Source organism: Salvelinus alpinus, chromosome 3 (assembly GCF_045679555.1).
Source record: "Salvelinus alpinus chromosome 3, SLU_Salpinus.1, whole genome shotgun sequence".
NCBI lineage: Eukaryota > Metazoa > Chordata > Actinopteri > Salmoniformes > Salmonidae > Salvelinus > Salvelinus alpinus.
Window position 1 is genome coordinate 11,231,424 of NC_092088.1, and position 144,179 is coordinate 11,375,602.

The window sequence follows — 144,179 nt, forward strand, 5'->3', positions numbered from 1 at the left end:
CAAAGCCAGTCTGAATCCAGCTGCTCTGATTTATAAAAGGAGGGGGGCTGGTATGAAGCAAGCCTTTTTCGTCTCTCTCTCTCTTCTCTGGGGGGGGGGGGGGTGAGAGACGTGGCACTTCCCCATACAGTACCAACACGCTACACGACTCCTACAGGAAACGGCTGGTCGACTGTAACACTGTCACCAAGAGTAGCCTGTATCACACAGGATTAATACATTACACAACCACTGACCTGCCAGACGATCAGTCCTGTCTGAACCCTGAATGTCACCACAGCATCATTTACAACGACAGCTGAAGCTGTACTACGTGCCTACGTCGCCTGCCCACTCTGCCGGTGGGAGAGGATACCCAAGTAAGGAAGGAGAATTGGAAAGGGAGAGGAGTGCTAAAATAGTCAGCAATGGTTTTGTGATGAATCCTTCCTACTATTATATGTAATGCGATACAGTATGTACACCTGATCATACTATTACACCCCTCGTTATTCCATGAAGAGCTTCTGGCCTGCAGTGTGCTGGGTGTGTCTGGTCCCAAATCATCCTCACCACTTTGGGTGAAGCCTGAGTGCTGAATCTATTTGGTTCTTTACCCTAAATCACCGTGATGGCTAGAGTTGGAACCTAAAGTTCAATGCTCTGCCCAGCCTGGCTCACACAGCCCAGGCAGCCTCCAGGAGCAGTATTACAGTACAGCAAACAGCATGGTACAGTGCAGACTCAGGACAGGAATCAGGCTTTGGATACAGAGAGAACATTCTAGGTCTCTGACTATGAATGGATACAGAGAGAACATTCTAGGTCTCAGGCTCTGGATACAGAGAAATAGAGAAGGACAGGCTTTATACGGCTCTGCCCCCCACAGGGCCGTCAGCTCTCTGACCCCCCCCCCCCCCCCCCCACACACACACACACAGAGAACCCCCCCAGTACCCGCTCCATTACCATACACATACACCCAGCCTGGGCAGTCCGTCTCAGAGGCCCAGTGTGTTTGACATCATCAGGGGTTACAGGGTTAATTAAGATGATATCGTATAACCGCCACAGTCGGGCCCAGACAAATGCCTGGATGATACTGATTCAACTCAACAGGCTGATGCTACTGCTGCTGTGGCTTCCATCCACCCGTCCCCAAACTGACCTGATCCCACAGAGGTCAGCGCAGATCAGCCCATTGTTGCTCTGCATTCTTATGGGTTCTGTATCTTCATTGTTACCTCTACTGAAACCTTTCAACTTTCACCCCACTCTTCCCAGTGTACATTCTTCCAACTGTCATTCTATGAATTTGAATCCTGTTTCGCTATTTAACATTACCCCGAATATCTCTCTCTCTCTCTCTCTCTCTCTCTCTCTCTCTCTCTCTCTCTCTCTCTCTCTCTCTCTCTCTCTCTCTCTCTCTCTCTCTCTCTCTCTCTCTCTCTCTCTCTCTCTCTCTCTCTCTCTCTCTCTATTTCTCTCTCTCTCTCTGTCTCTGTCTCTCTCTCTCTCTTTCTCTCTCTTTGTCTCTCTCTCTTTCTCTCTCTCTCTCTTTCTCTCTGTCTCTCTCTTTCTCTCTCTCTCTTTCTCTCTCTCTGTCTCTCTGTCTCTCTATCTCTCTCTCTGTCTCTCTCTTTCTCTCTCTCTATTTCTCTCTCTCTCTCTCTGTCTCTCTCTCTCTCTCTGTCTCTCTCTCTCTCTGTCTCTCTCTATTCTATTCTGTATTCTGTGAGAAGTGTTCCATCTATTCTTTCGACTGAGCTGTGGTGTCTGTCTTCCAATGAGTTATGCAACAGTACAGTGAATAGGCCAGCAGAACTGAGAACAGCCTTTCACATGAAGGATGGCAGAAACACACACAGTTAGTTTTCCATCTTTGGCATACCCACATTCACACCACCTCTCCCTGTTCTATCTTTTATATCTGTTCTGTCTGTTCTGTCTGTCCTATCTGTTATGTCTGTTCTATCTGTTCTATCTGTTATATCTGTTCTGTCTGTTCTGTCTGTCCTATCTGTTCTGTCTGTCCTATCTGTTCTGTCTGTTCTATCGGATGACAGTGGGCTTGACAATGAAGTAATAATATGACACAATGAGAGGATGAGAAGGGGAGGAGACGAGGAGGAGAGGAGGAGGAGACGATGAGAAGGGGAGGAGAGGAGGAGACGAGGAGGAGGAGAGGATGAGAAGGGGAGGAGACGAGGAGGAGTAGAGAAGAGGAGGAGTAGAGGATGAGAAGGGGAGGAGAAGAGGAGGAGACGAGGAGAGGAGGAGGAGAGAGACGATGAGAAGGGGAGGAGAGGAGGAGACGAGGAGAGGAGGAGGAGAGAGATGATGAGAAGGGGAGGAGAGGAGGAGACGAAAAGAGGAGAGGTGAGAGCATTATTCACTGTGGCTTTGCCACATGAAGGATGGCAGAAACACACACAGTTAGTTTTCCATCTTTGGCATACCCACATTCACACCACCTCTCCCTGTTCTATCTTTTATATCTGTTCTGTCTGTTCTGTCTGTCCTATCTGTTATGTCTGTTCTATCTGTTCTATCTGTTATATCTGTTCTGTCTGTTCTGTCTGTCCTATCTGTTCTGTCTGTCCTATCTGTTCTGTCTGTTCTATCGGATGACAGTGGGCTTGACAATGAAGTAATAATATGACACAATGAGAGGATGAGAAGGGGAGGAGACGAGGAGGAGAGGAGGAGGAGACGATGAGAAGGGGAGGAGAGGAGGAGACGAGGAGAGGAGGAGGAGAGGATGAGAAGGGGAGGAGACGAGGAGGAGTAGAGAAGAGGAGGAGTAGAGGATGAGAAGGGGAGGAGAAGAGGAGGAGACGATGAGAAGGGGAGGAGAGGAGGAGACGAAGAGAGGAGGAGGAGAGAGACGATGAGAAGGGGAGGAGAGGAGGAGACGAGGAGAGGAGGAGGAGAGAGACGATGAGAAGGGGAGGAGAGGAGGAGAGGAGGAGGAGAGAGATGATGAGAAGGGGAGGAGAGGAGGAGACGAAAAGAGGAGAGAGCATTATTCACTGTGGCTTTGCCAGAAAATATGTAATACGTCGACAAGTACCGTGGTCGTGTAATCCTGTGTATAAAGGTAAATGCAGGGAACAAAAGGGCATTTAAGAACCATGGAGACATTCTAAAGGAATATAGGGAATTCTTTCCTGCATAACATTCTTTCTCATTTTCCTGCGTGCACCAACAACAGAAAGTCAAATGAGATAAATAAACATTTGCATACTTTCACCCAGTTGAAAGATCCCTCTGCCTCTGACTGACCAACACACAGGCTTCACTCCGAGCACCTCGGGGTTCTTTAACAGAGAACAAACACAAACAGGCCGGAGGAGAAGCCACATTGTTCTCTGTTTTGTTGTCAGGAACGCTTCCGTAGCGAAGGAGACCACACCTCCAATACATCCGAAGGAACAGCCAGAAAAGGAAGAACACAGGGGAGCCTTTTAAGTGGGAAAATACACATTTATCTTCAAAACAGTTCCAGTTTTACTGTGCCTCCTGAAGTTGACTTGGGTGTTAGATTTATGGTTGTAGACTGCAGTACTCGCTTTAGTATCCTGTTGACATTGAGAAGTGCAAGAGAACTATTGAAATCAATAACTAATACGCTAATACACACATATCCTATGTCCCACTCTTCAGGAATACGTGTGTCAGCTGGCAGACGACCAGACGGATGGAGCACGCACGCACGCACACACACACACACACACACACACACACACACACACACACACACACACACACACACACACACACACACATCCCTCAACCCTTGTTATTTTGCTGTAGAAGGAGATTGGTCTCCACGGTGACCAAAGACAAAAAAAGAACAGCTGGCCTCCAGAGAAGAGAGAAAGAGAGAGAAGAGAGAGATTCCTAGAGACAGAGAGAGAGAAAGAGAAAGAGAGAGAAGAGAGAGAGAGAGAGAGAGAGAGCGAGAGAGAGAGAGAGAGAGAAGGAGAGCGAGAGAGAGAGGAGAGAGAGAGGGGGGGGGTGTAGAATGAGAGGGTGTGTGTAAGGAAGAGAAAACAGAGAGAGTGAATGAGTTTGGAAAGACGGTGCCAGGAGAGAGCAAGAGAGGGGGAGTAGAGGCAGAGAATCTGGAGAGAGTTACTGCAGGAGACTACAGAGAAAGAGGGTAGTAGAGGCAGAGAAACGGGAGAGAGTTACTGCAGGAGACTACAGAGAGAGAGGGTAGTAGAGGCAGAGAAACGGGAGAGAGTTACTGCAGGAGACTACAGAGAGACAGGGTAGTAGAGGCAGAGAATCAGGAGAGAGTTACTGCAGGAGACTACAGAGAGAGAGGGTAGTAGAGGCAGAAGATGAGTGCCCCACAAGGAATTAGAAAGTGAACACAGACTTTTAAAGAGAGGAAAACTGCTGTGACGACAGACAGACTGAGTGAACTACAGATACAGAGACGTCAAAGGACAATATTTTAGTCCAACTGGAAAACTGGAGCAAGTTAATAATTAGGTGAAGAGCCAGAACAGTGGAGATGAGACCACACGAACGAGAGGAGTAAGAAGACGGGCAGGGTGAAAGAGAGAGAGAAAAGACAATCGATCTCAGAGCTTTGGGAAACCATTAAGTTATTTGTGTTTTTATTTTGCTTTGACTCTGTTTGTCAGAGTTTTTAATGAACATCTGAGAAACTTTGGGAGAAGTAGATCCAATCTGTACTAAAGTTGGAGAGACGGACTTGACAAACTCCGCATCTAAACTCATTCACTACAAAGGTAAGATTTGTGATACAGTAAAGTTGCCCTGTCAGTGATGTTTTGTTGTTTATGTGTATATTATTTACACTCATGTGACATGGGCAAGCTCAGTCGTTAAGTAATAAGACAAAACATAGTGGTTGAAAACTTTGTTATGTTTCTTTGTTTGTTACATAAAAAGTTCAACATTGCAGATATTCAAAGTTAAAGTAGGCTTTCAGCAACACCTTTGGGTCTCTTCAGACATTCACATAGATAACACAAACCAGGAGAGGAGGAGAGGACAGGACAGAGAGAGACAGAGTGGTGGGAGACAGAGAGACAGAGTGGGGGGAGACAGAGAGACAGAGTGGTGGGAGACAGAGAGACAGAGTGGGGGGAGACAGAGAGAGAGGGGGGAGATACAGAGAGACAGAGTGGGGGAGACAGAGAGAGAGGGGGGAGATACAGAGAGACAGAGAGAGAAGGGTGAGATAAGGGGGGAGACAGAGAGAGACAGAGTGGTGGGAGACAGAGAGAGAGGGGGAGATACAGAGAGACAGAGTGGGGGAGACAGAGAGAGAGGGGGGAGATACAGAGAGACAGAGTGGGGGAGACAGAGAGAGAGGGGGGAGATACAGAGAGACAGAGAGAGAAGGGTGAGATAAGGGGGGAGACAGAGAGAGACAGAGTGGGGGGAGACAGAGAGAGAGGGGGAGATACAGAGAGACAGAGTGGGGGAGACAGAGAGAGAGGGGGGAGATACAGAGAGACAGAGAGAGAAGGGTGAGATAAGGGGGGAGACAGAGAGAGACAGAGTGGGGGGAGACAGAGAGAGAGGGGGAGATAAAGGGGAGACAGAGAGAGGGGGGAAATAAGGGGGAGACAGAGAGAGACAGAGTGGGGGGAGACAGAGAGAGAGAGGAGGAGATAAGGGGGGAGACAGAGAGAGTAGCAGGGGAGAGAAACAACAGAAGATCAGGTCATTCTTCAGAGTAACCCTGGCAGGTGGTTGAGACACACACACACACACACACACACACACACACACACACACACACACACAGAGAGAGAGAGAGAGACACACACAAAAACAGAGACACACACAAACACACTAACACACACACTTACACACAGAGAGAGAGAGAGACACACACTTAATCACAGTCCCTTCCTTCACTATGCCTTTGAGGCAAACAAAGCAAAATGATGGAAAGCTTAACAATGAAGGGAATATAACCGATTGATTGTATCAGAGGATAGTGAATCATGAAACAATGAGGGAGATCACAAGACCAATCTGACCGGACAGAAACAGACCACAGTGACAGACCAGACCACAGTGACAGACCACAGTGAAAGACCACAGTGACAGACCACAGTGACAGACCACAGTGACAGACCACAGTGACAGACCACAGTGACAGACCAGACCACAGGGACAGACCACAGGGACAGACCACAGTGACAGACCACAGTGACAGACCACAGGGACAGACCACAGTGACAGACCAGACCACAGGGACAGACCACAGTGACAGACCAGACCACAGTGACAGACCACAGTGACAGACCAGACCACAGGGACAGACCACAGGGACAGACCACTGGGACAGACCACAGGGACAGACCACAGGGACAGACCACAGTGACAGACCAGACCACAGTGACAGACCAGACCACAGGGACAGACCACGGTGACAGACCACAGTGACAGACCAGACCACAGGGACAGACCACAGGGACAGACCACAGGGACAGACCACAGGGACAGACCACAGGGACAGACCACAGGGACAGACCACAGTGACAGGCCAGACCACAGTGACAGACCAGACCACAGGGACAGACCACAGTGACAGACCACAGTGACAGACCACAGTGACAGACCAGACCACAGTGACAGACCAGACCACAGGGACAGACCACAGTGACAGACCAGACCACAGGGACAGACCACAGTGACAGACCACAGTGACAGACCACAGTGACAAACCACAGTGACAGACCAGACCACAGTGACAGACCAGACCACAGGGACAGACCACAGGGACAGACCACAGGGACAGACCACAGGGACAGACCACAGTGACAGACCACAGGGACAGACCACAGTGACAGACCAGACCACAGGGACAGACCACAGTGACAGACCAGACCGCAGGGACAGACCACAGGGACAGACCAGAGCGCAGGGACAGAGCATGACGCTGTGCAGGCAGGTTGTTGGTGCACCAGATGTGACAGTGGTGTGTCACACACCAGCACAGAATGTGTTCTCAGCCCCTAGCTGACCTAGCAGCTTCTCACAAAAAAATATAATAAGTGATTAGAGATCTAGATAAGTACAAAAGTAACACACACACACACACAGTCTTGTACAGCTAACCTTGTGGGGACCCACAATTTAGTCCCTTTCAAAATCAATTTTCCCTAACACCTAACCCTAGGTCCTAACCCTTAACGTAATTCTGCCCCTAACACTAATTCTAACCTTAACCCTAAACCCCATAGAAATAGCATTTGACCTTGTGGGTACTAACAAAATGTCCCCAGTTGGTCAAATTTTTGTTTGTTTACTATTCTTGTGAGGACACACACACACACATTTGAGTCCAGTTCTAGTGTGTGTTGGATAGCGCACACACAGCAGCTGTTCTAGCTGATGACAGGGCCCAGTCTGAAAAGCCCATCCTGAAATAGTACAGACAGGTTATAATTAAACAACAGAATGACTGTTCCAGCTACAACAGGACTCCTTACACCCAGGAAACACAAGTACACACAGTTTTTGATTTTTTAAAAATCTTTATTTAACTAGGCAAGTCAGTTAAGAACATATTCTTATTTTACAATGACGCCCTAGGAACAGTGGGTTAACTGCCTTGTTCCGGGGAAGAACAACAGATGTTCCCCTTTTCAGCTCAGGGATTTGATCTTGCAACCTTCCGGTTACTAGTCTAACGCTCTAACCACTAGGCTACCTGCCACCCCTACACTCTAACCACTAGGCTACCTGCCGCCCCTACACTCTAACCACTAGGCTACCTGCCGCCCCTACACTCTAACCACTAGGCTACCTGCCACCCCTACACTCTAACCACTAGGCTACCTGCCGCCCCTACACTCTAACCACTAGGCTACCTGCCACCCCGAGCAGTCCATAAATACACAGTCCATAAATACACACCAACACATGAAGTAAATCAGTACACGGATTAGAGGGAGTGAGATGAAATGAAGGAGCATATACTAAATATATATAGTGTGAAATAAATATACATAAAATATATTGGATAATATAAATATACATAAAAGATATAGTATAATTAAATATACATAAAAAATATAGCATAATATACATAAAATACAGTATAATATAAATATACATAAAATATATAGGATAATATAAATATACATAAAATATATAGGATAATATAAATATACATAAAATATGTAGCATAATATACATATTCATAAAATATATAGTATAAAATACATATACATAAAATATATAGTATAATATAAATATACATAAAGTATGTAGCACAAGATACATATACATAAAATATATATGATAATATCAATATGCATAAAATATATAGTATAATATACATAAAATATATAGTATAAAATAAATATACATGAAATATATAGGATAATATCAATATACATGAAATATGTAGTATAATATAAATATACATAAAATATATAGTATAATATAAATATACATACAAAATATAATATAATATAAATATACATAAAAGATAGTATTATATACATACAGCATATAGGACAATGTAAATATACATAAAATATTGGATTAATACAGGTAACGAGTGGAGGACAGAGGAGCCTCTTAAAGAAGAAGTTACAGGTCTGTGAGAGCCAGAAATCTTGCTTGTTTGTAGGTGACCAAATACTTATTTTCCACCATATTTTGCAAATAAATTCATTAAAAATCCTACAATGTGATTTTCTGGATTTATTTTTCTCATTTTGTCTGTCATAGTTGAAGTGTACCTATGATGAAAATTACAGGCCTCTCTCATCTTTTTAAGTGGGAGAACTTGCACAATTGGTGGCTGACTAAATACTTTTTTGCCCCACTGTATAGTATAATATAAATATACATACAACATAGATGGTGGAAGGTAATTGTAGAGCGTTCAGTAGAAATTGCATAATGGACTGGAAGGGTTAGGGTGTGGTTGAAGGGCTATTTTGTCCAGGGCGAGTTCGATACGAACACATAATACTGTCTTTCACCTAAATACGTCAAAGGAAACACTGAAAAGTGTTCAGAGTAACATATGTCAGAGATTATAGATTTCTTACAGGAAAGTTCTTACAGGAAGTGTGTGTGTGCCTAAAGTATGTGTATATGTGTGTGTGTGTGTGTGTGTGTGTGTGTGTGTGTGTGTGTGTGTGTGTGTGTGTGTGTGTGTGTGTGTGTGTGTGTGTGTGTGTGTGTGTGTGTGTGTGTGTGCGTGTGTGTGCGTGTGTGTGTGTGTGTGCATATGAAAAAACTTGTGTGTGTTGAAGAAATGCTTCAAACCTCTAATTCTGTCCATGTCTTTGTATCGTTTTCTCCCGTACGCTACAATAAGTTTGACCACCATTACCCTCTGTGTGTGAGACCTGACCAGGCCAAGGGAAAATCCAAGATGGAGGTGAGGGAGGAGGTGTTGTACATCCTGAATAAGGTGTGGACTAAACTACAGAACCTCCCTCAGGCCAACTCACTGGAGCTGGGGGCGTTCTTCATCATCATCCTGTTCGTCGGTGAGTCTAGGCACATTCCACGTCCGTAGGCCTCAACCCTTAGACACCTCTGGTAGATCTGAAGGAAGGATGCCTGTAATGCCTGTAAGCAATATGGTGGAATCTCCACTTAGCCAACTGCCTGTCAATGGAGGTCTTAATGTTTTTCATTATGTTGTTATTGGCCGGATTACCGACCGGGCCCCAGTGGCCCCCGAGCCTCCAGATGGGCCCCCATCGATTTTTATTTTTTAATGTCTGAGTCATTGATAGCATATGAGCACGGCATAAAAGCCATGGCAACACAAGTTCCCTTTTAAACGAATAAGCAGTCAGATCAGTGATTTCGGATTGTTTCTATTTTAACTGGGTAAAACCACATGAGTTGAATTACAGTGATCACAGCAACACTAATGTAATCAGTAATCACATGTATCATGTGACATTTCAATCTGTTATTGGCAGAGCAACAAGTAAATCTTTGTTTACGTCATAATGTCACGAAGCTAAATCTCTCTCTCTCTCTCTCCTTCCAGTGACATTCTTGTTTATTATTGTGCTGTCCTGCGTTCGCTGCTGTTGCTGTGGAAAGCTTAAATCCCGAGTCCTGCCCTTACAGTCTGTCTGAGGAGGAGACATTGGCCTAGTTACAATACGTAGAACATTTAAGGAAGGGAGGAAACAGCAATTCCAGGGAAGAACCAAATGAGAACCAATGAAGTATTAGAATCGCCTGGACAATGTAGCTTGGAGGGGACAGACAGACTGCTCTGCAACCAGCCTGACGAATCTGTGTGTGTATAAAGACTGATGAGCAATGGCCGACTCATTAAGACTACGTAGCAGTAGCTTTAAACAGAACAATGACACTCTATAAACAGAGAACTGTGAACATTGCTTCTGTGCTGTTGTTCTGTCTGAGGACACAAACCACTCTGAGGTTGAAAGACCCACCCAAGTTTTATCCTGCTTTCTCATGTGATTTAACCTGGAAGAGCCGATAGGTTTTATGTTGTGTGTTTTGTAGGTCTATAGAAGAAAGCATAAAAAAAAACTCCCTCAGATTTCAATCTTGTTGTGTTTAACAAAGTTGTTTTTAAGTCCAAGAATGTAAAACACATAAGTGCTAGAGTTCCAAACGTGTTTTTGTGTGTCTGTTTTCCAGTGGAAAAGAAGGGACAGTCATATAGAGTGCCCTCTGCTGGTGCAATGAGCACAATACATTTACACAACTGGTATAATAAAAACATATATGTTTTAAATGGTATAATTGGTGGGTGCTTATTCAGTATCTATCCCATTTCACACATGTTCATTATAGTGTTTTGTTTTTTTTGCATATCCCAACTGACCATGAGAGTGGGGTGACCCACTATCAATGGCAATCCTGGAACAATTAGGGTTTAATGCCTTGGGCAAAGACAGATTTTTCACCTTGTCGCCTCTGGGATTTGAACTAGTGACTACTGGCCCAGTGCTCTAACCTCTAGGCTGCCTGCCACCCCTGCAAAAAGTGTTGTACATTATTGATGCAGTATTGTAGAAATAGTAGTAATATCTGTTGCCTTACAGATAGGCAAATCGTGATTATCATTAGTTATACTGGTACTGTACCATCACCGATTGATTGTACATCAATCACTTGGAGTGGAACAACCTGTGTTTTGGGATTATATTCATCTGTAGTTGTCATTTGAGGAGCGACAAGTTTAGCTTTACTTAATGTTTAAGTGCAAATAAAACATAGTACATTAAAGAATCAAAAAATGTACATTGTGATTATTCTTGTTATTAATGCATTGTGTCAACAGTTAAAACCTTTGGAATGTAACACTCCAATTCCTGGCTGATCCTATGTCATATCTAACTTTCCATCTATAAAACGACAAAGACTGACCCACCCTATCCCTGATACTTTCACTTCAGGTGCCAGTAACCGTGCCACACAGCGGCGTAGTGTTTTGTGCAGTAGAGCATACCTTATCAGACCTTGTAGCACAGTCTCGGGCCTCACCTCCGATAGAGTCAATATTGTCGGTAAACATTAACCCAGCTGGACCTCTCTCTCTCTCTCCTACTGCGTCACATATCAAAAGCCCTCACAACAAGAGAACTAGTTACGATCACTGAGTATGCTTTTGGAATCAAGTGGAATCGAGAGAGAAAAATCCAGTTGGAGTTGAGAGTGAGTAAACCTCACAGGATACCAAGACTATCACACTGAAGAAGGTCTTCTAGGGTCTGAAGTGGACGGTTTATTTGGTATACAGATGCAGGGTTGGATTAGCTATTGAGTTACTAACAGAGGCCTATACATCCAGAAGCCAGGTCTCACAGACCGTATTTACCGTTAACTTCGCTGAGAACATTGAGAGATGGCTCTGGAAAGGTGAGTCATTGATTGGAAACTTGTTGATTAACAGATTTACATTTGTATTTACCATTTTAGTAATTTAGCAGACGCTCTTATCCAGAGCAACTTACAGTCAGTGCATTCATCTAAAGATACTGTAGCTAGGTGGGACAACTGCTTATCACAGTCATAGTCAGTACATTTTTCCTCAATAAAGTAACTACCAGCAAAGTCAGAGCTAGTAAGAAAGAAAAATAATGAACCGATGTGTAACATGAAGGAAGGCCTTGTTGTTCCCGTACATAAAGCCGACTGCCAGCAGGTTACAATGTTAAACAAACATAGGTGGAAGTAAAGGAAAAGTGATGTATCTTTAAAACTGTCCTTCTTCTGACACCTTCCTCTGACACCTTTTTCTGACACCATCCTCTGACACTCTCCTCTGAACCCTACATCTGACACCTTCCTCTGACACCTTCCTCTGACCCCTACCTCTGACACCTTCCTCTGACACCTTCCTCTGACACCTTCCTCTGACCCCTACCTCTGACCCCTACCTCTGATACCTTCCTCTGACCCCTACCTCTGACCCCTACCTCTGACCCCTTCCTCTGACCCCTTCCTCTGACCCCTTCCTCTGACCCCTACCTCTGACCCCTTCCTCTGACCCCTACATCTGACCCCTTCCTCTGACCCCTTCCTCTGACCCCTTCCTCTGACCCCTACCTCTGACCCCTACCTCTGACACCTTCATCTGACCCCTTCCTCTGACACCTTCATCTGACACCTTCCTCTGACACCTTCCTCTGACCCCTACCTCTGACCCCTACCTCTGACACCTTCCTCTGACCCCTTCCTCTGACCCCTACCTCTGACCCCTTCCTCTGACCCCTTCCTCTGATACCTTCCTCTGACACCTTCCTCTGACACCTTCCTCTGACCCCTACCTCTGACCCCTTCCTCTGACCCCTTCCTCTGACCCCTACCTCTGACCCCTACCTCTGACCCCTACCTCTGACACCTTCCTCTGACCCCTTCCTCTGACCCCTACCTCTGACCCCTTCCTCTGACCCCTTCCTCTGACCCCTTCCTCTGAACCCTACCTCTGACTCTTCACTCCCACTGTAGTGTTCCAGACCCCCCTGACCCGGCAGGGTCACCAGAGGACTGGATCCAGTGGGCAGTGCAGCGCCTGCAGATGGAGCCCTGGGCGTTGGGGGGCATTGTGGTCATAGGGGTGTTCCTGCTGATGATCCTGGCCCTGGTGGTCTTCGCTCTAATATATGGCTGTTGCTGCTCACCTGGAGGGGGGAAGAGGAGGATGAAGAAGGGGGTGCTTTAGAGAAGTGTGTCCCACTCTCCATGACTGTTCTACGGCCATTTAGATTTTCTGTACCCCCTACGTCTACGATGACTTTTCCAAAAGAAAAGACTGTGCAAAAAAAAAGCGTCCATCCCAAGCATTATTAATGGGACCATCATTTAAACAAACACTCTGAGGAATGTCTGAATCGGCAAGTAATTCGATCAAGTCAAGACAATAACGTTCATAAATTGACTTATGTATTTGATTATGAAAATGTGTTGTTTGATTATAATTAAAAGTTGAAACTTTAAATGAATCCATCCTTTCAATACATTTATTTGTGTATTTGATTATGAAAATGTGCTGCTTGATTATAATTAAATGTTGAAACTTTAAATGAATCCTTTCAATAAAAAACTATATTTATGCGCATATCAAAAGCGATGCTGAAAGGGACGTTGTCGTGTATAGCAGAGCCAGGATGAGTCACAAGATGGCGGGTATGCCAGAATGGACTTGGAGATGGAGTCATTGAGGTTGGTAAGAAGGCGGGCAGGAGGGGAAAAAAGGAAGAAAGTGGAACATATTAAGAGTAAATATGGAGTGCTGCAGAAGGAAATTGATCATGAATTAACTGCGGTGTCAGGTGCGGTAAAGAACACAGAGTTTAAGCCTTGTCCCGATGGTGATAAAGATGTTTTTTGCCCAGTAGGAGTGAGATTTCTGGAGAGAATGGATCCTTGCCTTCTGGCTGATCCATATGTGGTATCAGGTTGGGTGGAGAAGAGGTTGAGGAATGTTGGGTTGGTGAAAGTTACTTTTTCGTGTCTCTGCCGTCAAGGGAGGGCGGGCACTCTGCACCACGGGTCTGGGGACTGTGACTTGCTTTCCTCTCTGGAGCAGGGCACCTTTGAAATGAGTGATAACTCGTCTGGCGTTAAGTGTTGATGAGGGTCGACTGAAGTTGAAGATTCCCGGTGTCTGTGATGCCTGCCATTTGATGTGGCGCAGACCCAGTGTAGAGCGTGTAGACTTGACTTGACTTCCGGCGCCGAAAAGAGATGGCCGCCTCGCTTCGCGTTCCTTGGAAAATATGCAGTATTTTGTTTTTTTATGTGTTATTTCTTACATCGGTACCCCAGGTAATCTTAGGTTTCATTACATACAGTCGGGAGGAACTACTGAATATACGATTAACGTCAACTCATCATCGTTCCTACCAGGAATATGACTTTCCCGAAACGGATCCAGTGTTTTGCCTTCCACCCAATACAATGGATCTGATCCCAGCCGGCGACCCTGTGCGACGCCGTAAAAGGGGCAAACGAGGCGGTCTCGTGGTCAGGCTTCGGAGACGGGCACATCGCGCTCCACTCCCTAGCATACTACTCGCCAATGTCCAGTCTCTTGACAATAAGGTTGATGAAATCCGAGCACGGGTAGCATTCCAGAGAGACATCAGGGATTGCAACGTGCTCTGCTTCACGGAAACATGGCTAACTCAAGAGACGCTAACGGAGTCGGTGCAGCCAGCTGGTTTCTTCATGCATCGCGCCGACAGAAACAAACATCTTTCTGGTAAGAAGAGGGGCGGGGGGGTATGCCTCATGATTAACGAGACGTGGTGTGATCATCATAACAACACACAGGAACTCAAGTCATTCTGTTCACCTGATCTAGAACTCCTCACAATCAAATGTCGACCGCATTATCTACCAAGGGAATTCTCTTCAATCATAATCACAGCCGTATATATTCCCCCCCAAGCAGACACATCGATGGCCCTGAACGAACTTTATCTGACTCTTTGTAAACTGGAAACCACACACCCTGAGGCTGCATTCATCGTAGCTGGGGATTTTAACAAGGCTAATCTAAAAACAAAACTCCCTAAATTCTATCAGCATATCGATTGTGCTACCAGGGCTGGAAAAACCCTAGATCATTGTTATACTAATTTCCGCGACGCATATAAGGCCCTCCCCCGCCCCCCTTTCGGAAAAGCTGACCACGACTCCATTTTGTTGATTCCAGCCTACAAACAGAAACTCAAACAACAAGCTCCCGCGCTCAGGTCTGTTCAACGCTGGTCCGACCAATCTGAATCCACGCTTCAAGACTGCTTCGATCACGCGGATTGGAATATGTTCCGCACTGCGTCCAACAACAATATTGACGAATATGCTGATTCGGTGAGCGAGTTCATTAGGAAGTGCATTGACGATGTCGTACCCACAGCAACGATTAAAACATTCCCAAACCAGAAACCGTGGATTGACGGCAGCATTCGCGTGAAACTGAAAGCGCGAACCACTGCTTTTAACCAGGGCAAGGTGACCGGAAGCATGACCGAATACAAACAGTGTAGCTATTCTCTCCGCAAGGCAATCAAACAGGCTAAGTCCCAGTACAGAGACAAAATCGAGTCGCAATTCAACAGCTCAGACACAAGAGGTATGTGGCAGGGTCTACAGTCAATCACGGATTACAAAAAGAAAACCAGCCCCGTCGCGGACCAGGATGTCTTGCTCCCAGACAGGCTAAACAACTTTTTTGCCCGCTTTGAGGACAATACAGTGCCACTGACACGGCCCCCTACCAAAACCTGCGGGCTCTCCTTCACTGCAGCCGAGGTGAGTAAAACATTTAAACGTGTTAACCCTCGCAAGGCTGCAGGCCCAGACGGCATTCCCAGCCGCGTCCTCAGAGCATGCGCAGACCAGCTGGCTGGTGTGTTTACGGACATATTCAATCAATCCTTATCCCAGTCTGCTGTTCCCACATGCTTAAAGAGGGCCACCATTGTTCCTGTTCCCAAGAAAGCTAAGGTAACTGAGCTAAACGACTACCGCCCCGTAGCACTCACTTCCGTTATCATGAAGTGCTTTGAGAGACTAGTCAAGGACCAAATCACCTCCACCCTACCTGACACCCTAGACCCACTCCAATTTGCTTACCGCCCCAATAGGTCCACAGACGACACAATCGCAACCACACTGCACACTGCCCTAACCCATCTGGAACAGAGGAATACCTATGTGAGAATGCTGTTCATCGACTAAAGCTCAGCATTTAACACCATAGTACCACCCACGACTGCGTGGCCATGCACGCCTCCAACTCAATCATCAAGTTTGCGGATGACACTACAGTGGTAGGCTTGATTACCAACAACGACGAGACGGCCTACAGGGAGGAGGTGAGGGCCCTCGGAGTGTGGTGTCAGGAAAATAACCTCACACTCAACGTCAACAAAACAAAGGAGATGATTGTGGACTTCAGGAAACAGCAGAGGGAGCACCCCCCTATCCACATCGACGGGTCAGTAGTGGAGAAGGTGGAAAGTTTTAAGTTCCTCGGTGTACACATCACGGACAAACTGAATTGGTCCACCCACACAGACAGCGTTGTGAAGAAGGCGCAGCAGCGCCTCTTCAACCTCAGGAGGCTGAAGAAATTCGGCTTGTCACCAAAAGCACTCACAAACTTCTACAGATGCACAATCGAGAGCATCCTGTCGGGCTGTATCACCGCCTGGTACGGCAACTGCTCCGCCCACAACCGTAAGGCTCTCCAGAGGGTAGTGAGGTCTGCAGAACGCATCACCGGGGGCAAACTACCTGCCCTCCAGGACACCTACACCACCCGATGTCACAGGAAGGCCATAAAGATCATCAAGGACAACAACCACCCAAGCCACTGCCTGTTCACCCCGCTATCATCCAGAAGGCGAGGTCAGTACAGGTGCATCAAAGCAGGGACCGAGAGACTGAAAAACAGCTTCTATCTCAAGGCCATCAGACTGTTAAACAGCCACCACTAACATTTAGCGGCCGCTGCCAACATACTGACTCAACTCCAGCCACTTTAAAAATGGGAATTGATGGAAATTATGTAAAAATGTACCACTAGCCACTTTAAACAATGCCACTTAATATAATGTTTACATACCCTACATTACCCATCTCATATGTATATACTGTACTCTATATCATCTACTGCATCTTGCCATCTTTATGTAATACATGTACCACTAGCCACTTTAAACTATGCCACTTTATGTTTACATACCCTACAGTACTCATCTCATATGTATATACCGTACTCTATACCATCTACTCCATCTTGCCATGCCGTTCTGTACCACCACTCATTCATATATCTTTATGTACATATTCTTTATCCCTTTACACTTGTGTGTGTGTATAAGGTAGTAGTTGTGGAATTGTTAGGTTAGATTACTTGTTGGTTATTACTGCATTGTCGGAACTAGAAGCACAAGCATTTCGCTACACTCGCATTAACATCTGCTAACCATGTGTATGTGACTAATAAAATTTGATTTGATTTGATTTGATTTGATTTGAGCGTGGTGAAACAGAGAAGTTTGTACTATTGATGCAGAGTTTTTACCAGATAAAGTCAAGTTAGGATGTGTCCGTTAGAGCTTTTGTCCCAAACCCATTACGGTGTTTTAGGTGTCAAGCTTATGGCAGTGGCATGTGGCAGCAGTGGCAGCAGTGTAGGAGGGAGTGTAGGAGGGAGATTCCTAGATGTGATAAGTGTGCAGGAAGACATGAGACAAAGGAATGTGTAGTATCGTTGAAAAAAGTTGTGTGTGTTAGCTGTGGGGGTATCAATGGTGCTGGAGATCAGAGGTGTCCGGTGAGAGAAAGGCAGGTTGAAGTTTCCAGGATCAGAGTAGTGCAGAAGGTGTAGTATGCTGAGGCAGTGAAGAGAGTAGTTGAGGAAGATGGGTCCAGGGTGAGGGATCCTAAGAAGACCCCTGGGAGTAGAGTGATCGGAATAGCATGTGCTTTAGTAAGGTTGGTTTGTTGGCGTTCATGGCCATGGTGATCAATTATACCGCTGGAATGGAACGTAAATCACAGAGGATAGATGTTGTGGAGGCAGCTGCAGAGAAGTACTTGGGATTGCAAGGATTTACTGCAGAACAGTTGCAGAGGGTGTTGGGAGGTAGTGTTCTGTCCTCCCAGACTGTTGATCTGGAGTAAGATTAGATAGAGTTAAATATTGGAATGTGGTGGTGTGGTTTTTGTTATTATTTTGTGAGGGCTAATAGTTGGCAGGGTCATTTTCCTTTTCCTTTCGTAGGTAGGCCGTGAATGGCCTCACACTCCAGTACAGTAGGTGACGGTGTATGCACCTAAAAGTTGGATGCGATCCGCCAACCAAATCCCAAAGAAGAAGAAGAAGTGACGTCATTGTTATGCGACCGGTCGGAGAAATGGCGAACAGCAAAAATAGTGTACTTCTCTCTTCTTTGGCGGATTATGGAGACGACTCTGAGCCAGATTCCAACCCAGAAACCGAAGAAACAGGTAGATAATTTACTTTAGCTACTTATATCAGAGCATGTGAGCGGAATTGAGCGGTTAGAAATCCCGCACATCGCCCATGGAGCAGTGCTTGCGCACCGCTCCAGCGCTTCAACACCCATCTATTTGTGTGACTACCTGGACCTACCATTTTGTTTTTTAAAGTTCTGAAACCAAACCATATGGATTTGAATGAAAAGTATTTGAATAAACATGAAAAGGTTAATGTAAGAAGCCCACGTGATTTCAAATAGGCTACATGTCATATTAATTAAACAGCATATAAACACTCTAAATAGGTCAGGAGCCAGACAGGAAGCCTAAGAACGAATGAAAATGAATTATTTAGTCTATATTATTTCAAGGTTATAGCCTACGAATAAATAAATCGCGTTTGCGAGTGATACGCAATAGGTTGGTTGGGACATAAAGCGCTCAGCATTTAAACAACATTTCGTTGTGTTAAATGCCAGCAGCATACCACCCTGCATACCACTGCTGGCTTGCTTCTGAAGCTAAGCAGGGTTGGTCCTGGTCAGTCCCTGGATGGGAGACCAGGTGCTGCTGGAAGTGGTGTTGGAGGGCCAGTAGGAGGCACTCTTTCCTCTGGTCTAAACAAAGATCCCAATGCCCCAGGGCAGTGATTGGGGACACTGCTCTGTGTAGGGTGCCGTCTTTCGGATGGGACGTTAAACGGGTGTCCTGACTCTCTGAGGTCATTAAAGATCCCATGGCACTTATCGTAAGAGTAGGGGTGTTAACCCCGGTGTCCTGGCTAAATTCCCAATCTGGCCCTCAACCATCACGGTCACCTAATAATCCCCAGTTTACAATTGGCTCATTCATCCCCCTCCTCTCCCCTGTAACTATTCCCCAGGTCGTTGCTGCAAATGAGAACGTGTTCTCAGTCAACTTACCTGGTAAAATAACGGTAAAATAAATAAAATAAATAAATCATTATAGTCTATAAATTGCCCATATAGGCTGTGACTTAGAATTAAATACAAATTCAACGAAAAATGACTTATTAGTACCTTTTGAATTCATTTTTACAAACACGGGTTTGGTCAGTCTGTGGCTTCAGGCCAGTGGCGGTTCTGGGGGGGGGGGGGCAGTGCCCCTGTGACAACAATTTTGGACCCCCTTGTGGCCCCCCTAAATGTGGAGTATGAAATCATTTTTACATAACACATTTTTGCTATCGTTCTTTTTTTACATCCGTTATAAGACCGTGGCAACGATGATGATTATCAACATGGTACTTTGCCTGCTAATGCCTGCAACGCAGTGAAGAAAACATTGACAACAATAACGTCTAATGTAACTGGCCCCTCTAACAGTACAACTGGCCCAGCTTGGCCCCCCCAGTTGAAATGGTCTAGAACCGCCACTGCTTCAGGCTCAAGCTATGGTGCCTGGAGAGCATCAGGCAAGCAGCGGATAATATCTTCTCTTCACCTGCAAAGCCACTGGGGAGGCTAAACACCCTTTTGGCCACTCTTGTCAGGCTGGGCAGAGTTTTTATTTTTCTATATGTAGGCCTAAAGGTTTTTTAGGCAAAATAACCCAATCAAAACAGAAATCTCCTTGAATATGGCAGGTCTATTGGGCCAATTATTGTCTATTGTGTAGATCAGGGTTCCTCAACTGGCAGCCCGCTGGCCAAATCATTTTGGGCCCCCCAAATTATTAGATTGTTTTAATATTTTAAAATATTAAAAAAATTACGACATGCAAAAAGTCCCAAATGCAATGTCCCAAGAAGCAAGTTACTCTACCTAAATAATTCAAAAGTTACATTTGAACTTAATTCATGAGGAGAGAGAATACGGGAGACAGTCAACTAATAAAGCAGGCAGCAGACCATTTTGTGGATGTCGGGTGAGACGGATGTGATTTTAATGCGCAGGAAGTCTGACATCTGAAAGCCGGTTCCTGCGTTCATAGAAGAAAATGAGGACTCGCAGGTGTAAGTTGATCCAAACATTGTTAGCACATAAAATGCACGTTTCTTTATTGTGCTATATTCCTCTGAGCATGCCACCAAAAACACACGCAGGGACTCGGCACTCCTGAGCGCATCCCAGATTTGGCTCGACATCTGGAATTCAATCAGCTCAGTTTGAATTGCGGCCTCATCCAGTTTTTCCACAATGTACACCACTGTTTTTCTAACTTGTAACTGCAGATTTAAGTGACAGAATATGTCAGCCAAAAAAGTAGTCTTTCTAGCTTGCAGTTAATGTTAATGCTCTCTGCGTCGGGCGTCTGTCTGGGCAGGAACGCCACTTTGACCGTGCCTCATTCTAAATAAGACACACTGGCTTGGCATTGGTAAAAGATGGCGAGATGATCGCGTATCTCTCTGTCCATTCTTCCCAGAAACTTCGATTTTCATTATCCACCTTTCTTTTGATACTTTCTGGTAGCAAAATTCTCTCTTGCTATCAAGTTAACGTCAACATTCGTTCAGAAAAATTAAAAAGGTAGTGTAGCCTACAGTAGGCTACATTGATCTGTTTTCCTCCACCAATCAACGCACAGAGAAATAGACAAATAATATTTGAATAGAGACATCTGATTTTATGACCGTAATATTATATTCTAATTCTGTTCATCACCGCACTCCCTCGCTTGCTCTTGGTCCTCATCTTTGTAAGCCACCTTGATTTAGCACTTGTGTGTTTTATCAGTTTCTTTATGAAAATATTTAGCGAACTCCATGACAGTAGCTAATGCAAGGGGCTATAGCAGCGCCACAAGTAGACTACAGATGGATGCTGGGCGGGTTCTACCGTGAGCGCTACTGCTGGAGCGGGCGAGAAGACCAACGCTCCGCTCACATACTCTGACTGATATTGCATAGAAATTAGAATTTTGGACTCAAATCTGTCCTGAGACAAAAGTGGTTACCCAAAACTCGCATTGTGTAGGTTCAATAATGTTGCTAGCTAGCTACCTAAATACTTTATCGGTGTGTTATTGTTCTAATGACATTTGTCCCACAACACGGTAAACAAACACTGAATTATTTTACGTTATCTAAACTCACTCTACCGGTTGTCCGCCAAGTTCATCATTAATGTGTTATGCCGTTGGACATTTTAGAAACAATATTGACAGGTTATTATTATTCAAACAGACTTTTGAAAAGTTTGTGCGTCACCTGACTGCATGTGTAACAGTATAGTTTCCGTCCCTCTGCTCGCCCCAACCTGGGCTCGAACCAGGGACCCTCTGCACACATCAACAACAGCCACCCTCGAAGAATCGTTACCCATCACTCCACAAAAGCCACGGAGGAACAACTACTTCAAGGTCTCAGAGCGAGCGACGTCACCGATTGAAACGCTATCAGCGCGCACCACCGCTAACTAGCTAGCCATTTCACATCGGTTACACATGCTCACGCGATATTGAGACTTGCTGAGTTTGTGCAGGCATGGTTTTGCTCATGTGTCAGGTGATAGAAATCAGAAAGCATTACCAGAAAAAACGGGTCAATAATACTTTTCTATGGATGTTTTTGTCTAAAATTTCCAATGACTAAAGGACCAACCAATTTGACTACCAGTAGAGTAAATCCCAAATGCCAGTTTATTCAATTCACTGCCTATACAAAATGTTGATGAAGTAGAGGCCGACCTAATCCCAGCAAGCTGGCTTGCTATTGGGTCAGGAACCCGGCAACTGAATGCTGTCATGTTTCCAACCTGATAACCAAGCTCTTTGTCATTCTGCAGAGAGCCATGGAGTAGGCCTGGTGTCGGCTGCCTACGGAGAGGACGACATTAGCCGGATTGAGGATGGCGACGACAAGGCATCTGGAGACGAGGACAGCGTGGAGAGCTCCCGTAACTCCGTCGGTTCTCTTTCCAACTTAGTCTCTTTCACACAGCACCCTGCTTGAGGTATTTCTCTGTGTGTGTTGGGTCACTCAGGGATGTTAACGCTTTGCATTTTTGTCTTTGTAGGAAATGGATGAGTCTGACGAGGGGGGAGACACAGATGATTATAAGGTATTTGAAACCCCCCCCCTGATTGTGGAATGGTTTGGGCTTATTTAATGTTAGTTAGGGGGTCATGGGTCTCCCAAGTGGCGCAGCGGTCTAAGTCACTGCATCTCAGTGCTACTGCAGACGCTGGTTCGATCCCGGGCTGTATCACGACCGGCCGTAATCGGGAGTCCCATAGGGCGGCGGGTTAGAGGAGGCCGAGGTAGGCCGTCATTGTAAATAAGATTTTTTTCTTAACCTCTCTAGGATATGCGGGACGGTAGCGTCCCACCTGGCCAACATCAAGTGAAAATGCAGAGCGCCAAATTAAAAAAATTACTATAACAATTTAACTTTCATGAAATCACACATTCAATATACCAAATTAAAGCTACACTTGTTGTGAATCCAGCCTACGTGTCCGATTTCAAAAATGCTTTACGGCAAAAGCAAACAATGCTATTTCAACCCTCCCGGCGTGGCACAAAACGCAGAAATAAAGATATAATTCATGCCTTACCTTTGACGAGCTTCTTCTGTTGGCACTCCAATATGTCCCATAAACATCACAAATGGTCCTTTTGTTCGATTAATTCCGTCGATATATATCCAAAATGTCCATTTATTTGGCGTGTTTGATCCAGAAAAACACCGGTTCAAACGTGCACAACGTGACTACAAAATATCTCAAAGGTTACCTGTAAGCTTTGTCCAAACATTTCAAACTACTTTTGTAATGCAACTTTAGGTATTTTTTAACGTAAATAATCGATAAAATTGAAGACGGGCTGATCTGTGTTCAATACCGGAGGAAAACAATGTGTAGCATGCTTTCTGGTCACGCGCCTCTAACAAACAGTACACTTCACTGGAGCCTCATTCTGAACATGGCTACTTCTTCATTTCTCAAAGGAAAAACCTCAACCAATTTCTAAAGACTGTTGACATCCAGTGGAAGCGATAGGAACTGCAGGAAGGTCCCTTAGAAATCTGGATAACAAATGAAAACCCATTGAAAAGAGAGTGACCTCAACAACAACAAAAAATCTGAATGGTTTGTCCTCTGGGTTTTGCCTGCCAAATAAGTTATGTTATAGTCACAGAAATGATTCAAACAGTTTTAGAAACTTCAGAGTCTTTTCTATCCAATACTACTAATAATATGCATATGTTAGCATCTGGGACTGAGTAGGAGGCAGTTTACTCTGGGCACGCTTTTCATCCAAACGTGAAAATGCTGCCCCCTATCCTAGAGAAGTTAATTGACTTGCCTAGTTAAATAAAGGTTAATAATAATCAAGATTGTCTGTGGGGTGCAAAGAGAAGTGAAGATTGTTAATATTCCCTGTAGGTGCCACTAGGTGGGACTGTTGATCTATTATATGATTTGTCTTTATTGGCCGATACTTGAAGTCACAAGCCTTGCTGGCAGGCTACTGCTATCACTATTTACTGGTACTACCAATCTAACATATAGAATTGTTCTAAGGTCAAACCAAGGATAATTTAGCTATTTGATTTTGAATTTGAAGTACTTAAAAAATAAATAAAAAATATTTGATGTGGCATTGAATTTTCCCTTACTGCTATTAGCCCATACAAATGCATTGAATAACAGTTTCACTCCATCGAACAAAAAAATCTAAAGGAAGTTTGTCCTGAAGTGTTTGTTCTATATCTGAGAGATATAAGAAGGATCAGGAAACTATTTGTATATTTTTTTGACATGAATTTTACTCCTTATGTTTGGCACTAAACTATCTCCATATATACTGTACTTCCATTCATTGTTTTAACCTGGTACTGGGGACCTTCAGACTAGTCTTGTGAAGCTTGTGGGCATCCTGGAGAAAAACAACGATAGAAAACCTGATTATCTCTAGGTTAAAATGACGGCTATTCATGGTGATTTGTTTATTTTGCCAATTAGATTTCCGCGGGTCGTGGAGGGCTAGGTGCTACTCAAACAAACAGAATCATTACAGGGCCAGGGCCACTTTAATAACATAGCATTATGTGTGTGTCTGACAATTGGCTATGCTACGAGGGGCCTATGATCAGGCACTGGATGCAATTTGTCTGAAGAACGGTAGCATTTCATAACATAGGAAGGGGGGGTCATGTGGAGGACTGGTGAGGTGTGTTTGTGTGTGTCTTGGGGGGGTGTCAGGTGGAGGACTGGTGAGGTGTGTTTGTGTGTGTCTTGGGAGGGGGTGTCAGGTGGAGGACTGGTGAGGTGTGTTTGTGTGTGTCTTGGGGGGGGGTGTCAGGTGGAGGACTGGTGAGGTGTGTTTGTGTGTCTTGGGGGGGGTGTCAGGTGGAGGACTGGTGAGGTGTGTTTGTGTGTGTCTTGGGGGGGTGTCAGGTCAGGTGGAGGACTGGTGAGGTGTGTTTGTGTGTGTCTTGGGGGGGGGGGGGGGGGGTCAGATGGAGGACTGGTGAGGTTTGTGTGTCTTGGGGGGGGGGGGTCAGGTCAGGTGGAGGACTGGTGGGGTTTGTGTGTCTTGGGGGGGGGGGGGGGTGTCAGGTCAGGTGGAGGACTGGTGAGGTGTGTTTGTGTGTGTCTTGGGGGGGGGTGTCAGATGGAGGACTGGTGAGGTGTGTTTGTGTGTGTCTTGGGGGGGGGGTGTCAGGTCAGGTAGAGGACTGGTGAGGTGTGTTGTCTTGGGGGGGGGGTGTCAGGTCAGGTAGAGGACTGGTGAGGTGTGTTGTCTTGGGGGGGGGGGTCAGGTCAGGTGGAGGACTGGTGAGGTGTGTTTGTGTGTGTCTTGGGGGGGGGTGTCAGATGGAGGACTGGTGAGGTGTGTTTGTGTGTGTCTTGGGGGGGGGGTGTCAGGTCAGGTAGAGGACTGGTGAGGTGTGTTGTCTTGGGGGGGGGGTGTCAGGTCAGGTAGAGGACTGGTGAGGTGTGTTGTCTTGGGGGGGGGGTGTCAGGTCAGGTAGAGGACTGGTGAGGTGTGTTGTCTTGGGGGGGGGGTGTCAGGTCAGGTAGAGGACTGGTGAGGTGTGTTGTCTTGGGGGGGGGGTGTCAGGTCAGGTAGAGGACTGGTGAGGTGTGTTGTCTTGGGGGGGGGGTGTCAGGTCAGGTAGAGGACTGGTGAGGTGTGTTGTCTTGGGGGGGGTGTCGGTTGGTGAGGGGTGGGGGTGTCAGGTCAGGTAGAGGACTGGTGAGGTGTGTTGTCTTGGGGGGGGGGTGTCAGGTCAGGTAGAGGACTGGTGAGGTTTGTGTGTCTTGGGGGGGGGGTGTCAGGTCAGGTAGAGGACTGGTGAGGTGTGTTGTCTTGGGGGGGGGGTGTCAGGTCAGGTAGAGGACTGGTGAGGTGTGTTGTCTTGGGGGGGGGGGGTGTCAGGTCAGGTAGAGGACTGGTGAGGTGTGTTGTCTTGGGGGGGGGGGTGTCAGGTCAGGTAGAGGACTGGTGAGGTGTGTTGTCTTGGGGGGGGGGTGTCAGGTCAGGTAGAGGACTGGTGAGGTGTGTTGTCTTGGGGGGGGGGTGTCAGGTCAGGTAGAGGACTGGTGAGGTGTGTTGTCTTGGGGGGGGGGTGTCAGGTCAGGTAGAGGACTGGTGAGGTGTGTTGTCTTTATGTCAGAGGTGAGTTGTGGTAAACTGATCCAGAACCTGACAAAGACTTCATCCGTAATGTGTTTTCACTAGCTGCTACTTGTTTTTCTCCCTGTCTTATGATCTGATCCTGTATCTAGCTACTGTTGCCTTAGTGCCGAGACCCACTATTATGAGTAATGTCTTGTCAGCCACACCATTGGTCCCCACTTTGTCCTAAGGGCCGAACTCCGTAACTGTGTAACTGTGCTTCATCTGCTACGTACTTCCTATTGTATCTTACAAGTCATCTAGTGTTGGGTTTAGATGACGCTAGTTTTAGTAAAGGAGATGTATCTAGCAGTATGTTGCTCTGATGTATCCTATGTTGCTCTGTCTGTATGCTATGTCTTGCTTGTCCTATGTTGCTATGTCTTGCTTGTTCTATGTTGCTATTGTCTATATTGTAATTGTTTTTAATAACCTGCCCAGGGACTGCGGTTGAAAATTAGCCGGCTGGCTAAAACCGGCACTTTTACTGAAACGTTGATTAAAGTGCACTGTCCCTGTAAAAATAAAAATAAACTCAAACTCAAACTCAGTAGGCTCTTGTGACTGTTGCACATTGCTTACTGGTAATCTAAGAGAGTTAAACGCTTAGCAGTTTGTTCAAACACGTCTTCAACTCTTAGCCAAAACTTACTGGTAATAGCTTGTTTGTTGCGCAAGCGTTGATTTATCTAGCCACTACGTTCTCCTATCCACTGCATATGCAATGGCTTTGATTTAGATTGAATTGAGAAAATGACAGATCTGTGTTAGACGTATTTGTGTGTCAAATAACAGTAGTAATAGAATGGCCTGCTCTCTTTAGAGGGACCAGGAGTGGACTACTGCCACAGTCTAGAAGAACCTCGAAAGAACCATGATAGAACCAACACTCCTTCTCTCCTTGGTCAATGAGAAAGTAGTGGGGTGGAAAGCGATGGGCGGAGGAGGGGTTGTCACCATATGTGTCACATTTGTCTCTTGATCACATCAGGGACAGTGGAGAAAGAGTGGGGGTTGTTTGATTGTTTCTTGCCCCCTCTCTACCCCCGTGACCTGTGTTTTTGCCCATAGTGAATATGCAGTAACCCAGAATAATGTCAGTTTGGCCGAGCTGTTAGTTCTGTTGCTGTAGTTTCCTCTCTGGCTGAAAGTGCTATTCATTACAGTGAGATGGGGGCAGGGGGGGGGAGAACCTCTGGTAACCACACCCCTTCCTGGGGTCCTCCTGTCCTACTTAGTTTGGCCCTCGGGCCCTCTTCATGACAATTCTTGGATGTGTCCATGCAATTGCTAGGTGACTGGGTGGCGGAAAGTGTATATCCTCCAGTGAATAAGAGCACTGTTCCTGTCTGCTGAACCTGTGTTATGGCCCAAGTTCTGGCAAAGACGGGCCATATTTTAGAAGCAGCTCAGATCGCCCCACCTCCTGCCAAGCCCGTTTTCAATAGAAATCTCTGGGGAATTAGATAAAGGTCTCATTGCCAAAACCCTGAAGTATCCCTTTAAAGGCCCACCTCAGAGGAAGTTGCCGCACCTATTTAGAGTACTTCCTGTCCGAGAGCAGAAAAGGTTCCACCTCGAAGACTGACGCAGGCTGCTAATATATATTCAGAAATTGGGGGGTGGGACGTTGTGGTAACTTCCACGTGTAGCAGAGAAATGACAACAAATAGGCCACTGACTGACAGCTGTCAGTAACTAGCTCGCATGCTAACCTTAGCCAGCTAATGAAAGTTACAATGAATTTGGAAAGTATTCAGACCCCTTGACTTTTTCCACATTTTGTTACATTACAGCCTTCTTCTAAAATTGATTCAATTGTTTTTCCCCCATCATCAATCTGCATACATAATGACAAAGGAAAAAATGATTTTTATAAATGTTTGCTCAAATTTTTTAAAATAACAACAGAATTTACATAAGTATTCAGACCCTTTACTCAGTACTTTGTTGAAGCACCTTTGGCAGCGATTACAGCCTCGAGTCTTCTTGGGTATGATGCTACAAGCTTGGCACACCTGTATTTGGGGAGTTTTTCCCATTTTTTTTCTGCAGATCCTCACAAACTCTGTCAGGTTGGATGGGGAGCGTGGCTGCACAGCTATTTTCAGGTCTCTCCACAGATGTTCGATTAGGTTCAAGTCCGGGCTCTGACTGGGCCACTCAAGAACATTCAGAGACTTGTCCCGAAGCCACTCCTGCATTGTCTTGGCTGTGTGCTTAGGGTCGTTGTCCTCTTCAAATCAAATGGTATTTGTCACATGCGCCACATACAACAGGTAGACCTTACAGTGAAATGCTTACTTACAAGCCCTTAACCAACAATGCAGTTTTAAGAAAAATAAGTTTTAAGTAAAAAAATAAAAGATAAGTAAAAAATAAAAGTAAGAATTAATTAAAGAGCAGCAATAAAATAACAATAGCGAGGCTATGTACAGGGGATACCGGTACAGAGTCAATGTGCAGGGGCACCGGTTAGTCAGTTGGAAGGTGAACCTTTGCCCCAGTCTGAGGTCCTGAGCGCTCAGGAGCAGGTTTTCATCAAGGATCTCTCTGTACTTTGCTCCGTTCATCTTTGCCTCGATCCTGATCAAGTTGTAGAAACATCTCAAGGATGATCAATGGAAACGGGATGCTCCTGAGCTCAATTTCAAGTCTTTTAGAAAAGGGTCTGAATACTTATATAAATAAGGTATTTCTGTTTTTTATTTTCAATTAATTTGCAAACATTTCTAAAAACCTGTTTTTGCTTGGTCATTATGGGGGTATTGTGTGTAGATTTCTGACTATTTGTATTTTATTTAATCAATGTTAGATTATGGCTGTAACGTAACAAAATGATACAGAAGGCACTGTATCAATGCATTGTCTAAATTGCACAGCTATGTATCACTTTGCAGCCAGTGTTTGTGATTGCCATGCTGCTAGGTTGCAATTAATCCCAACCCTTAAACTAAACGTAGGCATGAAAATAATTTGCGCATAAGACTCACGAAAACATCCGAAGTCAGACGTTTAGATTTGGCACTTCAAGCCCAAATATATCATATTTTGACTAAAACTTATTGACTAACATCAATCATTGCGCAACATCGCGGGTAAGCTCTGGCCATCGTCTTTCAGCTCAAATTAGTGGAGTTCTACTGGTATGGGCATTTTAGCAAGATGTATAACTGGTATGGACATTTTAACAAGACGTATAACTGGTATGGGCATTTTAACAAGACGTATAACTGGTATGGACATTTTAACAAGACGTATAACTGGTATGGACATTTTAACAAGACGTATAACTGGTATGGGCATTTTAACAAGATGTATAACTAGTATGGGCATTTTAGCAAGATGTATAACTGGTATGGACATTTTAACAAGACGTATAACTGGTATGGACATTTTAACAAGACGTATAACTGGTATGGACATTTTAACAAGACGTATAACTGGTATGGACATTTTAACAAGACGTATAACTGGTATGGGCATTTTAACAAGACGTATAACTAGTATGGGCATTTTAACAAGACGTATAACTGGTATGGGCATTTTAACAAGACGTATAACTGGTATGGGCATTTTAACAAGACGTATAACTGGTATGGACATTTTAACAAGACGTATAACTGGTATGGACATTTTAACAAGACGTATAACTGGTATGGACATTTTAACAAGACGTATAACTGGTATGGACATTTTAACAAGACGTATAACTGGTATGGACATTTTAACAAGACGTATAACTGGTATGGACATTTTAACAAGACGTATAACTGGTATGGACATTTTAACAAGACGTATAACTGGTATGGACATTTTAACAAGACGTATAACTGGTATGGACATTTTAACAAGACGTATAACTGGTATGGACATTTTAACAAGACGTATAACTGGTATGGACATTTTAACAAGACGTATAACTGGTATGGACATTTTAACAAGACGTATAACTGGTATGGACATTTTAACAAGACGTATAACTGGTATGGACATTTTAACAAGACGTATAACTGGTATGGACATTTTAACAAGACGTATAACTGGTATGGACATTTTAACAAGACGTATAACTGGTATGGACATTTTAACAAGACGTAAAACTGGTATGGACATTTTAACAAGACGTATAACTGGTATGGACATTTTAACAAGACGTATAACTGGTATGGACATTTTAACAAGACGTATAACTGGTATGGACATGTTAACAAGACGTATAACTGGTATGGACATTTTAACAAGACGTATAACTGGTATGGACATTTTAACAAGATATTTAACTGGTGTAATTGACAGTGCATCAACATCGATAGCAGCTGCGATGTTATGCTCCCTGGAGATCCAGGACAGTCCATGGTTCTGTGAGTGATGTGAAACCCCCCCTTCTGTGTGTTCTCTTTAGGAGATCCCAGAGGCAGAGAGGAGAGACCCCAATGAGCTGGTCGGTGAGTGTATACACACACACACCCAAACAGACAAACCAACGTGTTTTGATACAATACAAACTTGGTGTTAAATATTTATTTATATTGTGGCAATTGAACATTAGATGCCCAAACCGTGCTTTTGGTTTGACTTAATGAGTAACTGATGTAGATGGGAGTTCAATAAGTCTTTGTCTTCAGACTGGGTAATTCAGCTTGTAAATGTGTCATAGGGTAAAACCACTTGAATTCAATCATTTTGACAGCATCGCTTTTGATTTTAAACCAAACTTTCCCATACATATTTCCTCATGGAAGAAGTGGTCAGAAAGGGACTTTTATGCCATAACATTCAGGAGATAAAGGTGCTGAGTATGGTGCTCACCATACTATGAGACTTCCATGTCTTCATCACTGGAATATAATAGTTGTGTTTGATATCATTTAAAAGCCTACAAACAAGGTTGTCTATTTTATAATCATCTTTTTTTCAATGTCATTTTATTTTATTTTTTTACCTTTAACGTCAATTATCTAAAACCTGTAAACTCAGATTTCTTTCATATTAGCATATGTTGTAGCCTAGACCCTATTTTACATCTGAAGTTTTTGAGTTGTGCCCGCCATTGGTTGAGACACAACATGCTCTTAACCCAACCAGTCCCACTCATTTTTAACATTGCATGTTTTTTTAAATTATTTAAAAAATGTTTTTACCTTTATTTAACTAGACAAGTCAGTTAAGAACAAATTCTTATTTTCAATGATGGCCTGGGAATAGTGCCTAACTGCCTTGTTCGGGGGCAGAATGACAGATTTTTACCTTGTCAGCTCGGGGATTCGATTTTGCAACCTTTCGGTTACTGGCCCAACGCTCTAACCACTAGGCTACCTGCCTCTAACCACTAGGCTACCTGCCTCTAACCACTAGGCTACCTGCGTCTAACCACTAGGCTACCCTGCCGCCCCGTTTTTGAGGATTGTACCATTGGATTTGCCTATTTCTTCTGCAGCCGTAGATACCAACTATTAGTCTGTGTGATTAACGGAGGTTAAGCTCCAGCGGTGTTTGAGACAAGGGCGGAGCCCGAAGGGTACCAGAGCCTGGTCTTTTTTTCTTTTTTTTTTTACAAAAACGTCTGTAGAGTCCGAATGATTTGAGCTACAAACTATTGATAGCTATTTGGAAGCTGAAACTCTCATGAGCACTTACATGTAACACAAGAGTCGTTAGACGGTGTGGGGTTCTTCTAAATAGAAGATCATAGGAAATCCCAGGACATGGTGTCTATAATACTGTAATAAGCTCACATAGTTGCTGTCACACGATTTAGCTGGTACATTTACTACCACAAAGATGGCCCCCAGTCCACCCACCATCAAATGTAAACTTAAATGGTCATGTCTACTCTACTATCTATATGTCTATGATTTCAATAGGTTTCCTATGGAGGATTGACAGTATCATTTTTAAAACAACAGATATTTCCATTCAGGTCAACATTCTCTGATGTGTGGACCTCCAACCATTTTTGTGGTACCTTTTTGAAAGTAGAAGTTTTTCAATTGTTGTACATTTATCAGCCTAAACATGACACCCACCCTGTATTCAAGAGCACCTTGTGTCTCAGCTGATTACGGGCCCAACACAGATACCTTAGATGATGTAAAATAGGGTCTAGGCTACAACATATGCTAATTTGAAAAGATCGGAGTTGACATGTTTTTAAATAATTTGTAATAATTGTTCATTGACGTGTGTGTTCAGAGCAGGAGAGAACACACTGCTCTATTAGGCCATTAAACAGTAGTACCAATCAGGGGTTGAAACGCAAATCATTTTCCAATCGTTTAGTTCGGAACAGAACCATTTCCCCCCCCCCCATTCCGTTCTGATTCTGTTCCTTGAAAAATGTTGTTATTGTCCGGTTTTCGGTTCTGTTCCCTGAACCGGTTCCAACCCCTCCAACCTATCACTCCCTCTACTGTGTGTGTGTGTGTGTGTGTGTGTGTGTGTGTGTGTGTGTGTGTGTGTGTGTGTGTGTGTGTGTGTGTGTGTGTGTGTGTGTGTGTGTGTGTGTGTGTCAGAGAGGGAAACTGTGTGTACACACGTACGACCCCACATCCAGGTGCCAAATTTCACACACATGATGTAATTCAACACTAATCTCCCGTGTCACGCCCAAACTCTACTTTATGGGAGAGAGTATGAATGTGTATGATAGTTATGTTTGACCATTTGGAGAGGTCTGAATACCTACCTATAACTAAGATCAAATCAAAGTTTATTTGTCACGTGCGCCAAATACAACAAGTGTAGACCTTACAGTGAAATGCTTACATACACAAAAACAACAGTGCAATTTCTAAGTTAAAAAAAGGTATTAGGTGAACAATAGATAAGTAAAGAAATAGAAACAACAGTAAAAAAGACAGTGAAAAAGAACAGTAGCGAGGCTATATACAGGAACTGGTTAGTCGGGCTGATTTAGGTAGTATGTACATGTATGTATGGTTAAAGTGACTATGCATATATGATAAACAGAGAGTAGCAGTAGCGTAAAAGAGGGGTTGGCGGGTGGTGGGACACAATGCAGATATTCCGGGTAGCCAATGTGCGGGGGCACCGGTTGGTCGGGCTAATTGAAGTAGTATGTACATGAATGTATAGTTAAAGTGACTATGCATATAAGATAAACAGAGAGTAGCAGCAGCGTAAAAGAGGGGTTGGTGGGGCACACAATGCAAATAGTCCGGGTAACCATTTGATTACCTGTTCAGGAGTCTTATGGCTTTGGGGTAAAAACTGTTGAGAAGCCTTTTGGTCTTAGACTTGGCGCTCCGGTACCGCTTGCCGTGCGGTAGTAGAGAGAACAGTCTTTGACCATTTTTAGGGCCTTCCTCTGACACCGCCTGGTGTAGAGGTCCTGGATGGCAGGCAGCTTAGCCCCAGTGATGTACTGGGCCGTACGCACTACCCTCTGAAGTGCCTTGCGGTCGGAGGCCGAGCAGTTGCCGTACCAGGCAGTGATGCAACCAGTCAGGATGCTCTCGATGTTGCAGCTATAGAACCTTTTGAGGATCTCAGGACCCATGCCAAATCTTTTCAGTCTCCTGAGGGGGAATAGGCATTGTCGTGCCCTCTTCACGACTGTCTTGGTGTGTTTGGACCATTCTAGTTTGTTGGTGATGTGGACACCAAGGAACTTGAAGCTCTCAACTTGCTCCACTACAGCCCCATCGATGAGAATGGGGGCGTGCTCGGTCCTCCTTTTCCTGTAGTCCACAATCATCTCCTTAGTCTTGGTTATGTTGAGGGAGAGGTTGTTATTCTGGCACCACCCGGTCAGGTCTCTGACCTCCTCCCTATAGGCTGTCTCATCGTTGTCGGTGATCAGGCCTACCGCTGTTGTGTCGTCTGCAAATTTAATGATGCTGTTGGAGTCGTGCCTGGCCATGCAGTCGTGGGTGAACAGGGAGTACAGGAGGGGACTAAGCACGCACCCCTGAGGGGCTCCAGTGTTGAGGATCAGCATGGCGGATGTGTTGCTACCTACCCTCACCACCTGGGGGTGGCCCGTCAGGAAGTCCAGGATCCAGTTGCAGAGGGAGGTGTTTAGTCCCAGGATCCTTAGCTTAGTGATGAGCTTTGAGGGCACTATGGTGTTGAACGCTGAGCTGTAGTCAATGAACAGCATTCTCACGTAAGTGTTGCTTTTGTCCAGGTGGGAAAGGGCAGTGTGGAGTGCAACTTTTTTTTTCTCCGTTTTCGGATCCATCCCTCATCTCTGACATATTTTGGGTCTGATCTGTTGCACCTGAAATCCGAATCGCCAAAACAATTCTGCACCTGGGTATTGATTTTCCAAAAAAATGGGATCCGTGAACACCTCTAGCTTGAGGTAGGCCTAGTCAGAGTTGATCATATAGGGCTGGGACCTCTTGTGGTTTAGAGAGCTGTGATTCAGACCGCTGTTTGCTATGTTCCTGTTACCTCACACACACACTGCAGGCTGTGTTCATGTAAAGCATGCTAGGACGTATGACTCGTCTGACTCGGTATGGTATTTTCTACTGCTCATTAGTGTGCTTGCAGCCAAGTGCATATTTGTGTTTAGTGTGTTGTTGTCACTGAGTACATCATGACTCTGTAATGGCTTCTGTCTGTCTTATGTGTGTGTGTATCTCTGTATGTGTCTGAGTGTGTCGTGTGCACAGTCCTGTCGGTGCAGTTAGCCAGTAGGAGAGGGTAACGCCCTACCCCTCCCTGTAGGGGTTTGTCATACCCCTCTCACCTACAGACAAGGCAGGATGTGGTGGGGAGGAGAGAGGAGGGGGGAGAGGATAGGGTAACGCCCTTCCCCTCCCTGTAGGGGTTTGTCATACCCCTCTCACCTACAGACAAGGCAGGATGCGGTGGGGAGGAGGGGGAGAGGAGAGGGTAGGTCAAGCAGGGTAGTGTGAGGGTTCGAGGTTTGCTTTTGTTTCCACCTTGGCATCAAACAAAACAACAAGGCGAGAGAGAGAGAGCGAGAAGTTTGAAAATGAAGAAGAGAGTAAAGAGATTGAGGGGAGGGGGAGGGAGCCTGGAATGTGTTGGGTACATAGAGGAGCTTGTTGCCTACACACCATAGTGTATGTGACCTACGATACAGGCTAAAGGAGAACGTCTGCGGTGTCGTGGTCCTAGAGGTTTAACTGATAGAAATGTTTATCATCTAAATTCACGCTCAGTCTTGTACCTTACTTATCTGTTCTCACATGCAACGTTTACACACATTTTTGCTCAACCATTTAAAGCCTGTGATAGATTGACAGTGCTGAGAGACTGTAACGTGCCCTCCCACTGATGAGGCTTTAGACTGAAGGATGCCTGGCCTGGAGTCAGAGAAAGAAAGAAAGAAAGAGGAGAGAAAGGAGGGAAGAGTTTGAAAAAAGGGCATCCTCTCTTCTCTACACAAGCCCCAACATACCTTCCCTGACTGGGTGTGGTAACTAGGTCTCATACCAGGACCAGATGGTCCTGAACACCTCACACGCATGCAGAACAACCTTCAGTTCAGAATTGAGTTGAACATGTTGATTCAACACACTAGTTTTACAGACATGATTTCTGGGTTCACCTCTAAAGAATGTAGCTACTAGACTGTCTGTAGTCTGCTCTTCTGATTGGTTCTTTTTCTGTGTTTCCGCCCCAGCTCTGTTCTCAGAGAAAGTGAGGAACATGTCACCTGACAAGATCCGGATCCCCCCTGAACCACCAGGACGCTGCTCCAGTCACCTACAGGTACTCACAGCCCTACTTACCTGTACCAGTCACCTACAGGTACTCACAGCCTTACTTACCTGTACCAGTCACCCACAGGTACTCACAGCCCTACTTACCTGTACCAGTCACCTACAGGTACTCACAGCCCTACTTACCTGTACCAGTCACCTACAGGTACTCACAGCCCTACTTACCTGTACCAGTCACCTACAGGTACTCACAGCCCTACTTACCTGTACCAGTCACCTACAGGTACTCACAGCCCTACTTACCTGTACCAGTCACCTACAGGTACTCACAGCCCTACTTACCTGTACCAGTCACCTACAGGTACTCACAGCCTTACTTACCTGTACCAGTCACCTACAGGTACTCACAGCCCTACTTACCTGGACCAGTCACCTACAGGTACTCACAGCCCTACTTACCTGTACCAGTCACCTACAGGTACTCACAGCCCTACTTACCTGTATCAGTCACCTACACGTACTCACAGCCCTACTTACCTGTACCAGTCACCTACAGGTACTCACAGCCCTACTTACCTGTACCAGTCACCTACAGGTACCCACAGCCTTACTTACCTGTACCAGTCACCTACAGGTACTCAGCCCTACTTACCTGTACCAGTCACCTACACGTACTCTCAGCCCTACTTACCTGTACCAGTCACCTACACGTACTCACAGCCCTACTTACCTGTACCAGTCACCTACACGTACTCACAGCCCTACTTACCTGTACCAGTCACCTACACGAACTCACAGCCCTACTTACCTGTACCAGTCACCTACAGGTACTCACAGCCCTACTTACCTATATCAGTCACCTACAGGTACTCACAGCCCTACTTACCTGTATCAGTCACCTACAGGTACTCACAGCCCTACATACCTGTATCAGTCACCTACAGGTACTCACAGCCCTACTTACATGTACCAGTCACCTACAGGTACTCACAGCCCTACTTACCTGTACCAGTCACCTACAGGTACTCACAGCCCTACATACCTGTACCAGTCACCTACAGGTACTCACAGCCCTACTTACCTATATCAGTCACCTACAGGTACTCACAGCCCTACTTACCTGTATCAGTCACCTACAGGTACTCACAGCCCTACATACCTGTACCAGTCACCTACAGGTACTCACAGCCCTACTTACCTGTACCAGTCACCTGAACTGCTGAGCTATATGACTAGCTATCACTCTTGCGTACCTGTGCAATTCCTATTTGTCTAAAGGGTTCTAGTCACCTGTTTTAAACAACCATCACATTTGTCACACTGACCTACAGCACCTCCAATTTAGCAGTGACACAGTAAGCTCTCTGTCAACAAGTAGTAGACTGCTGGGTAAGGACTGGTAGGTGTATGGTGTACTGGAGGGAGGACTGGTAGATGTATTTTTATTTGATTTATTTCACCTTTATTTAACCAGGTAGGCCAGTTGAGAACAAGTTCTCATTTACAACTGTGACCTGGCCAAGATAAAGCAAAGCAGTGCGACAAAAACAACAGAGTTACACATGGGATATACAAACGTACAGTCAATAATACATAGAAAAATCTATGTACAGTGAGTGCAAATGTAGTAAGATTACGGAGGTAAGGCAATAAATAGTCCATAGAAGCGAAATAATTACAATTTAGCATTAACACTGGAGTGATACATGTGCAGATGATGATGTGCAAGTAGAGATACTGGGGTGCAAAAGAGCAAAAACAAAAAAATAACAATATGGGGATGAGGTAGTTGGGTGTGCTATTTACAGATGGGCTGTGTACAACGATCGGTAAGCTACTCTGACAGCTGGTGCTTGAAGTTAGAGAGTGAGATAATAGTCTCCAGCTTCAGTGATTTTTTGCAGTTCGTTCCAGTCATTTGGCAGCAGAGAACTGGAAGGAAAGGTGGCCAAATTAGGTATTGGCTTTGGGGATGACCAGCGAAATATACCTGCTGGAGCGCGTGCTACAGGTGGGTGTTGCTATGGTGACCAATGAGCTGAGATAAGTTGGTGCTTTACCTAGCAAAGACTTATAGATGACCTGGAGCCAGTGGGTTTGGCGACGAATATGTAGCGAGGGCCAGCCAACGAGAGCTAACAGGTCGCAGTGGTGGGTAGTATATGGGGCTTTGGTGACAAAACGGATGGCACTGTGATAGACTGCATCCAATTTGCTGAGTAGAGTGTTGGAGGCTATTTTGTAAATGACATCGCCGAAGTCAAGGATCAGTGGGATAGTCAGTTTTACGAGGGTATGTTTGGCAGCATGAGTGAAGGAGGCTTTGTTGTGAAATAGGAAGCCGATTTCTAGATTTCGTTTTGGATGGGAGATGCTTAAACTCTCTGGTACAAGCGTCCCACCTCGACAACAGCCAGTGAAATTGCAGGGCGCCAAATTCAAAACAACAGAAATCCCATAATTAAAATTCCTCAAACATACAAGTATTATCCACCATTTTAAAGATACACGTCATGTAAATTCAACCACAGTGTCCGATTTTCAAAAAGGCTTTACTGCGAAAGCACATGCGATTATGTTAGGTCAGCACCTAGTCACAGAAAACCATACAGCCAATTTTCCAGCCAAAGAGAGGAGTCACAAAAAGCAGCAAATTTCTGCGGGGGGTGCAGAGCTGTTGGCCGGTGTAGGGGTAGCCAGGTGGAAAGCATGGCCAGCCATAGAAAAATGCTTATTGAAATGATCGATTATCGTAGATTTATCGGTGGTGACAGTGTTTCCTAGCCTCAGTGCAGTGGGCAGCTGGGAGGAGGTGCTCTTATTCTCTATGGACTTTACAGTGTCTCAGAACTTTTTTGAGTTTGTGCTACAGGATGCAAATTTCTGTTTGAAAAAGCCAGCCTTAGCTTTCCTAACTGCCTGTGTATATTGGTTCCTGACTTCCCTGAAAAGTTGCATATTGCGGGAGCAAGTTGGTCAGAATGATATCTATGAGGGTGTCCGTGGTTACAGATTTAGGGTTGTACCTGGTAGGTTCCTTGATAATTTGTGTGAGATTGAGGGCATCTAGCTTAGATTGTAGGATGGCCAGGGTGTTAAGCATATCCCATATCCCTAACTCTGAAGATAGATGGGGGAGCAATCGATTCACATATGGTGTTCAGGGCACAGCTGGGGGCTGAGGGGGGTCTATAACAAGCTGCAACATACTTATTTCTGGAAAGGTGGATTTTTAAAAGTAGAAGCTCGAACTGTTTGGGCACAGACCTGGATCGCATGACAGAACTCTGCAGGCTGTCTCTGCAGTAGATTGCAACTCTGCCACCTTTGGCAGTTCTATCTTGTCGGAAAATGTTGTAATTGGGGATGGAAATTTCAGAATTTTTGGTGGCCTTCCTAAAGTGTATGGCCTACTGGAGGCAGGACAGGTAGGTGTATGGCCTACTGGAAGCAGGACAGGTAGGTGTGTGGTGTACTGGAGGCAGGACAGGTAGGTGTTTGGCCTACTGGAGGGAGGACAGGTCGGTGTGTGGCCTACTAGAGGCAGGACAGGTAGGTGTATGGCCTACTGGAGGGAGGACAGGTAGGTGTATGGCCTACTGGAGGGAGGACAGGTAGGCGTATGGCCTACTGGAGGGAGGACAGGTAGGTGTATGGCCTACTGGAGGCAGGACAGGTAGGTGTATGGCCTACTGGAGGCAGGACAGGTAGGTGTATGGCCTACTGGAGGGAGGTCAGGTAGGTGTGGTATACTGGAATTGGGCTGGGTATGAGATAAACACTGGTTTCCAGGTAGTACATTGCCTCTCCTGCCAATGCCTGAGCTTCGTTCAATGCCAGCTGCCAGACAAGCAGCATTCTGCAGTTGTTGGTAAATGTTCCACAATGTTCTGCTGGAGAGCAGAGTCCTCCAGTGAGAGAAGAACATCAACATGTAGGAAAAGACCAGCAGGTCATCTCACAGTGCTCAGCACTCTGTCACAGTCCACAATCCTCCTCTCTCGACAGCCTCTCTGACTCTGGTCCAACGTTTTCCTCACAAATAAGTTAGCATTCCTATGTAGACATTGCCATTTATGCACAGATCTAGGATTAGCGTATCCTCCCCAAATCTTAGCCCGATCTGTAAAAGGGAGAAGTCTGCCAAACTTAGTGAAGTGAATGTAACTCTTGTTGGGTAGGTGTTGGGGCAGGTGAGGGTGTGGCTGACTGAACAGGTTCAGCACCATATAGCGTTGCCTCAGGGTGTGAACACACCCTAACACCCCTCTATCTAGTGAATCAGTGATGATGAATCACTATCTGGATATCCCTCACCTCAGGCTGCATCTAACACCAGCACACACACACAGGAAGGGGACTGTTTGACTCGGGGGCCATGCGGAGCCAGGGTTAAGTCTGTCTTGTGTTCAGTAAAAGCTCATCATTTTGAACAGCCGTCACAGCCGTTGTCTCTCCGAAAAAGAGCTGTTCAACACTTCCGTTGTCCTAGTACTTGGGCCAATTGAACTGACTGTTCTGAGTACTGTAGATACAGTAGTGTCATTACATTCCAATCCTCCATCTTGTCCGTTTAAGGATCATTTATCATAGTGGATCCCCCAGGTTCCAGTTGACTGGCCCGGCTCCCTGGTTACCAAATATTTCCCTGAGGTATTAGGAACTTGTATTAGGAACTTCTACTAGTGGGGATTTGACTCCTGTGTTACCTATCAGATATGTTGGTTTTCTGTCAACAGGTGAAGATCCAGAAGCTGTATGAGAAGAATCTACATGGAGACTTTGACACAAACAACCACATTCAGAGGAAAAAAGAGTTCAGGAATCCCAGGTACACACACACAAACACAGGTACACAAACACACACAGATTCCTAGAGTTACGATCCTATCCATGATACACATGTTGCTTTTCCAGATACATTTGTTAACGTGTCTTTGTGTCTATCCAGTATCTATGAGAAACTCATCCAGTTCTGTGGCATAGATGAACTGGGAACCAACTACCCTAAAGACATGTTTGATCCTCACGGCTGGTCAGAGGACTCTTACTATGAGGCCCTGGGTAAGGAGGTCATTGGTGCGTTGGTGGCTGTATGTGCTTGCCAGTCAGTCCTATCAACTGAACAGTTTTCGTTCCCTCCCTGCAGCCAAAGCTCAGAAAGTAGAGATGGATAAGCTGGAGAAAGCCAAGAAGGACAGGACGAAGGTGAGGACCACAGGCGTTTTAATTGACTTGAAGAGGCCACCCGAGGTAATATAAATTACAATACACACGTTTTCAACCCCCCTCACCAAACTAACCCGTGTCTTCCTCTAACCCCATGCCCAATCTCTGTTAAACCTGGACAGAGAAAATAGCTTTTCCAACACTATACGTTTACTGCACTCCTGTTTCACTAATGACAGACAGGGCTGTTCTGTAATCAGTCTATGCGTCAGGGGCATGTTGCCACAGACTGCCTGTACTTTATGTTCAAGTATCCTGCCAAGAGATTAAGTGTCACCACAACAGCCCGTCAGCACCACCCAGCCCAGCCCTCTGCAGTACGAGTGTGATAGTGTTTTGTCTTCTCTCTCCTAGATTGAGTTTGTGACGGCCACTAAGAAGGGCAGCAACCCCACCAACGCAGCAGTTCCCACAACCAATACTGCTGCTAGTACAGCTACAGGTACACCCGACTACAGCGCCTTCACAAAGTACCCCTTGACTCATTCCACATTTTGTTGTGTTACAGCCCCCAGACTATCGAAAGAGAGAACCCCTCCCCCACGATAGAAACATTATCTTTCCTTACTTTTTTTTAGCGTGACCTTCCTAAAAGAGAAAAAAAACGTAGGATTATATCTGGTTCCCGTTTCTCTCCCTTTCACTATTTCTTTCAATTTCAATTCAAGGGGCTTTATTTACATGGGAAACATATGTTAACATTGCCAAATCAAGTGAAATAGAAAATAAACAAAAGTTAAATAAATGATAACAATAACTCACAGAAGTTCCAAAATAATAAAGACATTACAAATGTCATATTATGTCTATGTACAGTGTTGTAATGATGTGCAAATAGTTAAAGTCAAAAGGGAAAATAATTAAACATACATATGGGTTGTATTTACAATGGGGTTTGTTCTTCACTGGTTGCCCTTTTTCTAGTGGCAACAGGTCACAAATCTTGCTGCTGTGATCGTACACTGTGGTGTTTCACCCAATAGATATGGGAGTTTATCAAGATTGTATTTGTTTTCAAATTCTTTGTGGATCTGTGTAATCTGAGGGAAATATGTGTCTCTAATATGGTCATACATTGGGCAGGAAGTTAGGAACTGCAGCTCAGTTTCCACCTCATTTTGTGGGCAATGTGCACATAGTCTGTCTTCTCTTGAGAGCCAGGTCTTCCTACGGCGGCCTTTCTCAATAGCAAGGCTATCCTCACTGAGTTTGTACATAGTCAAAGCTTTCCTTAAGTTTGGGTCAGTCACAGTGGTCAGGTATTCTGCCACTGCGTACTCTCTGTTTAAGGCCAAATAGCATTCTAGTTTGCTCTGTTTTTATGTTAATTCTTTCCAATGTGTCAAGTAATTATCTTTTTGTTTCCTCATGATTTGGTTGGGTCTAATTGTTGCTCTGTGGGGTGTGTTTGTGAACAGAGCCCCAGGACCAGCTTGCTTAGGGGACTCTTCTCCAGGTTAATCTTTCTGTAGGTGATGGATTTGTTATGGAAGGTTTGGGAATCGCTTCCTTTTAGTTGGTTGTAGCGTTTAACGGCTCTTTTCTGGATTTTGATAATTAGCGGGTATCGGCCTAATTCTGCTCTGCATGCATTATTTGGTGTTTTACCTTGTACATGGAAGCTATTTTTGCATAATTCTGCATGCAGAGTCTCAATTTGGTGTTTGCCCCATTTAGTGAAATCTTGGTTGGTAATCAGACCCCAGACCTCACAACCATGAAGGGCAATGGGTTCTATAACTGATTCAAGTATTTTGTTGCCAGATCCTAATTGGTATGTCGAATGTTATGTTCCTTTTGATGGCATTGAAGGCCCTTCTTGCCTTGTCTCTCAGATCGTTCACAGCTTTGTGGAAGTTACCTGTGGCGCTGATGTTTAGGCCAAATCAAATTTATTTATAAATCCCTTCTTACATCAGCTGATATCTCAAAGTGCTGTACAGAAACCCAGCCTAAAACCCCAAACAGCAAGCAATGCAGGTGTAGAAGCACGGTGTCTCGAAAAAACTCCCTAGAAAGGCCAGAACCTAGGAAGAAACCTAGAGAGGAACCAGGCTCTGAGAGAGAGAGAACACGAGAGAACTGGAGAGAGAGCGAAGATGTGATCAGGGAGAGAGGATTGGAGTGATCAGTCTTTGGTTCCAAATATTGGGGAATATGCCAGGGCTAAGGATGAGTTTAAGTATTGCCAATTGGAATTTGTGGTTGTATATTTTATCATTTCATTTAGGATACCATCAACACCACAGCATACCCCATGAGTCTCTTCCCTGTCTCTCCCTTGTTCTCTCTCGCTCGCGCCCTCTCTTGCTTTCTCTATCTCTCTTGCTCTCGCTCTCTCTCTCTCTCTCTCTCTCTCTCCCGTTCTCGCTCTCTCCCCCGTTCCCGCTCTCTCTCCCGTTCTCGCTCTCTCTCCCGTTCTCGCTCTCTCTTCCGTTCTCGCTCTCTCTCCCGTTCTCGCTCTCTCTTCCGTTCTCGCTCTCTCTTCCGTTCTCGCTCTCTCTCCCGTTCTCGCTCTCTATCCTGTTCTCGCTATCTCCCGTTCTCTGCCGTCCGCTCTCTCGCTCCCATTCTCGCCCGTTCTCGTCGCTCTCTCTCTCGCTCTCACCCGCTCTCTGTCTCGCTCTCTGTCTCGCTCTTGCTCTCTCGTCCTCTCTCGCTCTTTCTCTCTCGTCCGCTCTCGCTCTTTCTCTCTCATCCGCTCTCGCTCTCTCTCGCTCTTTCTCTCTCGTCCGCTCTCGCTCTCTCTCTCGCTCTTTCTCTCTCGTCCGCTCTCGCTCTTTCTCTCTCGTCCGCTCTCGCTCTTTCTCTCTCGTCCGCTCTCGCTCTCTCGCTCTTTCTCTCTCGTCCGTTCTCGCTCCCGTTCTCTCTCTCTCGCCCGTTCTCACCAGTCCTCTCTCTCTCTCCCTCACCAGAAGCTCAGAAGAGGAAGAGTAAGTGGGACTCTGCGGTGCCCGTGACCCTGGCCCAACCCGCCCTGCTCACTACCACGGCAAACCTGCCAGCGGTTGTCTCCGTGACGACCACCGCCAGCGGAACCAAGACCACCGTAATCTCTGCCGTAGGAACCATCCTGAAGAAAGCCAAGCAGTGAACAGAGAGGAAGTGTGTGTTTTGGATGGATGAGAGGATGGATGGATAAGAACGTGTGTAAGCGAGAGAAGTGTGTTGGTGTGTATGGTCCTGTGTGACTTGCTATGAGAGAGAATGTCTTCAGAAAATATGGAACATTTCTATATTCATCTAGCCATACAAGACTTCTGCATCTCTCCTTCTGTCTCTGGGATGTTTGATCTACAGGATGTGGTCAATGGACTCCATCCTGTCTCTGGGATGTTTGATCTACAGGATGTGGTCAATGGACTCCATCTTGACTTGAGATTTAATAAGACTCTTTGTACATTTTTATTTATATCAATGTGAGATTCCACTTTCATCCAGCTGTCCAGTCAGCACTCTGTTGAAGTTATGCATTGATCTGTTTTGTGTTTCTGTCAGCTAGAAACTGGGTTTAGATGTTAGCTAAAGACTGTCCGTTGGGAAAACCATCCTACCTAGGAAGTAACCTAGTTATGGCATAAGTTACTAGTCTCATGTCTGAAACTTGAAGATTTAGTCTCTCGCTTCCATCCTCCAGTAAAGTGGTTTCTTACACTATCTACCCATCTGTTATGGTAAAGTATATATTTGTATTGTTTTTGGGCTCCACAAAAGGATTCTGTTCTACCCAGAGTGTATATATGGGCTGTGTTTTGATCATGTACTGGAATGTGGTCTAGAGAAGATGAAAGAGGAATATTCAGACTATGGATATTTGCATCAATGTTCCTTGCCTCATTTAATTTGATTTTAAGTGGCCTATTCAAAGAGCTTAGGGGGAATCATTTTTACAAATGTACATATATATCGCTGATGGTGATGATGATGGTATGATCAATAAAATATATACGTCATACTGCCTTTTCAATCGGAGTGTGTGCCTATTCTTGTACACTTGTCTTGGCTTCAATAGCATCTGTCTTTCATACATAATGTAAGATAATACTATTTGATCATATTTATTTTCATACTGTTCTCTGGATAAATATTTTCAATGTTCTGTCCAGAAATGAAGGGATGGTTTTGTTGTTGTGTTCCAGTATTATTGACTTCAGCCACTGGCCTGAATCTGTCTGGAGGAATTCCTGTCTCCTCTCACTCACTCAATCAATCTCACTTAATTCAATTTAAGAGGCTTTGTTGGCATGGGAAACATATGTTTACATTGCCAAAGCAAGTGAAATAAACAATAAAAAGTGAACTCACTCTCTTTTCCTCTCCTTTCCACCTTTCTCTCTTTCTGGCCACTAGGTATTTGTGTCCAGGTGCATGTTGTGATTTACACCCATCCTTCTTCCCTATCTTGTATCCCTCTCTCTCCATCTGAGATCCATCCAGCAGAAACGCCGCCTCATTCCGCAGTCTTTTGAAGCACAGCGGGAGGTCATAGTTCAGAAGAGTCGTTCACTAGAGTAAGTACCGTTTCAGTTAAAGCTGCCCTAAGGCACAGATCTAGGATCAGCCGACCCTCCACAGATCACCATTAGATTTGAGGACTTGTAAGCCTGTAGTAAGCCTTAACCGTATCCTTTGTCAGTGTATTGAAGTTGTCACAAGTGGCTGGTTTGTCTTTTGATGAGTGAAGAGGGCTTAAGTTATTTATTATTATTTTATTTTTTTGTAAAGATCAAAAGCCTATGTGGTGGTACCCTATCCAGTCCTTTCACCTATCAGTGGGGATTAAGGAAAGGGAATGAGGACACATCCAAGGTTCCCTCTCATGGCATTTTCAGACAAATCTTGAGACATTGTAATTGAACAAACATTTGTTTAATGTGAATATAGACTGAGGTTCTTTGTGTTTTTCAGCTTGTTAGACATGATGGGGCCCTCCACCCAGATATTTGTCTGTCTCAGGAATGTCCGCTAAGAATATGGAAGAGGTCTGTCTGTCAGCTGTGGTTCAGAGCCACCGACATGCTCTCCTGGATATCATCCCATCCCACCACTGCTGGCTCAGCTCCCTGAGACACTCCTGAACTCTAAAACCAGATGAGTGGAGAACTGGAAACCATATGAGGTTCAGTATGTAATACATCGTTATTCTGCTTGTGCAAAATTGGTTTCAACTACTTTTCTCTTTCTGTCCCCCTCTCTCTGTTATGTCAGTACTGTTGTTTGTGTGTGGGGGGGGGGGGGGGGTCTCTTTCTCTAAGTTTCCCTCTCTCCTTGTGTTGTTCGGTTAAGTCCTGTTTTATGACAGTGTGCTGAGATACATGCCTGCCGGCTGCATTTCATCTGTAGCCTCAGCATAGCAGCCCTACCCAGTACACACTCGCACAAACTATTTTGGCTGATCTGGGCCTGTCTTTGGAATTGTGTGTGTGTTTCTGCACCCAGGTGAGTCAGAGACACACCCAGTGTACAGCTATTAGAGTGCTGAACAGACACAAACCTTTCCTCAACACAACAGACCTTCCATCTGGTACACTGACACGGGGTTGACTCAATGTACTCGGTGAATATGAAGTCCAGTTGTCTGAAACATTATCCATGGTGAAAGTTAAATATCCTTTTAAAAAGCTAGATAGCCTGAATTAATTCTAGGTTAGTTACTGAAGTCTAACATATTTGGACAAAATGTTCTGAAACACCAAGCACTTATGTAGCCTAGGCTATGTCTTAATGAATTGGTATCCCACTCCCCTGAGGAACAGGCCATATGTCTCATTGGCTGTGTTTGTACCCGTGTTTTAGAAAAAAGAGCTTCACAAAGACTATACTGACCGGCCTCTTTTATCATGGAAATCCGAGTTTGGCACTGGACAGTGTGTTGAACAAAGCGCGCGAGTTGAATTTGGGAAGAATCGGTTGGGGAGAATGTCCAAAAAATTCAAAACGTGTACATTTTGTATGCACTGACAGTTTGCCTGGAATTAGTGCAATATCTTAGGCTAAATGTCGCTGAAGCCCGTCAACTTCCCGAGTAACCGGGAGGCTACCACCTACCGTCGGCAACGAACGACCTACCTTGCGTTGACCTAAGACGCGCAGCACTTTTACTCTTGAAGTAAGTTATTTTAGAGTAACATTTAAATGTGTGGCCTAAAATGTGTAAAGAGCTGGAACAAATGTGATTATACGTTAAAATCTGTGATAATTGTTTTATTCTATATCAATTTGCACCATTCAGCAAGCACCTAATTTTAGACAGGAAGGGCCCACTAGGCTATAGTTATTGATTTGTCTGCTGTGGTACATGTTGCTTTACAGAATGGCATTGCTGCAGGAAGTAGGGGTGTTGAATGTGCTGTAGCACCCGCTGAAAAATCGGAATTATTAAAAAAATAATGCACAAAAAAAATGTAATTTTAAGAGTTGTTTCCCTGTTCCCTTTCTCTATGATGTCATATTGTCTTTCTAATGGAATCCAGAAAGAACAAAATCCTGTCCTCAAACATTTACACCAAAAAGGTGCAAAGTTATGGACAAAGACACAACAAATCCACGTCAAATTAAATATTTTTCTTGATCAAATAACACAGAAAACAACTACTTTTTGTGCAGTATTAATTTACCATCCTTACATACCACTTAATGTAAATGTACATGACTGTATTGTACATAGGCTGGTCATCTAGGTTTTTACCTGTAGACTTTCTATCACCATGGAGATAAACAGTGACCAATACAGTAATTGAGTACATTGAGACATCAAATGGTTTGTGATGATGTGGCTCAGTTGGTAGAGCATGGTGCTTGCAATGCTAGGGTTGTGAGTTCGATTCCCACTGGGGACCAGTCTGAAAATGTATCCACTCACTACTGTAAGTTGCTCTGGAAAAGAGCGTCTAGTCTACTAAAATGGAAAAGAAATGAATAGACCATTTTATTTTTCACCTAGAAAATAAGTTGCCTTGGCAAAGTGTTTAAAGACACTAGAAAACATATCAAGCAAGTATTTCTATATTCCACAACTACTGTCAGTGTTCGGACAAAAACGCAGCACCTTCCTGCGGCTATGCATCGCCCCAGTCATTGGTCAGTCTAAATGGTTGCCATGGGGAGTGCCAGCCGCAGCGGTCATTTCAACAACCAGGACTGTCAGAATACGGGTGTCACATAGCGTTTAGAACCAGCTTCAAAGCACATGCGTGTTGGTTAGGAATCTCTCTGAGAACTGAAATACAATTAGTGTATATATTAAAACGTATTGCTTTATGATGTTTGTTTGGCATTCAACTTCGCATGCTTTTATAAAGTTGTTTAAAACTCTTTAGAGGTTACAGGTCGTTGGATTAGGTTGCCTGGCTGCCTGTCACTATAACAACATCCCAACATCAAATTCTTTGTTAAGTCACATTGGCTTGAATAGCTTGCCATGTGGCCCTATACAATAGGCCTCCAGTAGGTCTCCTGTGTTTCTGTACAACAGGCCTCCTGTGTTTCTGTACAACATGCCTCCTGTGTTTCTGTACAACAGGCCTCCAGTAGTCCTCCTCTGTTTCTGTACAACAGACCTCCTGTGTTTCTGTACAACAGGTCTCCTGTGCTTCTGTACAACAGGCCTCCTCTGTTTCTGTACAACAGGCCTCCAGTAGGTCTCCTCTGTTTCTGTACAACAGGCCTCCAGTAGGCCTCCTCTGTTTCTGTACAACAGGCCTCCAGTAGGCCTCCTCTGTTTCTGTACAACAGGCCTCCAGTAGGCCTCCTCTGTTTCTGTACATCAGGCCTCCAGTAGGCCTCCTCTGTTTCTGTACAACAGGCCTCCAGTAGGCCTCCTCTGTTTCTGTACAACAGGCCTCCAGTAGGCCTCCTCTGTTTCTGTACAACAGGCCTCCAGTAGGCCTCCTCTGTTTCTGTACAACAGGCCTCCAGTAGGAGGTTAGATGCAAGCAACACCCTAGAACTCCCTGCCTCTCCCTCAATCAAGAACCAAGGCAAAGTGATGTTTGGATTGGCAACATTGGCAAAAACCAACCGAGGGAGGGAGGGAGGGAGGGAGGGAGTGGGAGTGGTGTTTTGCAACATGTCTATTCCTCTGGAGAGAACTAAACCATTGTCAGTCCCAAATGTGGTTTATATCGGCAGGATTGTGTTCTGTTTTAATTATGCCCTTTCCAAACAATCAGTTGGGGAGGAAAAAGCTATTTTATTACACCTGAGGCATCGTATGCCAGTCAAAAGTCTGGATACAGTACGAGTAGGAACAGGAGTTTGGGGGTCCTGTGTAGCTCCTGTTCTCTCTGGTTGCTGAATAAGGCTGGTTGATGTGTGTTCAGTCCTCTGTGGACCAGAGAGTCTCGGTCTCTTGTGTCTTAAGACCCCATAGATATACTGCCTTGATCTGGGTCTCCTGGGCTGTGTGTGAACACTAGACAGTGGTTTCTCCAGTAAGAGCAGATCTAACCACAGGAGTTGTGTAACCTGTAACGGCTGGTCTGGTCGGGGCAGAGGTCATATCCCCTCCAAGGTGAACAGTAACAGATGCAGAGTTCATGTCTGTAGCTCTTTGCAATAGAGCTGTTGGTAATACAATACATTATGTGGTCATATTTACATATACTGTATTCCACAGTGTCATATTTACATATACTGTATTCCACAGTGTCATATTTACATATACTGTATTCCACAGTGTCATATTTACATATACTGTATTCCAGTGTCATATTTACATATACTGTATTCCACAGTGTGGAATGAATCTCTTCTTTAATACACACAAACCCTGGTCAGAATGTGTTAACCCCAGAGAGGGGGTTAGGGTTAACCCCAGAGAGAGGGTTAGGGTTAACCCCAGAGAGGGGGTTAGGGTTAACCCCAGAGAGAGGGTTAGGGTTAACCCCAGAGAGAGGGTTAGGGTGAACCCCAGAGAGGGGGTTAGGGTGAACCCCAGAGAGGGGGTTAGGGTGAACCCCAGAGAGGGGGTTGGGGTTAACCCCAGAGAGGGGGTTAGGGTTAACCCCAGAGAGAGGGTTAGGGTTAACCCCAGAGAGGGGGTTAGGGTTAAACCCAGAGAGAGGGTTAGGGTTAACCCCAGAGAGGGGGTTAGGGTTAACCCCAGAGAGGGGGTTAGGGTTAACCCCAGAGAGAGGGTTAGGGTTAACCCCAGAGAGAGGGTTAGGGTTAACCCCAGAGAGGGGGTTAGGGTTAACCCCAGAGAGAGGGTTAGGGTTAACCCCAGAGAGGGGGTTAGGGTGAACCCCAGAGAGGGGGTTGGGGTTAACCCCAGAGAGGGGGTTAGGGTTAACCCCAGAGAGAGGGTTAGGGTTAACCCCAGAGAGGGGGTTAGGGTTAACCCCAGAGAGGGGGTTAGGGTTAACCCCAGAGAGAGGGTTAGGGTTAACCCCAGAGAGGGGGTTAGGGTTAACCCCAGAGAGGGGGTTGGGGTTAACCCCAGAGAGAGGGTCGGGGTTAACCCCAGAGAGAGGGTTAGGGTTAACCCCAGAGAGGGGGTTAGGGTTAACCCCAGAGAGGGGGTTGGGGTTAACCCCAGAGAGGGGGTTAGGGTTAACCCCAGAGAGGGGGTTAAAGGGGTTAACCCCAGAGAGGGGGTTAAAGGGGTTAACCCCAGAGAGGGGGTTAAAGGGGTTAACCCCAGAGAGGGGGTTAAAGGGGTTAACCCCAGAGAGGGGGTTAAAGGGGTTAACCCCAGAGAGGGGGTTAAAGGGGTTAACCCCAGAGAGGGGGTTAAAGGGGTTAACCCCAGAGAGGGGGTTGGGGTTATAAACACTGTTGGGGGTACTAGAGGCCTGGAGTTATAAACACTGTTGGGGGTACTGGAGGACTGTAGTTATAAACACTGTTGGGGGTACTAGAGGACTGGAGTTATAAACACTGTTGGGGTACTAGAGGACTGGAGTTATAAACACTGTTGGGGGTACTAGAGGACTGGAGTTATAAACACTGTTGGGGTTACTGGAGGACTGGAGTTATAAACACTGTTGGGGGTACTGGAGGACTGGAGTTATAAACACTGTTGGGGGTACTAGAGGACTGGAGTTATAAACACTGTTGGGGTACTAGAGGACTGGAGTTATAAACACTGTTGGGGGTACTAGAGGACTGGAGTTATAAACACTGTTGGGGTTACTGGAGGACTGGAGTTATAAACACTGTTGGGGGTACTGGAGGACTGGAGTTATAAACACTGTTGGGGGTACTAGAGGACTGGAGTTATAAACACTGTTGGGGTACTAGAGGACTGGAGTTATAAACACTGTTGGGGGTACTAGAGGACTGGAGATATAAACACTGTTGGGGTACTAGAGGACTGGAGTTATAAACACTGTTGGGGGTACTGGAGGACTGGAGTTATAAACACTGTTGGGGTACTAGATGACTGGAGATATAAACACTGTTGGGGGTACTAGAGGACTGGAGATATAAACACTGTTGGGGTACTAGATGACTGGAGATATAAACACTGTTGGGGGTACTGGAGGACTGGAGTTATAAACACTGTTGGGGTACTGGAGGACTGGAGTTATAAACACTGTTGGGGGTACTGGAGGACTGGAGTTATAAACACTGTTGGGGGTACTAGAGGACTGGAGTTATAAACACTGTTGGGGGTACTAGAGGACTGGAGTTATAAACACTGTTGGGGGTACTGGAGGACTGGAGTTATAAACACTGTTGGGGGTACTGGAGGACTGGAGTTATAAACACTGTTGGGGTACTGGAGGACTGGAGTTATAAACACTGTTGGGGGTACTGGAGGACTGGAGTTATAAACACTGTTGGGGGTACTGGAGGACTGGAGTTATAAACACTGTTGGGGGTACTAGAGGACTGGAGTTATAAACACTGTTGGGGGTACTAGAGGACTGGAGTTATAAACACTGTTGGGGGTACTGGAGGACTGGAGTTATAAACACTGTTGGGGGTACTAGATGACTGGAGTTATAAACACTGTTGGGGGTACTGGAGGACTGGAGTTATAAACACTGTTGGGGGTACTAGAGGACTGGAGTTATAAACACTGTTGGGGGTACTAGAGGACTGGAGTTATAAACACTGTTGGGGGTACTGGAGGACTGGAGTTATAAACACTGTTGGGGGTACTGGAGGACTGGAGTTATAAACACTGTTGGGGGTACTGGAGGACTGGAGTTATAAACACTGTTGGGGGTACTGGAGGACTGGAGTTATAAACACTGTTGGGGGTATTGGAGGACTGGAGTTATAAACAATGTTGGGGGTACTAGAGGACTGGAGTTATAAACACTGTTGGGGGTACTAGAGGACTGGAGTTATAAACACTGTTGGGGGTACTGGAGGACTGGAGTTATAAACACTGTTGGGGGTACTGGAGGACTGGAGTTATAAACACTGTTGGAGGACTGGAGTTATAAACACTGTTGGGGTACTAGAGGACTGGAGTTATAAACACTGTTGGGGGTACTAGAGGACTGGAGATATAAACACTGTTGGGGTACTAGAGGACTGGAGTTATAAACACTGTTGGGGGTACTAGAGGACTGGAGATATAAACACTGTTGGGGTACTAGATGACTGGAGATATAAACACTGTTGGGGGTACTGGAGGACTGGAGTTATAAACACTGTTGGGGGTACTGGAGGACTGGAGTTATAAACACTGTTGGGGGTACTGGAGGACTGGAGTTATAAACACTGTTGGGGGTACTAGAGGACTGGAGTTATAAACACTGTTGGGGGTACTAGAGGACTGGAGTTATAAACACTGTTGGGGGTACTGGAGGACTGGAGTTATAAACACTGTTGGGGGTACTGGAGGACTGGAGTTATAAACACTGTTGGGGGTACTGGAGGACTGGAGTTATAAACACTGTTGGGGGTACTGGAGGACTGGAGTTATAAACACTGTTGGGGGTACTGGAGGACTGGAGTTATAAACACTGTTGGGGGTACTAGAGGACTGGAGTTATAAACACTGTTGGGGGTACTAGAGGACTGGAGTTATAAACACTGTTGGGGGTACTGGAGGACTGGAGTTATAAACACTGTTGGGGGTACTAGATGACTGGAGTTATAAACACTGTTGGGGGTACTGGAGGACTGGAGTTATAAACACTGTTGGGGGTACTAGAGGACTGGAGTTATAAACACTGTTGGGGGTACTAGAGGACTGGAGTTATAAACACTGTTGGGGGTACTGGAGGACTGGAGTTATAAACACTGTTGGGGGTACTGGAGGACTGGAGTTATAAACACTGTTGGGGGTACTGGAGGACTGGAGTTATAAACACTGTTGGGGGTACTGGAGGACTGGAGTTATAAACACTGTTGGGGGTATTGGAGGACTGGAGTTATAAACAATGTTGGGGGTACTAGAGGACTGGAGTTATAAACACTGTTGGGGGTACTAGAGGACTGGAGTTATAAACACTGTTGGGGGTACTGGAGGACTGGAGTTATAAACACTGTTGGGGGTACTGGAGGACTGGAGTTATAAACACTGTTGGAGGACTGGAGTTATAAACACTGTTGGGGGTACTAGATGACTAGAGTTATAAACACTGTTGGGGGTACTAGAGGACTGGAGTTATAAACACTGTTGGGGTTACTGGAGGACTGGAGTTATAAACACTGTTGGGGGTACTAGATGACTAGAGTTATAAACACTGTTGGGGGTACTAGAGGACTGGAGATATAAACACTGTTGGGGGTACTGGAGGACTGGAGTTATAAACACTGTTAGGGGTACTGGAGGACTGGAGTTATAAACACTGTTGGGGGTACTGGAGGACTGGAGTTATAAACACTGTTGGGGGTACTAGATGACTGGAGTTATAAACACTGTTGGGGGTACTGGAGGACTGGAGTTATAAACACTGTTGGGGTACTAGAGGACTGGAGTTATAAACACTGTTGGGGGTACTAGATGACTGGAGTTATAAACACTGTTGGGGGTACTGGAGGACTGGAGTTATAAACACTGTTGGGGTACTGGAGGACTGGAGTTATAAACACTGTTGGGGGTACTAGATGACTGGAGTTATAAACACTGTTGGGGTACTAGAGGACTGGAGTTATAAACACTGTTGGGGGTACTGGAGGACTGGAGTTATAAACACTGTTGGGGTACTGGAGGACTGGAGTTATAAACACTGTTGGGGGTACTAGATGACTGGAGTTATAAACACTGTTGGGGGTACTGGAGGACTGGAGTTATAAACACTGTTGGGGGTACTGGATGACTGGAGTTATAAACACTGTTGGGGTACTAGAGGACTGGAGTTATAAACACTGTTGGGGGTACTGGAGGACTGGAGTTATAAACACTGTTGGGGGTACTAGAGGACTGGAGTTATAAACACTGTTGGGGTACTAGAGGACTGGAGTTATAAACACTGTTGGGGGTACTGGAGGACTGGAGTTATAAACACTGTTGGGGGTACTGGAGGACTGGAGTTATAAACACTGTTGGGGTACTAGAGGACTGGAGTTATAAACACTGTTGGGGTACTAGAGGACTGGAGTTATAAACACTGTTGGGGGTACTGGAGGACTGGAGTTATAAACACTGTTGGGGGTACTAGAGGACTGGAGTTATAAACACTGTTGGGGGTACTGGAGGACTGGAGATATAAACACTGTTGGGGTACTAGATGACTGGAGTTATAAACACTGTTCGGGGTACTGGATGACTGGAGTTATAAACACTGTTGGGGTACTAGAGGACTGGAGTTATTAACACTGTTGGGGGTACTGGAGGACTGGAGTTATAAACACTGTTGGGGGTACTGGAGGACTGGAGTTATAAACACTGTTGGGGGTACTGGAGGACTGGAGTTATAAACACTGTTGGGGGTACTGGAGGACTGGAGTTATAAACACTGTTGGGGGTACTGGAGGACTGGAGTTATAAACACTGTTGGGGGTACTAGAGGACTGGAGTTATAAACACTGTTGGGGGTACTAGAGGACTGGAGTTATAAACACTGTTGGGGGTACTGGAGGACTGGAGTTATAAACACTGTTGGGGGTACTAGATGACTGGAGTTATAAACACTGTTGGGGGTACTGGAGGACTGGAGTTATAAACACTGTTGGGGGTACTAGAGGACTGGAGTTATAAACACTGTTGGGGGTACTAGAGGACTGGAGTTATAAACACTGTTGGGGGTACTGGAGGACTGGAGTTATAAACACTGTTGGGGGTACTGGAGGACTGGAGTTATAAACACTGTTGGGGGTACTGGAGGACTGGAGTTATAAACACTGTTGGGGGTACTAGAGGACTGGAGTTATAAACACTGTTGGGGGTATTGGAGGACTGGAGTTATAAACAATGTTGGGGGTACTAGAGGACTGGAGTTATAAACACTGTTGGGGGTACTAGAGGACTGGAGTTATAAACACTGTTGGGGGTACTGGAGGACTGGAGTTATAAACACTGTTGGGGGTACTGGAGGACTGGAGTTATAAACACTGTTGGAGGACTGGAGTTATAAACACTGTTGGGGGTACTAGATGACTAGAGTTATAAACACTGTTGGGGGTACTAGAGGACTGGAGTTATAAACACTGTTGGGGTTACTGGAGGACTGGAGTTATAAACACTGTTGGGGGTACTAGAGGACTGGAGCTGGGAAACACTGTTGGGGGTACTGGAGGACTGGAGTTATAAACACTGTTGGGGGTACTGGAGGACTGGAGTTATAAACACTGTTGGGGGTACTGGAGGACTGGAGTTATAAACACTGTTGGGGGTACTAGAGGACTGGAGTTATAAACACTGTTGGGGGTACTAGATGACTGGAGTTATAAACACTGTTGGGGGTACTGGAGGACTGGAGTTATAAACACTGTTGGGGTACTGGAGGACTGGAGTTATAAACACTGTTGGGGGTACTAGAGGACTGGAGTTATAAACACTGTTGGGGGTACTAGAGGACTGGAGTTATAAACACTGTTGGGGGTACTGGAGGACTGGAGTTATAAACACTGTTGGGGGTACTGGAGGACTGGAGTTATAAACACTGTTGGGGGTACTAGAGGACTGGAGTTATAAACACTGTTGGGGGTACTGGAGGACTGGAGTTATAAACACTGTTGGGGGTACTGGAGGACTGGAGTTATAAACACTGTTGGGGGTACTAGAGGACTGGAGTTATAAACACTGTTGGGGGTACTGGAGGACTGGAGTTATAAACACTGTTGGGGGTACTAGAGGACTGGAGTTATAAACACTGTTGGGGGTACTGGAGGACTGGAGTTATAAACACTGTTGGGGTACTAGAGGACTGGAGTTATAAACACTGTTGGGGTACTAGAGGACTGGAGTTATAAACACTGTTGGGGGTACTGGAGGACTGGAGTTATAAACACTGTTGGGGGTACTAGAGGACTGGAGTTATAAACACTGTTGGGGGTACTGGAGGACTGGAGATATAAACACTGTTGGGGTACTAGATGACTGGAGTTATAAACACTGTTCGGGGTACTGGATGACTGGAGTTATAAACACTGTTGGGGTACTAGAGGACTGGAGTTATTAACACTGTTGGGGGTACTGGAGGACTGGAGTTATAAACACTGTTGGGGGTACTAGATGACTGGAGTTATAAACACTGTTGGGGGTACTGGATGACTGGAGTTATAAACACTGTTGGGGTACTAGAGGACTGGAGTTATTAACACTGTTGGGGGTACTGGAGGACTGGAGTTATAAACACTGTTGGGGGTACTGGATGACTGGAGTTATAAACACTGTTGGGGTACTAGAGGACTGGAGTTATTAACACTGTTGGGGGTACTGGAGGACTGGAGTTATAAACACTGTTGGGGGTACTGGATGACTGGAGTTATAAACACTGTTGGGGGTACTGGAGGACTGGAGTTATAAACACTGTTGGGGGTACTAGAGGACTGGAGTTATAAACACTGTTGGGGGTACTAGAGGACTGGAGTTATAAACACTGTTGGGGGTACTAGAGGACTGTAGTTATAAACACTGTTGGGGTACTAGATGACTGGAGTTATAAACACTGTTGGGGTACTAGAGGACTGGAGTTATAAACACTGTTGGGGGTACTGGAGGACTGGAGTTATAAACACTGTTGGGGTACTGGAGGACTGGAGTTATAAACACTGTTGGGGGTACTAGAGGACTGGAGTTATAAACACTGTTGGGGGTACTAGATGACTGGAGTTATAAACACTGTTGGGGTTACTAGATGACTGGAGTTATAAACACTGTTGGGGGTACTGGAGGACTGGAGTTATAAACACTGTTGGGGGTACTAGATGACTGGAGTTATAAACCACTGTTGGGGGTACTGGAGGACTGGAGTTATAAACACTGTTGGGGGTACTAGAGGACTGGAGTTATAAACACTGTTGGGGGTACTGGAGGACTGGAGTTATAAACACTGTTGGGGGTACTAGAGGACTGGAGTTATAAACACTGTTGGGGGTACTAGAGGACTGGAGTTATAAACACTGTTGGGGGTACTGGAGGACTGGAGTTATAAACACTGTTGGGGGTACTAGAGGACTGGAGTTATAAACACTGTTGGGGGTACTAGAGGACTGGAGTTATAAACACTGTTGGGGGTACTAGAGGACTGGAGTTATAAACACTGTTGGGGTACTGGAGGCCTGGAGTTATAAACACTGTTGGGGGTACTAGAGGACTGGAGCTGGGAAACACTGTTGGGGGTACTGGAGGACTGGAGTTATAAACACTGTTGGGGGTACTGGAGGACTGGAGTTATAAACACTGTTGGGGGTACTGGAGGACTGGAGTTATAAACACTGTTGGGGGTACTAGAGGACTGGAGTTATAAACACTGTTGGGGGTACTAGAGGACTGGAGTTATAAACACTGTTGGGGTACTGGAGGACTGGAGTTATAAACACTGTTGGGGGTACTAGAGGACTGGAGTTATAAACACTGTTGGGGGTACTAGAGGACTGGAGTTATAAACACTGTTGGGGGTACTGGAGGACTGGAGTTATAAACACTGTTGGGGGTACTGGAGGACTGGAGTTATAAACACTGTTGGGGGTACTAGAGGACTGGTGTTATAAACACTGTTGGGGGTACTGGAGGACTGGAGTTATAAACACTGTTGGGGGTACTAGAGGACTGGAGTTATAAACACTGTTGGGGGTACTAGAGGACTGTAGTTATAAACACTGTTGGGGTACTGGAGGACTGGAGTTATACCAACACTGTTGGGGGTACTAGAGGACTCCAGTTCTCAACACTGTTGGGGGTACTAGAGGACTGGAGTTATAAACACTGTTGAGGTACTGCAGGACTGGAGTTACCCAACAGTGTTGGGGGTAACTCCAGGACTGGAGTTACTCCCAACAGTGTTGGGTATAACTCCAGTCCTGGAGTTACCCCCAACAGTGTTTGGGATAACTCCAGTCCTCGAGTTACCCCCAACACTGTTGGGGTACTGGAGGACTCGAGTTATAAACACTGCTAGGGGTACCCCCAACAGTGTTTGATAACTCCAGTCCTCTAGTACCCCCAACAGTGTTTATAACTCCAGTCCTCCAGTACCCCCAACAGTGTTTATAACTCCAGTCCTCTAGTACCCCCAACAGTGTTTATAACTCCAGTCCTCTAGTACCCCCAACAGTGTTTATAACTCCAGTCCTCCAGTACCCCCAACAGTGTTTATAACTACAGTCCTCTAGTACCCCCAACAGTGTTTATAACTCCAGTCCTCTAGTACCCCCAACAGTGTTTATAACTCCAGTCCTCCAGTACCCCCAACAGTGTTTATAACTCCAGTCCTCCAGTACCCCCAACAGTGTTTATAACTCCAGTCCTCCAGTACCCCCAACAGTGGTTCCCAGCTCCAGTCCTCTAGTACCCCCAACAGTGTTTATAACTCCAGTCCTCCAGTACCCCAACAGTGTTTATAACTCCAGTCCTATAGTACCCCCAACAGTGTTTATAACTCCAGTCCTCTAGTACCCCCAACAGTGTTTGAAACTCCAGTCCTCTAGTACCCCCAACAGTGTTTATAACTCCAGTCCTCCAGTACCCCAACAGTGTTTATAACTCCAGTCCTCCAGTACCCCCAACAGTGTTTATAACTCCAGTCCTCTAGTACCCCCAACAGTGTTTATAACTCCAGTCCTCTAGTACCCCCAACAGTGTTTATAACTCCAGTCCTCTAGTACCCCCAACAGTGTTTATAACTCCAGTCCTCCAGTACCCCCAACAGTGTTTATAACTCCAGTCCTCCAGTACCCCCAACAGTGTTTATAACTCCAGTCCTCCAGTACCCCCAACAGTGTTTATAACTCCAGTCCTCCAGTACCCCCAACAGTGTTTATAACTCCAGTCCTCCAGTTCCCCCAACAGTGTTTATAACTCCAGTCCTCTAGTACCCCCAACAGTGTTTATAACTCCAGTCCTCCAGTACCCCCAACAGTGTTTATAACTCCAGTCCTCCAGTACCCCCAACAGTGTTTATAACTCCAGTCCTCTAGTACCCCCAACAGTGTTTATAACTCCAGTCCTCTAGTACCCCCAACAGTGTTTATAACTCCAGTCCTCCAGTACCCCAACAGTGTTTATAACTACAGTCCTCTAGTACCCCCAACAGTGTTTATAACTCCAGTCCTCTAGTACCCCCAACAGTGTTTATAACTCCAGTCCTCCAGTACCCCCAACAGTGTTTATAACACCAGTCCTCTAGTACCCCCAACAGTGTTTATAACTCCAGTCCTCCAGTACCCCCAACAGTGTTTATAACTCCAGTCCTCCAGTACCCCCAACAGTGTTTATAACTCCAGTCCTCTAGTACCCCCAACAGTGTTTATAACTCCAGTCCTCTAGTACCCCCAACAGTGTTTATAACTCCAGTCCTCCAGTACCCCAACAGTGTTTATAACTACAGTCCTCTAGTACCCCCAACAGTGTTTATAACTCCAGTCCTCTAGTACCCCCAACAGTGTTTATAACTCCAGTCCTCCAGTACCCCCAACAGTGTTTATAACTCCAGTCCTCCAGTACCCCCAACAGTGTTTATAACTCCAGTCCTCCAGTACCCCCAACAGTGTTTCCCAGCTCCAGTCCTCTAGTACCCCCAACAGTGTTTATAACTCCAGGCCTCCAGTACCCCAACAGTGTTTATAACTCCAGTCCTCTAGTACCCCCAACAGTGTTTATAACTCCAGTCCTCTAGTACCCCCAACAGTGTTTATAACTCCAGTCCTCTAGTACCCCCAACAGTGTTTATAACTCCAGTCCTCCAGTACCCCCAACAGTGTTTATAACTCCAGTCCTCTAGTACCCCCTACAGTGTTTATAACTCCAGTCCTCTAGTACCCCCAACAGTGTTTATAACTCCAGTCCTCCAGTACCCCCAACAGTGTTTATAACTCCAGTCATCTAGTAACCCCAACAGTGTTTATAACTCCAGTCCTCTAGTACCCCCAACAGTGTTTATAACTCCAGTCCTCCAGTACCCCCAACAGTGTTTATAACTCCAGTCATCTAGTACCCCCAACAGTGTTTATAACTCCAGTCCTCCAGTACCCCCAACAGTGTTTATAACTCCAGTCATCTAGTAACCCCAACAGTGTTTATAACTCCAGTCATCTAGTACCCCCAACAGTGTTTATAACTCCAGTCCTCTAGTACCCCCAACAGTGTTTATAACTCCAGTCCTCCAGTACCCCAACAGTGTTTATAACTCCAGTCCTCTAGTACCCCCAACAGTGTTTATAACTCCAGTCCTCTAGTACCCCCAACAGTGTTTATAACTCCAGTCCTCTAGTACCCCAACAGTGTTTATAACTCCAGTCATCTAGTACCCCAACAGTGTTTATAACTACAGTCCTCTAGTACCCCCAACAGTGTTAATAACTCCAGTCCTCTAGTACCCCAACAGTGTTTATAACTCCAGTCCTCTAGTACCCCCAACAGTGTTTATAACTCCAGTCCTCTAGTACCCCAACAGTGTTTATAACTCCAGTCATCCAGTACCCCCAACAGTGTTTATAACTCCAGTCATCCAGTACCCCCAACAGTGTTTATAACTCCAGTCCTCCAGTACCCCCAACAGTGTTAATAACTCCAGTCCTCTAGTACCCCAACAGTGTTTATAACTCCAGTCATCCAGTACCCCCAACAGTGTTTATAACTCCAGTCCTCCAGTACCCCCAACAGTGTTAATAACTCCAGTCCTCTAGTACCCCAACAGTGTTTATAACTCCAGTCATCCAGTACCCCCAACAGTGTTTATAACTCCAGTCATCTAGTACCCCCAACAGTGTTTATAACTCCAGTCCTCCAGTACCCCCAACAGTGTTTATAACTCCAGTCCTCTAGTACCCCAACAGTGTTTATAACTCCAGTCATCCAGTACCCCGAACAGTGTTTATAACTCCAGTCATCTAGTACCCCAACAGTGTTTATATCTCCAGTCCTCCAGTACCCCCAACAGTGTTTATAACTCCAGTCCTCTAGTACCCCCAACAGTGTTTATAACTCCAGTCCTCCAGTACCCCCAACAGTGTTTATAACTCCAGTCCTCTAGTACCCCAACAGTGTTTATAACTCCAGTCCTCTAGTACCCCAACAGTGTTTATAACTCCAGTCCTCCAGTACCCCCAACAGTGTTTATAACTCCAGTCCTCTAGTACCCCCAACAGTGTTTATAACTCCAGTCCTCCAGTACCCCCAACAGTGTTTATAACTCCAGTCCTCTAGTACCCCAACAGTGTTTATAACTCCAGTCATCCAGTACCCCCAACAGTGTTTATAACTCCAGTCCTCCAGTACCCCCAACAGTGTTTATAACTCCAGTCATCTAGTACCCCCAACAGTGTTTATAACTCCAGTCCTCCAGTACCCCAACAGTGTTTATAACTCCAGTCCTCCAGTACCCCCAACAGTGTTTATAACTCCAGTCCTCTAGTACCCCAACAGTGTTTATAACTCCAGTCATCTAGTACCCCCAACAGTGTTTATAACTCCAGTCCTCCAGTACCCCAACAGTGTTTATAACTCCAGTCCTCCAGTACCCCCAACAGTGTTTATAACTCCAGTCATCTAGTACCCCCAACAGTGTTTATAACTCCAGTCCTCTAGTACCCCAACAGTGTTTATAACTCCAGTCCTCCAGTACCCCCAACAGTGTTTATAACTCCAGTCATCTAGTACCCCCAACAGTGTTTATAACTCCAGTCCTCCAGTACCCCCAACAGTGTTTATAACTCCAGTCCTCCAGTACCCCTAACAGTGTTTATAACTCCAGTCCTCCAGTACCCCCAACAGTGTTTATATCTCCAGTCCTCTAGTACCCCCAACAGTGTTTATAACTCTAGTCATCTAGTTGGGGGTACTAGAGGACTGGAGTTATAAACACTGTTGGGGGTACTAGAGGACTGGAGTTATAAACACTGTTGGGGGTACTGGAGGACTGGAGTTATAAACACTGTTGGGGGTACTGGAGGACTGGAGATATAAACACTGTTGGGGTACTAGAGGACTGGAGTTATAAACACTGTTGGGGGTACTAGAGGACTGGAGTTATAAACACTGTTGGGGGTACTAGAGGACTGGAGTTATAAACACTGTTGGGGGTACTGGAGGACTGGAGTTATAAACACTGTTGGGGGTACTGGAGGACTGGAGTTATAAACACTGTTGGGGGTACTAGAGGACTGGAGTTATAAACACTGTTGGGGGTACTGGAGGACTGGAGTTATAAACACTGTTGGGGGTACTGGAGGACTGGAGTTATAAACACTGTTGGGGGTACTAGAGGACTGGAGTTATAAACACTGTTGGGGGTACTAGAGGACTGGAGTTATAAACACTGTTGGGGGTACTAGAGGACTGGAGTTATAAACACTGTTGGGGGTACTGAAAGACTGGAGTTGTGAAACTGTAGTACAGAACTCCAGGTCTTTGTGTATGTGTGACTGTTTCACGTAACCTCCAGGCAGTGTTCTGTTCTCTGACACTCCCAGGCTCAAGCCCACACAGGTAAGCCCAGCCTGGGAGGAATGTAGCCGGGAGGGGGCCTAACACACTCAGAGTTTTGGAGCTTTGAGCGTTAAACACCAGGGGACGAGAGAGGGTGAGGGAGTTACCCTTACTGTTAGTTACTTACCTAAACTGGAGAGAGAGAGAGTGGGTGCAAGTTAGAGGAGGGATCAAATCTCAGGACACTCACTCGCTGGTTCTCTTTCCCGTCTCTCTCTCGCTCTGTCATTAAGACTGACAGTCAGGCGTACACACAGGCACGCACCTCGCCTCCTGGTTCAAGGGGAATAGAAGACGAGCGGAGAAGAAAGAAGGAATGAAAAAGAGGAGTTGAGTCTCTCTCCCCTGTCATTACTCTCTTAGACGTGGAACTCGGACTTCAAGGCTGGAAGAGGAGGGTTTTCCCCCCCAGACACCGGTGGATACTGACCTTACAGACGAGTGGAGAGTAAAACAAAAGGATTAAGCGATTCTCTTTTCACATTTTGTTTCTTCTTTCCTTTGGGCTTGGATTGGGCAAGGCAGCTGGAAGAGGTTTGTTTGATCAGTAATCTCTTTAACAAGGCTATAAACTCACACATTTCTCTCATTGTTTTCACTGATCTACCACTTCTGTTCAAGCCTGCAAGGTTAAGACAATAGTTATCTACTTGAATATTACAAAAGTAGTTTTATTCTATTCATTTTCTATTCCGGTGAGTCCTATTCAGGTGAGTCCTATTGAGATTGAAGTCGGCAAGAGGCACGGGGCAGCGAGCATGCAGACAGCTGTGCATTTCTAACATAGTTAAAGGATATCTCTTGACAATGTCTATGACCTGAGTGTTTTGAATTCGTGTCAGCTACTCAGGTCAAGGGTCAATAAGTAAGTTAGAGTTGGTGTCTAGCTCCTCTTAATAACATGCTAAGGATAAAGACCAAAATGTGACACAGATGAAAACAGTTATGAGAATTCAATTCTACAGATGAAATGGACTTAACAACAGAGGATGCTTCTGCTCTTGGAGAGAGTCATATAGAAGTTCAAGGCCTATACTGATACAAAATCCTTTCATGTTTTTTATTGCTATCAAACCATAGTTTGTAAGAGTTGTTGCATAACAGCATTCTTCTCTTTGCACGGTAACAACTCCTATTTAAGAGTCCTACCCCTCCCGCTCTGGTAACATAGACACAGCCAACTACATTTACAGGGTAATGACAAGGTGCATTGGGACAGTCCAGACCACGAGGGAATCTCATTCTGATTGCAGCAGAATCAAAAAGCACAGACAGACAAAAGGTCACGGACATCTCTCCACTCTGAGACAGCTGTTCCTCTTTACCTGCCTGTGCTCAGATGGATTGATGGTGTGGTAATTATCTGTTTTTCTACGGGGCTGACTGAATAGTTGAGGGTTGATTTACCTAGGTCTCCCCGGCTGTGCCCCCTGTCACTGACGTGACGACCCCTATTGATGTCATAACGGCTAGGTCCCCTCCCTCCGTTGGAATGTTCACCTGGTCGCCGGGCAGATTATTGAGCTGGGACCACTGAGCTAGCAACGACTCTCTCTTTCTTTCTGTCTTTACATCGTGAATCTATATGTTTATACGGATGTATTTCACTTGTGTTGTTTATTTGGATCCTATTAGCTGTTAGTCGCAACTTCCTGCGATCCAGATATTTAGTCATTTAGACCAACGGTGAGTTCAAGCAGAACTTTGTTTTTCCAAACTCTTAGGATTTGAACTTTCTCCATGAGAAGTCTGTCTGCACATGTTCTTCTTTGATGTGTTTTATAGTAGTTAACATACAACCTTTAGGGGTCTCATATTTCTTCTCACAGTGAAGACACCATTTGTCCTGTTTTTCTCTCTTAACTGGCTCAACCTAGTCAGTGATTAATGTGATAGGTAAACGCACCTGTACTATACTACAGTAAGTGTTTTTCCTGCTCTGCTGCCCTGCTCTGTTGTTCTGCTCTGTTGTCCTGCTCTGTTGTCCTGCTCTGCTGCCCTGCTCTGTTGTCCTGCTCTGTTGTCCTGCTCTGTAGTCCTGCTCTGTTGTCCTGCTCTGTTGTCCTGCTCTGCTGCCCTGCTCTGTTGTCCTGCTCTGTTTTGGGGATCTGAAATTCCTATTGGGTGAGCCAATGGTCAAAATATGTTTAAAAAAAAGAATAATATTAATTCTCCATAAAACCCTCTTCCTCCTCTGACTCAATGACGAGGATATCCTGTGCCACCAACTGTCAGCATCAGTGGCGGTGGGGGCCGTTTAAGATGAGGGAGGATGATTATTTTTTAAATGAAAATAGGCCTTATTTCTATTACAGCATATTAGATGACTGTCATTTATATTCCATTCACCCAGTTCAATGTAACATTGATAGGATTAGGCTACTACATGATACTCAAATTTTCCCTATACCCATTATGAGGTTGCTACAACCTAGCCTATTAATGAAAGTGTACAACGTAGGTGCGCAGATCAAGAGAATTTTGAGTAATCAAGGTGACAGACCGTGACATAGTCAATACCGCCTTGCACAGTCTTGCCTGCATCTAGCTGATCTAGGGTGTAATCATTAGTCCAACAGTTGCCAAAAAGAGTTTCTGTTAGTTTGCTTCCATTTTAAGAAATATTTTTCAACAGAATTGGTGCAATGAATACACCCCTGATCACACGTAAACACAGTTCACTTTCATAGCAGCCACATACAAACAGCTTGTTGTACATATAATTCCTTCTCGCATCTATCTACGCACTCTCCTCCTTTCACCTTTTCCCTTCCCTTGTGGACTTCAGTGCATAACACATCAGCTGTCTGTGACAAGGCGAAAAAACCTTTCCAAGCCAAACCTTCATATTATGACCGCTAACCGCTACACACAGCCTACATCGTTGTCACTTCATAGTCAGCATAGCTACTAGAACTAACATGTTAGTAAACCATGCAGTACAGTATACAGTCAGCAGCAAGCAGTTTAGCAGTTACACCGGCAGGACCTGGTGGCAATAAATGAATCAGACCAGAAGCTTACCATGACTTGGAAGAGTTCCAGTGTTGGATAGCCATAGCCAGCTAGCTAACATAGCATCCCTCTGTTTGAGTAGGCTAAACTAGCTCGCTGCATTCGATGCTAAGTAAATAAAAGTGAAAAAATATATATAACTCTTTCTTGCTTTCTTTAATTTTCAAAACTGTTCAACTATTAGTTTTCCTCTCACTTTGAGTCAACTACTCACCACATTAAAGCACTGCAGTGCTAGCTAGCTGTAGCTTATGCTTTCAGTACTAGATTCATTCTCTGATCCTTTGATTGGGTGGACAATATGTCAGTTCATGCTTCAAGAGCTCTGATAGGTTGAGGACGTCCTCCAGAAGTTGTCATAATTACTGTGTAAGTCTATGGAAGGGGGGTGAGAACCATGAGCCTCTTAGGTTTGGTATTGAAGTCAATGTACCCAGAGGAGAACAGAAGCTAGCTTTCCTCTAGCTATACCATGGTGCTACCTTACAGAGTGCTGCTGAGGGTACTGTAGAGATACATTGCAAAACAGTGTGTATTAATCAATTATTTTGTGACATGAATATATTTAGTATAGTTTTCTCTAAAAACGATAACTTTTTAAATGTTTCAATATATATTTTTTAAATGAATTTCACTGAGGAGGATGGTCCTCCCCTTCCTCCTCTGAGGAGCCTCCACTGGTCAGCATTTACTTAAAATTTTATTTGCCAAATACATTTGCATGTACGGGAATTTAACCTGGTTAAATGGTGCTGCCGAAAACAGAATATAGACAGACAAATAAACGAATATACGGACAATATGTTTTGTCGCAGAATTTACACAATCCACATACAGTATGTACACTACGAACACTGAAGCTAAACACGACAGACTACATTATAACACTATAGCTTCATTATAACGTATGAATGTAGAGATGTATGAATAAAATAAACAATTACAGGATGATGTGCGATGGGGAAATGTGAATCTGATTTATATATATATATATATAGTAAGAGCACAACATTTACATAAAAAAATTCTGTCTTGATGTCTGGAGGAACATTCCCCCAAAGTACAGCGAGCTCCAAAAGTATTGGGACAGTGTCACATTTTTAGTTGTGTTGGCGCTGTACTCCAGCACTTTGGATTCGAAATTATAAAATGACTATGAGGTTAAAGTGCAGACTGTGTCAGCTTTCATTTGAGGGTATTTCCAATCATATCGGGTAACCCGTTTGGAAATTACAGCACTTTTTGTACATAGTCCCTCCATTTAAGTGACCAAAAGTATTGGGAGAAATTCACTTATGTGTACTAAAGTAGTAAAAATGTTGTATTTGATCCCATATTCCTAGCACGTAATGATTACATCAAGTTTGGTTTGTGACTCTACATTTATTGTTAATCAGAATATAATGTTTCTCAACACTTCTACATTAATGCTACCATGGTTACAGATAATCCTGAATGAATCGTGAATAATGATGAGTGAGAAAGTTAGACGCACATAATATCATAAACCTTCCTCCCCCCAAAAATGCTAACTTCCCCTGTTATTGTAATATTGAGAGGTTAGCATGTCTTGAGGGTATGATATTTGTGCGTCTAATTTATTATTTACAATTCATTCACAGGACTATCCGTAATCCTGGTAACATCCACATGAATGTAGAAGTGTTTAAAAACATTTTCTATTCTTATTTACAATAAGTGACTCCAATATATTATTTACCATTAAAAAATAAATTTAAACACAACCAAAGCAAACAGCAAATGCATCCGACAACTTTGTAGAGTCACAAGTTTGATGTAATCATTGTGTTCAAGGAATATGGGACCAAACACTAAACTTCGGACTACTTTAATACACATATAAGTGAATATGTCTCATTACTTTCTGTTCCCTAAAATGGGGGGATTATATACAAAAAGTGCTGTTATTTCTAAACAGTTCACCCAATGTGGATGAAAATACTCTCAAATTAAAGCTGACCGTCTCATAGTCATTGTATCATTTCAAATCCAAAGTGTTGGAATACAGAGCCCCAAAAAACAAATGTCACTGTCCCAATGCTTTTGGAGCTCACTGTATCTCACAGTCACACTTCAGTGCTTTACCCATCTGCTGTCTCTGTGTTCTGTAGGAGTGTAAGGTCTGTGGGAAGGCCACAGAGAGAACAGAGCCAGGTGGTTTGGGTAACACCATAATATTTCTGTAGAGGAGTACCCAGGTGCTGAGGTCACTGGGGGGAAATTACAATGCAGGAGGCTGATAACGCAGCACAGGAGGCAATACTGGAGGCTGAAAGTAAACTCTCTTTAATTGATGAGGCTCTTTGAGTCAACTTGATGATACTTTGACCTCTCCAAGTAGAAGTTGGTCCCGTGTGGCTCAGTTGGTAGAGCATGGCGCTTGCAACGCCAGGGTTGTGGGTTCAATTCCAACGGGGGGACCAGGATGAATATGTATGAACTTTCCAATTTGTAAGTCGCTCTGGATAAGAGCGTCTGCTAAATGACTTAAATGTAAAATGTAAATGTAAGTTGCTTAAGGCGCACAGATCGAGGATCAGCTGACCTCCAACGTAGTGGAAACACAAGATTGACCATCGATCAAGGGGAAACTTTAACCTACTCCTACCTCACCTGGTCATGTGTGTATCTATCCCGTGGTGAAGGTTGAAAGGTCATGACCTGTGTATGTGTTGCAGGGGGGAGATGGGGAGATGGACGTTACATCTCTTGGTGGGGGTTGTACTTGCTGTCCTCACGGCCAGTAGCTACGCTGAAAAAGGTGAGAATCATTTTAATGAATCAATTGATTTTTACATAGTATTATTATAGTGTGGACTTGGGATATTTTAACATGTCAATAGACGCCATCTTGTTTATGTGGCTGAGTCATCTTTACTGAGAATCCAAACTGGAATTCTATGGTCATACTAAAAGGAAGAGAACAGAAAACGAATAGCTTCATGTTTCTGATGATTCTCTGTCCTGTAGTAAACCACTGTCTGGCTGCAAGGGCGAACACCTGTTCAGCATGTATCCAGTCAGGGAAGGGCTGTGCCTACTGCCCAGACGAGGTGAGAAGAAACTACTACTCAAGATGCCCTCAGGCATTGCTTTAGCAGTAAACACAAACGTGACCCGTGTGTTTGTGTTACCATACAGATGTTTGAAGGACCCCGCTGTGACCTTCTGGAGAACATCATAGACCACGGCTGTAATGGCGCGGTGACGGCCGAAGGCAGTGTGTCAATGGAGAGAGTAAGTTTTGTCATCATCACAGTAATCCTTACTGCATGGATTCATTAGTCTGCTCATCTGGTTACCACTGTAATATCATCATCGTTTGGCTGCAGTACAGTCGACATCAAGCGTCCTCCTGTTGTTACAGTCACAAGCTTTTTGCTGAGGTTGGAGCACCGGTCACTCCTAAAGTTTACCATGTTGCCATGTTATATACATGACATGACTCACACTTTCCTCCATCTCCCTCCATCCCTCCATCTCTCTCCCTCCACTCCTCTATCTCGCCCCCTCCATCCCTCTATCTCTCTCTTTCCATCCCTCTATCTCGGTCCCTCCATCCCTCTATCTCTCTCTTTCCATCCCTCTATCTCTCTCTTTCCATCCCTCTATCTCGGTCCCTCCATCCCTCTATCTCTCTCCCTCATCCCTCTATCTCTCTCCATCTCTCTCCCTCCATCCCTCCATCTCTCTCCCTCCATGCCTCCATCTCTCTCCCTCCATGCCTCCATCTCTCTCCCTCCATCCCTCCATCTCTCTCCCTCCATCTCTCTCCCTCCATCCCTCCATCTCTCTCCCTCCATCACTCCATCTCTCTCCCTCCATCCCTCCATCTCTCTCCCTCCATCCCTCCATCTCTCTCCCTCCATCCCTCCATCTCTCTCCATCTCCATCTCTCTCCCTCCATCCCTCTATCCCTCTATCTCTATCTCTCTCCCTCATCCCTCTATCTCTCTCCATCTCTCTCCCTCCATCCCTCCATCTCTCTCCCTCCATCCCTCCATCTCTCTCCCTCCATCCCTCCATCTCTCTCCCTCCATCCCTCCATCTCTCTCCCTCCATCCCTCCATCTCTCTCCCTCCATCCCTCCATCTCTCTCCCTCCATCCCTCTCCCTCCATCCCTCCATCTCTCTCCTCCATCTCTCTCGCTCCATCCCTCCATCTCTCTCCCTCCATCCCTCGATCTCTCTTTCCATCCCTCTCTCTCTCCCTCCATCCCTCCATCTCTCTCCCTCCATCCCTCTCTCTCTCCCTCCATCCCTCCATCTCTCTCCCTCCATCCCTCCATCTCTCTCCCTCCATCCCTCCATCTCTCTCCCTCCATCCCTCCATCTCTCTCCCTCCATCCCTCTATCTCTCTCCCTCCATCCCCCCATCTCTCTCCCTCCATCTCTCTACAGAACCAGAAGATTGACATGTTGATGAAGCGCTCTCAGGTGGCCCCCCAGGATATGTCCATGACTCTGCTGCCAGGGGAGGAGAGGGAGATTGAGATGGAGGTGTTTGAACCAGCGAAAGGACCTCTGGACCTCTATATTCTCATGGACTTCTCCAACTCCATGAAGGATGATTTGGACAACCTCAAAAGGATGGGTGCTGAGCTGGGTAAGTTAGAGGGGGGAACAATGAGTGGAATTGTAAAACCATTGACTTGAGTGTAGTACTGGGATAGTGTGGTTTGATGATGTGTTCTGTTCTCCGTATAGCTGACTTGGTGGGGAAGCTGTCTGATGATTACACCATCGGTTTCGGCAAATTTGTTGACAAGGTGGTGGAGCCCCAGACAGACATGAGACCGACCAAGTAAGAACTTTTTAACTATTAGAATCCTCTCCATACAGACACAGATATACCCACACAGACCCAAAAGTTAACATCACTACCGTATGAAAAGGTCGGCATTTATACACTAATCATACTCATGGTCCCTCATTCTATCTCTTCCTCTCCTCCCCTTCCCCTCTCCTCCTCTTCCTCTCCCCTGTGCTCCCCTCTCCTCTTCTTCCTCTCTCCCTCCCTTCCCTCTCCTCCTCATCCTCCCTCCTTCCCCTCTCCTCTTCTTCCTCTCCCCCGCGCTCCCCTCCTACTCCTCTCCACCGCGCTCCCCTCTCCTCCTCATCCTCCCTCCTTCCCCTCTCCTCCTCTTCCTCTCCCCCGCGCTCCCCTCTCCTCCTCCTCCTTCCCCTCTCCTCCTCTTCCTCTCCACCGCGCTCCCCTCTCCTCCTCTTCCTCTCCCCCGCCCTCCCCTCTCCTCCTCTTCCTCTCCCAACCCCCTCCCTTCCCTCCTCTTCCTCTCCAGACTGGACCAGCCGTGGCCCAACAGCGACCCTCCCTTCTCGTTCCGAAATGTGATCACTCTGACCTCTGACCTGCAGTCCTTCACCCAGAAGCTGCAGAAGGAGAGGATCTCAGGCAACCTGGATGCTCCAGAGGGGGGCTTCGACGCCATACTGCAGGCTACAGTCTGCGGGGTAGGACTATAGAGTTAGATTTACTAGAAAGGACAAGCAGCCATCTTTGGTGTACCATTTGGGATGTTTGATTATTTGAAGCTTGCTTTAGTAAAGTTAACTGTGATGCACCACTGTGTGAAATTCTTCAGAAGGCTCTATATAATTAAATTCAACTCTTACCTCCTTTCTTCTCCTCCTCCTCCTCCACCTCTCTCTCTCTCTCTCTCTCTCTCTCTCTCTCTCTCTCTCTCTCTCTCTCTCTCTCTCTCTCTCTCTCTCCCTACCCTCTCCCCCTACACGCTCTCTTTCTCTCCCCCTACAATCTCTCTTTCTCTCTCCCTACCCTCTCTCTCTTTCTCTCTCCCTACCCTCTCTCTCTCTTTCTCTCTCCTCCTACCCTCTCTCCCTCTTTCCCCCTCTCCTCACTCCCACTACCCTCTCTCCCCTCCAGGAAAAGATCGGCTGGCGTGACCATGCCACCCACCTCCTGGTCTTCTCCACCGAGTCGGCCTTCCACTACGAGGGTGACGGTGCCAACGTGCTGGCTGGCATCATGCCACGCAACGACGAGCAGTGCCACCTGGACCCCGATGGGAAATACACAGAGGACACCAGGCAGGACTACCCCTCAGTGCCCACCCTGGTCCGCCTGCTGGGCAAACACAACATCATCCCCATCTTCGCCGTCACAAACCACTCCTTCACCTACTATGAGGTAAGAACTCGGAGCTACTACTCACCTTGCTAACCTGAACCCTCCACCATACTAACCTGAACCCTCCACCTTACTAACCTGAACCCTCCACCTTACTAACCTGAACCCTCCACCTTACTAACCTGAACCCTCCACCTTACTAACCTGAACCCTCCACCTTACTAACCTGAACCCTCCACCTTACTAACCCTCCACCTTGCTAACCTGAACCCTCCACCATACTAACCTGAACCCTCCACCATACTAACCTGAACCCTCCACCTTACTAACCTGAACCCTCCACCTTACTAACCTGAACCCTCCACCATACTAACCTGAACCCTCCACCTTACTAACCTGAACCCTCCACCTTACTAACCTGAACCCTCCACCTTACTAACCTGAACCCTCCACCTTACTAACCTGAACCCTCCACCTTACTAACCTGAACCCTGCACCTTACTAACCTGAACCCTCCACCTTACTAACCTGAACCCTCCACCTTGCTAACCTGAACCCTCCACCTTACTAACCTGAACCCTCCACCTTACTAACCTGAACCCTGCATCTTACTAACCTGAACCCTGCATCTTACTAACCTGAACCCTCCGCCTTACTAACCTGAACCCTGCATCTTACTAACCTGAACCCTCCACCTTACTAACCTGAACCCTGCACCTTACTAACCTGAACCCTCCACCTTACTAACCTGAACCCTCCACCTTGCTAACCTGAACCCTCCACCTTACTAACCTGAACCCTCCACCTTACTAACCTGAACCCTGCATCTTACTAACCTGAACCCTGCATCTTACTAACCTGAACCCTCCACCTTACTAACCTGAACCCTGCATCTTACTAACCTGAACCCTCCACCATACTAACCTGAACCCTCCACCTTACTAACCTGAACCCTGCACCTTACTAACCTGAACCCTCCACCTTACTAACCTGAACCCTCCACCTTACTAACCTGAACCCTCCACCTTACTAACCTGAACCCTCCACCTTACTAACCTGAACCCTCCACCTTACTAACCTGAACCCTCCACCTTACTAACCTGAACCCTCCACCTTGCTAACCTGAACCCTCCACCTTACTAACCTGAACCCTCCACCATACTAACCTGAACCCTCCACCTTACTAACCTGAACCCTCCACCTTACTAACCTGAACCCTCCACCTTACTAACCTGAACCCTGCATCTTACTAACCTGAACCCTCCACCTTACTAACCTGAACCCTCCACCTTACTAACCTGAACCCTCCACCTTACTAACCTGAACCCTCCACCTTACTAACCCTCCACCTTACTAACCTGAACCCTCCACCTTACTAACCTGAACCCTCCACCATACTAACCTGAACCCTCCACCTTACTAACCTGAACCCTCCACCTTACTAACCTGAACCCTGCATCTTACTAACCTGAACCCTCCAACTTACTAACCTGAACCCTGCATCTTACTAACCTGAACCCTCCACCTTACTAACCTGAACCCTCCACCTTACTAACCTGAACCCTCCACCATACTAACCTGAACCCTCCACCATACTAACCTGAACCCTACACCTTACTAACCTGAACCCTCCACCTTACTAACCTGAACCCTCCACCTTACTAACCTGAACCCTGCACCTTACTAACCTGAACCCTCCACCTTACTAACCTGAACCCTCCACCTTACTAACCTGAACCCTCCACCTTACTAACCTGAACCCTCCACCTTACTAACCTGAACCCTCCACCTTACTAACCTGAACCCTGCACCTTACTAACCTGAACCCTGCATCTTACTAACCTGAACCCTCCACCTTACTAACCTGAACCCTCCACCTTACTAACCTGAACCCTCCACCTTACTAACCTGAACCCTCCACCTTACTAACCTGAACCCTCCACCTTACTAACCCTCCACCTTGCTAACCTGAACCCTCCACCTTACTAACCTGAACCCTGCACCTTACTAACCTGAACCCTCCACGTTACTAACCTGAACCCTCCACCTTACTAACCTGAACCCTCCACCTTACTAACCTGAACTCTCCACCATACTAACCTGAACCCTGCACCTTACTAACCTGAACCCTGCACCTTGCTAACCTGAACCCTCCACCTTACTAACCTGAACACTCCACCTTACTAACCTGAACCCTCCACCTTACTAACCTGAACCCTGCACCTTACTAACCTGAACCCTCCACCTTACTAACCTGAACCCTCCACCTTACTAACCTGAACCCTCCACCTTACTAACCTGAACCCTGCACCTTACTAACCTGAACCCTCCACCTTACTAACCTGAACCCTCCACCTTACTAACCTGAACCCTCCACCTTACTAACCTGAACCCTCCACCTTACTAACCCTCCACCTTACTAACCTGAACCCTGCACCTTACTAACCTGAACCCTCCACCTTACTAACCTGAACCCTCCACCTTACTAACCTGAACCCTTTCTCTAACCCTACAAACACATCATCATCCCCATTTTCACTCCTAAAGTATACTTATTCCACTGTCTGTTCTGTGAGCACTTAACCCATCTGTAGCATTGCAGATAACCCCTTCATGTTTTGTTGGTTCTCCTGTGTAGAAGCTTCATGAGTATTTCCCCATCGCTGAGCTGGGCCTGCTCCAGGAAGACTCTGCTAACATCCTCAATATCATGGAGAAAGCTTTCGAGGTAAGAATGGGCTTGTTTAAAGTTAACAGGTGTAGCGAAATGGACACATGAATTAGATTTGATTCCCCTTGATGTATCCCCTCTAAGGGCTATTGGGAAAGCCAGATGTCCTAATACTACTGTCCGTCTCCGTCCTCTCAGAATATCCGTTCTAAGATCAGCATCCGTGCTGAGGACAGACCTAAAGCTATAGAAGCTCAGGTCCTGTCTTACAGTGGCAGTGTTGCACAAGCCGGAACCTTCAAAGTCAAGCCTGGGCAAATAGTAAGAAACAATTACATGTTGCACTTACGCACACACACACACACACACACGCACTCACATACGCACGCACTCACACACACACGCACTCACACACACACGCACTCACACACACACACACACGCACTCACATACGCACGCACGTACGCACTCACACACTCACACACACACTCACATACGCACGCACGCACACACTCACACACACACTCACACACACACGCACCCTCATACACACTCACACTAACCCATTCTGTGTTTTCCAGGGGAAGTTTAAGGTGCGTGTCAAGGCCAGTGAGATGGTTGGGGAGCAACACGTGTGTAGTCTGGAGCCGGGTGACAAGAAGGGGAAGATGAGAGTCAAACCGACCACCTTCAGCACAGCTCTAAACATCAACGCTGAAGTGCTCTGTAAAACCTGCGACTGTGAGAAGGTGTGAAGATACAAACAAACACACACACAAACATAAACGCTCGACCGTGTTTAATTATCTAACACGGTCTTTCCTTCTCCATCTCTGCTTCCCTCAGAATCCATTTCCAAACGCAGTGAGGTGTACAGGCCACGGAGACCTGGTCTGTGGGAAGTGCAAGTGCAACGACGGCTGGTGAGACAAACACACCTGAAGCTACTTTGTCTCACATATAAAATAATAATCATGGATTGGATTTATAGTGTTTTTACAGTGCTCAAAGCGCTTTACATAGTAAGAAGGGAAATATATACATCAACTAGTATGGTAGACAGGTGATTAGATATATACATCAACTAGTATGGTAGACAGGTGAGGAGATATATACATCAACTAGTATGGTAGAACAGGTGAGGAGATATATACATCAACTAGTATGGTAGAACAGGTGAGGAGATATATACATCAACTAGTATGGTAGAACAGGTGAGGAGATATATACATCAACTAGTATGGTAGAACAGGTGAGGAGATATATATATCAACTAGTATGGTAGAACAGGTGAGGAGATATATACATCAACTAGTATGGTAGAACAGGTGAGGAGATATATACATCAACTAGTATGGTAGAACAGGTGAGGAGATATATACATCAACTAGTATGGTAGAACAGGTGAGGAGATATATACATCAACTAGTATGGTAGAACAGGTGAGGAGATATATACATCAACTAGTATGGTAGAACAGGTGAGGAGATATATACATCAACTAGTATGGTAGAACAGGTGAGGAGATATATACATCAACTAGTATGGTAGACAGGTGAGGAGATATATACATCAACTAGTATGGTAGAACAGGTGAGGAGATATATACATCAACTAGTATGGTAGAACAGGTGAGGAGATATATACATCAACTAGTATGGTAGAACAGGTGAGGAGATATATATATCAACTAGTATGGTAGAACAGGTGAGGAGATATATACATCAACTAGTATGGTAGACAGGTGAGGAGATATATACATCAACTAGTATGGTAGAACAGGTGAGGAGATATATACATCAACTAGTATGGTAGAACAGGTGAGGAGATATATACATCAACTAGTATGGTAGAACAGGTGAGGAGATATATATATCAACTAGTATGGTAGAACAGGTGAGGAGATATATACATCAACTAGTATGGTAGAACAGGTGAGGAGATATATACATCAACTAGTATGGTAGAACAGGTGAGGAGATATATACATCAACTAGTATGGTAGAACAGGTGAGGAGATATATACATCAACTAGTATGGTAGAACAGGTGAGGAGATATATACATCAACTAGTATGGTAGAACAGGTGAGGAGATATATACATCAACTAGTATGGTAGAACAGGTGAGGAGATATATACATCAACTAGTATGGTAGAACAGGTGAGGAGATATATACATCAACTAGTATGGTAGAACAGGTGAGGAGATATATACATCAACTAGTATGGTAGAACAGGTGAGGAGATATATATATCAACTAGTATGGTAGAACAGGTGAGGAGATATATACATCAACTAGTATGGTAGAACAGGTGAGGAGATATATACATCAACTAGTATGGTAGAACAGGTGAGGAGATATATACATCAACTAGTATGGTAGAACAGGTGAGGAGATATATACATCAACTAGTATGGTAGACAGGTGAGGAGATATATACATCAACTAGTATGGTAGAACAGGTGAGGAGATATATACATCAACTAGTATGGTAGAACAGGTGAGGAGATATATATATCAACTAGTATGGTAGAACAGGTGAGGAGATATATACATCAACTAGTATGGTAGAACAGGTGAGGAGATATATACATCAACTAGTATGGTAGAACAGGTGAGGAGATATATATATCAACTAGTATGGTAGACAGGTGAGGAGATATATACATCAACTAGTATGGTAGACAGGTGAGGAGATATATACATCAACTAGTATGGTAGAACAGGTGAGGAGATATATATATCAACTAGTATGGTAGAACAGGTGAGGAGATATATATATCAACTAGTATGGTAGACAGGTGAGGAGATATATACATCAACTAGTATGGTAGACAGGTGAGGAGATATATATATCAACTAGTATGGTAGACAGGTGAGGAGATATATATATCAACTAGTATGGTAGACAGGTGAGGAGATATATACATCAACTAGTATGGTAGACAGGTGAGGAGATATATATATCAACTAGTATGGTAGACAGGTGAGGAGATATATATATCAACTAGTATGGTAGACAGGTGAGGAGATATATACATCAACTAGTATGGTAGACAGGTGAGGAGATATATACATCAACTAGTATGGTAGACAGGTGAGGAGATATATACATCAACTAGTATGGTAGAACAGGTGAGGAGATATATACATCAACTAGTATGGTAGAACAGGTGAGGAGATATATACATCAACTAGTATGGTAGAACAGGTGAGGAGATATATACATCAACTAGTATGGTAGAACAGGTGAGGAGATATATATATCAACTAGTATGGTAGAACAGGTGAGGAGATATATACATCAACTAGTATGGTAGAACAGGTGAGGAGATATATACATCAACTAGTATGGTAGAACAGGTGAGGAGATATATATATCAACTAGTATGGTAGACAGGTGAGGAGATATATACATCAACTAGTATGGTAGACAGGTGAGGAGATATATATATCAACTAGTATGGTAGAACAGGTGAGGAGATATATATATCAACTAGTATGGTAGACAGGTGAGGAGATATATATATCAACTAGTATGGTAGACAGGTGAGGAGATATATACATCAACTAGTATGGTAGACAGGTGAGGAGATATATACATCAACTAGTATGGTAGAACAGGTGAGGAGATATATACATCAACTAGTATGGTAGAACAGGTGAGGAGATATATATATCAACTAGTATGGTAGACAGGTGAGGAGATATATATATCAACTAGTATGGTAGACAGGTGAGGAGATATATACATCAACTAGTATGGTAGACAGGTGAGGAGATATATACATCAACTAGTATGGTAGAACAGGTGAGGAGATATATACATCAACTAGTATGGTAGAACAGGTGAGGAGATATATACATCAACTAGTATGGTAGAACAGGTGAGGAGATATATACATCAACTAGTATGGTAGAACAGGTGAGGAGATATATATATCAACTAGTATGGTAAAACAGGTGAGGAGATATATACATCAACTAGTATGGTAGAACAGGTGAGGAGATATACATCAGCTAGTATGGTAGAACAGGTGAGGAGATATATACATCAACTAGTATGGTAGAACAGGTGAGGAGATATATACATCAACTAGTATGGTAGAACAGGTGAGGAGATATATATATCAACTAGTATGGTAGACAGGTGAGGAGATATATATATCAACTAGTATGGTAGACAGGTGAGGAGATATATACATCAACTAGTATGGTAGACAGGTGAGGAGATATATACATCAACTAGTATGGTAGACAGGTGAGGAGATATATACATCAACTAGTATGGTAGACAGGTGAGGAGATATATACATCAACTAGTATGGTAGAACAGGTGAGGAGATATATACATCAACTAGTATGGTAGAACAGTTGAGGAGATATATATATCAACTAGTATGGTAGAACAGGTGAGGAGATATATACATCAACTAGTATGGTAGAACAGGTGAGGAGATATATACATCAACTAGTATGGTAGACAGGTGAGGAGATATATACATCAACTAGTATGGTAGACAGGTGAGGAGATATATACATCAACTAGTATGGTAGAACAGGTGAGGAGATATATATATCAACTAGTATGGTAGACAGGTGAGGAGATATATACATCAACTAGTATGGTAGACAGGTGAGGAGATATATACATCAACTAGTATGGTAGAACAGGTGAGGAGATATATACATCAACTAGTATGGTAGAACAGGTGAGGAGATATATACATCAACTAGTATGGTAGAACAGGTGAGGAGATATATACATCAACTAGTATGGTAGAACAGGTGAGGAGATATATACATCAACTAGTATGGTAGACAGGTGAGGAGATATATATATCAACTAGTATGGTAGACAGGTGAGGAGATATATACATCAACTAGTATGGTAGAACAGGTGAGGAGATATATACATCAACTAGTATGGTAGACAGGTGAGGAGATATATACATCAACTAGTATGGTAGAACAGGTGAGGAGATATATACATCAACTAGTATGGTAGAACAGGTGAGGAGATATATACATCAACTAGTATGGTAGAACAGGTGAGGAGATATATACATCAACTAGTATGGTAGAACAGGTGAGGAGATATATACATCAACTAGTATGGTAGAACAGGTGAGGAGATATATACATCAACTAGTATGGTAGAACAGGTGAGGAGATATATATATCAACTAGTATGGTAGAACAGGTGAGGAGATATATACATCAACTAGTATGGTAGAACAGGTGAGGAGATATATACATCAACTAGTATGGTAGACAGGTGAGGAGATATATACATCAACTAGTATGGTAGAACAGGTGAGGAGATATATACATCAACTAGTATGGTAGAACAGGTGAGGAGATATATACATCAACTAGTATGGTAGACAGGTGAGGAGATATATATATCAACTAGTATGGTAGACAGGTGAGGAGATATATATTCCAATTAGGAATCAAGTATTCTTGGACAGATGACAGAACATTAGTATAAATCTTTCTCCTCAGGTTGGGTCCGTTCTGTAACTGCTCTGCCAGCGCGTCTACGGATCCGGGCACTTCCTGTCGGGGTCCTGGAGTGGAGGAGCCGTGTTCTGGCCGAGGAGATTGCCTGTGTGGAACGTGTGTTTGTTACAACACGGACCAGTACGAGGGACCCCTCTGTCAGTTTGACAAGTCCCAGTGTCAACGATACGGAGGTTTCCTCTGCAACGGTGAGTGTGGGGCTGTCGTCATTGTCTCAGACAGCAAGCTCGTCACATCGCTTTGCTTTGGAATAACGCTGTCTCTCGGAAGACAACATTGCGGCTGTCATAAGGAGTGTACAACTGTGTCATCAATACTGTTTGTGGTTCCTAAACTTCTATGTGAGTGTATGTGAAAGTGTCAAGCACTTGAAGTAGATTCTAACCATTTCTATGTCTCTCTCTCTCTCTCTCTCCATTTTAGACCGTGGTCGCTGCTTCATGGGCCAGTGTGCGTGTGCAGAGGGCTGGGAGGGACCGGCCTGTGAGTGTCCCATGAGCAACCAGACCTGTCTGGACACTAAAGGGGTGAGCACTACATAATCTCTCTCCCTCTGTTTCTCTCCCTCTCCCTCTTTTTCTCTCCCTCTCTCTCTCCACCTCTCTGTTTCTTTATCTCTCTCTCTGTGTCTCTTCCTTTCGCTCTCTCTCTCGCTCTCTCTCTCTCTCTCTCTCGCTCTCGCTCTCGCTCTCGCTCTCTCTCTCTCTCATATTCCAGATTTCTGCAATATTGTTGGTCATGACTGATCTAACCACTACCCTCCACCCCACCTCTCTCAGGGCATCTGTAACGGGCGGGGTGTGTGTAAGTGTGGTCGTTGTGAGTGCCAGGACTCTGGCCTGGCCATGACCCCCACCTGCGAGGCTAACTTTCAGGCTCAGCTGGGGATGTGTGAGGACAAGAGGAGCTGTGTCCAGTGTCAGGCCTGGAAGACCGGAGAGAAGAAGGACAGCGACAAGTGCGACCAGTGCCAGTTCAAAGTGGTCATGGTGGAAGAGCTCAGGGAAAATAAAGAGGTGATTGAGGCGTGTAGTTTCCGTGACGAGGATGATGACTGTACGTACCACTACACCGTGGACTACCCTGAGGACCAGACTGTTAAGGAACTGGAGGTCCAGGTGCTCAAGAAGAAAGGTGAGACAACGTTCATATCTTTCTGCCTTGGTTTATATGACGTCAATACCATTATGCTTTGTTACGGACGAGCTCACCGTGTGGTGACCTGCATCCTGGTTGTGATGTTGATGTTGTTGTGGTCCGTCCCCTTAGACTGTCCCCCTGCTGGCTTCCTGTGGTTGATCCCTCTCATCATGTTCCTCATGCTACTGCTGGGTCTATTGTCGCTCTGCTGTTGGAAGTACTGCGCCTGCTGCAAGGTAATGTCCAGACACAACCTTAACATGACCTTTAAAACAACCAACCGTGGCCTTTGCCATACTATGAAGGAAATAATCTCTCTATTTGCCTCTCTCATTCTCTTTCAGTCTTGTCTTGCTTTGCTGCCATGCTGTGGAAGAGGTGAGTGACTCATGCAATGTCCCTGTTAGAAAGCTTGAAATATCCTTCTGTGCCTGTTACTGTTTGTGTACCATGTTTCCAGGCCGTATTACATTGTGTGATTGAACATGTGTTCTCCTATGTGTGTCCCTGTGTCTTCAGGTCGTACGGTTGGCTTTAAGGAAAATCAGTACATGCTCCGCCAATCCATGCTCACCTCTGACCACCTAGACACGCCCCTAGTGAGGACCGGCCCACCCAAGAGCACCGACGTGGTTCGTTGGAAGATCACCGACAATGTCCACCGATCGCCCAATAATCCGCTTGCGCAGGTTCAGCCCAACCCCAAAGAGACAAGTGAGTGTAAAATGTTTCAAATTCCAGCTCTCCCATTGGTTGGAGTTATCACTAGAACTTCCTGGTTTACATTGTTATGAAAACCTGACCCTAAACCACTTCCTCTTCTCCCCCTCTTCCTCTCCTCCTCCTCCTCCCCCCACCTCTTCTTCCCCACCTCCTCTCCTCCTCTCCTCCCCACCTCCTCTCCTCCTCCTCTTGTCTTCCTCTCCTCCTCCTCCTCCTCCTCCTCCTCCTCCTCCTCCTCCTCCTCCTCCTCCTCCTCCTCCTCCTCCTCCTCCTCCTCCTCCTCCTCCTCCTCCTCCTCCTCCTCCTCCTCCTCCTCCTCCTCCTCCTCCTCTCCTCCTCCTCTCCTCCCCACCTCTCCTCCTCTCCTCCCCACCTCTCCTCCTCCTCTTGTCTTCCTCTCCTCCTCCCCACCTCCTCTTCTCCTCCTCCCCTCCTCCTCCTCCTCCTCCCCACCTCTTCCTCTCCTCCTCCTCTCCTCCACCTCCTCTTCTCCTCTTCTTCTACTCCTCCTCTCCTCCCCACCTCTTCTCCTCCTCTTCCTCTCCTCTTCTCCTCCTCTTCCTCTCCTCCACCTCCTCTTCTCCTCCCCACCTCCTCTCCTTCTCTTCCTCTCCTCCTCCTCTTCTCCTCCCCACCTCCTCTCCTTCTCTTCCTCTCCTCCCCCTCTTCTCTTCCTCTCCACCTTCTCTCCTCCTCCTCCCCACCTCCTCTTTGTCCTCCATCTATAGTCCAGTTCCCTCTGTCTCTGCGTCTGAACAGGTTGTTCACAGACAGTCTGTCTCGCTCCGACGCCAGAGACACTGAGTTGCTACGCAGGGAGGTTGATGACAACGTGAGTGTGTGTGTGAGTGTGTGAGTGAATGTGTGTGTGTGTGTGAGCAAGTTGTGTATGTATACATTACTGTATGCTCATCCTTGTGACAGTGGGTTGTGTGTGTTCTCTGTTTAGCTGAATGAAGTGTACAAGCAGGTTCCTGGCACCCAGAGAGTTCAGAACACCACATTTAGGTGAGACACTAATTTCAATCCTTTTCCTTTAATCCTTCCTGAATTTATTACAATAAAGAATTGTTTTCTGAATGTTGTCTAAATCATGTTTTCTAATATCATCATCACTGATATTGTCTTTGTGTTTCAGATTACAGAGAAATGCTGGTAAAAGAGCTGACCACGCCATCGTAGACACCGTTCTGTCCGCTCCTCGCTCCAGCTACCCCAACATCGTCAAACTGACTGAGAAAAACGTCCAGTCTGGAAACTTCCAGGATCTCAAAGTGGTGCCGGGCTACTACACAGTGGCCACAGACAGAGGTCTGTGTCTGTGTGTCTGTGTGTGTGTCTGTGTGTGTCTGTGTGTGTATGGGAGTTCCTAACTCACTCCCTCTCTCTGTCTGGCTCTCTGCAGAGGCGGCTGGTGCCGTGGAGTTCCAGGAGGGGGTAGAGATGGTGGATGTACACGTGCCGCTCTTCGTCAAGGAGGAAGATGATGATAAGAAGCAGCTGCAGGTGGAGGCGGTGGACGTTCCTCTGGGCATCGCTGAGATAGGGAAACGCTTCGTCAGCATCACTATCATCAAAGAACACGGTGAGAGCCAATCAGAGATATCTTATCTGACCCCTGACCCCTCTACTCTTACACGCACTTACACGGTGCTTCAAAACCATACAACATTATAAACCGTTGACTTCCAGTGAATGTGTATATTATTTTGGTTTATTTTGTGTTCTTCCCCTCACCTTAGTTAGCTAAAAACTGTGTGTCTCTCTCCTCTTCAGCCAAGAGTGTTATGTCGTTCCTCCAGCCTTCGTACACCTACAGCCGACAGGACAAAGTGGCTAACATCCCCATTACTAGAGAGATCATAGAGGATGGACACGCACAGGTCAGCTACCGCACCCGAGACCTCACCGCCAAGGACAAGAAGGTAACACATGCTATAAGACAGAGATATCACACTTTTCATTTGTCTAAGTTACTTTCTTTTTCCATCCTCATAACTACTCTTCCGTCTCTCACCAGGACTATGTGACAGTGGATGGGGAACTGTCCTACGGGCCAGGGGAGACCCAGCAGACTGTACCTGTTCGTTTGTTGGAGATGGGAGAGGGAGATGGTCTGCTGAAGGACACACAGGTCAAACAATTTGTCATGGACCTCAGTAACCCAAGACAGGGTGCAAAGCTGGGACGCTACCCCAGAACCACCGTCACCATCACTGACAAACCAGGTGAGGTTATATACTACTGTCACCATCACTGACCAACCAGGTGAGGTTATATACTACTGTCACCATCACTGACCAACCAGGTGAGGTTATATACTACTGACACCATCACTGACCAACCAGGTGAGGTTATATACTACTGTCACCATCACTGACCAACCAGGTGAGGTTATATACTACTGTCACCATCACTGACCAACCAGGTGAGAGGTTATATACTACTCTCACCATCACTGACCAACCAGGTGAGGTTATATACTACTGTCACCATCACTGACCAACCAGGTGAGAGGTTATATACTACTGACACCATCACTGACCAACCAGGTGAGTTTATATACTAGTGTCACCATCACTGACCAACCAGGTGAGAGGTTATATACTACTGTCACCCTCACTGACCAACCAGGTGAGGTTATATACTACTGTCACCATCACTGACCAACCAGGTGAGAGGTTATATACTACTCTCACCATCACTGACCAACCAGGTGAGAGGTTATATACTACTGACACCATCACTGACCAACCAGGTGAGGTTATATACTACTCTCACCATCACTGACCAACCAGGTGAGAGGTTATATACTACTCTCACCATCACTGACCAACCAGGTGAGAGGTTATATACTACTCTCACCATCACTGACCAACCAGGTGAGAGGTTATATACTACTCTCACCATCACTGACCAACCAGGTGAGGTTATATACTACTGACACCATCACTGACCAACCAGGTGAGGTTATATACTACTGTCACCATCACTGACCAACCAGGTGAGAGGTTATATACTACTCTCACCATCACTGACCAACCAGGTGAGAGGTTATATACTACTCTCACCATCACTGACCAACCAGGTGAGAGGACTATACTGTTTTAATGTTTTAATGTAGCAATGTTTCTGTTCCATCAGGACACAATTGCACAACATGTCCCAGACATTATTACCATGGGTTTTGAGAGCTTGGCTAATGGCCACATGTGTGGTTGGAAAGCCAGCCATAACTTCCTCCTCTCTAACATGGCCGTAACAAACTTCCTCTCCCGTTGCTTCCCTCAGAGCCCAGTGTGGTGATGTTTATGAAGAGCACCCAGAACTTCTCCACCGCCGACCCAACCTACTCCATCCCCGTGGTCCGCACCCGCAATAAGGAGGGGCCCGCCACCGTCCACTGGAGGACCCGCAACGCTAAACGCTTCGAGCTGTCCGGCCCCCTAAAGTTTGGTCCCGGGGAAACAGATAAGAACATCGTGATCGATCCACGCTCTCACCCTGGCCCGGTGAAACCAGAGTCCTTCCAACTGGAACTGTTTGACCCCAGTACGAAAGCTGTGGTCGGAGAGAGGAAGACGACGATGGTCACTATTACTGATGGAGGTAATACACACAGAAACAGATACTGAAACACACACACACAGTATTGGGTATCTGTAAGGAATCTGATGCACGAAGTGTGCATCACTAAAATAAGTTGCACAACCCTTTTTGCCATTCCCCCTCTCCCTCCCTCCCTCTCCTCCCCCCTGTCTCCCCCCTCTCCTCCCCCCGTCTCCCCCCTCTCCTCTCCTCCCCCTCCTCCCATCCCCTCAGGACTTCCAGACAATGCCCAGATGGAGAAGAGTGCGGGCTTCATCAACCAGACAGCCACGTCTCCTGGTGGTCGTCTCAACTCTCCCACCAACGTGAAGGCCAAAGCCACCGGCCCCCGGAGCATCCGCCTGAACTGGGACCCCGTAGGAAAATCCCTGGGCTACAAGGTAAGGAACCCCCCTTCAGGATTCAATCCTCTGGACTACAAGGTAAGGAACCCCCCTCAGGATCCAACCCCCTGGGCTACAAGGTAAAGAACCCCCCTCAGGATTCATCCCCCTGGACTACAAGGTAAGGAACCCCCCTCAGGATCCAACCCCCTGGTTACAAGGTAAGGAACCCCCCTCAGGATCCAACCCCCTGGTTACAAGGTAAGGAATCCCCCTCAGGATTCATCCCCCTGGACTACAAGGTAAGGAACCCCCCTCAGGATCCAACCCCCTGGGCTACAAGGTAAGGAACCCCCCTCAGGATCCAACCCCCTGGTTTCAAGGTAAGGAACCCCCCTCAGGATTCATCCCCCTGGACTACAAGGTAAGGAACCCCCCTCAGGATTCAATCCTCTGGACTACAAGGAACTGTCATACAGGACCAGTGGAGGCTGGTGGGAGGAGCTATAGGAGGACGGGCTCATTGTAATGTCTGGAATGGAATAAATGGAACGGAGTCAAACGTGGTTTACATATATTTGATTTGTTTTTACAGTTCCATTCATTCTGTTCCAGCCGTTACAATGAGCCCGTCCTCCTATAGCTCCTTCCACCAGCCGCCACTGTACAGGACTTACCTTGACTTAAACCATTTACTCCGTAAGGAGCATCGGTCATCAACAGAGGAACTCAATAGATTACACACCTGGCAACTTTTACTGGTGGAAAATGGGAGATTATTTTCCTTCGCTTTCACTCAACTTTGAACTGCTGTTTAAAAAATGTACTTTGAAAATATAACGTACAAAATATATCCGGAGTAGATATAGAAATAAAGGTTGTGGTCCCTTTATGATTGTTCATTCTCCCTGGTCACCAGGTGAAGCATTGGATCTATGGGGATCCTGAGGCTGACGCTCCCCCTGCGATGAATGTGAAGACAACCCATGCTGATCTGGCCAACCTGTACCCCTATTGTGACTACGAGACGAAGGTGTGTGGCTACAACGCCCTGGGAGACGGAAACTACAGCGACATGGTGCCCTGTAAGACCCTGGAGGATGGTGAGTGAGGTCACATCCTGTTCCTGTCGAAGATGGACTACATATATTTTCTTTGAAACACTACAATTCTAGCTCAACCATTGTGTAGGTCGTTTTCTTCCTTCGTACCTTGTGATTAACTTCCGGTCTACTTTTTATCCTCCCCTATCCTCCAGTCCCCAGTGAGCCCGGTCGTCTGGCGTTTAACGTCATCAGTCCAACTGTCACTCAGGTCAGCTGGGCGGAGCCTGCCGAGACCAATGGTGTCATCACCGCCTACGAGGTCCTCTACACGCCCATCAATGACGACACGAGTGAGTGACCGATCAAATCAAAATGATCTCAGAATTTCTCGGAGTGATGTCTGTGCTTCTAAGACATTCTAAAGGACGACACACACCACACCGAATGTTGACCTGCCGTTTGTCTGCTAATCGTTCGGCTCACTGTGTTTAGTCTGGCCGACAACATTTTCATGCTATTCTAATGTAAAATTGGTTTGCACTCTGTTCGCAAATTATGGCCCGGGCACTCTGTTTAGAGATGCTAAGTACTCTTGGGCCGGGAAAAGCTATTGGTGTGTCCGAGCCTTAACACGTTCTCCACTCCCTCTCGCTTCCCTTTGTAGAGCCGATGGGTGCAGCTAAGAAGGTGAAGATAGACAACCCTAAGAAGAGGATGTTGCTGATTGAGAACCTGCAGTCGGCCCAGACGTACTGCTATCAGGTCCGGGCTAAGAACAGCGTGGGTTGGGGTCCCTTCAAAGAAGCGACCATCAACCTGGCCTCCCAGCCCACCAGACCCATGTCCAGTGAGTAAATAAGAGCAGAAGACATGTACCATCTAGAAAGCATCTAGTATGATCTTGACTGTTACCTGCTGAAACGTTTGTGTCTAGCAAACCAGAAAGCTAATGTTTCAAGAGAAGCTTATCTTACTCTTCGATCACACCGACAGCGTCGTTGCGCAAAATAGTACGCAGCATCATCATCTGGATACGAGTGCAACAAAAGTTCAACATTCACCTTCTGCTACCATTTCTCTCAAGCCGTCTACTCATACAGTTTGACACATACGTTCGACAAATCAAACGTGTGCACCACGCCGAACGCACTTCAACTTCCTCTGCGACACGATGCCGCAAGGCAAACGCAGTGTTTCATTGGAAATCAATGTACTTCTGGTGTACCAAAACGCAATGATGCTGTCGGTGGGATCGAGTCGTTAATCCATCTCTCTTCCTCTCCTCCCTATAGTCCCTATCATCCCAGACATCCCTATAGTGGACGCGGAGGCGGGTGATGAGTACGACGGCTACCTGATGTACAGCAGTGAGGTCATGAGGTCGCCAACAGACTCCAAGAGACCCAGCGTCTCAGACGAAGGTGGGTACCCGCAGACTACGCCAGCTTTCCGGGCGTCTCTTTGCAGTCTAGCTTCAGTTATGTACTGGGAGTTGTATTGTCTTTTGAGTGGACCCCAGGAAGAATAGTTGTTGCTAAGTAACAGCTAATGGGGATGAAGCTCACTGTTTTGATCTGTTTTGATCACCAAAGGGATTTTTTTCCATGTTGGCTTGTTATTTAAGATTTACACTTATTGGCTAGTAGCCCTCTCATGATGCCAGTGAGCTTCAGTGCTCAGGGAAACCGAGTGAATGCAGACTGGACAGGACTGTTATAGATGGGTTCCATGCAGCAGAAAGACACATGTCTATCCATCTTCTGTAGTCCAGTCATCTGCTCACTGAAGCAGAAAGAGAAAGAAAGAGAAACCTAAAAAGGGTTTAATGTGTCACGGTCGAGGCTGACAGACAGGAGGGTTTCCTCCATTGTTCTCGCTCTCTTTCATGCTCTCTCTATCACTTTCTGTCTCCATTTCCATTTTTTCTCTTTATTTATTTCCTTCTCCCCCTCTCTCTCTCTGAAGTATCTTTTAACAAACTGACTTTATTTTACACAAGACCATCAGATCCAAAAATGGTGTCTCTTCTTAATTTTCTTCTTCATGGCTTTCGGTTTTATCATGCCAGTCTTCATTTTCTTCTTCATGGCTTTATCATGCCAGTCTTCATATTCTTCTTCATGGCTTTATCATGCCAATCTTCATATTCTTCTTCATGGCTTTATCATGCCAGTCTTCATATTCTTCTTCATGGCTTTATCATGCCAGTCAAACCTTTCCTATTATTGCTCTGTAGTTTAGATATCACAGAATCTACATACCTCCTCCTCTTCCTCCTTTTCCTCCTCTCTCAACTCCTTCTAATCACCACGCTTCACAAAAACAAATGCCATGCCAACCATCAATCCCCCCCTCCGCCTACCTCTCCTCTCCATAACAAGGCTTTATCAAGTTGGTGGGTTCCAAGCTGGACCTGCGTTCGGTGTCCTGGAATAGGCATGTGGATGTGATCCCTTACCACCTCAGCACAGACACAGAGACCAGCAGCGACGAGACCCCTCGACCCAGCCGAACACAGATACCCCATCAAGGTGAAGACCGCCCTGGATAGACAGACAGATACAGAGATGGCATGCCAGCTACTGTGTACGCCGGGCACAAATCTCCCAATGCAGCTGCAGTGCTCCCTATGCCACCACCTCTCGTCTGCACAAAGTCTTCAGATCTCTAATCAACATCATGTTTCCGTCCTCCAATCTACCCCTACCCCTGGTTCTGGTCTGGCCTCTTCCCCTGTTGCACCTCAACCCTCCCACCAAAAGGGTCTTCACTTCCAGGCATCAACTGCCCCACCGCCAGTTGATGGTCATGACAGGATTGTCCTGTCTGTCTCTCCTGTCTCCACTCTTTACACCTCTATGTGGAGAGATGCTCTGGGAAGGAGGCAGGTTGTAGGGCTTGTATATACAACAAGCTCTCACAGTCTCACGTCAGAATTACACGTTCATCCATGTTTCTCCAATGTCAAATTTCGAAGTTGTTCCAAACGAAACATTTCAAAGTGTTTAAGGTTACGTTTAGGCATTAACTTCAAAATCCTAAGGTTAGGCATTAACTCCGACTGGTTAAGGTAAGGGTTAAGGTTTGGGATAGGCTTAAAACAAACAAAATCTCCAAAACAACTTTCTATTGCTGGATTTGAAACATGCTACCTTTTACACCTTTTGATGATTACGACCATCCACCATCCCCGTCCACAAGGCCTAGCAAAACCCAAACCTACTTGAAGGTAACAGCGCTCACTGTTGCCCCTAGTGGTCGGTTTTCGCGTCATCTCCTGAAGTCTTCAGACATGGATGGACGTCTAATACTGTTTTGTATCACGGGTGACCTGGTTATGTATAAAGGCTTCTCATGGCTGTGAAAGTGGTGATACCAAATGTATGTATGTCCCTGTGTGCAGTCTAAGGTGGGTGTTTCTCTTGCAGTTTGTTGTGATTTGCCGCTATTAATGTACTTAAATCAATTATTTTGTTTCCAGAATGTTTGGTTTGAGTTATGTTGGGTTCCAGAATATTTGGTTTGGGTTATGTTGGGTTCCAGAATGTTTGGTTTTGGTTATGTTGGCTTCCAGAATGTTTGGTTTTGGTTATGTTGGCTTCCAGAATGTTTGGTTTGGGTTATGTTGGGTTCAAGAATGTTTGGTTTTGATTATGTTGGCTTCCAGAATGTTTGGTTTGGGTTCCAGAATGTTTGGTTTGGGTTATGTTGGCTTCCAGAATGTTTGGTTTGGGTTATGTTGGGTTCCAGAATGTTTGGTTTGAGTTATATTGGGCTCTGGAATGTTTGGTTTGAGTTATGTTGGGTTCCAGAATGTTTGGTTTGAGTTATATTGGGTTCCAGAATGTTTGGTTTGAGTTATGTTGGGTTCCAGAATGTTTGGTTTGAGTTATATTGGGTTCCAGAATGTTTGGTTTGAGTTATGTTAGGTTCCAGAATGTTTGGTTTGAGTTATATTGGGTTCCAGAATGTTTGGTTTGAGTTATGTTGGGTTCCAGAATGTTTGATTTGAGTTATATTGGGTTCCAGAATGTTTGGTTTGAGTTATGCTGGGTTCCAGAATGTTCTTGATGTTCTTTCTCTTCTCTTCTGGCTCTCCTCATCTTTGTCTTTCAGAACCAATGAACGGCAGGTTGGAACAGAACTTCCTCTTCCCCGGGGGAAATAATTCCATGTCGCGCAACATGTCTTCATCCAGCTACAGCCAGGTGTCTCCCATGTCCACCCTCAGCTCCAGCCACCGAGGGGGGGGCGGGGGGTCCATGTCCATGGAGTCCACCACAACATACCTCTCTGGACAAGGTACGGATGGATGCAGAATGTGTCAGCTTTTGAATCTATCTGTTGACTTACAATGATATGACAATGGCAAGTAATTCCAGCTGGCTTGTCTTCACCAGAACAGTACCTGTACAGAGTTCATCAAACATGGAGATTTAGAGTTTATATGGGAAACGTGTTGACACCAGAAGTTTGTCGACCTTGCACTCTGAATGTACTGTTTGCTAGAATTCTATTGTTCAGTATCTATGTATTTGGTAGTCGTCATCACTGGTCTCCTCCTCTCCTACAGGAGGAAACTCTCTCTCCCGCACTCAGGTGATTGGGGGCGGGACGCGCACGGAGAATGTTGTCATGAGGAAACGATCAGAGAACAGAGGTTACTATGAGTATGATGACAACATCCGAGATTCCATCATCATAGGAGACCTGTCCAGTGGATTGTCTGGATACACAGATGGCCAAAGTAAGATTTAGATTCATTTGAAGCATATTTGTTTAAGCATATTTGAAAGCATATTTTCAGCTCTTTGAGTGTAAAGAGCTGATCAATTACAGTTCACACTGACACAGGTCACAGGCATGAGGCTACAACGAGCCAATTTAGATGAGGTCTTTGACAAGGAGGTCTTTGACAAGGAGGTCTTTGATTATGAGGTCTTTGACAAGGGAAATGCCATCACATCATTTTCAGATCTTTCTGACCTCTACTGTTAAAACCTGAAAGAAGCTCATCTGTTTGTCTGTATCAATCACGGCTATAAATGTCAGATATACAGATCATCTACAGCAGGCTTACTGATGAGGTGCATGAAGCGGCTGGCTTGGATATCTGTTATCGATTACTGGGGTTGGTGGCTGCACAGAGCTATGCAGGCGCTATGCTGACTGTCGCTCTCTTCTCCTGTTGTTCTCCATACTTCAATCCTCTCCTCCCTCGCCTCTTTCACTGTCCTCCTTCCTTTTCCTCCCTTTGTTCCTTCTCCCACTCTTTCACTTCCTTTCCTGTCCTCCTCCTCCTCCTCCTCCTGCTCCATTTTTGCTTGCTCCGTGCATTCTCAGGTACGTATGGCTTCAGTCCCACTCAGACACAGAGTCAGTACGACTACGGTATGTCTCAGGCCTTCCGGGCCAGGACCCAGTCTGAGGATGTCAACGATGCACTACTGAACCTGGACAGGGTGCTCCACGGTGAGTCTGTCTGTCTGCAGCACACTCAGCTGTCCTCTCTCACACCACTGGGACAATAGCAGGGCCTAAAGATACAGTATGGCCTCATGGTAGGGCTTACCATGCCCATAGCTGGTGTGACAGGAAGGCTTTGTGTTGCTGAAGCTATTTTTTGCTGTGATGTATGTTTCTTTTGATAGGGAAAGTTCTCGCTCTCTCGCTCTCTCTCTGCATCACGCTCACTCACCTCTCATTAATCCTATCTCATCTTGTAATAGTCTATGTAACCCCTGTAATTTTGACTCCACTTAACCCCTAACCACCCTCCTTCCCTAAACCCATCTCTCTTTCTCTCCCCCTCATTGACCTATTTCCCCCCCCCCCCCCCCCCCCAGACGCTCGTTTGGCCCCTGGGGTCCCTGACACCCCCACCAGGCTGGTGTTCTCTGCCCTGGGCCCCACTGCCCTGAAGATCAGCTGGCAGGAGCCCCACTGTGAGAGGGATGTTTTAGGGTACTGTGTTCTCTACCAGCTTCTCAATGGAGGTATGGACCCATGGCCATTTGTGTCACATTCTAAACACATTGTGTTTTGTTGATGTGCAGAAGAAGAATATTGTTTTCCATTTTGAACCTGTGAACACAGTTGTCAGGTTTGGTTGAATAGGATCCGTGAAATTCCAATCCGACATCAACAGTGTTTTACATCCATTGCGAACGACAAGAGTTCCTAAGTAACCACCACGCCTCATGTGAAATAGCACCATATTGCTGATCCCATATCTCCAGTGGAAATAATGATGCAAGTTGGCTATAAAGAGACCTCAAGGCAGACAGGTGTAGGAGAGACATTAATGCTATTGACTGAATCAACTGCCATGCATAGCAAATGTAAATCCTAGGATATTTAATTTCATCAGGATATTTTCCTCTTCACATATAATTTTGGATCTGGCCAGTATTTTCCATATTACCAAACCGATCCGAGGTGCGTGGCTGCCGAGCGTGATCCGAGGGTCAACTACTATACTGGGTCGGACCTCGGGTAATCGGGTTCGGGAATATCCGTGAAGACTTCTGATAGGGCTTTCTTCAAATCCTATCAACTGTTTTAGATCTCATAGCCTTGTCCCAGCATCCCTTTACAGTAATCTAACCCCCTTTGTCTCTCTATCCAGGTGATGTGAAGCGTATAAACATGTCCAGCCCCGCAGACAACTCCGTGGTGGTGCAGGACCTGCTGCCTAACCACTCCTACCTGTTCAAGGTGAAGGCTCAGAGTCAGGAAGGCTGGGGACCGGAGAGGGAGGGAGTCATCACCATAGAGTCAGCTGTCGACCCCAACAGCCCACTCAGCCCAATGGCAGGTAATCAGCTATACAGACCACTCAGCCCAATGGCAGGTAATCAGCTATACAGACCACTCAGCCCAATGCCAGGTAATCAGCTATACAGACCACTCAGCCCAATGCCAGGTAATCAGCTATACAGACCACTCAGCCCAATGCCAGGTAATCAGCTATACAGACCACTCAGCCCAATGCCAGGTAATCAGCTATACAGACCACTCAGCCCAATGCCAGGTAATCAGCTATACAGACCACTCAGCCCAATGCCAGGTAATCAGCTATACAGACCACTCAGCCCAATGCCAGGTAATCAGCTATACAGACCACTCAGCCCAATGCCAGGTAATCAGCTATACAGACCACTCAGCTCAATGCCAGGTAATCAGCTATACAGACCACTCAGCCCAATGCCAGGTAATCAGCTATACAGACCACTCAGCCCAATAGCAGGTAATCAGCTATACAGACCACTCAGCCCAATGCCAGGTAATCAGCTATACAGACCACTCAGCCCAATGCCAGGTAATCAGCTATACAGACCACTCAGCCCAATGCCAGGTAATCAGCTATACAGACCACTCAGCCCAATGCCAGGTAATCAGCTATACAGACCACTCAGCCCAATGCCAGGTAATCAGCTATACAGACCACTCAGCCCAATGCCAGGTAATCAGCTATACAGACCACTCAGCCCAATGCCAGGTAATCAGCTATACAGACCACTCAGCCCAATGCCAGGTAATCAGCTATACAGACCACTCAGCCCAATGCCAGGTAATCAGCTATACAGACCACTCAGCCCAATGCCAGGTAATCCGCTATACAGACCACTCAGCCCAATGCCAGGTAATCCGCTATACAGACCACTCAGCCCAATGCCAGGTAATCCGCTATACAGACCACTCAGCCCAATGCCAGGTAATCAGCTATACAGACCACTCAGCCCAATGCCAGGTAATCAGCTATACAGACCACTCAGCCCAATGCCAGGTAATCAGCTATACAGACCACTCAGCCCAATGCCAGGTAATCAGCTATACAGACCACTCAGCCCAATGCCAGGTAATCAGCTATACAGACCACTCAGCCCAATGGCAGGTAATCAGCTATACAGACCACTCAGCCCAATGCCAGGTAATCAGCTATACAGACCACTCAGCCCAATGCCAGGTAATCAGCTATACAGACCACTCAGCCCAATGCCAGGTAATCAGCTATACAGACCACTCAGCCCAATGCCAGGTAATCAGCTATACAGACCACTCAGCCCAATGCCAGGTAATCAGCTATACAGACCACTCAGCCCAATGCCAGGTAATCAGCTATACAGACCACTCAGCCCAAATGCCAGGTAATCAGCTATACAGACCACTCAGCCCAATGCCAGGTAATCAGCTATACAGACCACTCAGCCCAATGCCAGGTAATCAGCTATACAGACCACTCAGCCCAATGTCAGGTAATCAGCTATACAGACCACTCAGCCCAATGCCAGGTAATCAGCTATACAGACCACTCAGCCCAATGCCAGGTAATCAGCTATACAGACCACTCAGCCCAATGCCAGGTAATCAGCTATACAGACCACTCAGCCCAATGCCAGGTAATCAGCTATACAGACCACTCAGCCCAATGCCAGGTAATCAGCTATACAGACCACTCAGCCCAATGCCAGGTAATCAGCTATACAGACCACTCAGCCCAATGCCAGGTAATCAGCTATACAGACCACTCAGCCCAATGCCAGGTAATCAGCTATACATCTTTGCCACCCATTGTGGATCCCTCTTATCCTCACTCCTTTGGTTAGCTGATTGATCTCCGACCTCTAGCTCTCTGTTTCCGGTTTAATCTACATTTACTTTCTCTCTCCAATTACCTATTTCTATTTTCAATCTTTCAATCCGTTGTTCCTTGGTCTCTCCTTCACTCCCTCCATGTATTCTCTTCCTCACGCTCTCTCTCTTTCTCCCCTCTCTCTCTCACTCGCTCTGTCTTCCCTCCTCAGTTTCTCCCTTCACTCTCAGTACCCCCAGTGCTCCAGACCCCCTGGTATTCACAGCTCTGTCCCTTAACTCTCTCCACCTCTCCTCTCTAACTCCCCTTCTCCCCCGTCTCCCTCAGGTTCTCCCTTCACTCTCAGCACCCCCAGTGCTCCAGACCCCCTGGTGTTCACAGCTCTGTCCCTTAACTCTCTCCACCTCTCCTCTCTAACTCCCCTTCTCCCCCGTCTCCCTCAGGTTCTCCCTTCACTCTCAGCACCCCCAGTGCTCCAGGCCCCCTGGTATTCACAGCGCTGTCCCCCGAGGCACTGCAGCTGAGCTGGGAGAAACCCCGCAAACCCAACGGAGACATCCTGGGCTACGTGGTCACCTGTGAACATCTGCACGGAGGAGGTGAGACTGAACACTGACTCCAGATCAGTTTTCGGGGATTGTAGAGATTTTTGTCAACAGTCATTTGCTAGGATTTATACATTGACGTGATCTCGAGAGACAAAATAATCAAAGACTCTTCTATTTTGTTAATCTCTAGGTCTTCTTGACTTGTTATTGGACAATGCTAATCAAATGTCCTTTAACTTTCATATTTATATCCACTTTAATTTCCTAGTCTGATCCCCACTTTCCCCCTTCATCTCCACCCCCCCTCTCCCAGGTGACATGCGTTCCTTCCAGGTGAGCGGTGACAGCGCTGAGACCAGTCTGACAGTTCCGGACCTGAGTGAGAACATGCCGTACAAGTTCAAAGTTCAGGCCAGGACGACCCAGGGCTTCGGCCCCGAGAGGGAGGGCATTATCACCATCGAGTCTCAGGATGACGGTAAAGAGGACAGAGTCCTAAAAGAGTCTCTTTTATCTAAGGTTTTATCTAGTGCTTAAATTGAAATGAATAAGGTTTCGGTACTCGGGACTCACTTTACAGGTACCATACTGGGTTTCATATTTAGAAGCCAGTGTTCTATGCGTTTGTACATTTGGAATTGTATTGTATACTAATGTATGATTCTGTCTCTTGCTCCCCTCTGTAGGCGGTACGTCTCAACTAGGAGGCCTAGGCGGTATGACTCAACTAGGAGGTCTAGGCGGTATGACTCAACTAGGAGGTCTAGGCGGTACGTCTCAACTAGGAGGCCTAGGCGGTATGACTCAACTAGGAGGCCTAGGCGGTATGACTCAACTAGGAGGTCTAGGCGGTACGTCTCAACTAGGAGGTCTAGGCGGTACGTCTCAGTACAGCAGTCAGTCCTTGACCAAGAGAGATGTGTACCAACTTCCTACAGAGGGCAGCACACACACCAACGTCACACACACCATGATCAACGACCCATACTACTCAGGTAGTGTATCAATTTAATCTCCCTCTCTCTCACTCCCACAGCATTTCTCTCTCTCTCTCTCTCTCTCTCTCTCTCTCTGTCTCTCTGTCTCTCTGTCTCTCTGTCTCTCTCTCTCTCTCTCTCCCACAGCATTTCTCTCTCTCTCTCACTCACTCTCTCTCACTCACAGCATCTCTCTAACCCCCTCTCCTCCCCCTAGGAGATGGTATGATGATGGTGGGGAAGACGACCCAGCACACAGAGACCAGCGGCATGGTGACTCGTCATGTGACGAAGGAGGTGGTGCAGAGGAGCATGCAAGTGGCCGGCACCAGCAGCGTCACCAAGAAGGTCGAGAGGTCATTCTACGAGACCTGAAGTCAAAGGTCAACAACAAGATAGCGGCGTCCACGGTACCCAACATGTCCTCCTCTCTGTCTGTTACAAACAATGGCTCCTGTCCTCCCATCGGACACGGGATTCATTTTCATTCTTAATGATTTAGTTTTGTCGTTTGTTTCTATTTTGTCGCAAACATTTTACATTCAAATGTAAAACCACCCCCACAAAGAGATGTCTTGTTGGAAGTTTGTAATTCTCTATTGCTTCTACCTGATACCACACCGAGGCTTTAGATAAGGCAAGGCCATTACACTTCTCTGAGGTCGGTTCTCAATAGTTAAAAGTAGAGTTGGCTCCTGCTAATATATCTTTTGACAGAGATTAGCTGAGAGGTAAAGAGAGGGAGAGTAGGTAAGAGGTTTTGTACTGGTCGGCTACTTGTCTGCAACATGCCTACAGGTTATTAAATTGATGACATGTCTGCCTTTTTTTGTAGGGGTTCATTGTGTTATTAGATTGTTGGTAACTCTCACAGCATTTACAAATATATTAGACTGATGTGTTTTCTGTACGTCAGAAGAAATGGAATTGAAATGTTGATGCCAAATACTGTATTGCAATGTATTGTTTGTGTAAAAATATGTTTCCTATGGTTTTGCATATTTCATTTCCCTTTATTTTTTCCCATGCGTATGTGAACAAATTTAATACATTCATAATGGTCCTCTGTAGCTCAGTTGGTAGAGCATAGCACTTGCAACGCCTGGATAGTGGGTTTGATTCCAGGGACCACCCATGCCACCTGAAAAAAAAGCGTTTGCTAATTCGCATAAATTATAGTTCTAATTTAGATATAACCTCAAATAAGGTATTCCCAGGTAACAGCATTTCATAGTTAAAGTGTGTCTCATTACTGTGTCATTGTTTCTGATTGAGTGCTATGGTCTAAAACCTTTTGTGTCTAACTAATATATTCTAGCATAACTTAAACGACTTAGTCCGGATATTTCTGAGACAAAAAAAATATTGTATTGCCTTTATAATGTATTTTCAAACCTATGTTGTGCTTTAGTTCAATTCAAAATGCTGTCCATTGTAAAGAGTCCTTACACTTAGTAAGACATGGCGAGATGAATATCATTAACATTTCATAAATATACCAACAAAAATGTATAAGGCAAAGCTTTTTTATACTTTTTCATCATATCTATTCATCAGTTACTTACTGTTTTTTTTATATCTGTCTATTTTATTACACTTAATAAAGATTGAATATAAACCACCTCTAGATGCATTTCTGTATATGCTCATGTACAATTCATTTGGAAAGAATTCAGACCCCTTCCCCTTACAGCCTTTTTCTAAATGTATTCATATATTTTTAAATACTCCTCAATCTAAACACAATACCCCATAATGACAAAGCGAAAACAGGTTTTTAGAAATGTTTGCAAATGTTAAAAAATATATATTTTTGAAATCCTTATTTACATAATTATTCAGACCCTTTGCTATGACTCGAAATTGAGCTCAGGTGCATCCTGTTTCCATTGATCATCCTTGAGATGTTTCTACAACTGTGATTGGAGTCCACCTGTGGTAAATTCAATTGATTGGACATGATTTGGAAAGGCACACACCTGTCAATGCATGTCAGAGCAAAACCCAAGCCATGAGGTCGAAGGAATTGTCCGTAGAGCTCCGAGACCAGATTGTGTTGAGCCACAGATCTGGGGAAGGGTACCAAAACATTTCTGCAGCATTGAAGGTCCCCAAGATCACCGTGGCCTCCATCATTCTTAAATGGAAGAAGTTTAGAACCACCAAGACTCTTCCTAGAGCTGGCTGCCCGGCCAAACTGAGCAATCAGGGGAGGGGACCACGAACCCGATGGTCACTCTGACAGCTCCAGAGTTCCTCTGTAGAGATGGGAGAAACTTCTATAAGGACAACCATCTCTGCAGCACTCCACCAATCAGGCCTTTACGGTAGAGTGACCAGACGGAAGCCACTCCTCAGTAAAAGGCACATGACAGCCCGCTTGGAGTTTGCCAAAAGGCACCTAAAGACTCTGACCATGAGAAACAATATGAAATCAAGATTGAACTCTTTCGCCTGAATGCCAAGCGTCATGGCTGGAGGAAACCTGGCACCATCCCTACAGTGAAGCGTGATGGTGGCAGCATCATGCTTTGTTTTTCCTCGAGGGATATATGAACAGAGCAAAGTACAGAGATCCTTGATGAAAACCTGCTCCAGAGCGCTCAGGACCTCAGACTGGGGCGTAGGTTCACCTTCCAACAGGACAACGACCCTAAGCACTCAACTAAGACAACGCAGGAGTGGCATCGGGACAAGTCTCAATGTCCTTGAGTGGCCCAGCCAGAGCCCGGACTTGAACCCGATCCAACATCTCTAGAGAGACCTGAAAATAGCTGTGCAGCAACGCTCCCCATCCAACCTGACAGAGCTTGAGAGGATCTGCATAGAAGAATGGGAGAAACTCCCCAAATACAGGTATGCCAAGTTTGTAGCGTCATACCCAAGAAGACGTGAGGCTGTAATCGTTGCCAAAGGTGCTTCAACAAAGTACTGAGTAAAGGGTCTGAATACTTATGTAAAATTGCTAAAAAACTGTTTTTGCTTTGTGATTATGGGGTATTGTGTGTAGATCGATTAGGGGGAAAAACTATTTGAACCACTTTAGATAAGGCTGTCATGTAAAGAAATGTGGAAAAAGTCAAGGGGTCTGAATACTTTTCAAAGGCACTGCAGGGTAGCAAACTACCGGTAATTTACCAAAGTTACCGGAATTGTTGCAAATGGTATTTATCAGGCAATCTATGTTAATTTATACTTTAATATATGTATTCATATATAGTGCGCATTTTGTATATCTGTGTCCATATCGTCCATTAGTTTCTAGTGGTTCAAGAGAAAAAAAGCCTAATTAATGAAAAATTCATCTAATCAACAATGGCATTTTCAATTAAGGCCTAGATTCAATCAGATCAACCGTTAACCCGGCAGTAGCGTTGGAGCTGTCAAATCGGTGAGCAGCTGTTCGAGATCATTGTCACCAAGCCACACCCATCCCACTAGCTTTAGAAGTTCCGAACTTGAAAGTCGAGGCTATATAGAAATAATGACGCTCAAACTAAAAAGCATTAAACAAAATAATTAGGATTTCTATGGTGTAGATTACATCTCGCATTCCAGTGTTCAAACTTGTAAACAAGGCTGTGTGGGATTTCCCTTAATGCAACTCCATGCAGCCAATGGAAAAGTCCACTTTAGGTAGGCCGTCATTGTAAATAAGAATTTTGTTCTTATTAACTGACTTGCCTAGCTAAATAAAGGTTAAATAAAATAAAATGAAGGTATTTTGCCAGGAGCCGCTGGTGGATTTGACAGCTCTAACGCAGTTCCATTTCCGACCCGAGCAAAACAACTGCTGTGTGGATGTCGGCTAAAGCAGATCTGATCTAAAGCGGATCTGATCTAAAGCGTATCTGATCTAAAGCGTATCTGATCTAAAGCGTATCTGATCTAAAGCGGATCTGATCTAAAGCAGATCTGATCTAAAGAGCCCTAACTCTTCTATTTACTTTTTTCTCAACTGCCACCAGTTTGGCGCCCCGAAGCATTAACAACAAAGACATAAACGTGTGTAAATAATATAAAGCATATTTAATGCTGAAACCCTCATATTAAACACCAATGACATTCACTAAGTTGATGGGTTGTAATTTAGGATAATGTTTTCAATCATTTTTTTAAATTTTAAAATCATCTTATTTTACATGTGATAAGGCCCCTCAGAGGCCAGAAATAATTACAGACACCTGTGATAATCTGAAGTACCCATAAAAGCCACTAGATGTCATGTGATAAATTCCTGAAAGTTACAAAAAATTCTGGTAGTTTACTGGTAGACTTTGAAAGTTACCAGTAATATACCCCGCCTTTGAAACCCTAATGCCACACCTTCGTAGACGAGAAACCGACAAACATCTTCTTGAGATTTGTCTTAATTTATTGATGACTGAAAAAAAGCATTGTTATCACACCATTACACACACTGTCAATATCAACCGTACCTTCCAAAAACATGCTGAAACACGTTATGAGACTCTGGCAAGCTGGACAGAGGAATCAGAGAGGAAGAGAATCAGAGGATCAGAAAATCAAAGAATAAGAGAATGAGAGAGGAAGAGAATTAGAGAATCAGAGAGGAAGAGGCAGAGAATCAGAGGAAGAATGAAGTACTGCATGCTACTCTCTCTACCGTCCCTTTATAGACTGTAAACCCTAGCTTTCTGTCTGTCTGTGTGTCTCTGTCTCTCTCTGTGTCTGTCTTCTGTGTGCAAGCTCTTGCTGAACTAAATATCAACTCCGTCAGATCTTTGGGTAATTTGGGCAGCACGTTCTTTTACAGTTCCTTTGTACCTTGAAGTACTGTGGCATGAAGGCAATGTAATAAAAAGTATAACAGGGAGGAGGTAATAATTGTTCTTCAGCCCAGGTCCTAAGGAGTGCATGCATTTGTTCCAGCCTTGTTTTAACACACCTGAATGAACTAATGAACTAATCATCACACCATCGAATCAGGTGTGATAGTGCTGGACCAGAACAAAAGCCTGCACTCTACTAGCCTGGAATTTACACTGAATTCCGCTACATTTACAATATTCCGTGTGGATTCCAGGCTAGCTCTCCAGGACCAGGTTTGAAGAACGCTGTAATACGTTATCACCAGAGACAGGGTCCAGGGCAGAGGCAGGGTTCCCTGGTCTGTGCCGGCCTGATCACCAGATCCCTCACCACATCTACAGTCCCAAACACGGGGAACAGTCTCTCTGTGAAGGTCTCGTTGTACGTGTAGATGTGGGACCTCTTCTCCACATCGTAGAAGGAGACCTGGCCCTGCTCATAGTCCAGGTAGACCCCTACCTTCCTGGGGACCAGCATCTGGGCCAGCGGCGTAGAGGGCACCGTCAGCGCCTTGAGGTCTGAGCCCCTCTCCAGCCTCAGGGTGAGGTAGCCCGTCTGTGTGTTGAGGGGACTGTAACCCTTCCTCTGGGCGGAGCCTTTAGCCACGCCCAGCCGCCAGTCCCGGTCGCCCACTTCGACTTCCCAGTAATGGCGCCCGGAGATGTAGCCCTTGTTTCCCAGAGCGCAAAACCACCAGCCGTCGAAGCGGCGACTACAGTTAGGGATGTCTCGCCGCTCCAGGCCACAGCGCATGCGCTTGTCGTCATCAGAGAGGAAGAGGTCAGGGTTGGCTGTCTTGGGGTCAAGGGTCACTTCCTCTGCAGCATCACAGATCCAGTTCCATACTGAGATAAAAAGTTGTTGTTAGAGTAAGAAAAGGGATGACTGTATTTACAGTTTCCTTTACTCCGCAATAACAAATCCATTATGAGCTTCACATACCATTGTGGGGAATGTAGCGGGCTGCATCTGAAAGTGTCAACAAAACTGGGGTTAAAATACTGTCAAAAGTTCAATCTTAACCCATTTTCTGTTACTTAACTGCCAAGTACTCAGGCATGTTTGTTCCATTCCGCTCCTTTCATTTTTCTTATCAATACCAATTGGCAGCACTTCAAGTGATTCATCAACCATCCCGGAGCACGATGTGGGCCCAATGGCTGCGGACATTAAGCCGATCGGCCTTGGCTCCACATTGGTCCCCAAGGCATTGGCCCAGCGTGGGCAGCCCATATCTTGTGAGGGCAGCCCTCACTTTGTCTGAAATAATATTTTCCCAGCAAACATGCCCGCATTGGCATGATGTCAACCCGACGTGGGCAAAAATAATGGCCCCATTTGGGCTGCGCACCCTATGCCAATTTATATGGTTTTATCCATTATTTAATATGAATTTCTGTATTATTTATTTATTACAATTCAATGCATACATTTTAACATTTTCAAGAATTAAAGGTATTTGGTAAATGTGTCACGTTGTATCAGAATGACAACCAGGTTGTTACTATCATTCATGTATTTCTTACAAGACAAACACGTCACACTTATTTAAGTATTTTTGAAAACTTCATCATTGGCACGGTACAAGATCAAACACTATTTGGGCATCACACAACAGAACACTTCAACTGAAACAAACTTCTCAGTAACGGTTGCACAGAAAGACCTGTGTGCAAACAATGCCCCAAATATTCTACATTGTGAGGTACTAGGACTTGGGCTAGCCTGTGTTGGGCTGGTGTGGGCTAGCCTGTTTTGGGTTGGTGTGGGCTAGCCTGTGTTGGGCTGGTGTGGTCTAGCCTGTGTTGGGCTGGTGTGGTCTAGCCTGTGTTGGGCTGGTGTGGGCTAGCCTGTGTTGGGCTGGTGTGGGCTAGCCTGTTTTGGGTTGGTGTGGGCAAGCCTGTGTTGGGCTGGTGTGGGCTAGCCTGTGTTGGGCTGGTGTGGGCTAGCCCGCGTTGGGCTGGTGTTGGCTAGCCTGTGTTGGGCTGGTGTGGGCTAGCCTGTTTTGGGTTGGTGTGTGCAAGCCTGTGTTGGGCTGGTGTGGGCTAGCCCGCGTTGGGCTGGTGTTGGCTAGCCTGTGTTGGGCTGGTGTGGGCTAGCCTGTTTTGGGTTGGTGTGGGCTAGCCTGTGTTGGGCTGGTGAGGGCTAGCCTGTGTTGGGCTGGTGTGGGCTAGCCTGTGTTGGGCTGGTGTGGGCTAGCCTGTGTTGGGCTGGTGTGGGCTAGCCTGTGTTGGGCTGGTGGGGGCTAGCCTGTGTTGGGCTGGTGTGGGCAAGCCTGTGTTGGGCTGGTGTGGGCAAGCCTGTGTTGGGCTGGTGTGGGCAAGCCTGTGTTGGGCTGGTGTGGGCAAGCCTGTGTTGGGCTGGTGTGGGCTAGCCTGTGTTGGGCTGGTGTGGGCTAGCCTGTGTTGGGCTGGTGTGGGCTAGCCTGTGTTGGGCTGGTGTGGGCTAGCCTGTGTTGGGCTGGTGTGGGCAAGCCTGTGTTGGGCTGGTGTGGGCTAGCCTGTGTTGGGCTGGTGTGGGCAAGCCTGTGTTGGGCTGGTGTGGGCTAGCCTGTGTTGGGCTGGTGTGGGCTAGCCTGTGTTGGGCTGGTGTGGGCTAGCCTGTGTTGGGCTGGTGTGGGCTAGCCTGTGTTGGGCTGGTGTGGGCTAGCCTGTGTTGGGCTGGTGTGGGCTAGCCTGTGTTGGGCTGGTGTGGGCTAGCCTGTGTTGGGCTGGTGTGGGCTTAGTGTGAGCTAGCCCGTCGCTCCAGGATTCCGTGATTCTACAACAGCAAATAGTTTTGCAAAATCAACAATTCCTTGCATATTATATGAGGCGAGGGCTTACAAATTTGACCAATCACCACACTATTTCCGCATAAAACAGACAAATCATTGTAATATTATCATATAAAACTGACCGATCACCACAGTACAAAAAGAGGGCTCGAAATTTCAACCAATCACCGCACATTCCCCGCATTATATGATTCTATCAAGCCAAACGTCAACAAAACGTTTTCCCTTTTCAGCACAATTTTGCGACATATTGCATATTATTGGATGAAATCATTGCATATTGCCATGCGAAATGTCAGAATTGCAAGAGCAAAATCAAGCATTTTTGCTCGCAAATATTTGACAAAATCCAGACGAAATCCTGAGGGACTGGCTAGCCCGTGTCAGGCGAATACCCACATGGGGCCAATGGGGTCATGTTTGCTGGGATGTCACACTAATGGCTATGAAAGGCTGACCGATTGATTTGCCCATGATAAATTCTATGAATCACATGGGATCTCTTGAGCACTGATTGATTATTAGCCTTAATTTTACTTAGTGTCACAATCAGCTCTCATTGTCACACAATGACACACCTGTGATCTCCAACATCTCTCTGTCACTGATTGCTGTAACACTTGTGTAAGGGCAAGATTCAATCAGATTTGCGCTGGCCATCACCTACAAAGCTGTTGTTTTGGCGGTGTCAGAGTTGAAACTGCGTTAGAGCTGTCAAATCCAGAAGTGGCTCCCAGCAATGAGGGGGCTCGATTAATCTAGGCACCCGTGTAGGCGTGATTTGCATTGGGTGAAAGTTGATTGCCTACCGGGAGTACCGACGGCGAAGTTGGCTCAAAACAAAAGTAACGTAATTAAACGTGTTGTAATTAGTAGGAGTCTGTGTTTTTCCATGCAAAAATGATTGCTTTTGATAAAAACGTTAAACGATTTTAGAGCAACCAAATGATTATAGATGACGTCCCACACTGTCTGTCTTCCCAATGCAAACTACTTCAAAAATTCTAGTGATGTTACATTTAACGTCAGAGCTCTGAGGCATGCCTTACCAATGCAGGCATGTCTTCCCAATGCAAACTACTTCGAAAATTCTAGTGATGTTCCGTTTAATGTCGGAGCTCTGAGGCATGCGTCAAAATCGCCAAGCAGTGTACTTCAAAGCAGCACACAATGTCTGTATCACTTTATCAGAAGCACGTGATCAATGACGTCCAAAGCTTTGTTTTGTTGAACAACGACCTGATTGGTTTGGTATAAGACAAAAAGGCTACACTGTGCATGGGACGTCATCTATAATAATTTGGTTGCTCTAAAATCTTTTAACCAGCAGGTGCCACTATTGTACACTGTTGATCAAAGCCTCGAGTAATGAACCTATTTTCAACACAATTGGCTGGAAAACCTTAATGTTTCAGGAAGCTTAGTTTCCCCATCACCAGAACATTTTAATATTAATTTTATGGAAAAGAGATGTATGTTTCTGGACGATGAACCATGCTGCTTTGTTGACAAAATGACCGAGCGGCTGTTTGATTTGAGAATGATGCTCCTCCCTCACCGCTTTCACCCGATGACGTGAAGGGCCTTTGCCCGGTTCCCCACGACTCAGCATCATCGAATACGCCCATTATACCTATTGTGGACATTGCCATTGGTGGCACGGAGTCGCATTTAGAAATTCTATGCAACCGTGTTTACAAGTTTGAACACTGGAATGTAATCTACACCTTGATTAGGCTTATAGAAATCGTCAGTATTTCATTCAATGATTTTCATTTTGATGGCCATTATTTCTATATAACCTATACCCTTCTCATTCTGAACGTCTAACGTGCTCCCGAGTGGCGCAGCGGTCCAAGGCATTTTGCCAATTGGACTGGGCACCTTTACTGCACGCAACCCTATTAATCAATAACGGCTGGTCTGCCGACGGAACCGCACGAGGGGCCTCTGCACGAGAAGGCTACAACAGACTTCTTCCGTCGCGACGTACCTCTAAGGCCCTTCTGCTAGCTTGCTATCCCCGGCCCGCTAGCTGTCTGAATCGCCTTGTCTCCAGCCAGCTTAACTACTCACTGGACCCCTAAGATCACTCGGCTACGCATGCCTCTCGCTAATGTCAATATGCCTTGTCCATTGCTGTTCTGGTTAGTAATTATTGTCTTATTTCACTGTAGAGCCTCTAGCCCTGCTCAATATGCCTTAGCTAACCCTTCAGTTCCACCTCCCACACATGAAGTGACATCACCTGGTTTAAATGATGTTTCTAGAGACAATATCTCTCTCATCGTCACTCTATACCTAGGTTTACCTCCACTGTATTCACATCCAACCAAACCTTTGTCTGTACATTATGCCTTGAATCTATTCTATCGCGCCCAGAAACATGCTCCTTTTACTCTCTGTTCCGAACGTACTAGACGACCAGTTCTTATAGCCTTTAGCCGTACCCTTATCCTACTCCTCCTTTGTTCCTCTGGTGATTTAGAGGTTAATCCAGGCCCAGCAGTGCCTAGCTCCACTCCCATTCCCCAGGCGCTCTCATTTGTTGACTTTTGTAACCGTAAAAGCCTTGGTTTCATGCATGTTAACATTAGAAGCCTCCTCCCCAAGTTTGTTTTATTCACTGCCTTAGCCAACCCAGATGTCCAAGCCGTGTCTGAATCCTGGCTTAGGAAGACCACCAAAAACCCTGAAATTTTCATCCCTAACTATAACATTTTCCGACAAGATAGAACTGCCAAAGGGGGCGGAGTGGCAATCTACTGCAGGGATAGCCTGCAGAGTTCTGTCATACTATTCAGGTCTGTGCCCAAACAATTCGAGCTTCTACTTCTAAAAATCCACATTTCCAGAAACAAGTCTCTTACCGTTGCCGCTTGCTATAGACCACCCTCTGCCCCCAGCTGTGCCCTGGACACCATATGTGAATTGATTGCCCCCCATCTATCTTCAGAGCTCGTGCTGCTAGGTGACCTAAACTGGGACATGCTTAACACCCTGGCCATCCTACAACCTAAGCTTGATGCCCTCAATCTCACACAAATTATCAATGAACCTACCAGGTACCACCCCAACTCCGTAAACACGGGCACCCTCATAGATATCATCCTAACCAACATGCCCTCCAAATACACCTCTGCTGTCTTCAACCAAGATCTCAGCAATCACTGCCTCATTGCCTGCATCCGTAATGGGTCTGCGGTCAAACGACCACCCCTCATCACTGTCAAACGCTCCCTAAAACACTTCAGCGAGCAGGCCTTTCTAATCGACCTAGCCCGGGTATCCTGGAAGGATATTGATCTCATCCCGTCAGTAGAGGATGCCTGGTTATTCTTTAAAAGTGCCTTCCTCACCATCTTAAATAGGCATGCTCCATAAATTTTTTTTTTAACCAGGAACAGATATAGCCCTTGGTACTCTCCAGACCTGACTGCCCTTGACCAGCACAAAAACATCCTGTGGCGTTCTGCATTAGCATCGAATGGCCCCCGTGATACGCAACTTTTCAGGGAAGTTAGGAACCAATATATACAAGCAGTTAGGAAAGCTAAGGCTAGCTTTTTCAAACAGACATTTGCATCCTGTAGCACAAACTCAAAAAAGTTCTGAGACACTGTAAAGTCCATGGAGAATAAGAGCACCTCCTCCCAGCTGCCCACTGCACTGAGGCTAGGAAACACTGTCACTACCAATAAATCCACGATTATTGAGAATTTCAATAAGCATTTTTCTATGGCTGGCCTAGCTTTCCACCTGACTACCCTTACCCGGTCAACTGCCCTGCACCCCCCACAGCAACTCGCCCAAGTCTCCCCCATTTCTCCTTCACCCAAATCCAGATACCTGATGTTCTGAAAGAGCTGCAAAATCTGGACCCTTACAAATCAGCCGGGCTAGACAATCTGGACCCTCTCTTTCTAAAATGATCTGCTGAAATTGTTGCAACCCCTATTACTAGCCTGTTCAACCGCTCTTTCGTATTGTCTGAGATCCCCAAAGATTGGAAAGCTGCAGCGGTCATCCCCCTCTTCAAATGGGGAGACACTAGACCCAAACTGCTACAGACTTATATCTATCCTACCCTGCCTTTCTAAGGTCTTCGAAAGCCAAGTTAACAAACAGATCACCAACCATTTCGAATCCCACCGTACCTTCTCCGCTATGCAATCTGGCTTCCGAGCTGGTCATGGGTGCACCTCAGCCACGCTAAAGGTCCTAAACGATATCATAACTGCCATCGAAAAGAGACAATACTGTGCAGCCGTATTCATCGACCTGGCCAGCATCGCTACTCTGGACGGTTCTGACCTAGGAATATGTGGACAACTACAAATACCTAGGTGTCTGGTTAGACTGTAAACTCTCCTTCCAGACTCATATTAAACATCTCCAATCCAAAATGAATTATCGAATTGGCTTCCTATTTCGCAACAAAGCATCCTTCACTCATGCTGCCAAACATACCCTTGTAAAACTGACTATCCTACCGATCCTCGATGTCATTTACAAAATAGCCTCCAACACTCAACTCAGCAAATTGTATGCAGTCTATCACAGTGCTATCTGTTTTTTCACCAAAGCCCCATATACTACCCACCACTGCGACCTGTATGCTCTCGTTGGCTGGCCCTCGCTTCATACTCGTCGCCAAACCCACTGGCTCCAGGTCATCTACAAGTCTTTGCTAGGTAAAGCCCCGCCTTATCTCAGTTCACTGGTCACCATAGCAGCACCCACCCGCAGCACGCGCTCCAGCAGGTATATTTCACTAGTCACCCCCAAAGCCAATTCCCTCTTTGGCTGCCTTTCCTTACAGTTCTCTGCTGCCAATGACTGGAACAAACTGCAAAAATCGCTGAAGCTGGAGACTCTTATCTCCCTCACTAACTTCAAGCACCAGCTGTCAGAGCAGCTCACAGATCATTGCACCTGTACATAGTCCATCTCTAAATAGCCCATCCAACTACCTCATCCTCATACTGTATTTATTTATTTATTTAGCTCCTTTGCACCCCAGTATCTCTACTTGCACATTCATCTTCTGCACATCTATCACTCCAGTGTTTATTTGCTATATCGTAATTACTTCGTCACTATGGCCTATTTTATTGCCTTACCTTCCTTATCTTACCTCATTTGCACACACTGTATATATACATACTTTTTTTCCTACTGTATTATTGACTGTATGTTTGTTTATTCCATGTGTAACTCTGTGTTGTTGTATGTGTCGAACTGCTTTGCTTTATCTTGGCCAGGTCGCAGTTGTAAATGAGAACTTGTTCTAAACTAGCCTACCTGGTTAAATGAAGGTGAAATAAATAAAAATAAAATTTAAATTGCATCTCAGTGCAAGAGGCGTCACTGTAGTCCCTAGTTCGAATGCAGGCTGCATCACATCCGGCCTTGATTGGGAGTCCCATTGGGCAGCGCGCAATTGGCCCAACGTCGTCCAGGTTAGGTCGGGGTAGGCCGTCATTATAAATAGGAATTTGTTCTTAACTGACTTGCCTAGTTAAATAAAGGTTAAATAAAAAATAAAAAAATAACGAGAGTGGGATGGGTGTGGCTTCGTGACAATGACCACATGAGCAACTGATCACTGATAGGACTCCGGCACCACCAAAACACCTGCTATGCTGGCGTCATCTATCCCCGGTTAACGTCTGATCTGATAGAATCTAGGCCTTCTTTCCATCACACCGACAGCGTCATTGCATTTTGGTACACCAGAAATGCATTTATTTCCAATGAAACGCTGCGTTTGCCTTGTGAATGTTGAACTTTTGTTGCACTCATATCCAGATGATGATGCTGCGTACTATTTGGCGCAACGACGCTGCCGGTGTGATCGAAGCATAACGCTTTCTTGATGACTTCAACACGTCAAAGCTCTACACACCGCTCTTCTGACTCCTCTGTTTTCTGATCAGCCACTGTTTGGCTACGTCCTCCTGAAAACACAGAGGAAAGGCTTCAGTGAGTTTATCTGTGTAATGTGTATCTAATCATGCAGATTAATTGATGAATAATTAATCAGTTAGTTTACATTAACAATTTAGTCATTTAGCAGACGCTGTTACCCAGAGCAACTTACAATTACACACTACAAAATGAGGGTTCCTCAAGGGTTCTTTGGGAAAGTGATGGTTCTATGTGGAACCATACTGACCCAAAGAAGCTCTCCAATGTTATTTGCAGTTCAAAAAAGGGTTCTTTCCTCTTTTAGTGATAATTAGAATGTTTTGGGGTGTGGTTTGTGCACAGCTCTTTTTGTGCAACCGTGAGTGAGTGTCATCCAGTTTATCTAATGTGTTGTGTTATATTGGTTTATGTCATGTATGTTGATGGCCAATGACAGACTCATGTGATACACTCATGTATGGTCTTGAGTCAATTGAGAGTGTTTGACTAAATCAATAGTTCTCAGTTCTCTCCTCAGGGACCCTGCTGTTCCAGAGCTAGAACACCTGATTCAACTTGTTAATAAACAAATTAATAAAAACCTATGGAATTTAACAATATAATATGACTGTTAAAACCAGAATAAAAACCCTTTATGGTTCTACAACGAACCTTGAGAGGAAGGAAGGTTCTTTATAGAACCATCATCTGTAAAGGTTATATCAGGAACCATAAAAAATGGTTCTATTTAGACCCAAAAAGTGTTGTAACCATAGCGGATCCCTTTTTGGTGCTATATAGAACCTTTTTTTTAATGGTTCTTTATAGAACCTTAGGAAAGGGTTCTTTATAACAGGATACAGGTTCCATTTAGAACCTTATGGGCATGGTTCTTTATAGAACCTTCAAAAAAGGTTCCATATAGGACCAGAAAGGGTTCTGCTATGGTTACAAGCCAAATAACAATGTGTTATTTTTTACAATTTGGCACTGTATAGAAGCATTTGTTTTTAGTGTGTAGTGCATTGATCTTAAGATAGCTCAAAAAGACAACTGCATATTACAATCTCAATAAGTAGCTGTCAGCACATTCGGTGCAAGTAGAAAGGCAAAGCTGTTATTATTGTTTTGGTTCAGTCATAGAAACACACACACCTTATCAGGGCTGTCTGCACTCAGCAGCACCCACATGACCAGCTCCATGGCTGGGAGAAGGTTCGGCAGACGCCCCCTCCTCCACTGGAACTCCAGATCATCCAACATCATCAACACGGGCTCACCGGGCCAGATACTGGGCTGGAGGGGGAGGTCCATATGGTTATTACTTTATATAGTAACAAATGAAAAGAGGGAATTAGGACGGAGTCTTCCATTACTGGTCCGTACTGCAACATAATAAGTCCATCATATGCACACTAATGCAACACAGGAGACTGAAGAAGGGAGGATGAGGATGAGTTGTTCCTTAATCACAGAGGAGTCAGAGATGGAGAGGGAGAGAGAGAGCGAGAGAGAGAGATGGAGAGAGAGAGAGAGAGAGAGAAGGAAATTAATATAGTAGGGTAGTAAACTCTTTAGTAATATTTTGGACACTTGGATTCTCTGCCTCTGACCTTATTACAGGGGCTGAGTCAATGGCTTACTAGTGCTCTTCCATGCCGTCCCTAGGTGCGTCACGTCTTGCCAGGCTTTTTTCGCTATACTCGACTTGAGTGGGTTGAGTCACTGACGTGATCTTCCTGTCCTGTTCTGCCGCCCCCTCAGACTCGTGCGGTGGAGGAGAGCTTCGTGGGCTATACACAGCCTTGTCTCAGGGTAGTAAGTTGGTGGTCTGTTGATATCCCTCTAGTGGTGTGGGGGCTGTGCTTTGGCAAAATGGGTGGGATTATATCTCCACCCGGCACAGTCAGTAGAGGACTGGCCACCCCTCAGAGCCTGGTTCCCTTCTAGGTTTCTGCCTTTCTAAGGAGTTTTTCCTAGCCACTGTGCATCTGCATTGCTTGCTGTTTGGGATTTTAGGCTGGGTTTCTGTATAGCACTTTGTGACATCGGCTGATGCAAAAAGGGCTTCATAAATACATTTAATTTGACTCTAGTGACCCAATCCCTCCCATGTTCCTTACCTCTGGTCTGTTTCTGAGCTTGTGTGTCCAGTCCATGATGACCCGTTTGTGGGTTCCGATGTCGTACTCTCCCCCTGTCTTCCAGTCCCTCTTCTCTGTCTGCGTGCTCCTCGGCTGCACAGTCAAAAGACAACGGAAAGAGGTCACGAAGTAAAAACTGCAATAATAAAGTCTCATAGAGGTCTAATAATAGTTTATCAACAAAGAAAAAGGATTAATTTAAAGAAAAAAAAAGGCTTTTTAAAGTAAAACTATCAAATAGCTTTCAAACATCAGTGCTCACCTGGCCTCTCTTATCTAGCACGGCAGCCCACTCCACTATGAAGTGTCTACACATACTGGGAGGCCAGTTGTCTTCACCTGTCCAGATGTGGGCTAGGACCTTTGACCTCTGAGAAGATAATAGTAGAGTGAGTGTGGTTGTTTGCTTGCGTGTGTGTATGTGTCCGTGTGTGTCCGTGTGTGTGTGTGTCCGTGTGTGTGTGTCCGTGTGTTCGTGTCCGTGTGTGTGTGTGTCCGTGTGTGTGTGTGTGTGTGTGTCCGTGTGTGTCCGTGTGTGTCCGTGTGTGTGTGTGTGTGTGTGTGTGTGTGTGTGTGTGTGTGTGTGTGTGTGTGTGTGTGTGTGTGTGTGTGTGTGTGTGTGTGTGTGTGTGTGTGTGTGTGTGTGTGTGTGTGTGTCTTTGTGTGTGTCTTTGTGGATGTGTGTACCTGGCACAGTCTGTTGAGTTCCCTGGCCAGTTCCATTATGAACAGCTGACTCTCCACTAAAGGTTTTTTCTTCTCATCCGTCCCTTTCTTACGAGATTCCTAGAACAGAGGGAGCAATGGATGAGAGAGGCAAAGAGAGGGAAGGATGAAGGGAAAATGACCTTCATCAATCATGCAGCACTGCTACACAGATAAAGCACAGACGGGAAATGAACCAATCCTTTCTTTCTCTTGAGTACATCTTGACAAGGACAAACATCAGTGCTATTAAGGGGTGTCTGAGAATTGATAGGTGTCCAAGGGTCCTACCTTGAGGCGGATCTTGATTTTTTGGGCCGGCTCGATGAAGAACTGGAGGCACTCCTTCATCATCTTGGCAGCTGGGGGGGAGAGAATGGCCCTCTGGCACAGAGATACACAGCTTCAGTACTCTGGCACAGTGATACACAGCATCAATACTCTGGCACAGAGATACACAGCTTCAGTACTCTGGCACAGTGATACACATCATCAATACTCTGGCACAGAGATACACAGCTTCAGTACTCTGGCACAGTGATACACAGCATCAATACTCTGGCACAGAGATACACAGCTTCAGTACTCTGGCACAGTGATACACAGCATCAATACTCTGGCACAGAGATACACAGCTTCAGTACTCTGGCACAGAGATACACAGCATCAATACTCTGGCACAGTGATACACCGCTTCAATACTCTGGCACAGAGATACACAGCTTCAATACTCTGGCACAGAGATCCACAGCTTCAATACTCTGGCACAGAGATCCACAGCATCAATACTCTGGCACAGTGATACACAGCATCAATACTCTGGCACAGTGATACACAGCATCAATACTCTGGCACAGTGATACACAGCTTCAATACTCTGGCACAGAGATCCACAGCATCAATACTTTGGCACAGTGATACACAACTTCAATACTCTGGCACAGAGATCCACAGCATCAATACTCTGGCACAGAGATCCACAACTTTATTATTTGCTGGCACTCATTGTGTCAGTGTTGGGCCTGAGTTATAGCTGACTGGGCTCCAATGGCAGCTCAAATTGATGAGAAGGCAGAATACGGAAATGTGTGTGTGTGTGTACTGTACAACTTCTAAATCACTACATTGCAGTAGAGGTCCTCTGTGGGCTCATTAGGACGGCCTCACCTAAAACTGGCCTGGCTTGACACACAGAGAGAGAGAGAAGAGAGAGAGAGAGAAGAGAGAGAAGAGAGAAGAGAGAGAAGAGAGAGAAGAGAGGGTGTGTGTAAGGAAGAGAAAACAGAGAGAGTGAATGAGTTTGGAAAGACGGCGCCAGGAGAGAGCAAGAGAGGAGGAGTAGAGGCAGAGAATCTGGAGAGAGTTACTGCAGGAGACTACAGAGAGAGAGAGTAGAAGAGGCAGAGAAACGGGAGAGAGTTACTGCAGGAGACGACAGACAGACAAACAGACAGAGAGAGAGAGAGAGAGAGAGAGAGAGAGAGAGAGAGAGAGAGAGAGACAGACAGGCAGACAGAGCAGGGGTGTGAGAGAGACGAAAACTGCAGAGTAATATGTTTTCAGGATGTGTGTGTGTGTGGGTCAATGCATCTTAATTATGGCCTTGGTGTCAGGCAGATATCCCAAGGAGATGTGAAGCTGCAGCTGAGAGTGTTTTCACAGCCCACAGAACGACCGTGTTGAATCAGCAGCACCTCCTTTTCCTGCCCCCTGCAGCTAGTTTGATGTCGAAGAGGGATTTACTGAACCTTTTCTGATGAAGGCAACAGCCGGAAAGGGCCAAATATGATCATTAACTTTCCAAGGAGAACACAGTAGAATGCCCATGCTGCTGGGTGTTTGGAAATGTTGGCACACAATGGATTTTCACGGCTACACTCTAAAACATTTCCTGTAAAACTTACTGGTAGAAATTGACCAGTAAGTTACTGTAATGTATTTTACAGTACAGCTACTGTAATCCATTTTACAGTAATCCATTTTATGGTACCAAAAATGTTAGTGTAATCTCATTTACAGTATATTACTGGAATGACCCACGCAGCGGCATATTACCCAGTGTTCTTTGCAAGTTTTCATTTTTTACATTTAGGTCATTTAGCGGGCGCTCTTGTCCTCAGCAACTTACAGTCAGTCCATTCAACCAAGGTTGATTAAAAAAAAACGTGTCATAGCAAGTAAAATGTTACTGAAAATGTTATTGTAGTTAGGGATACATTCGTCTTCAAAATAATTGTAATTACAACTAGATCTCTTATGATAAATCTCTGACCATCTCTGCATAGTGCCAATACAATACTGAGATATTCACGGTACTTTGATGCCAGAGCAATGAAACACAGTAAAAGTGACTATTAAACTGTAAGAACATTATTTCTACAGTATTTTACTGTAATTACAAACGATTAGAGCAAGCAGGTTAATTAATAGTAGGTGTTTTATATATCACATGCACTTCTAGAGGCCTAAATAAAGGCTTCTAAACTGGATGTGATTATAGAACAGAACAGATCATATGGACATGGGTAAATATTCAACCATTAAACAGTTTAAAGGTCCTCAACAGTCATTCTGAAAAGTACTTTTTCTCTCATGGCTAACTACCAGGAAGTTTGAAAAGACAGGCTGAGTGGGCTTATATTCATGAGCTAACGTTGACTGACAGTTCTTTGAAACGTTCAGTATATATTTACATATTAGTCCTATGTCAAGCAACTTGGATGCAGTGAGCAGTGTTGCAGTAACATCATCTCTAGCTAATTTGGTGATAAACAAAGCAACTCAAACAATATTGAACTAGTATCAATGATATATTTTTGTTGTTGTTGACATATCCTGTTTGGCATGTCTGTTGTGATGCGGTTCACCACAGCACTGACGGATGTGTTGACTTGACAACTGCTTCTGAGTTTTGAACGACCCTTCCCCCCATTTTGTTCCAGCCAGTAACTAGCTAACACCAGACACAGATGAAGACCCAGCTAGACAGTAACTAGCTAACACCAGACACAGATGAAGACCTAGCTAGGCAGTAACTAGCTAACACCAGACACAGATGAAGACCCAGCTAGACAGTAACTAGCTAACACCAGACACAGATGAAGACCTAGCTAGCCAGTAACTAGCTAACACCAGACACAGATGAAGACCCAGCTAGACAGTAACTAGTTAACACCAGACACAGATGAAGACCCAGCTAGCCAGTAACTAGCTAACACCAGACACAGATGAAGACCCAGCTAGACAGTAACTAGCTAACACCAGACACAGATGAAGACCCAGCTAGACAGTAACTAGTTAACACCAGACACAGATGAAGACCCAGCTAGCCAGTAACTAGCTAACACCAGACACAGATGAAGACCTAGCTAGACAGTAACTAGCTAACACCAGACACAGATGAAGACCCAGCTAGACAGTAACTAGCTAACACCAGACACAGATGAAGACCCAGCTAGACAGTAACTAGCTAACACCAGACACAGATGAAGACCTAGCTAGCCAGTAACTAGCTAACACCAGACACAGATGAAGACCTAGCTAGACAGTAACTAGCTAACACCAGACACAGATGAAGACCTAGCTAGCCAGTAACTAGCTAACACCAGACACAGATGAAGACCCAGCTAGACAGTAACTAGCTAACACCAGACACAGATGAAGACCTAGCTAGACAGTAACTAGCTAACACCAGACACAGATGAAGACCCAGCTAGCCAGTAACTAGCTAACACCAGACACAGATGAAGACCCAGCTAGCCAGTAACTAGCTCAAACCAGACACAGATTGCATGATGGCGCTGACGGAGATGGCAGCATCACGACTACCTCTTAGGAAACTCTGAAGTATTTTGTTTGTTTATGTACTATTTTTTACGTTATTAGCTCAGGAATTGTTTTGTGTCATTACATACAGCCGGGAAGAACTATTGGATATTAGAGCGGCGGAACTTCCAGCATTACGACCAGGATTACGACTTCCCTGGAGCAGATCCTTTGTTTGCTCTCCCCAGATCAATTGAACTTATTTCAGAGGCTGACCCAAAACAACACTGGTGAAGGAGAGGTACTCGGGGCGGTCTTCTGGTCCGACTTAGGAAGCATGCACACCACCCACCGCTCTCAAGTATTTTATTCGCTCATGTCCAATCTCTGGCTAATAAAGTTGATGAGCTCAAGGCGAGAGTTGCTTTTCAGAGAGACACCAGGGATTGTAACATTCTCTGCTTGGCTGAAACATGGCTCTCTCGAAATATACTGTCTGACTGTAAAGCCAGTTGGGTTCTCAGTACATCGTGCCGACAGGAACAAACATCTCTCTGGGAAGCAGAAGGGTGGAGGTATATGTTTTATGATTAACTACTTATGGTGTAACTGTGATAACATACAGGAACTCAAGTCCTTCTGTTCACCCGACCTAGAATATCTCACAATCAAATACCGACCGTACTATCTCCCGAGATAATTTACATCAATAATAGCCACAGCGGTCTATATCCCCCCTCAAGCCAATACCACGACATCCCTCAAAGAACTTCACTGGACTTTATGCAAACTGGAAACCACATATCCTGAGGCTGCATTTATTGTAGCTGGATATTTTAACAAAGCAAATTTGAGGAAGAGGCTCACAAAATTCTATCAACATATTGATTGTTGTACTCGCACTGCTAAAACTCTTGACCATTGTTATACTACCTTCCAGAATACATATAAGGCCCTCCCCTGCCCTCCATTCGGCAAATCGGACCACGATTCCATCTTGCTCCTCCCCTCCTATAGGCAGAAACTCAAACAGGAAGCATTCGTGGTAAGAACTATTCAACGCTGGTCTGATAAATCAGAATCCACGCTTCAAGATTGTTTTGATCACGCGGACTGGGATATGTTCAGAGTAGCTTCAGAAAATAATATCGACACATATACCGATACGGTGAATGAGTTTATCAGGAAGTGCATAGGAGATGTTGTACCCGCTGTGACTATTAAAACCTACCCCAACCAGAAGCCGTGGACAGATGGGAGCATTCGCACAAAACTGAAAGCGTGAACCACCGCATTTACCCAGGGCAAAAAGACTGGGAATATGGAAGAATACAAACAGTGTAGTTATTCCTTCCGCAAAGCAATCAAGCAGGCTAAATGTCGGAATAGGGACAAAGTTGAGTCCCAGTTCAACGGCTCAGACACAAGACGAATGTGGCAGGGTCTACAGACAATCACTGATTATAAAAGGAAAACCAGCCACGTCACAGACACCGACGTCTTGCTTCCTGGACAGGCTGAACACATTCTTCGTTCGCTTTGAGGATAATACAGTGCCACCGACACGGCCCGCTATCATGGACTGTGGGCTCTCCTTCAATGGAAACTTCATTGGAAACTTCAAAGCTTTTTATAATTTTGTCAATCGTGTCATTTCCAGTCACAACTTGCAGACTTGTTTACGTGCTGCTGTGCATTTTGTTGCTAACCTTACTTTGCTATCTGACAACTTTACGGTTTAGAATTTTTAATTAGCGTTTATATTTTAAGTTTTTCCCTCACTCAACTTTTTTTCATTCAACTTTTTCACTCCGGATGCTTTATCTGGACATTGTTCGTCAGGACCTCCAACAGCCGAAGCTAAGTAGTAACATTAACATGATGCCTTCTAATTGCAGTCGCTGTACTCATAATATACAGGAGAACGATCGCCTTACGGCGAGGATAGCTGTGCTACAAGCCCAGCTTCAGACGCAATCGTTAGGCAAGGGTAATTTCAGTGTAGGAAAGGATGAAACAGCGTCTGTGCCACCAGTAAGTACAGATAGTAACGTTAGTATAAATCCCCTCGCACGGTCCCCGCAGCCGGACAACTTTCTCATGGCTTCTGGAGGGAAATGCTGTAGGAATGCTCAACCGGTGTCGCTCATTCAGCCGACAGAAACTTTCAACCGGTTCTCCCCATTAAGCAGCGAGTCGGAGTCAGAGGTCGAGCCTTCTCTGGTCTCTACTCCTCCCGTTAGGGAGTCTGAGACGCCGAAGCCTCCCGCCATTAGCTCTGACAAATTGAAAACCCTAGTCATTGGCGACTCCATTACCCGCAGTATTAGACTTAAAACGAATCATCATACACTGTTTACCAGGGGCAGGGCTACCGACGTTAAGGCTAATCTGAAGATGGTGCTGGCTAAAGCTAAAACTGGCGAGTGTAGAGAGTATAGGGATATTGTTATCCACGTCGGCACCAACGATGTTAGGATGAAACAGTCAGAGGTCACCAAGCGCAACATAGCTTCAGCGTATAAATCAGCTAGAAAGATGTGTCGGCATCGAGTAATTGTCTCTGGCCCCTCCCAGTTAGGGGGGAGTGATGAGCTCTACAGCAGAGTCTCACAACTCAATCACTGGTTGAAAACTTTTTTCTGCCCCTCCCAAAAGATAGAATTTGTAGATAATTGGCCCTCTTTCTGGGCCTCACCCATAAACAGGACCAAGCCTGGCCTGTTGAGGAGTGACGGACTCCATCCTAGCTGGAGGGGTGCTCTCATCTTATCTACGAACATAGACAGGGCTCTAACTCCCCTAGCTCCACAATGAAATAGGGTGCAGGCCAGGCAGCAGGCTGTTAGCCAGCCTGCCGGCTTAGTGGAGTCTGCCACTAGCACAGTCAGTGTAGTCAGCTCAGCTATCCCCATTGAGACCGTGTCTGTGCCTCGACCTAGGTTGGGCAAAACTAAACATGGCGGTGTTCGCCTTAGCAATCTCACTAGAATAAAGACCTCCTCCATTCCTGCCATTATTGAAAGAGATCGTGATACCTCACATCTCAAAATAGGGCTACTTAATGTTAGATCCCTCACCAAGGCAGTTATAGTCAATGAACTAATCACTGATCATGATGTGATTGGCCTGACTGAAACATGGCTTAAGCCTGATGAATTTACTGTGTTAAATGAGGCATCACCTCGTGGTTACACTAGTGACCATATCCCCCGCGCATCCCGCAAAGTCGGAGGTGTTGCTAACATTTACGATAGCAAATTTCTATTAATTTAAATCTTTTGAGCTTCTAGTTATGAAATCTATGCAGCCTACTCAATCACTTTTTTATAGCTACTGTTTACAGGCCTCCTGGGCCATATGCAGCGTTCCTCACTGAGTTCCCTGAATTCCTATCAAACCTTGTAGTCATAGCAGATAATATTCACATTTTTGGTGACTTTAATATTCACATGGAAAAGTCCACAGACCCACTCCAAAAGGCTTTCGGAGCCATCATCGACTCAGTGGGTTTTGTCCAACATGTCTCCGGACCTACTCACTGCCACAGTCATACTCTGGACCTAGTTTTGTCCCATGGAATAAATGTTGTTGTTTCCTCATAATCCTGGACTATCGGACCACCATTTTATTACGTTTGCAATCTCAACAAATAATATGCTCAGAACCCAACCAAGGAGCATCAAAAGTCGTGCTATAAATTCTCAGACAACACAAAGATTCCTTGATGCCCTTCCAGACTCCCTCTGCCTACCCAAGGACATCAGAGGACAAAAATCAGTGAACCACCTAACTGAGGAACTCAATTTAACCTTGCGCAATACCCTAGATGCAGTTGCACCACTAAAAACAAAAAACATTTGTCATAAGAAACTAGCTCCCTGTACAGAAAATACCCGAGCTCTGAAGCAAGCATCCAGAAAATTGGAACGGAAATGGCCCCACACCAAACTGGAAGTCTTCCGACTAGCTTGGAAAGACAGTACCGAAGAGCCCTCACTGCTGCTCGATCATCCTATTTTTCCAACTTAATTGAGGAAAATAAGAACAATCCTAAATGTATTTTTGATACTGTCGCAAAGCTAACTAAAAAGCAGCATTCCCCAAGATTGGATGGCTTTCACTTCAGCAGTAATAAATTCATGAACTTCTTTGAGGAAAAGATCATGATCATTAGAAAGCAAATTACGGACTCCTCTTTAAATCTGCGTATTCCTCCAAAGCTCAGTTGTCCTGAGTCTGCACAACTCTGCCAGGACCTAGGATCAAGGGAGACACTCAAGTGTTTTAGCAGTATATCTCTTGACACAGTGATGAAAATAATCATGGCCTCTAAACCTTCAAGCTGCATACTGGACCCTATTCCAACTAAAGTACTGAAAGAGCTGCTTCCTGTGCTTGGCCCTCCTATGTTGAACATAATAAATGGCTCTCTATCCACCGGATGTGTACCAAACTCACTAAAAGTGGCAGTAATAAAGCCTCTCTTGAAAAAGCCAAACCTTGACCCAGAAAATATAAAAAACTATCGGCCTATATCGAATCTCCCATTCCTCTCAATTGTTTTTGAAAAAGCTGTTGCGCAGCAACTCACTGCCTTCCTGAAGACAAACAATGTATACGAAATGCTTCAGTCTGGTTTTAGACCCCATCATAGCACTGAGACTGCACTTGTGAAGGTTGTAAATGACCTTTTAATGGCGTCAGACCGAGGCTCTGCATCTGTCCTCGTGCTCCTAGACCTTAGTGCTGCTTTTGATACCATCGATCACCACATTCTTTTGGAGAGATTGGAAACCCAAATTGGTCTACAAGTTCTGGCCTGGTTTAGATCTTATCTGTCGGAAAGATATCAGTTTGTCTCTGTGAATGGTTTGTCCTCTGACAAATCACCTGTAAATTGCGATGTTCCTCAAGGTTCAGTTTTAGGACCACTATTGTTTTCACTATATATTTTACCTCTTGGGGATGTCATTCGAAAACATAATGTTAACTTTCACTGCTATGCGGATGACACACAGCTGTACATTTCAATGAAACATGGCGAAGCCCCAAAATTGCCCTCGCTGGAAGCCTGTGTTTCAGACATAAGGATGTGGATGGCTGCAAACGTTCTACTTTTAAACTCGGACAAAACAGAGATGCTTGTTCTAGTTCCCAACAATTAATCTTGATGGTTGTACAGTCGTCTCAAATAAAACTGTGAAGGACCTCGGCATTACTCTGGACCCTGATCTCTCTTTTGACGAACATATCAAGACTGTTTCAAGGACAGCTTTTTTCCATTTACGTAACATTGCAAAAATCAGAAATGTTCTGTCCAAAAATGATGCAGAAAAATGTATCCATGCTTTTGTTACTTCTAGGTTAGACTACTGCAATGCTCTACTTTCCGGCTACCCAGATAAAGCACTAAATAAACTTCAGTTAGTGCTAAATACGGCTGCTAGAATCCTGACTAGAACCAAAAAATGTGATCATATTACTCCAGTGCTAGCCTCCCTACACTGGCTTCCTGTTAAGGCAAGGGCTGATTTCAAGGTTTTACTGCTAACCTACAAAGCATTACATGGGCTTGCTCCTACCTATCTTTCCGATTTGGTCCTGCCGTACATACCTACACGTACGCTATGGTCACAAGACGCAGGCCTCCTAATTGTCCCTAGAATTTCTAAGCAAACAGCTGGAGGCAGGGCTTTCTCCTATAGAGCTCCATTTTTATGGAATGTTCTGCCTACCCATGTGAGAGACGCAGACTCGGTCTCAACCTTTAAGTCTTTATTAAAGACTCATCTCTTCAGTAGGTCCTATGACTGAGTGTAGTCTGGCCCAGGAGTGTGAAGGTGAACGGAAAGGCACTGGAGTAAAGAACAGCCCTTGCTGTCTCTGCCTGGCCGGTCCCCCTCTCTCCACTGGGATTCTCTGCCTCCAACCCTATTACAGGGGCTGAGTCACTGGCTTACTGGTGCTCTTCCATGCTGTCCCTAGGAGGGGTGCGTCACTTGAGTGGGTTGAGTCACTGACGTGGTCTTCCTGTCTGGGTTGGCGCCCCCCCTTGGGTTGTGCCATGGCGGAGATCTTTGTGGGCTATACTCGGCCTTGTCTCAGGATGGTAAGTTGGTGGTTAAAGATATCCCTCTAGTGGTGTGGGGACTGTGCTTTGGCAAAGTGGGTGGGGTTATATCCTGCCTGTTTGGCCCTGTCTGGGGGTATCATCGGATGGGGCCACAGTGTGTCCTGACCCCTCCTGTCTCAGCCTCCAGTATTTATGCTGCAGTAGTTTATGTGTTGGGGGGCTAGGGTCAGTCTGTTATATCTGGAGTATTTCTCCTGTCTTATCCGGTGTCCTGTGTGAATTTAAGTATGCTCTCTCTAATTCTCCCTCTAATTCTCCCTCGGAGGACCTGAGCCCTAGGACCATGCCTCAGGACTACCTGGCATGATGACTCCTTGCTGTCCCCAGTCCACCTGGCCGTGCTGCTGCTCCAGTTTCAACTGTTCTGCCTGCGGCTATGGAACCCTGACCTGTTCACTGTGATTACTGTTATTTGACCATGCTGGTCATTTATGAACATTTGAACATCTTGGCCATGTTTTGTTATAATCTCCACCCGGCACAGCCAGAAGAGGACTGGCCACCCCTCATAGCCTGGTTCCTCTCTAGGTTTCTTCCTAGGTTTAGGCCTTTCTATGGAGTTTTTCCTAGCCACCGTGCTTCTACATCTGCATTGCTTGCTGTTTGGGGTTTTAGGCTGGGTTTCTGTGTAGCACTTTGATATATCAGCTGATGTAAGGGCTATATAAATAAATTTGATTTGATTCTCCGTAACCGACGTGAATAAGACATTTAAGCGTGTTAACCCTCGCTGGGCTGCCGTCCCAGATGGTATCCCTAGCCGCGTCCTCAGAGCATGCACAGACCAGCTGGCTGGTGTGTTTACATATATATTCAATCTCTCCGTATCCCAGTCTGTTCTCCGCACATGCTTCAAGATGGCCACCATTGTCCCTGTACCTAAGAAAGCAAAGGTAATTGAACTAAATGACTAATGCTCCATAGCACTCACCTCTGTCATCATGAAGTGCTTCGAGAGACTAGTCAAAGATCATATCACCTCCACCTTACCTGCCACCCTAGACCCACTCCAATTTGCTTACCGCCCCAATAGATCCACAGACGATGCAATCGCCACCACACTGAACACTACCCTGTCCCATCTGGACAAGAGGCATACCTACAGTTGAAGTCGGAAGTTTACATACACTTTAGCCAAATACATTTAAACTCAGTTTTTCACAATTCCTGACATTTAATCCAATTAAAAATTCCCTATCTTAGGTCAGTTAGGATCACCACTTTATTTTAAGAATGTGAAATGTCAGAATAATAGTAGAGAGAATGATTTATTTCAGCTTTCATTTCTTTCATCACATTTCCAATGGGTCAGAAGTTTACATACACTCAATTAGTATTTGGTAGAATTGCCTTTAAATTGTTTCACTTGGGTCAAACGCGTCGGGTAGCCTTCCACAAGCTTCTCACAATTATTTGCGTGAATTTTGGCCCATTCCTCCTGACAGAGCTGGTGTAACTGAGTCAGGTTTGTAGGCCTCCTTGCTCGCACACGCTTTTTCAGTTCTGCCCACAAATTTTCTATGGGATTAAGGTCAGGGCATTGTGATGGCCGCTCCAATACCTTGACTTTTTTGCCCTTAAGCCATTTTGCCACAACTTTGGAAGTATGCTTGGGGTCATTGTCCATTTGGAAGACCCATTTGCGACCAAGCTTTAACTTCCTGACTGATGTCTTGAGCTGTTGCTTCAATATATCCACATACTTTCCCTTCCTCATGATGCCATCTATTTTGTGCACCAGTCCCTCCTGCAGCAAAGCACCCCCACAACATGATGCTGCCACCCACGGTTGGGATGGTGTTCTTTGGCTTGCAAGCCTCCCCCTTTTTCCTCCAAACATAACGATGGTCACTATGGCCAAACAGTTTTATTTTTGTTTCATCAGACCAGAGGACATTTCTCCAAAAAGTACAATCTTTCTCCCCATGTGCAGTTGCAAACCATAGTCTGGCTTTTTTATGGTGGTTTTGGAGTTTGGAGCAGTGGCTTCTTCCTTGCTGAGCGACCTTTCAGGTTATGTCGATATAGGATTCGTTTTACTGTGGATAGATATAGATACTTTTGTACCTGTTTCCTCCAGCATCTTCACAAGGTCCTTTGCTGTTGTTCGAGGATTGATTTGCACTTTTTGCACCAAAGTACATTCATCTCTAGGAGACAGAACGCGTCTCCTTCCTGAGCGGTTTGACAGCTGTATGGGCCCATGGTGTTTATATTTGCGTACTATTGTTTGTACAGATGAACGTTTGGAAATTGCTCCCAGGGATGAACCAGACTTGTTGAGGTCTACAATTTTCTTTCTGAGGTCTTGGCTGATTTCTTTTGATTTTCCCATGATGTCAAGCAAAGAGGCACTGAGTTTGAAGGTAGGCCTTGAAATACATCCACAGTTACACCTCCAATTGACTCAAATGATGTCAATTAGCCTATCAGAAGCTTCTAAAGCCATGACATAATTTTCTGGAATTTTCCAAGCTGTTTAAAGGCACAGTCAACTTAGTGTATGTAAACTTCTGACCCACTGGAATTGTGATACAGTAAATTATAAGTGAAATATTCTGTCTGTCAACAATTGTTTTGAAAAATTACTTGTGTCATGAACAAAGTAGATGTCCTAACCGACTTGCTAAAACTATAGTTTAAGAAGAAATTTGTGGAGTGGTTGAAAAACAAGTTTTAATGACTTCAACTAATGTGTATGCATTCGTAGTCACAGGCGCAACAAATTTAGCTTCTTACAAGGAACGCCTTAAAATATGTTAATGAGACAGAGACTCTTTCCCCATACACCACATTTTCCCACAATGCACCATAATTAATACTGTAAAACACATTTATGGTATTTTTCTGTGCATTTTACAGTATTTTACTGTTGAAATTACAGAAAGATCTTAAAGTGTGCTGTAAAATATTGCACTGGTCATCCCCAAAGCCAACACTTACTTCGGCCGCCTTTCCTTCCAGTTCTCTGCTGCCAATGACTGGAAACGAATCTCTGAAGTTGGAGTATTATATCTCCCTCTCTAACTTTAAGCATCAGCTGTCTGAGCAGCTTACGATCACTGTACCTGTACACAGCCAATCTGTAAATAGCATACCCGACTACCTCATCCCCATATTATTACTTACCCTCTTGCTCTTTTGCACCCCAGTATCTCTACTTGCACATCATCATCTGCACATCTATCACTCCAGTATTAATGCTAAATTTTAATTATTTTCGCCTCTAGGGCCTATTTATTGCCTACCTCCCTACTCTTCTACATTTGCGCACACTGTACATAGGTTTTTCTATTTTTATTTTCTTTTATGTTATTGATTGTACGTTTGTTTATGTGTAACTCTGTGTTGTTGTTTTTGTCGCACTGCTTTGCTTTCTTTTGGCTAGGTCACAGTTGTAAATGAGAACTTGTTCTCAACTGGCCTACCTGGTTAAATAAATTTAAAAAACAGTGTTTTACGGTGCATTCTACGGTAATGTACTGTAGTCCGTTTATACAGTTGATGAATACAGTAAGTTACTGATAAAATTACAAAAACAGCTGACAGTGTAGTTGGCTGTTGGGGCACTATGACGTCCTATTACAATAATCCCTTGAAAGGATTTTTGACCTTTTGCCTGTCCATGATCATTCCTCTTGCTTACCCCTTTTGGATTGTTAATAAATATCAAGGACTCAAACCATCTGCCTCCCGTGTCTGCATCTGGGTCTCGCCTTGTGCTCTTATACAAGTATTACATTTCAACATTGTCTTATGTATTTGACAATTTGTCACTTTAACCCACCTTGGCAGGCATTGTTGGGCACAATGCTCATTCCTCTAGCAGTAACTGGAGCTAGCGCTTTAATCATTGTAGGCTGCTGCATTCCCCTCTGCCATTAGGAGCGGAACGCATGCCCTTGACCGTGGGAATGGCTTGTCTCTTTATTGTACGTCAATTTAACCGCTGGTTTTTTATATCCATTCGTCCTGATCCATTACACCTCATAGCACAACAAACTGCTTAATACTATTTTAGAATTATACTTTTCTTTCTTCAAACATGCATACAACATTATGTAAAAGTATCATAAAGTCAACAAAAAAAATGGAATTACCCACAATCCTCTAAAAACAGAGCCATGTGCCACTATTAAATATTAATAACTTGCAAAAAACAAGTTCTGCAAAAAACGTCATAATTGTATATCAGTACAACACAAATAAATCAAGAAGAAATATGTCTGACTACTTTATTATTTTAAACAAAGACGTAAAACATAATTAGAATCAAGTAAGAACCACTTATTTAATACACATTAGATCGACTTTATAATATGAACCATAACTTGCAAAAACTCAACTTTAGATTAGCAGAACACAAATAAATAAAGCTATATATACTCAATAACCTAATATTTGTTAACAGTACTCAACAACATTAAATTATAAATCTTATTGAAATCTGAGTTAGTACCACTTATGATTTGATTTCTACTGACTATCCGATATGTTTGAGTAGCCACTACTCAATATCTCTAATGAGTTAGACAGTTATTTCCCATGCATAACATCACATGGATTCGCAATAGGCTGTAATTATGTAGCCTATACAATGACACATTTTCACATTTCAAGACAACGGTTTTCGGGTGGTTTATTGCGCCCAAACACGAATACAGTCTTCACATAAAATGGTGCATCTCCACTAATGTAAAACAGCACAACCCCTACCCCTGAGCGCCCGGAGACACAAGTTAACACGATTTCAATTTCGGGTGGTTTATTGAGCCCAACCATGAATAAATTAATTACATACATTGGTGCATCTCCACTAACGTGGCTACTCAAACATATCGGACAGTCAGCAGAAGACAACCGCTCCTCCTGAGCGCACAGAATAAACACAAGTAAACACAATTTAACTTTGAGTGCGCAGTATACAGAATGCATAGGAATTAGGAGAACCTTTAAGATCAATAGCCACATTGAATGCAGCAGAAATACTTACCTAGGGAATCCACGGGGAAGATAATAGCTAGTCCACTATTTTGATCAGAAAACCACGTTTTTTTCTCCTTAGGTGTGACTAACTAGCCTACTATACACCTCACTATCTCTTATACATACATGCGACCAGGCTTCGTCTGCTGCAACTGGATTGAGTCACTGAGCACCCCGTTGTCCGAATCAAAGTTCAGGCGTTTCCGACAAGTTGACGAATAGCCTGAGGAAACGGTTGGACATCTCACGCGTTAAAATCATGCACTTTTTTTATCCAAAAGAGGTCGCCAGAGTATTGCATCTCATTTATAGCACGTCATATCATTTGAGACCACAATTAAATGTGCAAAGTGAACCAGGCTATTCTGAAACAGAGTAGGCTAGCTACTATGTTTTGGAGTGGAAATGTATGAATTGCAGCACTGACATTTCCAGTCTAACCTCCCTAAAATGTGTAGCCTATTTGGACATGGATATCAAGTTGACCTCTCTTTAACAGCCCGAAGGAAAGTGTGTCTTGGTAGTTTTAGACATGCGGAAGTGTGAGGGGGCTATGACGCACTGTTAAATGACGGACGGCTCTCTGTTTCCAGCTGTGCTGGGAAATAAATATTCATCCGAAAGATCCGCTGCTCGGGACCCTTTTGGATACCCCGTGAATGAACAGCGGGTGGAGATTATATTAGGTTCGTTTGGGGACGCACAGTCGGGAATAGGCTGGTCGAGAGCTGATAGTATCTACAAGATAGATACATATACTCAGGCTTTAGTAGCCATAATCATTTGAAATACACTTGTCTTGGACGGTTCAGGTTACGCTGATGTGCTGCTCTAGGCTAAATATCGTTAAGGACTCAACAACCCTAAAAAAAAAAGAGTGCAGTTTTGAAACTGCAGTTTAAGTGCAGTAACTGCAGTCAACGTTGGTATTTTGGACGCAGTAATTGCAGAAATGATACTCCAAAATATATGTACTCTACTGTAACTGCAGTTACACTGAAACTGTACTGCAGTAAAAACGGTTATTTTGGACGCAGTATTTGTGCTCTGACTGCAATCTTTTTATTTAAGGGGGACCATAGGACAAATACATTATTCTGCCACTCTAATGAATACTCAGGGAGAAAAAGGTGAAGATTCACTCGCAGAGCGCGGTAGGTGTTTATTTCGCCTTCGCAGAAGTCAGGAATCGTGGTCACAGGCAGGCAATGGTCATACACAGGTAGGCAAACAGGCAGGTGAAACAAAACTAGGACCGACGGCTATAACTGGTTCTCACAAACAAGCTAGGAAAAGGCTTAGTAGAGTCAAAACGAACAATACCTCACAAAGACACAAACAGAATGAACTGAACTAAATAAGGAGCTGATGAGACCAGGTGAGTAACTAACACAGGTGAAATCAATGAACAAAAAGGAAAGACAGGGCTATGTTCAAGAACACAACGAAACAGAATACAAGGTTGACTAAGAAAATAAATACAGGACCTTACAGCCACAGTGTCTTTGAAATGACGGCTATTGTCAGTGAAACATTATCTCAGAAGGATCCACTGTATTAAATATTTTCAAGCATCACTTTCAGCTTTTACTTTTGCAACCTCTAAGTATCCTAACTGTATGTCTCTTTTCACCTCTATTCGATTCTATTCTATCACTCAATTACCTGACGCAATCTAGTGCAAAAATACAAATAAACAAAGGGAGGGGATGTTTTCAGGTTGCCAAGTGGGTGTAGGTTATGTTATGTTATGTTCGTTTGGGGACCCAAACGTGTGGGAAAGGTTTCTTCGTCAAGTACCATCAGCAATATGAGATGCCACCCACATGACTGCCATATTTTGTCCATGTATTGGGCACGTATCATAAGTCTATGGTCTTTTATTGTATCCGTGTATCTGCCTAATATGATTCAAACATTGTGCACATATCAACCCAATGTGGCACGTGTAATGTGTGCGCACCCTTATATTGTATTGTGTGTGCATATGTGCTCATCCAGTATGCATCCTGAACCTTCAGACAGAAGGGGACCGTAACAGACGTCAACAATCACCTCTCCTCCTGCTGTGAACTAACTGATTCTTAGAAAGGCCCGGGCGCCTGCAAGCTGACTTCAGGTCGCCAGTTGGACGGTGTTTCCTCCGACATATTGTTGCGGCTGGCTTTCGGGTCAATTGAGCAGTGTGGCTTGGCAGGGACGTTTTTCAGAGGACGCATGTCCCATCGCTGCAACTCCCCTACGGACTCGGGAGAGGTCGAGAACCATGTGTCCTCCGAAACACGACCCTGCCAAGCCACACTGCTTTTTGACACACTGCTCGCTTAACCCGGAAGCCTGCCGCACCAATGTGTCGGAGGAAACACCCTCCAACGTCAGCTTGCAGACGCCCGGCCCGCCACAAGGAGTCACTAGAGCGCGATGGGACAAGGAAATCCTGGTCGGCCAAACCCTCCCCTAACCCGGATGACGCTGGGCCAATTGTACACTGCCTCATGGGTGTCACGGCCGGCTGTGACAAAGCCTGGGATCGAACCTGGGGCTGTAGTGACGCCTCAAGCACTGCGATGCAGTGCCTTAGACCGCTGCGCCCCTCAGGAAGCCCTAGCCTGCAGACATTCTAACTAGTTTGTGTGTCTCCCCCAGAGTCAGTCCTTGGTCTAGTACACAGGGACTACTGGTCTAGTACGCAGGGACTACTGGTCTGATACATAGGGACTACTGGTCTGGTACACAGGGACTACTGGTCTGATACACAGGGACTACTGGTCTGATACACAGGGACTACTGGTCTGGTACGCAGGGACTACTGGTCTGGTACGCAGGGACTACTGGTCTGGTACGCAGGGACTACTGGTCTGGTACACAGGGACTACTGGTCTGGTACGCAGGGAACACTGGTCTGGTACACAGGGACTACTGGTCTGATACACAGGGACTACTGGTCTGATACACAGGGACTACTGGTCTGATACACAGGGACTACTGGCAATGTTTCAAGCAACTCCTTCAGCACGACACCTGCGGCAGTTAAACTACCAACAGCACAGTTAGAGATTGTAGAAAATAACACTACTAACCCCTCTGTTGTTGTCTTGTGTCCCTCCCTGGTGTGTGTGTGTGTACGTGCGTGCGTGCGCGTGTGTGAGGAAGGGAGAGAAAGAGGTGTGTGTGCATCCATGCGTGTTTGTGACCAATATCATGTTGGTAAAATGCAGAAAACACACCTGTGTTGTGTGGCTGGCAGTTGAACAGCCCTAAGCCTGCAGGAAGCTGTTGACATCTTCAGGGACCAAGACAATATCTCCTCAGGCTAGCCCTCATCAAACACCTGTTACACACACATAGTACTAGAGGCCTGTTCTCTGTCACTCATATTGGCTCTAATACATTGTTGCTACATTACAATTTAGATTTATTTTATGTTAGGTAATTTGACTACATTCTATCTTTGGATATAATATAATATATAGTATATAATATAATTGACTTGTTTTACCTCTTTCTATTTTCCAGCTTTATCGCTTCCTGGGAATTTATGGGTGAGGCTTTTCTTCTCCCTGATTGGTTTGTTTCCACTAAATGGTTGGTGTTGGCAATTGTGTTAGTGTGACGAAATAATTTATCACATTCAGCTTGTCGATTGTCCAACAACAATCATGATAACGGAGTCAAATATCCTTCCTCTCTGAGCCTTTCATGTCCCTGCTCATGGTCCTTTCAGAAATGGACTTCAAACTGGACATGGAGGCACAAACTCTTTCCTTCCCTCTCTGATTATGTGATTAATGCACAGTCGGAAAGCATGAGGACCGTCTCTGCTTAGACTGTTGGCATTGAACAAAATGTTGGCATGTAAGATAGAAAAAACATTACAAAGACAAGGAGTTCTCAAAACAAAACGTCACTCCTCACGTCAGCAAAACCAGAACCTATACCTCTACTAGAGATTTTTTTTTTTAAATGTCTGCCTTTTTAAAGTATTTCCAAAGTATGGAAAATGACTTGCTTCTACATTGATAAAGTTAATCATAAAGTAACTTGTCCCCTCCCCCATGTCATACATTTGGATTCAGGAGGTGGGATTATTACGGGCATAGTGTGACATGACCCTAACTCTAATTTCAATACACCAATAGCAACATATTCTCTTAAATTTAAATAAGTACCGCCTTCTAATCATCTGAGACGGCGTGTTTGCAGAGGGTCGTTGGTTATAAGAGAACACCTCTACTGGTGCCAAAATTTGACTGTAGGATGTCAGCAAATATAATTAAATGTTTACACTATTCATCTATGGCAAAGATCCTTAAGTCTCCCCTTTCATCAGTACCTGATGTTCGCTAGTTACTGGCTGGATCTTCAGCCAGCAGGGATCAAAATAGGAGGTAAAGGTCATTATAAACTCTGACGCAGTTGTCAACACATCTGTTAGTGCTGCTGTGAACCGCATCACAAGAGACATGCTAACTGGGAGATGTATACAAAAAAAATTGACATTGAAGAGATTTCAATGTAGTTTGAGTACTTTTTTTATTACTAAAACACTGCATTGCTTGACAGGCATTTTAGAGCTTTCAGTCAAGGCAAGCTCATGAATATTAGCTCCCGCCCACTCAGCCTGTCTTTTAAACTTCCTGGTAGTTAGCCATGAGAGAAAAAGTACTTTTAAGAATGCCTGTCCAGGACCTTTAAACCATTTACATTGTTGAATATTTACCCCTGCCCATTATCTGTTTCACCCCTGTAATCACAACTAGTTTGGAAAGCTTTGTTTAGGCCTCTAGAAGTGCAAGTGATGTAAAACACCTAGTATTCATTAACCATGAGCCAAAAAGTCCTCCAATCTGTAGCATTTCAATCCCCAAATAATAGGGGTGATATGTCATGCCAAAGGCTATTTTAAATGGGGATCAGAATGACTGTTAGGGACCTTAACATTCTGGAGGGGAAATACAACCATTTTTAAATTAACCACATCCCATTGTGGTTAATGCAACACATCTCTGGGAGAAAAAAAAATAATAATCGACCAGCCTTTCAAAGCTACTGACCTGAGTGCTAGAGCAGTAGTCATTTAGGCAAGTTACTGTCGTTATCTTGGGCAGTGATGATGGATCCTGAGCCAGCACAAGTATGTTCCCGTTGTTGGAGAGCAGATTTCAGTGGCTGTTTCAGACACCCCAAAAACATGACAGGATTCTGCCATGTGGTGCACAGAGCGAAACTGTTACGCACAATGACAATTTAATCCCCTGTATTTTTAGTTCCTGGTGTTTTGAGGTCAAGGAAATGTAATTTTAGGAGTGGAAGATTTTTCAATTTTAGGCACACTTGAAGCCTGGTTTTCCCCTTCTACATTTTAAGCTCAGTGGTTCATATGACGAACACAACTGGACACATGAACTTTAAAATGTTGAGAACCTAACTTCCTGTATTGATGTCAACCCACAGAAGTGCAATTTGTCTTCCAAGTATTGCTGTAATAAAATTAACATGTGGTAACTGAAGGACTTCACTGTAAAAACACCTAGTGGATAATGAACACCCAAACAAGCATTTACTTGTAAAGACATTTAATAGAAAGACAATGTGACACTCATAAATATTAAATGTAGCTGCCAAGGTTTGTTGCATGTTTCAAAAAAAATAACATTGTAAAAAACAGTCCAGAATATACAGAGTCTTGGTCATGCTCCTGGCCATCCCTGACAGTGTCAGGAGGAGTAACTGTGCATAGACAATCCCCCGACACCATTATGGAGTGCTAGGAGTGAACTGTTGTGCAAGACATGCTGGCAGACTGCTGAGACAAAGGGTGGAAATAGATGAGACCCTGACACACCACCCCGGAAGCTGACGTAAAGAGCCGACTCGTTCTTTCACCTCATAAACCCCCCCCAACCACAAAGGCTCCGTCATCTAGAGTATGTATTACTGTCACTCTAAATGAGCCAGTTTACATGTGACGAGGCCACCTGACTGAAGTCAACACGGTGACAGTCATGTAACACTTTCTATCCTCTAAGATAAAAACAAGCCTCATTTGCAATTGAAGGCAAGCCGATCGTCCTATCTGCACACTAACCATATCTGATCGTTACCTCATTCTAAAATACATTACATAAGGAAAAACCCAAGAATTAACATTTTTTAAAAATTCACAAAATGGTTAAGTGAGATAAATAGGATTGTGTGTCTGGAGCAGGAGGTCGAGTACCATTTAGGCTCTCTCTCCCCTTATCCTGCGGGCCAGCTGGATGTCTTTGGGCATGATGGTGACACGCTTGGCGTGGATGGCACACAGGTTGGTATCCTCAAACAGACCCACCAGGTATGCTTCGCTGGCCTCCTGGTGGAGAGAAGTGGGGACAAGTAATGGGATTAATAAAACAGAGTTCCTGTTCACTCCATCCATTAGCCTTCAGACTATAGTGTGGTACCAGCAGTCTGGGGATTTTACCTGAAGGGCGCCAATGGCAGCACTCTGGAAACGCAGGTCCGTCTTGAAGTCCTGCGCGATTTCTCTCACCAGGCGCTGGAAGGGCAGCTTGCGGATCAGCAGCTCAGTAGACTTCTGGTAACGACGGATCTCCCTCAGAGCCACTGTTCCTGGCCTGGGAAACAGTAAAAAGTTGCATGAATACTTACATCTTATAAACAGACCTGTTAGTGACCCACTTCCTTCAGGTTACATCTACATGTAAACAAACATTTCGGGAAAACAGGTTGAACTGCTCTTAGTACCTGTAACGATGGGGCTTCTTCACTCCTCCGGTGGATGGCGCACTTTTCCTGGCCGCCTTTGTGGCGAGCTGCTTCCTTGGCGCCTTTCCTCCGGTGGACTTACGGGCGGTCTGCTTGGTACGAGCCATTTCTCACTAGGAAAATATATTTAAGTCAGTCCGAAAATGATTTGAAATGCCTTCAAAGTGAGACAAATATTTATATCGCGGTCGATGGGAAAAGGCGGCTAAAATTTAAGCAAAATGATTTTCTACAAAACAAGAAGAACACGCTTAAATGTTGCAGCCAACTTATCCCAAATCACGTTTGATAGTTAGACAATAGTTGTAATACCTGAAACAATTTAGCATCATTATAACAATCGTTACCATTTCAGTATTCCCCTCCCCCACAGCTAACGTAAATGCACCGCTGGGAGGCGCTTCGTCGGTTCCAGTCGCGCTCGATTATGACCACCACCCCGCCTTCCAGCTTGCTGCCTCGGCCCAGTTGCCAACATAGCATAAATTGCACTGCAGTCTTTGTTCGTTTGAGCGGGCACGAACAGCATACATCGAAAGAATAAAACTTCTCGTGAATGTTGTGCTAACTATAGATTATCACTTGTACTTAAGCATTGAGAAGGAGAAAAGCCCAATCAGAACGAAATTTTAAAAAAATTCGAAAGGAGAAAGCAACGGCTTTTAGCTACAACTTCTGACCGACGACTGACCTAGCGTTAGCACTATTGCTAACGTTAGCTATAAACAGCCATCGAAACCCCACGCTGTTTGAATCGTTGCATTGAGTCACAGCTAGACAGTCAAGGTAGAGTGAAGACTGCTAATTAACACGGCGAAAAGGTGTCATAATACAACTAGGCTACACATATCGGTCGAGGTATTTAGTTAGCTACCGTTAGCAGGCAGCCATATCACGGTTGGGATTTCTATTGTTCTAGCTATATTTAACCGGTACAGACAAACTCCTTTGGGAGGTCAACCGATTACTATTTCAACTCTTTGTGAATGGACAGACCACTATCAAAAAAGCAAAAGTTACTCACCGTATGGTAACTGTTGGATTATTCCCAAACTTTAATAGGTAGACCAGCAGACCGTACTCCTCTTCTTTGAGACACACAACGCGATTAATGGAAAACTGTGATGAATCAATTTTTATACTTTCTAATGACGTCAACTAACAGATTTCTAAAGCCGGTTGGATGAGAACGAGAAACTCGTAAGACCATTGGTTAAAAATCCATCAAAATGGCTCACTCATTGGTTAACAAAATCAAACATCCCATTGGTTATTTTCTGTCCTCTGTATCCAATCAGAGCGACCGAAATATTATCGCTAAATACTTGGGTTGAAAATATTGCTGAAAATATATAAACATTGTTGTTTCAACAAAATGTTCTTCTGAAACATGTTCTCAACATGTTCTAACAATTCTGTGACTTGAAGGACATCCTAGTTAGAGTGCAATGATTGTTTTCCATGGTATCATGATCATATTGCTCGTGAATGACCAGGATTGTTGTTGTATCAATTAGATTACTTTGTATTATCAATTAGCTGATAAGACTAAACGTGCAATTCAATTGGAATACACAGTATCAGACAGTGAGTGTCGATATGGTCATGGCTGTCTGAGTAGATCATGAATGCTGTCTGGCCGAGAAGACATGACTGCAATAAAATATATTCCCCCCCCCCTCGACCTTCGAACGACATTTGTACAGTCATTTCTCAATAATATAATTTTCACTTCGATGTCTGTATGTTGTTCACAACATTGTGGTTTTCTGTTCTCAAATTCTCTGTTTAGAAATGTTATTTTAGGAATGTTTTGTAACAGTTTATGACCACACACGGAAAAGCCTGTAATGTTGTTATTTTTGTTTGCACAGAGCAGCACACATTTCGTATGTTTGGATCAAAAGTACAACGTAATGTATGCTCCATAGAATAAAGACACTTGTTTTATATTAAAATGATATTTCTGACTACTCCACACACTGCCGTTTCAAAGCAAATGGGACAAGACACTATTGAACTACACATTCCACAGCTCTTAGCAAACCCCATCATTTGACTGTCAAAGATCTGTATAACTAACCCAAGATAGATCACAGCCTTTCGTTTCCAATGGGAACAAATTAGTCATAGTCGGCAGAACAAGCAATCAGGGCAGTAACTCAATTCGCCCTTGCACTCCTAAACAACGCTTCTTCTTTTTTTTTTACTTTGGCAAAGAGTCAAATCTAGTAAGTCCACTCTGTTTGTAACAGGTTCTAGTTTTGGGAACCTAAAACTGTATTGACATCAAATGTTTTATCGATTAGAAAATTAGAATAGTGTCGGCCAAAATCCATCTCGCTCCATAGTCATGTCCCTTGAGCTTCGGGCTAAGCTTCGGGTGAACATTTCTGGGGTTCCACTATCTATGTCCATAGATGATATAAAATTAAATGTTGATTGGGGCATAGTGGTTGAAGCCAAAAGGCTGTTCACTAAGAATGAGGGGCAGAGTAGTGAAAGCCTGCCAGTACTATTAAGAGAAGATTTTACTTAAGAAAGTACAGATGGGCTTCCTAGGTTTCACTGTTAGAGTGTAAGTCCCTCCTCCAATTAAGGTGTTTCAAATGCCAAAGAATGGGACATGTAGCGGCTCTGTGCAAAGGAAAGAAACGATGTGCCAAGTGTGGAGGGGAACATGATTACGGTGAATGTGGGAACAATGTCAAGGTTAATTGTTGTAATTGTGGGGGAACACAGAGCAGCATTTGGTGGATGCCAGGTATAGAAAGAGGCTAGAGTGGCCCAACAGTATAAAATCACTCATAATGTCTCTTATGCAGAGGCTGCAAGGCAAATTGGTGGAACTATTAAGCAGAATGATGGGTAACAGGGTCAGTCCTGGAATAAGTGGACCTACTGTAGGAAATGTTGTTTATGTTGGTCCAGACACGGATACGAGACCTGTTCAGAAATCTTGTTCTCACAAATGTGTTGTGTCAAAGGACACCTTAATCGTTAATCAGATTGGCTTTATAGCCTTCATTGGAAAGGTTATCAACCTGACTTCGTTTGTGGAAAGAAGAACAGCCAAGTTGAAGGTCATTGTGGAAGCAACAACAGAGTTTTGATGGAATGTTCCTGTCGCCAAGACTGTTGATATGTTGACTCCTAATAATACTAATGATGGAATGTCTCAATATGATGATAATTTGAGTTAAGGTTTTTGTTATCCTTCAGTGGAATGCCAGAAGCCTTATTGCTAACAGTCAGGAGTTTAAGAAATATGTAATTGATTTAGAGATCAAACCTGATGTGATATGTGTTCAAGAAACATGGCTTATACCACGTCTTGATTGTATTATTTCTGGTTATCAGATCTGATAGATCAACCTTACAGGGTGGCGGGTGTGCTACGTTCCTAAAGGAAGGTCTTGTATATGGTAATATACCTGTCCCATCTGAATATGAATGTGTGATGGTGGAATCTACAGTGCAGGTAGTAATATTAAGGTACAACATTTTTACAACCCGTGTCAACTATCTGTACAGATGTTTGATGAAATATCAGGAGAAATGGGCTCTAGAGAGATATGGTGCGGCGACTTTAATACACATAATAGTTTATGGGGAAGCTAATGGTACTATTGTGGAAGATATGATGGAAACAAGAGCATTAGTATGTCTTCACGATGGATGTGGTACAAGAGTTGATGTTGTTAGAGGGATTACATCCTGCTTGGACCTCACAACTGGCCTCTGACTCTATTGCATCTTTAGGTGAATGGAATGAATGATTCTACTGTTGGAAGTGATCAATTCCTAATTTGGTGTACCGTGAAATTTGATGTTACTATTCAAGATAGGGGCACTATTCTGAAGATGGTGATTTCATAAAGCAGACTGGGACAAGTTTGGTGATCATTGCTTAAAGTCTATTGGAGAGTTGTCTTCTAGTGAGGCTGGGATGATGTACAGTATGTGCTGCCTCTGTGACCTCTCTGAGTTTTGAGTGCTGAGAATTTATATGAATTTATATGTACCAGTGAGTGAAGTAAGTGAGAAAACGGAAGGTGGTTCCTTGGTAGACTGAAGAGTGCACTTGCTGGCTATTGGAGAAAGAAATAGGTCTCACAGAGTGTAGGAATATGACTCCTGAGAATCTAGTTGATTTTCAAAAGAAGAGATCTTTAGTGCGTAGGGTCATTAAGTCTGTCACGAGAAATTCATGGAGACAGTTCTGCTCTACAATAGGCAGGGCTACTGGGCTGGGGGGGGGGGGGGGGTGTATGGTCTATGTTGAAGAAGATGACTGGAAGAAGCAAGTCCTCTCGAATTCCAGATTTGGTTGTGGGTCAAAAAATGTCCGTAACTGATGAAGAAAAAGCTGACTTGTTGGGGAAGACATTTGCTAGGTTACATAGTGGGGTAACTTTGGATGAAGTACACAAGCAACGCAGGTGTGAAGATTTTAAATACTCATGTTAATGTGTATAAGAAAGGGATACTGTTGCCTCTTCTTTGGATACTGTTACCATACATGAGATGCGTTCAGCCTTAATAGGGTGTGGATATACAGGCCCAGGTCATGATCTGGAGTGAGGGGTTTATACCTTCTGGTTGGAAACGTGCAGTAATATTACCGTATGTAAAGCCTGGTAAGGACCCTTCATGTGCTGATAGTTAGACCAATAGCACTGACCTCTAACTTGTGTAAACTGATGGAAAATATGATAGTAAATAGATTGACTCAATAAACCTCTATGTTCCAGGAAATATGACAATGTCAAAGTGGATTCCGTAAAGGTAGATCTACTTTGGATGCATTAGTAAAGGTGAGCAATGAAGTTGAAAAAACTCTGGTCATGAAATAAGTAATGACTACTGTCTTTATTATGGAACAGCGGCAAAGACTGGCTTGGCTTCACAGGCTGGACAGAATCCAGTGTATAGCTTTAAGGATATGCATTGGTGCATTCAAATCAACATCTGTATGTGCCTTACTAGTGGAGGTAGGTGAAATGCCCTTGGATATACGGCGTAAAAAAAATGGTCATTAGCTTATTGAGTTAGGTTGAAAGGCTGTGAGGTTGAGCATCCCACTGCTACTGTTCTAGATGACTGTTGGGAATATACTAGTAGACAAGGCAGTGGTTTTGGTTGGACAGTTGGAAAGCTTGCTGATGAGAGTGGTTTGAGGGAGTTGGAGGTTGGCCCTTCTGTGGTGATAGGGGACGTTCCTCCATGGTTACTCCCAGATCCTGTTGTTGATCTAACCTTGGTAGAGAAAAGGAAAGATTGGTCAGAAGTCAGTGATAAAGGCAAACTGGTTTGCAGTTACATTGGTAGAAGTTGTTATGCCTTTTTACCGCTTTTCACAGATGGATCCAAAGACCCAGATAGTGGGCATACAGGAGCAGGCGTTTACCTTCCTGAATTTGATGTGCAGAAGACTAACAGATTAATTGTCAGTATACTCAGTTGAACTGCTGGCGATATTAGTTGCTCTCCAATGGATAGAGGACGTACAACCTGTTAGAATTATAGTATGCTCAGATTCTCTGTTTTAGGAAGGAAGATGTCGTGTTTGCTCAATTGCGCTTAGGACATTGTACATTGAACTCATCATTACATCTGGTTGGCAAGCATGTGAATGGTTTGTGTCTGCAGTGTATGGTCGATGAAATGGTGGCGCATGTGTTGTTATATTGTTGTAAGTTTGTTGAAGAGAGGGAAAGATTGAAGTGTCGGGTCATTGAGGTTGAACAGGGTTGGAGAGGTTTGGAAGCGATTTTTGGAATGGGGGAGGGCCTATTAGAAGTTAGTAGGGCTCTTTTTTATTTTCTCAGAAGTACTGAGTTAGGTAAGAGGTTTTAGAAATGTTGTAAACCGTGATTGACCACACTCCAGCACATTAGGTGGCGGCATACACTTTAAACGTTTGTTTGCGAACCGCCAGAATATCGTAGAAGAAGAAAATCTCGCTCGCTCTTCTCTCCACTGCCGGCCACTGGGCTTCCTCTCGTCAGCGATTTGGTAGTGACATCCGGTGAAATATCTGGTTCAATCTGTGGTACTGTCTTTGCTTACACTTCCTGGTACCAGGCGCAAGCGTACAACAGTAAAGAATGCGGACTTCGTCGCACACTGGATACAGGACGCGGGTAGGAAAGCTATAAAGAGGAAAATTATGTCGAAAACACATACACAGCCCCCGTCCTCGTCGGTGACTACGACCACCGGTGGACCTTCCTCCTCTTCGTCCTCCTCCTCGCCCGCAGGAGGCACGACGTCTCCCGCCAACGTCCTGCACGTACAGCCTGAGAAACCTCAACACTACACGTACGTAGACCACATATAGACACACGCAACTTCACGTGTGTAAGTAAACATACCAAAACACCACTGACGTTAAGAGAATTAGGTCAGTTGCTCCTGTCGGATTTGAATTAAAGTATTCTCTCAGTTATCTCAGGTTTGGATTAATGTGTACCCGTTCTAGAGGCCTACTGGTGACTGAGTTGGTATGTTTTGGAAAGGCAGAGGTGGACTGTTTGGGGAGCTGTCAGTGTTTAGCTATCCATATGTAGAGTTGACCTGAGTTAACATTTTGTGTCTGGATATTATAATATGCAATACAAATACAATGTAAGACTCTAATAAGATTTGATTTAATGGTTGGTCTAATGGCCTATAATTGGTTCATAAGTTATCTTTGTGTGTCTGTGTTTTTGAGAGAGAGAGTAAGAGAGCGACATAGTTGCTATAACTCCTGCAGCTTGCTATAGTTATCGTTTGGTGTCAAATATAAGACATGCACTAATACACTAGTCATTAAATTAATCACCACGTCACCCCCCCCCCCCATGCAGGTATCTGAAGGAGTTCAGGACAGAACAGTGTCCTCTGTTTGTGCAGCACAAGTGTACCCAGCACCGACCCTTTGCCTGCTTTTATTGGCACTTCCTGAACCAGCGGCGCCGCAGACCCATCCGCAGGCGGGATGGAACCTTCAACTACAGCCCAGACGTCTACTGTACCAAATACGACGAGAGCACAGGCACCTGCCCTGATGCGGACGAGTGAGTGTGTGTCAGAGAGAGAGAGTGTTCGTCCGTGTGCTGGGGGGTACCAAGGATTTTTATTTCATGTATTGGTACTCAGATAGCACAGACAGAGACACTTGTTTTCTAAAATAAAAACAATGTTTTTGGGGCAAAAGAATGGTCAATCCTAGAGTTCCCGACATGAATATATACTGAACATGCTCTACATTGCATAGTAAAGCACCTGGGATTGGGATTTATTTTCAGATTGAGGTGTTACTGTTTATCAATGAGGTGAGAGGATGCACCCACTAACAACTCTAGCACCTGTAACTATTCCGGTGAATAGCTGAAGTGATGGCTGTTGACTGCAGTGCTTCGCAGCTGAAAGCAGCACCACTCTCCCCACCTCCGGGCCATAACTCAGTCAGATCAGAAGAAGTGCTAACACATCACTTTCTCACACCTAGCTTATTAACACACACACAAGGGGAATGCTAATGATGAAGACGGTGGCTCTGAGCCAATATCACGTGACCCATCAAGATGTGTAAGTTGTTTTTCCCCCTGTATGTTTTAAGAAATGAATTACAATATAATAATTGTATCTCTCAACGGTGTGATTTCCAGATGTCCGTTGCTGCATGGTACGGCGGGCGACACAGAGCGGAGGTATCATCTGAGGTACTATAAGACGGGCTCCTGTATCCACGAGACGGACGGGAAGGGCCACTGCGGTAAGAACGGCTCCCACTGCGCCTTCGCACACGGATCACATGACCTACGATGTCCCGTCTACGACGTCAGGTAGAGTAGAGACGCATCATACAATATAATGACCCAAAGCCGGAGACGGGGTCTCAATCTTGTAGTCTAGGCTCTTTTGTCTGTTTCATTGTTCTGTTTCTAACTGGTCTCGTTGCCATGACGTCCCTCTCCCCCTCTCAAGGGAGGTGCAGGTGATGGAGTCTCAGGGGGGGTTGGGGGCTACAGAGGGAGGAGGAGGGGACGGACTGGCGGCTAGTACCGCCCTCATTGAGAAGATCTTGAGTGAGGAACCCCGTTGGCAGAGTACGACTATACACACAACACACATCTTTTAACTGATCTAGGAAGATTCTATATGAAGGCCATGATTCCAATGCTAATACATTTCTCTCTCGCTCCACTTCTCTCTCTCGCTCCACTTCTCTCTCTCTCTCCACTTCTCTCTCTCTCTCCACTTCTCTCTCTCCTCTCCTCTCTGTAGATAACAACTATGTGTTGTCCCACTACAAGACAGATCTGTGTAAAAAACCTCCTCGTCTGTGTCGCCAAGGTTACGCCTGTCCCTACTACCACAACAGCAAAGACAGGCGGCGTAGTCCACACAAACACAAATACAGGTACAAACAGGCAGAGTACTCCACAGAAACACAAATACAGGTAAAAACAGGCGGCGTAGTCCACACAAATACAGGTAAAAACAGGCGGCGTAGTCCACACAAACACAAATACAGGTACACACAGGCAGAGTAGTCCACACAAACACAAATACAGGTAAAAACAGGCAGAGTAGTCCACACAAATACAGGTACAAACAGGCAGAGTAGTCCACACAAACACAAATACAGGTTAAAATAGGCAGAGTAGTCCACACAAATACAGGTACAAACAGGCAGAGTAGTCCACACAAATACAGGTACAAACAGGCAGAGTAGTCCACACAAATACAGGTACAAACAGGCAGAGTAGTCCACACAAACACAAATACAGGTTAAAATAGGCAGAGTAGTCCACACAAATACAGGTACAAACAGGCAGAGTAGTCCACACAAACACAAATACAGGTACAAACAGGCAGAGTAGTCCACACAAATACAGGTACAAACAGGCAG

The 144,179-nt window shown here is 45.1% G+C and overlaps 5 protein-coding genes and 2 long non-coding RNA genes across 10 annotated transcripts in view; 5 read left to right on the top strand and 2 right to left on the bottom strand.

Annotated features, from left to right (window-relative positions):
* Positions 1 to 2,984: 2,984 nt before the first annotated feature.
* LOC139570010 (uncharacterized) lies at positions 2,985 to 11,241 on the top strand. Its single transcript, XR_011673993.1, has 3 exons — positions 2,985 to 4,745; positions 9,317 to 9,491; positions 10,007 to 11,241. It is a non-coding gene; the product is annotated as an uncharacterized lncRNA (long non-coding RNA).
* A 259-nt stretch (positions 11,242 to 11,500) lies between these two features.
* LOC139570011 (uncharacterized) lies at positions 11,501 to 13,445 on the top strand. Its single transcript, XR_011673994.1, has 2 exons — positions 11,501 to 11,859; positions 12,952 to 13,445. It is a non-coding gene; the product is annotated as an uncharacterized lncRNA (long non-coding RNA).
* A 4,875-nt stretch (positions 13,446 to 18,320) lies between these two features.
* Positions 18,321 to 44,914, top strand: LOC139570012 (SAP30-binding protein-like). 2 transcript variants are annotated; one of them, XM_071391446.1, is made up of 10 exons: positions 18,321 to 18,471; positions 22,212 to 22,330; positions 22,443 to 22,487; positions 30,459 to 30,501; positions 35,679 to 35,767; positions 40,458 to 40,549; positions 40,670 to 40,782; positions 40,868 to 40,971; positions 41,302 to 41,389; positions 43,863 to 44,914. In XM_071391446.1, the coding sequence occupies exons 1-10, from the start codon at positions 18,360 to 18,362 to the stop codon at positions 44,039 to 44,041; spliced, it is 984 nt and encodes a 327-aa protein (XP_071247547.1). In that variant the 5' UTR covers positions 18,321 to 18,359; the 3' UTR covers positions 44,042 to 44,914. The 2 variants fall into 2 exon arrangements, with proteins under 2 accessions (XP_071247547.1, XP_071247548.1); XM_071391447.1 differs by having other exon boundaries at positions 40,868 to 40,926.
* Positions 44,915 to 46,802: 1,888 nt separating this feature from the next.
* On the top strand, positions 46,803 to 98,872 carry LOC139570013 (integrin beta-4-like). 3 transcript variants are annotated; one of them, XM_071391449.1, is made up of 39 exons: positions 46,803 to 47,056; positions 68,659 to 68,741; positions 68,951 to 69,033; positions 69,122 to 69,217; positions 70,382 to 70,586; positions 70,688 to 70,784; positions 71,281 to 71,452; positions 71,886 to 72,149; positions 74,728 to 74,817; positions 74,959 to 75,081; positions 75,342 to 75,509; positions 75,607 to 75,683; positions 80,272 to 80,477; positions 80,713 to 80,816; positions 81,069 to 81,423; positions 81,559 to 81,665; positions 81,774 to 81,807; positions 81,949 to 82,143; positions 82,881 to 82,984; positions 83,102 to 83,160; positions 83,291 to 83,463; positions 83,558 to 83,737; positions 83,929 to 84,077; positions 84,173 to 84,380; positions 85,444 to 85,761; positions 85,975 to 86,141; positions 87,004 to 87,187; positions 87,343 to 87,480; positions 87,795 to 87,977; positions 88,423 to 88,551; positions 91,247 to 91,432; positions 91,704 to 91,877; positions 92,474 to 92,602; positions 92,977 to 93,126; positions 93,759 to 93,947; positions 96,170 to 96,325; positions 96,588 to 96,752; positions 96,961 to 97,269; positions 97,469 to 98,872. In XM_071391449.1, the coding sequence occupies exons 2-39, from the start codon at positions 68,666 to 68,668 to the stop codon at positions 97,624 to 97,626; spliced, it is 6,060 nt and encodes a 2,019-aa protein (XP_071247550.1). In that variant the 5' UTR covers positions 46,803 to 47,056; positions 68,659 to 68,665; the 3' UTR covers positions 97,627 to 98,872. The 3 variants fall into 3 exon arrangements, with proteins under 3 accessions (XP_071247550.1, XP_071247549.1, XP_071247551.1); XM_071391448.1 differs by lacking the exon at positions 46,803 to 47,056 and adding an exon at positions 63,085 to 63,478; XM_071391450.1 differs by lacking the exons at positions 46,803 to 47,056; positions 92,474 to 92,602 and adding an exon at positions 63,085 to 63,478.
* A 2,736-nt stretch (positions 98,873 to 101,608) lies between these two features.
* Positions 101,609 to 129,051, bottom strand: LOC139570014 (butyrophilin subfamily 1 member A1-like). The gene is made up of 9 exons (XM_071391452.1): positions 128,514 to 129,051; positions 113,911 to 114,003; positions 113,602 to 113,700; positions 113,177 to 113,284; positions 112,894 to 113,007; positions 111,926 to 112,066; positions 110,769 to 110,820; positions 103,027 to 103,053; positions 101,609 to 102,929 (listed from the first exon to the last, which is right to left on the bottom strand). Exons 2-9 carry the CDS (start codon positions 113,971 to 113,973, stop codon positions 102,343 to 102,345), a joined length of 1,191 nt encoding a protein of 396 aa, XP_071247553.1. The 5' UTR covers positions 113,974 to 114,003; positions 128,514 to 129,051; the 3' UTR covers positions 101,609 to 102,342.
* A 5,014-nt stretch (positions 129,052 to 134,065) lies between these two features.
* Positions 134,066 to 136,465, bottom strand: LOC139570015 (histone H3.3A). The gene is made up of 4 exons (XM_071391453.1): positions 136,299 to 136,465; positions 135,254 to 135,387; positions 134,970 to 135,123; positions 134,066 to 134,858 (listed from the first exon to the last, which is right to left on the bottom strand). The coding sequence occupies exons 2-4, from the start codon at positions 135,379 to 135,381 to the stop codon at positions 134,730 to 134,732; spliced, it is 411 nt and encodes a 136-aa protein (XP_071247554.1). The 5' UTR covers positions 135,382 to 135,387; positions 136,299 to 136,465; the 3' UTR covers positions 134,066 to 134,729.
* A 4,767-nt stretch (positions 136,466 to 141,232) lies between these two features.
* Positions 141,233 to 144,179, top strand: part of LOC139570017 (RING finger protein unkempt homolog) — a 17,649-nt gene continuing 14,702 nt past the window's right edge. The window contains exons 1-5 of the mRNA XM_071391455.1: positions 141,233 to 141,598; positions 142,129 to 142,338; positions 142,933 to 143,109; positions 143,252 to 143,373; positions 143,552 to 143,687. Of these exons, the coding sequence (XP_071247556.1) occupies positions 141,447 to 141,598; positions 142,129 to 142,338; positions 142,933 to 143,109; positions 143,252 to 143,373; positions 143,552 to 143,687 (797 nt within the window). The 5' untranslated portion in view covers positions 141,233 to 141,446. The remainder of the gene's footprint in view (positions 141,599 to 142,128; positions 142,339 to 142,932; positions 143,110 to 143,251; positions 143,374 to 143,551; positions 143,688 to 144,179) is intronic.

Coding starts and splice junctions, on each gene's coding strand:
- LOC139570014 (XM_071391452.1), bottom strand. CDS start 113,973: ATGATGAAGGAGTGCCTCCAGTTCTTCATCGAGCCGGCCCAAAAAATC. Junction 113,285..113,601: donor AACTCAACAGACTGTGCCAG/GTACACACATCC, acceptor TTATCTTCTCAG/AGGTCAAAGGTCCTAGCCCA. Junction 103,054..110,768: donor ACAGAGGAGTCAGAAGAGCG/GTGTGTAGAGCT, acceptor TGACACTTTCAG/ATGCAGCCCGCTACATTCCC.
- LOC139570013 (XM_071391449.1), top strand. CDS start 68,666: ATGGGGAGATGGACGTTACATCTCTTGGTGGGGGTTGTACTTGCTGTC. Junction 83,464..83,557: donor CACAGTGGCCACAGACAGAG/GTCTGTGTCTGT, acceptor GGCTCTCTGCAG/AGGCGGCTGGTGCCGTGGAG. Junction 87,188..87,342: donor CTGTAAGACCCTGGAGGATG/GTGAGTGAGGTC, acceptor CCTATCCTCCAG/TCCCCAGTGAGCCCGGTCGT.
- LOC139570015 (XM_071391453.1), bottom strand. CDS start 135,381: ATGGCTCGTACCAAGCAGACCGCCCGTAAGTCCACCGGAGGAAAGGCG. Junction 135,124..135,253: donor AAGAAGCCCCATCGTTACAG/GTACTAAGAGCA, acceptor ACTGTTTCCCAG/GCCAGGAACAGTGGCTCTGA. Junction 134,859..134,969: donor CTGCCATTGGCGCCCTTCAG/GTAAAATCCCCA, acceptor TCTCTCCACCAG/GAGGCCAGCGAAGCATACCT.
- LOC139570012 (XM_071391446.1), top strand. CDS start 18,360: ATGCGACCGGTCGGAGAAATGGCGAACAGCAAAAATAGTGTACTTCTC. Junction 35,768..40,457: donor GCTGCTCCAGTCACCTACAG/GTACTCACAGCC, acceptor TTCTGTCAACAG/GTGAAGATCCAGAAGCTGTA. Junction 40,972..41,301: donor ACTTGAAGAGGCCACCCGAG/GTAATATAAATT, acceptor TCTCTCTCCTAG/ATTGAGTTTGTGACGGCCAC.